The 144,179-nt window shown below is 44.4% G+C and overlaps 2 protein-coding genes and 1 pseudogene across 4 annotated transcripts; 2 read left to right on the forward strand and 1 right to left on the reverse strand.

The window, feature by feature from the left end:
* Positions 1-16,167: 16,167 nt before the first annotated feature.
* Positions 16,168-61,387, reverse strand: GPA33 (glycoprotein A33; the record flags this gene model as incomplete). Its single annotated transcript, XM_082654419.1, has 7 exons — positions 16,168-16,243; positions 16,767-16,899; positions 17,625-17,744; positions 32,288-32,440; positions 41,456-41,672; positions 45,104-45,258; positions 61,345-61,387. The coding sequence occupies 7 exons, from the start codon at positions 61,385-61,387 to the stop codon at positions 16,168-16,170; spliced, it is 897 nt and encodes a 298-aa protein (XP_082510545.1).
* Positions 61,388-64,305: 2,918 nt separating this feature from the next.
* Positions 64,306-98,921, forward strand: STYXL2 (serine/threonine/tyrosine interacting like 2). Of its 2 annotated transcripts, none has more exons than XM_082649653.1 (6): positions 64,306-64,433; positions 65,033-65,158; positions 84,236-84,330; positions 87,455-87,686; positions 89,787-90,004; positions 95,571-98,921. In XM_082649653.1, exons 2-6 carry the CDS (start codon positions 65,049-65,051, stop codon positions 98,387-98,389), a joined length of 3,474 nt encoding a protein of 1,157 aa, XP_082505779.1. In that variant the 5' UTR covers positions 64,306-64,433; positions 65,033-65,048; the 3' UTR covers positions 98,390-98,921. The 2 variants fall into 2 exon arrangements, with proteins under 2 accessions (XP_082505779.1, XP_082505778.1); XM_082649652.1 differs by lacking the exon at positions 64,306-64,433 and adding an exon at positions 78,625-78,823 and having other exon boundaries at positions 65,073-65,158.
* On the forward strand, positions 70,234-72,361 carry LOC309827864 (dnaJ homolog subfamily C member 14-like; annotated as a pseudogene). Its single transcript has one exon. The product of its transcript is annotated as a dnaJ homolog subfamily C member 14-like (transcript).
* Positions 98,922-144,179: the final 45,258 nt, after the last annotated feature.

Below are 144,179 nucleotides of genomic sequence, written 5' to 3' on the forward strand. Positions count from 1 at the left end.
TCAATAACAGGAAAACTGAAATCCTGTGCCACGTAATAAATAGGACGCAAAGAGAAGAACACAGTTTCATTTCTGTGATATGCTTGTCGAAGACGCAAGAATTTAATCACGAAGAAACATCAGACAAACCCAAACTGAGAGACATTCTACAAAATAACTGGCTTGTAGTCATCAGAAGTGTCAGAATCATGAAAATCAGGGAAAGACCGAGGAATTGTTCCAGAGTGAAGGAGACTAAATATACATATCTAAATGCAATGAGTAATTCTGAACTAGAGTCTTCTCCTCAAATGGATATTCCTGGGGAAACTGGGGAAACTTGAATGAGGTCTGAGGATATTGATGCTGATTTCCTGATTTTGATGGCTCTACTGTAGTTAGGCAGGAGAATATCCTTACGGGAAGAAAACATATATTAAACATACATATATAGGGTGATGGGACATTGTGCAGGCAACTTATTCTCAAATGATTCAGGAAAAGTCTTTTATATAATACTTATTTTTTTGCAAGTTTGAGATTATTTCAAGGAAAATATTGCAAGGGGGAAAAGTCTAGTGGAGAGGTGCTATAGGATCACACCACCTTCCTGTGTATGTTTGGCATATACATATGTGCTACCCTACAGCCTCCCCCAGCCAGCTACGACATGGTTGCAGGACCAGCCATATGAGGAATCAATCCCCCATTTTCTGGAACTGGAAAGACATCGAATGGTGCTTGTTCTTTAGGCCTTCAGAATACAGTATGAGTATTTCTGAAATTCCTTTTTTTGGAACATAGACTGGGTCACCTCTGAATGAGCTATAACTCTTTTAGAAGGCAGAATGAGTCTCTCTCCACCCCCTCAAGAAGGTGCAGGGGTGAGACTGAGGAGGATGAAGAGATCTAGTTCCTGGTAAAAATAGAATACTCCCAGTTGGTTATAGGCGAAGGCAGCTGTGTTGATTATTCTTCATTTGCACCTTCCTCCTTTCCCCCAAATCCATTCTCGTTCCCTTTCTTCTTTATTGTACTCCAGGAGGGCACAGCCTGATCTCTTGCCATCTAGTTTCTACTTGGGTTCTGCCAACGAGGGGTGGGCAGGATGGGAGAGTGGGAGGAGAAATGGGCCATAGTGTTTCCTCCTCTGCCCACTCTCTGCACTGGCGCTGCTGCTGTGGTGGTGGCGGCATCTCTCCATGATTCCACCAGCTGCTGGAAACCCTCCTCTGTGCTTCTAGCTCTTGCTGGGTTCTGGAAGGGTTCACCCCCTTCTCTCCCCTGGTCCTTTCAGGCCTTGGGGAGGTGATGGCTTTCCCAGCAATAAAGAACTAGTTTCCTGCAATGAAAGACAAAACCTAAGCGATATATGATGGACTTAATAAAGAAGCTAAATATTCTGCACAAGTGGCTACATTTCCTTCCAAAAGTAGCTTCAAGTTAAGTAATTTTAAGAACTGATTCACTTTCCTTTATATTAAGCTATATGGGGAAACTGCGTACAGGGAAGGGACCGTGGAGTAGATGGTATGATTGTTCAGTATCTTCACTGTGTCTCCCTGAGGAGGACGATCCCCTGCCCTATGACATGTGACTGTCTCTGGACAATGAAATGGGAGCAGAAGGGATAGTGCCTCTAACTCATCTTGTGAGTCTCTCATTTTTCTTTTTCCTTTGCCGTGAGACCAGAATTGTCCTGAGAGCTGAGTTTGTTACCGAGTTCAAGCTCATACTACTTATCGTATGATAGGCCGATAAATCAAGAGACAAGTTGTTGGGGCAAGGCATAGTGACTTTATTCAGAAAGCCAGTGAACCAAGATGGTGGACTTGTGTGCCCAAGAACCATCTTGCCCGAATTAGCGGAGGGAGTAAAGTCAAACTTTTCCCGGTTCCAGTCAACCTCCAGAGGGGACATATTAATTTCTTCCTCCCTTCAGTCTTTCGCAGGTGGGACTGTTCAGGATGTTTCCTGTGAGCTAAAAAAAAGAATTTTAGCTTAACGCTCATTACCTGGGAGGCAGGGTTCCCAGAGATGGGCCATTATGTATCGTTTAAGCTTACAGGCAACATCCCTTTAGTGATCAACTTGTAATAGAATACAAAGATTCTTCCCTATTACAATTCCCCACTGTCAATATCCATCCCACAATCTTGTGGGAAAAGGGACAAGTGTTCTGGCTACTTCTGGAGGTGATGAATATTCCTTAGAATCTTTGGTCAGTCCTTTTTTATCTACCACTATTTGAACCTGATGAAACCCCTTAACACTTTGTTGTCTAATTTGTACTTGAACTTGGGATTTGGGTTCCAGTTCCCAAGACATATACTCAATTCCTGTGCTAGTTATTTGAACAAAAGTAAACAAATTGGTTGACCCTTTTCCAGCTACAATGAAACTACCATCTACTTCAGTTGGATGGGCAGACCTGCTGGAGGCAAACACATGAACAGAGGTTGGTAGAGTGTCCAAAGTTTTAACATAATTGGCAACTGCTAGGTCTTTTAAAGTATTTACAGATTCTCTCACCTGGGCAGACACCTGGAGTGGCCTACCATACCATACTTCAAAGGGGGTTTAATTTAAGCCTGCTTCTGGGAGCCACTGATCTGTAGCGGGCCAACTGGCAAGGCCTTATCCCAAATTAAATTAGTATTCATTTTCTTGGTTTTTCCTGTTGATTGCAGCCTCCAGGATGAATGTAGTTCCAATGCCTTAATCCAAATCAGGGGATAATTTTCTTAAGGAGGGTTTTAACTAATTAGAAGCTACTGATTTTAAAAACTAAAAACGTAGAACTTCCACATACAAAACAAATGGTTCACAAAACTTTCTCCTCTCCTTCTGAAGGTTTTATGATGCAGTTATCATTAACCAGTCTTACTATAACTTAAATGGCCAATTGGGACAATTGAGACAAACGGTTCTGACACCATTCTTCCGCTGATTAAGACTGGGGTGGCAGGTATTGGGGATAACATTCATTTAGCCTTCTGAACTTTCTGGGCAGACTTGGTGACCTTGCCAGTTCCCACTGCCCTTCTTGTCCACTGCTTTGATGACACCCACAACAACCATCTGTCATGTCATGAACAGCAAAATGGCCCAGAGGAGGATAGTCAGAGAAGCTCAACACACATGGGCTTACCAGGAACCGTATCAATGGTCACAACCATCACCAGATTTCAGGAATATGGAGCCATCTTCCAGCTCTTTCCCAGAATGATGATCAATCTTCTCCTTCATCCCAGCAGACTTGCAAGCAATGTGAGCTGTGTGACAATCCAGCAGGTGCATATCCAGTACTGACTTGGCCTGGATGGTCCAAGGTGATCCCTTGAGCTGCGAAGCCAGCTGCTTCCATTGGCGGGTCATTTTTGCTGTCACCAGCTGCATTGCCACGACGAACATTTTTGACAGACACGTTCTTGACCTTGAAGCCCACATTGTTCCCAGGAAGGGCTTTACTCAAAGCTTCATAGTGCATTTCAACAGACTTTACTTCAGTTGTAATGTTGACTGGAGCAAAGGTGACCACCATGCCAGAACTGTTTCCACTGGACCCGCATGGACAGTACCAATACCACCAATTTTGTATATGTCCTGGAGGGACAGATGCAAGGAATACACTGGCTGGTATCTTGACAAGTCAGTCTATGGGAGAAGTGATCCTCTTGCCTCAAAGGATATTGCTTTAGATTAGGTGTCCTGACATCCCTTCTTAATGGGATTAGTATTGGCCATGTGTTACTGGCCTTCGCTGGGGTGCTGTGAGCACACACTTCTGATCTTAACTTTTCGTAGACTTCAAGGGGTAGGGTGTGGGGGGAGGCTCTGTCTCCTTTCCTGGGATTTTTATTTTTTGCCAAATTTCTTGAGTTCTGTTTAAACTTTTTCTTTGGTTCCCCTTTTCAAAGGCCTGCCAAGATGCACTAAGTATTGCTCTAATTCCAGCATTCCTCCCTCACTGGGATCTCAGTTTGGTTCGTCTGTGGGTACTGCCAAGTGGGCTTCAGGTGTAGAGGATTATCCCTATAAAGGAGGATGGTGATCTTTCCAATTAATATATAAACCCAGCTGGCTAGTTATTTGCATTTAGCCCCCTATGTGAGATAACAGCAATTGAAATTGTCCTGCCCTGGGAGTGCCTCCTGGCCCAAACGGAGTGCCCTTTTGGTTCTTAGATGGTGATACCAGACCAAGTCCCTGTGGCCCAGAAACTAACAGGATTTTCTAATTGACCCCTAGAAGAAGGGAAAGTCCTGAGCCCCAGGGTCAGGAATTGGGGCTAGAAAAGAATGGAAGGTGGAAAAGAATGGAAGGTGGAGGAAGGGGTGGATATATTGGCATAATAGCCAGTGCAGCTGGGATACCTAGCTCAGCTGGAAGGAGTTAAGGTTTGAAGCAACATATCCTCACTCTCATTCCCTTGCTTTTCTTGTTTTCCCTGATGTAAGAGCACAAGTGCTTGCACATAAAGGATTTCATCATTCTCTGCTTCTTCACAAAATAGCTATAGTCATTCAAAAGCCACTGTAAAGCTATAACTAGCAATTGATTATCCCTAACCATTTTGCTTCAGTATCAACCAACTGGGATTACAATGCAATTGAAAAGAAACTTGGTTACTGCTGTGACAAACAACTTAAGATAATTACTAATATTATGACTGATATCATCTACCAGGATACACCAGAATTTTAGGAGTTCCATATAATGTCCAGAATATGTACAATAATGTTTACCCACATGATACAGTCCAAAGAGTTTTATCACAACTTATTTGACAGTGCTTCCCAATTCAACATACTGAGTAAGCCCAATTAGTTGAGTATTCCTCTCTCTGAGATGGAGAGAAAACAAATAGTTTGAGGTGTTCCAGGGATCCTTTGGAAAACTTCAAAGTTAGCTAGAGGCCAAACGAACCTCACCCAGAATTTGATTTGGGGGAAGTTTATCAAAATATCAAAAAGTTTTAACCAGTGATAATAAGATCTCAATGGCAAATACAGATCGCTTAAACAAATAACTCACAATTACTAAAAGCAGTTCAATATTTTAAGAAAACTTTGTCCTCTTAGGAAACCGATTCAGGTTTTGTACCACTTTACATTTAACATTCATTTTCTTAATTAAGTTCAGTTCTTATCTTAGCCAATACTGATCATGTCACCTTTTTCCCTTTAACGAAAGGGATTTTCATTCCTCATACCTTCTGTGCTGAAAAACACACATCCTACATCTTTGCATACTGAAATGTTTCCCTTGTGATTCTTAACCTTAAAACCTTAATCTCTAGTGAAAACCAAGAAGTAATTGTAAACTGTTTGTCATATCAGCATTTCCTGATTGACAAACTTATGCTTTAGTCTTCCTCTCCTAAGAAGGCAAAAGTAGGTAAACTTAGACCTGGCCAGCAATTAATATTCTATCCTATTTGAAATGACCCAAATAGTCAACAAATTCTCTTCATTTAACTTAGTTTAGTTTCAAGTTACGAAAATCTGGAAACACTGTTTTATATATACATTCTCAAAGCATAATTATTCCTATGGAGTTTACCTAAAACTCTTACCTCATTTACCTCTGTTTTATTTACTTAAAAGCTTTGTCGAATTGTTATTTTTCTTGCTGACAAACTTTGTAACAGGAATAACGTCTTATTTGATTTCTAGTAAACCTAGGGACAATAGAAGTACTATAATTAATGTTGATGAGTCTAAAGACATGTCTGTATTAATCAAAGCAACAAGATTAAGTTAACTTTAATACCAGATATTAATTCAATACTGAATATTTCCTAGATCACATGAACCTGAAATTCATTCTGGCCAGTTTCTTTTATATTTGAGTATTTATATAAGCACTTAATTTCCTTTAAGCCAATTAAATAGTTCTTTTACAAGTTAGTTTCGGCAATGCCACACATCTATAACAAGTACAAACACAAACAGAGACCTCATAATTCTCATTCCAAAATTTCAGCCATGAATCAGGTACAGCAATATAAAACCCAACAGTTACAGAAGAGGTTGGATTCAAATTGCATTTCTGGCAGGTGGGACAAATCAAGGTCACCTGTCTAGATGACTAAACCCTTTTTACTAATATTTATGGAAAAGACACTTCTATTTGTAGCTTTTGGTGATTTTAGGAACCAAGTGGAAACTTTCTCTCCTTCCTGGGAATGTCCCACTCTTGGACAAGAAGAGACAGCTTTTTTTTTCCTGTTCCTTTCTTCCATTTGACATCAGTAAAAGTTTTAAATATCACAGAACTGATTTGGCTGTAAATGGAGAAACAGTACCAAACAAAATGAAAGAAAAAACCCAAAGGACAAACAGAAAATTCTAAACGAACCCTCAAGTTGGGTCTTGGGGGTTTTACATATACCAATGACACAGGAGACCATAAATAACGTAATTAACACAGCAAGGGTAGCAGTACATGGTGCATGGGGTTCCGAGATAACCCTGCTAAACCCCTTGTGGAGATCCTAACAGATACTGTGGCCACACGTTGTTACAATAAAATATCATCTTTCTCTCACCCATGGGTTCACAGCTGTAATCAGATCACTTATCCAAAATGCGCCTCACAGGACTTTAGGGATAGCTGAAATAGTCCCCATTTTTAGAGACCAATTCAAGACAAAACACAAACTTCACATCCAAAGAAACATGAACTAGTACACACATCGGGTAAAAGTCTAACAACTCTTTCCTCTCTCCAACAGGGTACCCCACTCAAATGCAAAACAAATTGGCTTATTCCAGAGAAAAAGCCCCAAATGGAGAGGAGTAAAGTTTCCAGTGGTACACACTGGAGCGACTTATCCTACCGTACAGAGCTCGTCAGCTTCCAAATGTTGATTCCTTGCTCCTACAGCCAAGCACGGGAGCAGCCAGTGCTGCTTTGGGGAATTTTGAAGGGAAGATCCTTAAGACAAGTGGTCCTGGCCCTCACCTGAACATTTCCCAACCTGGGTGGGCAGCCACGAGCAGCAAGGCTCCTGGCTGGCTGTGCCTAAACTTGTTATCAAGTCCAAGCTCAAACTGCTCGCTGCACGACAGACCAATAAATCAAGAGAGGAGTCGTTGGGCCAAGGAATAATGGCTTTATTCAGAAAGCCAGCAAGCTGAGAAGACGGTAGACTCGTCCCCCAAAACACCGTCTTGCCTGTGTTAGAACTCAGGCTTCATTTATACTAAAAGCGGAGGAAGTGACGTCAAACATTTCCTTGTTCCGGTCAGCCTCAGGAGGGGCGGTGTTAATTTCTTCCTCACTGCAGTCATTCACAGGTGGAACTGGTCAGGATGTTTTCTGAGAACTAAACAAGGGTATTTTAGCTTAATGCTCATTACCTGGGAGGCAGGGTTCCCAGAAATGAGCTCTTATGTATCATTTAACCTTATAGGGAATATCTCTTTACTGATTAACTTGTAATAGAATAAAAAGTTTCTTCCCTCTTACAGGTTGATCTTCAGCTTGGGTCCCAGAAGGAGGAAGATGTGGAACAAGGCTGAGCTGACCTGAGACGGCATGTTATATGAGCAAGAAATAACCCTTTGTTATTGTGAACCACTGAGATTTTATGTTGTTACCGTAGCATAGCTTGGCTTAAGCTGGTTGATAACAAAAGACACTTCCCTTGTGTAATTTTTAAAAAGAGGATCTTTTTAAAGGTCCTGCAATATATTGTGGCCCTTTCCCACAAGTGGCAAAGGCAGGTATATCTATATACAGTTGACCCTTGAATAACATGGGGATAGGGGTCCAATCCCTGTGCAGTCAAATATCTGCATATAACTTTTAACTCCCTAAAAACTTAACTACTATTAGCCTACTGTTGACTGGAAGCCTTACCGTTAACATAACAATACAGTAAACTAGAGAAAAGAAAATATTATTAAGAAAATCATAAGAGAAAATACATTTACAGTATTGTACTGTATTTATTAATACCATAACTTTACATTGTCTGTTTACAGGAAACTCATCTGACAGTACCTACATCAATATCATCTTATATGATACAAACGCTGTAGATGTTATATGTACATGTTACTAACACCAAACATCAAAAATGAGAAGACAATGTGAAAGAGAAATTCATATTTATTTACAAGTATAATGAATCATGTTTTGATAATGAAGAAGCAGCAATATGATTGCTTTACTGTAGTTGGTGTAATGTTTACAAGTGCTTCATGGTAGCCTAACCTATACACTAGTGAATGAATCATTAAAATGACATGTACACACTGCTATATTTAAAACGGATAACCAACAAGGACCTACTGTATAGCACAGGGAACTCTCCTCAGTGCTATGTGGCAGCCTGCATGGGAGGGGAGTTTGGGGGAGAATGGATACACGTATATGTATGACTGAGTCACTTTGCTGTGCACCTGAAATTATCACAACATTGTTAATCTCCTATACTCCAATATAAAATTAAAAGTTTAAAAAAAAGATTAAAAGGAAAATATAAGTTTAATGAGAAAACAAAAAAGAAATCGCAATAGAGAAATGGTAAGTAAAAAAAATGTTTATGGTATCCAATATTACAGTCAAATTCATAATACAGTGTTGGAAACATTGTTACATTTTTAAAAAACCCACACTTACCTGTGATGATAGGCTAGTAGGCAGTTTCTCCAATTATGAGAGAGGGAGAGGCATACTACATGGTAATGTAATTCTTTGAAAACAAAGTAAGAAAACTGAAACATTATTAATTTTATATTACTGTAAATATCACTCACCTTCTGCCTATGTAAGGATGGGCTACCCACTTCAGTACAAGTCTTACACATGATGTTCTACACGATGAATACTTAAGCAATGATGACGATGATGACACAAAAACTTCTCATACAATTCTTGCTGTGCAGTTTTTAGATTTTCACACGAAGACACACACACAAACACAACAGATAAATCTATTGACAGTAGGGCATGATGATTATTTACTATTCATCAAGGGGAAGTGGGTCATCATAAAGGTCTCCTCATCATCTTCACATTGAGTGGGCTGAGGGGACAGAGGCAGAAGAGGTGGAGGAGATAGAAGCGGAGGCTGGAGTGACAGGCACATTTGGTGTAACTTTATGGAAATACACTGTAATTTCTGTCTGACTTTTTTGCTTTTTCATTTCTCTAAAAATGTTTCTATATGGTATGCCAATCCTTTTAATTCCTCTGGTGTGAAGTCTGTTAGCTTTTGAATTTCTCCAAGATCTTAATCTTGAAAACCTTCACTCCCCAACTTTTTTTTTTTTCCATATCCACAGTTTTTTCATGACATCCTTGATAGGATCTGTTGTAAATCCTGTGAAGTCACGCACAACATCTGGACACAGTCTTCTCCAGCAGGGATTTATTGTTTCAGGCTCCATGGCTTTCATGGCTTTTTCTATAACAACAATGGCATCTTGAACGGTGTAAACCTCCCAGAATTTCATGATGTTCTCCCTACTGGGGTTCTCTTCCATAGCATTGGCAATCATTTCCATAGAGCACTTCGATGCCTTGTGTTGCAATCATGAGGTTCTGGGTGACCAGGGGCATTGTCCAATATCCAAAGAACTTTAAAAGGCAGTCCCTTACTGGCAAGGAACTTCATGATTTCAGGGACAAAGCATTGAAGGAACCAATCCACAAAAAGGGTCCTTATTGTCCAGGTCTTCTTCTTGTACAGCCAAGAGACTGGCAGCTGGTGTTTATATTTTCCTGTCAAGGCTGGAGGGTTAACAGCTTTATAGATAAGGGCAGTCCTGATCATAAATCCCACTACATTTGCACAGAATAGTAGAGTTAGCCTATCCCTTTCTGCTTTAAATCCTGGTGCTTGTTTTTCTTCCTTCTAATAAATGGCCTTTGTGGAATTTTTCTTCCAGAACAGGGCACTTCCATCTGCATTAAAAACCTGTTCAGGAAGATTTCTTCTCTCCTCAGTGATTTTCTTAATGGCATCTGGGAACTCGTCTGCTGCCTCTTGGTCAGCAGAAGCTGCTTCTCCTCTTATCTTGATATTTTTTAAGCCACGCCTCTTTCTAAAATTAGAAACCATCCTTTGCTGGTATTAAATTCTCCAGCTTTAGATCCTTCACTTTCCTTTTGCTTTAAGTTATCATATAATGACTTCACTTTTTGTCGAATCACATTAGAGTCTACAGGTATTGCCTTTCTGATAGCAATCCTGCACACACATAAAAGCTGCACTTTCAATACTAGATTAAAAGGTGTTTTGCAAAAAGTGCAAAGTTTTCGAGCCTGCTGGAGTAGCTGCAGCAATGACGTCACGAATTTCCTTTTCTTTTTCTACAGTGGTCCTTATGCTGGATTTATTATCTTGAAATGGCGGGCAACCGCAGCTGCAGACCTCATTCTATGGTACCTATCAAGCCATTTAACACTTTCTTGTAATGTCATGACTTTTCTCTGCTTCCTGGGAGAACTTCCAGCATCACTAGTGATACTTTGTATGGGTCCCGTGGTGTTATTCAAGGTCTATGGTACTGCACTAAACACGATGGAAAATACACAAGAACCTTGAGATCACTTTTTGCTGTGACATGCAATTTCCTGGAGAGATAAACTGCTCACATCATGATTAGCTGATTAGCATCCCACAGCATGGTGGACACTCGCTCATCACAATAGCAACAGGCGGTGGCTATGAGATTATATACGTTAGTACAGTATGTGCCATAGTTAATTTTATGCCATTATGATTTAATACTGTATCTTTACACTTGTTTAAATTTCCCTCTACTGGCACCATGTATGGTTTGTGTGCATAAGTTTTGATAAATTTTATCTTTTTTATAACATATTTGTGTATATTTTATGATAGTGAATGATAAAATAGATTAGTACCTACATATACTTTATGCGTTCATGATATACCTATCTTTTTTTTAATTTTTTTGATATTTCTAGGCTATGCGGTTTGTCTGCGAGTTTTTCAAATTGTTGCAGATCTCCAAAAATTTTGCCAATACACTTATTGAAAAAAAACTGCATACAAGTGGACCTGTGCAATTCAAAACCATGTTGTTCAAGGTTCAACTGTACTAACAAGAAAACTCAGGTACAAAGATATGCACATAGCCTAAAACCAGCACATGTGATAAAAATCAAAATTTTAATAGAGAGACCCCCCCCCCACCAGCAACACTACGGTGAGGCTGCCTGGATCATTTTTAAATTTTGATGAGTAGGTCTCTACAGAAATGGATACGCATGGGGCCTGAGGGTTTGAGGTTGATAACTATGAAACTTGGTACTAACAGCATGGACTTAACACCACTTGTATTTTCACTAGGATTATTAATGTTTAAAAGTGATCAGGGGACTTCCCGGGTGGTCCAGTTGCTACGATGCTGCGCTCCCAATGCAGGGGGCCCAGGTTTGATCCCTGGTCAGGGAACCAGATCCCACATGCCACAACAAAGAGTTTGCATGCTGCATCTAAAGATCCCGCAAGCCGCTACTAAAGATCCCGCGTGCAGCAACGAAGATCCCTCATGCCGCAACTAAGACCCAGCGCAGCCTAATAAGTAAAATTAATTAATTAATTAATTAAATTTAAAAAATAAACAAAATAAAAGTGATCAGGTTACAAAGCTTTATTGGTGTGCTTCTAATACTAATTTTCTTTTAAGCCCTATTATTTTTAGCTTGTGATTTTGCAGAATGCAAGGTTTTTTAGAAGTGCACATATAACGTTATATCTGAAATACCTGTATTATAGTAGGTAACTGCCAATTTTAAAACAAACTAACAAGACCCCCTAACTCCATCTCCACTCCCACTTTTACCCCATTCAGTCATCCTGTACATATACATGGGGTCAAGAGGAAATATGGTCAATGGGAAGAGTGTGGTCTTCAGAATCAGACAGAACTGAATCTAATCCTTACTCTGATACTGACTTGCTATGTTAACTCAGGTGACATTATCTCCCTGAGCCTCAGTTTCCTCACCCATAAAATAGAGATAGTAGACAAGCTTTTCTGGAAAGTGGCCACAGGAGAGGTAATCTCGGTGAGCAAACTCAATAGCCAATAGCCAAGTGTCCATGAAGAGGCCTTTCCTGGGAACTGCACTTTCCAGTAGGGACCAGGCATCACCTCTGCAGTTGCCCAGGGCCCTAAACCAGAACCTCCAGGAATAGGGTCAAGGCCAGAGAAGTTTCACCACAGATGACATGATTGGTTGTACACACTGCTACAGAGGGGGAGGGCTCCTTGAAGACAACCAACTTCCCTTGTTATGATTCCATGCCCAGTAAGCAACTGAGCACATGGTGCCCATAGGGTGAGAATGCCTGGGTCAGGTGGACAGAAGTCCATTCTACTTGACAACTGTAAATAGCAAATTGACACTCTGTGTTTATCCCAAATGTTAAAATTCACTGTACCTCAGCTTCCTCATTTGTAATATGGGCACAATAATAGGATTTATCTCATAGAGCTGTGGTGAGGATTATGAGATGTTCTATGGAAAGTGCTTGAAACAGTGGCTGGCTCAGAGCACCTGCTATCTAAGTGCTTGCTGTTAGTATTGTACACCAGGCTCTGTGAGTCTGGTTAATGTGACTCTGCCTTTGAAAGCCAATGCCCTGTCAGAGTGCACAAAAGCAACTTAAGAACAAGACCCTGAACTGCGGCTAATTTACCAAGGCACATATTGCCTGGCAGGGAGCTCTCTGGGCAGCTAGAGTCCTTCTTTGGGTAATGATATGCATGCCTGACCTTGCCATATGCCTTAATATTTGAAAGTACAAGCGAGGATTGCATGAAAAACTGGCTTAACAAGTGTCTAGCAAACAATCTTCCCTCAGACAATGGCAGCCTCGGACTCTCTTCTCAAACACCGTTAAGACTTTGAACTGTCAGCTGGAAACCCTGAATTGGGAAGGAGGCTGTACTGGTGAGCTAATGTTGACTGTAAGAAAACCTACAATAATCTGATTCTCACTGAGCTTCTAGATTGAAATAAATCCAGCAGGAGAGTGTAGTGTCACCAACTGATAATGTGATTTGGACCCAAGTAAGAGAGACCTGAAATGGAGGACAGAAGGGTCAGCGCCACCCCCATTCCACTTGTGAAACTCCTCGTTTTCCTTCAAGATGCAGCCCACACATCACCTCCTCTTTGAAGCTTTCCCGAACCCCTCCGGCTGAGTTACTCCAGCCTCCCGCCACTGCGTTCTTGTGACATCTTCTCCATTTCACATAATCATGTTTCCGTCTGTCACCTCCGTTGGAATGTAGCTCCTCCCGAGTAGTGACGTCATAGTGACCTTTATATCCCCAGCAGCCAGCACTGTGCTTGGCACATAGTAGGTGCTCACAAAATATTTGTAGCTGAATGAATGCAGTTGGTCCCGATTTCCCTCGTTTTCTTGCCTAAGCCTGGAGCTAAGGTGGGTGAACCTTCAGAGCCCTTCCAGAGGCAGAGAGGTGAGCCAGGCCAGGATGGGGGGAGGTGGGTGCCTCCCTTCCACAGCTACCTCAAGAATATGTGTGTAGAACCTTGCACCAGGAGGGCTGGAAGGCACCCAAAGTATCTAGAGGACGAGGTGATGGCCTTGGGCAGGATACAGTGACACGAAACTTTATTCACTCAACAAACAGGTATCAGGTTTTGTGTCAACATGTGCTAGGCTATGAGTAAGATTCAGTTCTTATTCTCATGAATCTCACAGGCTTAGGCAGACACAGACTGTGGTTATGACAGTACCGTGGGACAGGTGCTGGGATGGGGGGAGCACAGGGCACCACGGGAAGAACATGGAGGAGAGGACCTTGAACATATGGCAGGAGAGGGTGGCAGAACTGAGCGCTGACTGTGGGGCAAGCTGCTCGGGGAGGAGTCACCAGGTCTCTGACAGCTGGAGCGGGATGGAGGTGACGCTGCTTCCTCCCCTCTCTCAGGAGGGGCGCTATTTGGGGTGTAACTGGCAGGGGCCTCCCCAGCATCTTCCTTGAAGCATATGCCTGACTCCCAGGCACTCGGAATGTTCTTCCACAAACAGACAGGCTCTGTCCCGCCCCCGGCAATCACTAGCAACACTGCCTGACCCTATAGTGGCCACAGTCTATGGGACCCACAGGATCTGACCCTCTATTCCTCTCGCTCGACTCTGTCACCTCACCTCACCTCTCCTAGGAAGCCCAAGAGGCCCACGGTTGGTCAACATAAGCCCACGAGACATAAGCTCTACCTTGGTATGAATAAAACCCACCTTAATGGACTTGAGGACACAGGGAGGGGGGAGGGTAAGCTGGGACAAAGTGAGAGAGTGGCATGGACATATATACACTACCAAACGTAAAATAGATAGCTAGTGGGAAGCAGCCGCATAGCACAGGGAGATCAGCTCGGTGCTTTGTGACCACCTAGAGGGGTGGGATACGGAGGGTGGGAGGGAGGGAGACACAGGAGGGAAGAGATATGGGAACATATGTATATGTATAGCTGATTCACTTTGTTATAAAGCAGAAACTAACACACCATTGTAAAGCAATTATACTCCAATAAAGATGTTAAAAAAATAAAACCCACCTTAAAAAAGAAATAAGAATCTCCACTGACAATTGTATTACTACTGACGGCATTTTTTATTGAAGCAAAGAATTTAACAAAATATATAAAAAATATATTTAAAAAAATCACAGATGGACAACAGATTTACAGGATTGCTTTTATAATCATCCAGGAAAAAATGACAGTGTTTACTTACTAGTAAATTGCATTTGGGTAAGACCAGCCACTGGGTCACAAGACCCAAGCAGCCAGGACACTGCCTGAGCTCTTAGGAGCAGAAGAAATAATCGACCAACAGGGGAGAGGCTGTGGAAGGGGCAGCAGGACAGCCCAGCCAGCAAAGCAGAGGCGGCAGCCCAGCCAAGTCAGGAACAGGCAAGGTCAGGGCAGGGGTTTGGTATCAGGAAACAGAGGTGGACACATCAGTTACTCTGGTCTTGAGAGGAATCACTATGATCTGAGAAGCCAGGACCAGCTGCAAACTAGCTCCTCTGTGTGTGCGCACATGGGTGTGTGTTCATTTAAATTATCTCCCACTTAAATCATGAAACTAGCAAGTGGGTTTGGGTGGGAGTCATCTTTGTGTCCACAATCCCATCAGGGAGACCAGAGAGCGGAAGGCCCAACCTACCAAAGCAGTTTCCCCAATTAAGCTGGATTGAGCACCCGCTAGGAGTGCTAGGAGGGCTGCCGGCTGCGAGGACTCCAGGGAAAGCAGAGGGAGTGAGGCCCATGTCCTGCCCCCTGGAGCTCACACTGTAACACAGGGGAGAGACATGCTCAGACAACTGTGTCATGTGGCCCGTGATGGGCGTGGGACAAAGTAACAAGATTGTCCCCATCTGTGTAGGAGATTAGGATGGGGTTATAGAATTCGCTGGGATCTGAGATGGGCCTGGAGGGACAGGTAGGATTTGATAGGCAGAGATGGGAGTTGCGTAGGCATTCCCAGCCAAACAGAGAAAGCAAAGCCCCACGAGGGAGTGTGCAGTGGGAGCTGGGGTGGCCCTCGCAGGGAGCATCTGGAATGTTCAGGAAAGTTGCGGGAGATGCGGCTGGAAAGGGAGCTTGAGGCCAACGTGGATCCAAAGCGCCCAAGTTGCACAAATGAAGGGACTCCTTTACATACTCATTTATTCTTTCATTCATTCAACAAAAATGTATTGTGCACAAAACCTCTGCCAGGAGTCATTCCCCTGGGTGCTAGGCGCACAGGTGGAGAGGGCAACTCCGGCCCTCCGGAGGCTGGTGTCACCCCCACAGAGCGGGACAGGAGCGCCATGGGGAGGGGGAGGCCGCTGCCTAGTCCAGGGTGAGGGTGGGGCCCTGAGCCGGGCGCAGCAATGGGAGGGTAGCTTCAAAGGTGAGCGCCCTTGACAAGCTCAGTCACAAGTGAGATCTCCTTGGCCAGGCCAAGCCAAGTCCTCCAGCAGCCGACATGGGGGAAGAAGCATCCCATCCATGACTGGGACCAAGGGTCAGAAAAGTGGGGCTTGGAAAGGACAGGGGAGGCATGGAGGCAGGGGAATGACCCCCTAATGCTCCCCCTGACCCCCTCCTGCAGCAGGCCCTGGTCATCGGCCAGTCTGGTCAAGGGACTCTCGGCTGGGGCCCCTCTGGTCTTCATTCCTCACCCTCCTCTTCCTGTCTTCTGGAAAGCTCTGTCAGCTGCTCTGGTGGCTGGTAGCCCGCCCGATTCCTGCAGGCAGTGAGGACAGAGGGGAAGGGTTTGCCCTCACTCACTCAGACCTGAGGGAGCTGGGCTTAGTGCTCCCCACGGGACAGCCATCAGATCCCCCATCCCCACCCGTCCAGCGGCAAAGGGACACTGGGCTGAACGGCTGAGCTCAGAGCAGAAGCAGGGTGGCACGGACTTGAGCTGAGGGCATTATGGGAACAGGCTGGCTCTGCGAGGGGAGCAGGGAGCGGCCTGTTACGGAGCCTCCGCACCCCCCTACCCCTGCCCTGGGCACCCACCGGAAGCCCCACCCTGAGATCAGAGACTGGAGAACTACGGGCCTTGGAGTCGAGGTCCGGACTGCAGCGCCACTTTAGGATTTGCGCGAATCATTTACTCTTTTTTCAGCTATAAAACGGGGCTGATAAAAGTTATTTTTACTGTTACCAGCTGCCCCCTGGGGTGTTATGAGTGGAAGAGCTGGGGTGCATCTTCCCAATGTGCTGAGACCCTTGCCAACGGGCTGCCCACCCCCGACACTCACGGTCGCGTGACGTCCGCATCCTCAGCCTTGCCAGTCTCCCGGCAGCAGCAGCAGTAGACGATGACGCCGATGACGATGAGTGCCGCGGCCACGCCCCCCGCGATGCCCGCGTACAGGGCCACATTCATGGAGGCTGAGAGAAACAGAGCCGCACGTCCTGAACCCCAACCCCAGTCCCCAGCGCGAGCCCCCAACACGAGCCGAGGCTCCGGGTGGTGAGCACGCCGGGAATGAGGAACCACAGCAGCAGGCGTCTGGGAGGCGGGAGGTGGTCCCTCCCAGGCTCTGAGCGGCCCCAGTCATCCTCCCAGCCCAGGTGGCCGCGCTGCCTGCTTCTGGTAGCATTCCATGAAAGTCACAGCCTCGTGGGAATGTGACCAGACAAGGGGGACACTCTTCAGGATGGAAGCGTTGACAAGGACAGATGGCCAACAGATTTGGAGCCAACAGGCTCCAAAAAAGTCCTCGGGTGTCAGTCATGCCAGCTCCTACTCTAGTTCATCCCCAAGATCATCAGGGTATCCCACCCTGAAAGGATGGGGTTCTGACTCTGTGGCAGCCCAGTCTGGGCACTTCCCCCTTGCCCCCTGAGCGACCCCAAGGGCAGGCAGGACCGAGCAGGTCTCCAGAAGCCAGCCTAAGGCACTATTTCCAAAGAACCCAGGGAACTGGACTGGCCTCCAGATGAGGGGAGCCTGGGACAGGATCATCTGGCCGTCACCTCAGCCACCCTGCCAATGGGAGACCCCCAAAGAGGCTGCCCAGTTCACCTCCATGTTGGTCCCTGTCAGCTGACTCTGGACTACCAGCCTGTCACCTCTGGCATTCGTCCTCCCTTCCCCCCCAGACTGCTCTTACGAGGTCTGACAGCCACAGTGATGTTGCAGGACTCCATCCCTACATCATTGCTGGAGGTGCAGATGTAGTAGCCCGACATTTCTGTGGAGATGTTCTTCAGAGAGAAGATCTGTCCTGTGACTGAGAAGGGAGAAGAGTCAGGCTGAGGAGACGGGCCACCAGAGTAGAGCGAAACGGCTAGGGAAATCCTAGGCAGATACAAGCACCGCCACTGAACGTGTCCAAGCCTCATCTGTAATATGGAGAAAATATCTACCTCTAGGGCTGCAGGAAGATTAAACCAGGCAGGCTGCACAATTCTAAAGTGCTTAGAATTCAGGCAGGCACCCTGGGTTTGAAGCCTGGTTCTGCCACTTATTGACTTTGGGCAAGGAACTTAGCTTCATTGAACCTGTTTCTTTATGTATAAATAAAATAATAATAGTGCCTGCCTCACAGAGTAATTGTGAACATAAAATGAAGTACTAACAAATACAAACCCACAACCAAATGGCTGATGTATAGTGAGTCTTCAGGAAACGTAATATACATTATACATTGCGTGGAATTGCTTTCTAATTAGACCATATAATTATAACCACTTTCATAATCTTCAGAAACAGAATTCCTTAGCTTGGACTCATGTGAAGGAAGACTTTAGAACTTCAAGAACTCTGACCTCTGGATTTCTCTGCCATGAGTGGTGTGTGTGAGTGTATGTGGTATTTGTATGGGTGTGTGTGTGGGGGGGTGGGTGTGTGGGTGGTGAGGCAGGGAGGAGGCAGCCTGCCGGTCTAGACTCTTCCTCTTCCTCTTCCACCACTTAATTAAGCCATTTAACTTCTGTGAGTCATAGCTGCCTCATCTGGAAGTGGGAGGGAAAGCACCTGATTCTCCTGAATTCAGGGCAATGGTCCAGACGCCCTCATGCGAAACCTTCCTGCTAAATCTATGATCCCATGGATTTCTCCACCTTGAAATGGAGAGCTTTATGCTTAGACAAATTTTTATGTCCTGTCCTCAAAGATGCTCTGTCATAACTGCTGTTTGGAGAGAAGAGTTAGAGACCTTTGTCCTCTAATTTGCTGCAGAGCCTGCCTACCCCACTATCAACAGGTGGTTACACTTCATCCAGAGGAGATGTTCTAAACTGAAAATAGGATCCAGCCACTGCCCTGTTCAGACATTTCAGAGGCAGCCCATCGTCTTCAATAACAAGTCCAGGCTTCTTAATATGGATGTGACATTACAGATCTGGCCCTGGAAATCACTCCAGCTTAACCTCTTGCCAGTTCGCCTGGTGTCCAATCCTTTCCCTGCCCAATTCCACTCTGTTGCAAGATTGTATCTCGGTGTGGATTTTTCTTGTCTGGATGTGCTTCCTCAAATACAATGTCCTCTGATTCTTCCAACAATCTTATATGGTAGATGGAACAAATATTTCTATCTCCAATATCATAGTGGTAACTGGAGGCTTAGAAAAGTCAAGTGACTTGCCCAAGGTCACAAAATTAAGAAATGACAAAACAGTAACAAAAATTCCATTTTAGGTCTAGAACTCCCTGGAGAAGTTGACAATTTACTTTAAAAAAAATTATAGAAGAGAGAACAGAGAGGGTGATAAGGAGAAGAGCATTCCAGGACCTTCCAGATCATAGATGAGTAAGTGCCCTGTTGTGGTCGCCAAAAGCACACCACAGAAGAGGACGTGGATCCAGGTGTCCTGCAGCACCACCTGCAGGAACAGGCTGTGTGATTTTAAAGGCTAGCATCGTACAGAAACACATCATTTATTTTCAAGATGAGGGCTCCCTAACCAAGAAACTTTGTGAACAAAATTCCATATTTGATGGGGTGACAAACAAACCTATCTTACACTGCTGAGCCTGTGGAACTGCCAAATACAGACTCACATTTTATGGGAATTGGTCTGAGAAGGCACACCCAAAGGTGTGCTTATCCACATATCCACATCTATAGTATGAACGAAATTGGGCTTCTGGTTGGAGACAAGATGGCAGAGTAGACGGATTTGAGCTCAACTTCTCTCACAAAAACACCAAAATCACAACTAATTTCTGAATAACCATCAACAAAAAAGACTGGAACTTACCAAAAAAGATATTCTACAACCAGAGGCAAAGAAGAAGCCACAACAAGATGAGATTCTCCCACAGGAGTGAGTTCTGAGCCCCACATCATGCTTCCCAGCCTGGGGGTCTGGCATCAGGAGGAGGAGGCCCCAGAGCACTTGGCTTTGAAGGCCAGTGGGGTTTGATTGCAGGAACTCCATAGGACTGGGGGAGATAGAAATGCCACTCTTGGAGGGTGTGCACAGGTCTCGTGTGAACTGGGACCCAGGGAAAAAGTAGTGATTTCATAGAAGCCTGGACCAGACATACCTGCTGGTCTTGATGGGGGGGGGGGCGTCTCCTGGGAAGGTGGGGGTGGAACTGGCTCACTGTGGGGACAAGCACTGGTGGCAGAGGTACTGGGGAGTACTCATTGGTATGAGCTCTCCTGGAGGTCGCCATTTTGCCACCTAGACCAGCCCCACCCAACAGCATGTAGGCTCCAGTGCTGGGACACCTCAGACCAAACAACCAACAGGGCAGGCACAGAGCTCCACCCATCAGCACACAGGCTTCCTAAAAATCTTCCTGAGCCCACAGCAACCTCTAAACACACCCCTTGACACAGCCTTGCTCACCAGAGGGACAAGACACAGTTCCACTCACCAGTGGGCAGGAACCAGTCCCTCCCACCAGGAAGCCTGAACAAACCTCTAGAACATCCTCACCCACCAGTGGGCAGACACTGGAAGCAAAAAGAACTACAACAACGCAGCCTAGGGAATGGAAATGGCAAAGGAATATGTTTCAGATGAAGGAACAAGATAAAACCCCAGAAGAACAACTAAGTAAAGTAGAAATAGGAGGTCTACCTGAAAAAGAACTTTGAATAATGAGAGTGAAGACAATCCAAGATCTCAGAAAAAGAATGGAGGCACAGACCAAGAAGATACAAGAAATGATTAACAAAGAGCTAGAAGATATACAGAACAAACAAACAGACATGAATAATGCAATAACTGAAATGAAAAATACACTAGAAGGGATTAATAATAGAATAATTGAGGCAGAGAACAGATAAGTGAGCTGGAAGACAGAATGGTGGAAATCTCTGCCATGGAACAGAATAAAGAAAAAAGAATGAAAAGAAATGAGGACAGTTTAAGAGACCTCTGGGACAACATTAGAAACACCAACATTTGCATTAGAGGGGTCCCAGAAGGAGAAGAGAGAGAGAAAGGGCCATAAAAACTATTTGAAGAGATAATAGCTGAAAACTACCCTAAAATGGGAAAGGAAACAGTTAACCAAGTCCAGGAAGTGCAGAGAGTCCCATACAGGATAAACCCAAGAAGGAACATGTCAAGACACATATTAATCAAACTGACAAAAATTATAGACAAAGAGAAAATACTAAAAGCAACAAGGGAAGAGCAACAGGTAACATACAAGGGAATCTCCATAAGGTTTTCAGCTGATTTTTTAGCCAAAATTCCGCAGGCCAGAAGGGAGTGGCATAATATATTTAAAGTGATGAAAAGGGAACATCTACAAACTAGAATACTCTACCCAGCAAGGCTCTTGTTCAGATTTGACAGAGAAATCAAAAGCCTTGCAGACAAGCAAAAGCTAAGAGAATTCAGCACCACCAAACCAGGTTTACAACAAAGCTAAAGGAACTTCTCTGGGCAGAAAAGAAAAGACCATAACTAGAAACAAGAAAATTACAAATGGAAAAACTCACCAGTAAAGGTAAACATAGATTAAAGGCAGGAAATCATCCATACACAAATATGATATCAAAATCACTAATCATGAGAAGAGAAGAGTACAAATGCAGGATATTGGAAATACATTTGAAATCAAAAGACCAGCAACTTAAAACAATCTTGTATATGTATAGTCTGCTATATCAAAACCTCATGATAGGGACTTCCCTGGTGGTCCAGTGGTTGGGACTTTGCCTTCCAATGCAGGGGGTGTGGGTTTGGTCCCTAGTGGGAGAACTGGGATCGCACATGCCTCACGGCCAAAAGGCCAAGGCATAGAATAGACACAGTGTTGTGACATATTCAATGAAGGCTTTAGAAATGGTCCACATCAAAAAACAAAAAAAACTTTAAAAATAACCTCCTGATAACTGCAAACTGAAAATCTACAATAGATACACACACAAAAAAGAAAAAGGAATCCAAACAGAACACTAAAGTGAGTTATCAAATCACAAGAGAAGTGAACAAAAGACTAAGGAGGAAGAAAAGACCTACAAAAACAAATCCAAAACAATTAACAAAATGGCAATGAGAACATAATATCAATAAATACCTTAAACATATATGGATTAAATGCTCCAAGCAAAAGACATAGACTGGCTGAATGGATATAAAAACAAGACCTGTATATATGCTGTCTACAAAAGACACACTTCAGATCTAGAGACACATACAGACTGAAAGTGAGGGGATGGAAAAAGATATTCCATGCAAATGGAAATCAAAAGAGAGCTGGAGTAGCAATACTCATATCAGACGACATAGACTTTAAAATAAAGACTGTTACAAGGGACAAAGGACACTACATAATGATCAAGGGATCAATCCAAGAAGGAGCTATAACAATTGTAAATATATATCCACCCAACATAGGAGCACCTCAATACATAAGGCAAATGTTAACAGCCATAAAAGGAGAAATCAACAGTAACACAATAATAGTAGGGAACTTTAACATCATACTTACATCAATGGACAGATCATCCAGACAGAAAATCAATAACGAAACACAGGCCTCAAATGTCACATTAGACCAGATAGGCTTAATTGATATTTATAGATCATTCCATCCAAAAGCAACAGAATACACCTTCTTCTCAAGTGCACATGGAACATTCTCCAGGATAGATCACATGCTGGGCCACAAAGACAGCCTCGGTAAATTTAAGAAAATTAAAATCATATTAAGTATCTTTTCTGACCACAACACTACGAGATTAGAAATCAACTATAAGAAAAAAACTGTAAAGAACAAAAACACATGGAGGCTAAACAATATGCTACTAAACAGCCAATGGATCACTGAGGAAATCAAAAATACCTAGAGACAAGTGAAAATGAAAACATGATGTTTCAAAACCTATGGGACACAGCAAAAGCAGTTCTAAGAGAGAAGTTTATAGCAATACAATCTTACCTCAGGAAACAAGAAAAATCTCAGATAAACCACCTAACCTTACACCTAAAACAACTAGAGAAAGAAGAATGAAAAAAACCTAAACTTAGTAGAAGGAAATAAATCATAACAATTAGAGCAGAAATAAATGAAATAGAGATGAAGAAAACAATAGAAAAGAACAGTGAAACTAAAAGCTGGTTCTTTGAAAATATAAAAAAAAATGATAAACCTTTAGCCAGACTCATCAAGAAAAAAAAGGGAGAGGGCTCAAATCAATAAAATTAGAAATGAAAAAGAAGTAACAACTGACACTGCAGAAATACAAAGGATCATGAGAAATTACTACAAGCAGCTATATGCCAATAAAATGGACAACCTAGAAGAAATGGACAACCTGGAAGAAATGGACAAATTCTTAGAAAAGCACAACCTCCCAAGACTGAACCAGGAAGAAATAGAAAATATGAACAGACCAATCACAAGACTGAAATTGAAACTATGATTAAAACACTCTCAACAAACAAAATTCCAGTACCAGAGGGCTTCACAGGTGAATTCTATCAAACATTTAGAGAAGAGTTAACACCTATCCTTCTGAAACTCTTCCAAAAAATGGCAGAGGAAGGAATATTCCCAAACTCATTCTATGAGGCCACCATCACCCTGATACCAAAACCAGTCAAAGATACCACAGAAAAAGAAAATTACAGGCCAATATCACTGATAATCATAGGTGCAAAAATTCTCAAGAAAATACTAGCAAACCAAATCCAATAATACATTAAAAGGATCATACACCATGATCAAGTGAGATTTATCCCAGGGATGCAAGGATTTTTCAGTATCCACAAATCAGTCAGTGTGATACACCACATTGACAAATTGAAAAATAAAAACTATATGATCATCCCGATAGATGCAGAAAAAGCTTTTGACAAAATTCAACACCAATTTACAATAAAAACTCCAGAAAGTGGGCATAGAGGAAACATACCTCAACATAATAAAGACCGTATATAATAAACCCACAGCTGACATCATACTCAATGGTGAAAACCTGAAATCATTTCCTCTAAGATGAAGAACAAGACAAGGATGTCTGCTCTTGCCACTTTTATTCAACATAGTTTTGGAAGCCACGGTAATCAGAGAAGAAAAGGAATCCAAATCGGAAAAGAAGAAGTAAAGCTGTCACTGTTTGCAGATGACATGATACTATACATAGAGAATCCCAAAGATGCTATCAGAAAACTACTAGAGCTAATCAATGAATTTGGTAAAGTAGCAGGATACAAAATTAATGCACAGAAATCTCTGGCATTCCTATACACTAATGATGAAAAATCTGAAAATGAAATTAAGGAAACACTCCCATTTACCATGGCAACAAAAAGAATAAAATATCTAAGAATAAACCTACCTAAGGAGACAAAAGACCTGTATGCAGAAAATAATAAGACACTGATGAAAGAAATTAAAGATGATACAAATAGATGGAGAGATATACCATGTTCCTGGATTGGAAGAATCAACATTGTGAAAATGACTCTACTACCGAAAGCAATCTACAGATTCAATGCAATCTCTATCAAACTACCACTGGCATTTTTCACAGAACTAGAACAAAAAATTTCACAATTTGTATGGAAACACAAAAGACCCCAAATAGCCAAAGGAATCCTGAGAACGAAAAACGGAGCTGGAGGAATCAGGCTCCCTGAATTCAGACTATACTACAAAGCTACAGTAATCAAGAGAGTATGGTACTGGCACAAAAACAGAAATATAGATCAATAGAACAGGATAGAAAACCCAGAGATAAACCCACGCACATACGGACACCTTATCTTTGATGAAGGAGGCAAGAATATACAGTGGAGAAAAGACAGCCTCTTCAATAAGTGGTGCTGGGAAAACTGGACAGGTACATGTAAAAGTATGAGATTAGAACACTCCCTAACACCATACACAAAAATAAGCTCAAAATGGATTAAAGATCTAAATGTAAGGCCAGAAATTATCAAACTCTTAGAGGAAAACATAGGCAGAACACTCTATGACATAAATCACAGCAAGATCCTTTTTGACCCACCTCCCAGAGAAATGGAAATAAAAACAAAAATAGACAAATGGGACCTCATGAAACTTCAAAGCTTTTGCACAGTAAAGGAAGCCATCAACAAGACCAAAAGACAACCCTCAGAATGGGAGAAAATATTTGCAAATGAAGCAACTGACAAAGGATTAATCTCCAAAATATACAAGCAGCTCATGCAGCTCAATAACACCAAAAAAGCAAACAACCCAATCCAAAAATGGGCAGAAGACCTAAATAGACATTTCTACAAAGAAGATATACAGATTGCCCACAAACACATGAAAGAATACTCAACATCATTAATCATTAGAGAAATGCAAATCAAAACTACAATGAGGGCTTCCCTGGTGGCGCAGTGGTTGAGAGTCCGCCTGCCGATGCAGGGGACATGGGTTCATGCCCCGGTCCAGGAAGATCCCACATGCCGCGGAGCAGCTGGGCCCGTGAGCCATGGCCCCTGAGCCTGTGCGTCTGGAGCCTGTGCTCCTCAGTGGGAGAGCTCACAGCAGTGAGAGGCCCGCGTACCGCAAAAAAAAAAAAAAAAAAAAAAAGCATTGTTTACATAATTCAAAGAGTCATCAGTCATGTACCACAATGTTCATTGCAGCTCTATTTACAATAGCCAGTACACAGAAGCAACCTAAGTGTCCATTGACAGATGAATGGATAAAGATGTGGCATATATATACAATGGAATATTACTCAGCCATAAAAAGAAACGAAATTGAGTTATTTGTAGTGAGGTGGATGTACCTACAGAGTGAAGTAAGTCAGAAAGAGAAAGACAAATACCGTATGCTAACACATATATATGGAATCTAAGAAAAAAAAAAGGTCTTGAAGAACCTAGGGGTAAGACAGGAATAAAGACACAGACCTACTAGAGAATGGACTTGAGGATATGGGGGGGGGGAGGGTAAGCTGTGACAAAGTGCGAGAGTGGCATGGACATATATACACTACCAAACATAAAATAGATAGCTAGTGGGAAGCAGTCGCATATCACAGGGAGATCAGCTCCGTCGTTTGTGACCACCTAGAGGGGTGGGATAGGGAGGGTGGGAGGGAGGGAGATGCAAGAGGGAAGAGATATGGGAACATATGTATATGTATAACTGATTCACTTTGTTATAAAGCAGAAAACTAACACACCATTGTAAAGCAATTATACCCCAAAAAAGATGTTTAAAAAAAAAAAAAAAGCCCATTGAACAAGAGCAGAGGCCAGAGCGGGAGGCCATGAAGAGGCGGGCTCAACAAGAACGTGAGAATGATGCCAAATACACCTCTTTGGGGAAACTGCAATTTTTCATTGAGACGGAAAAAGAAATGGAAATTGCTGACTACTCCGGATATGTAAAGTAAGAGCTGCTAGGATTGTTGGTGCCACCTTGGGGACCAGCTGTTCTTCCATATATAGATAAGATATATAAATTTCTCTATTTATTTTGATATATTTTAAAACAATAAAACTGAATAAATAAGTGTAATGGAATTAATAGATGAGTAATAAACCTTTTGAATTTTGAGATGCTGCTAAAAAAGAAAGAAAGAAAATCCTAAAGATGCTACCAGAAAATTACTAGAGCTCATCAATGAATTCAGTAAAGTTACAGGATACAAAATTAACACAGAGGAATCTCTTGCATTCCTATACACTAACAATGAAAGACCCAAAAGAGAAATTAAGGAACAGTACCATTTACCATTGCATCAAAAAGAATAAAATACCTAGGAATAAACCTACCTCAGGAGGCAAAAGACCTGCATTCTGAAAACAATAAGACACTGTTGAAAAAATTGAAGATGACACAAACAGATGGAAAGATATACCATGTTCCTGGGCTGGAAGAATCAATATTGTCAAAATAACTATACTCCCCAAGGCAATCTACAGATTCAACGTAAAGCCTATCAAATTACCAATAACATTTTTTGCAGATCTAGAACAAAAATCTTAAAGTTTGTATGGAAACACAAAAGACCCCAAATAGCCAAAGCAATCCTCAGAATGAAAAACAGAGCTGGAGGAATCAGGCTCCCTGACTTTAGACTACAAAGCTACAGTAATCAAAATAGTATGGTACTGGCACAAAGACAGACTTTTAGATCGATGGAACAGGACACAACGCCCAGAAATAAACCCACTCATCTATGGTCAATTAATCTATGACAAAGGAGGCAAGAACATACAATGGAGAAAAGACAATCTCTTCAATAAGTGGTTCTGGAAAAACTGGACAGCCACATGTAAAAGAATGAAATCATAACATTCTCTAACACCATACACAAAAATAAACTCAGGATGGATTAAAGACCTCAATGTAAGACTGGACACTATAAAACTCTTAGAGGAAAATATAGGCAGAACTGTGTTCGACATAAATCACAGAAATATTTTTTTGGATCCACCTCCTAGAGTAATGAAAATAAAACCAAAAATAAACAAATGGGACCTAATTAAACTTAAAAGATTTTGCACAGCAAAAAGAACCATAAACAAAATGAAGAGACAACCCACAGAGTGGGAGAAAATATTTGCAAAAGAAGCAGCCGATGTATTAATCTCCAAAATATACAAACAGCTCATGCAGCTCTATGTAAAAAAACAAACAACCCAATCAAAAAAATTGGCAGAAGATCTAAATAGACATTTCTCCAAAGAAGACATACAGATGGCCAAAAAGCACATGAAAAGATGCTCCATGTCACTAATTATCAAAGAAATGCAAATCATAGCTACAATGAGGTATCACCTCACCCCAGTCAGAATGGTCATCATCAAAAAATCTACAAACCATAAATGCTGGAGAGGGTGTGGAGAAAATGGAACCCTCCTGCACTGTTTGTGGGAATGTAAATTGGTACAGCTACTAGGGAGAACAGTATGGAGGTTCCTTAAAAACCTGAAAATAGAGCTACCATATGATCCAGCAATACCACTCCTGGGCATATATCTGAAGAAAAACATACTTTGAGAAGTTACATGCACCCCAGTGTCCATTGCAGCACTATTTACAACAGCCAATACATGGAAGCAACCTAAATGTCCATCAACAGATGAATGGATAAAGAAGATGTAGTACATTACATATATACAATGGAATATTACTCAGCCATAAAAAAGAATGAAATAATGCCATTTGTAGTAACATGGACGAACCTAGAGATTATCATACTAGGTGAAGTAAGTCAGACAAAGACAAATAGTATGTGATATCACTTATAAGTGGAACCTAAAAAAATGATACAAATGAACGTATTTACAAAACAGAAACAGACTCACAGACAGAAAAACTTATGGTTACCAAAGGGGAAAAGTTGGGGTGGGGGAGGGATAAATTTGGAGTTTGGGATTAACATATACACACTACTATACATAAAAATTATAATCAACAAGGACCTACTGTATAGAACAGGGAACTCTACTCAATATTCTATAATAACCTAAATGGGAAAAGAATCTGAAAAAGAATAGATATATGTATATGTAAAACTGAATCACTTTGCTGTACACCTGAAACTAACACAATATTGTAAAACAACTATAATAGAAAATAAAAATTTTTTAAAAGGAAAGAAAAAAATTATAAAAGTACTGGATGCTCATTACAAGAATTTATACATGTATTACATTACACTCATTACAAAAATATATACATATTATACAAGAATTTATGACATAAAACTATTACTTCAATTCAGTCCAATGTTTATATGCTCATCACATCAGCTCAAAACAAGATGATGAGGGTCCCTGTCCTCGGCGTTTCCAGTATATAAGACAAGACAGACATGAAACAATGGTGATTACAGGGTGTTTTATAGAGTTCAAAATGGAAGTGCAATTTGATCTTAATCTCACTTGAAGGGTCAGGGAAAGCCTCTATGAAGAGCAGAGAATAAAATAGAAATCATCTGTAATATCACCAGCTGTAAATAACAGCACTTTGATTTGAAGTTATTTTCTTCCAATCTTCTTCACATACACTTTCTTCAGATTCTTCCCTTGAAACCCAGCATGCTATTCTCTGGATACTCATTTTCTATAAAATGCTACCCTTTCTATCCTAGAATTCCATACCTTGGTGCATTTTCTGGAATACTGCTTACATGTGATGTTAATATATGTTACTGAGAAAGTGGTCTACGACCAAAGCAAGTTTAGAAATCATTGAGTTAGAGCTTCCGATGTGCTAACGAGCACTGGGCATCTCCAACAGGGGGTTTCGATATTAATGGTCTCATTTTCTAAACCAATTGGATTTTTGTATTTTTAAGAGGCATCTTGAAGGAACACAAGAGCATTCTGGGAAATGCTCTATGACCCTGGGCAATGTTTCAGGGGTGTATAGCTCTTATCAGAGTCCCACTATTTTAGCACGTGAAACTCAGTCTATGTGTTAAATGTACACAGCACACTGCAGACAGATAGAAGGCAGAAGACCTCAGACTCCTCCAGGACCTTCCCAATTATCAGAGCCCAGCTTGGAGCTCCTGGCCTTGTTTAAGATGTGGGAACATGTGGCATCCTAGGCCAGAGTCAGCACTATCCTGCCCCAGTTTCTCAAAACGAACAATGGACATTATAAGCTACTTTTGGATTAACCAGTGCACACACATTGCCACAAGACCTGCTTTGATTCTGATCTGGGGCTCTCAAGCCCCTTTTCTTTTTGGAAAGGACCCAATAGTTCCTGAAATCTTGCTACAATGAATGTTTCCGCTGCAGTGGCGACACCTTGTGGTCAAGAAGGGAAATGCACAGGACAATAGGGCTCCCACATTCCTTCTGCTCCAGCTGGGGAGAGGTTTACCTCCAGAGAAGCCCTGGTCTGCCAGAGACACTGATGTCAAATTGACAAGATTTAACTTTCCTGCCCCCCACCCTCCTATCTTGACATCCAGATTACTACTCCTTCAGTACATGAATCTCAGCTGACTGGGACAGTTCAGAGCTATCACATATGTGATCTCCTCTTACTCTTTTCGTAGCCTTTCGGGAAGGCAGTATAATGATAGTCCCAGGATTTCACATGAAGATATTAAGCATCAGAGAGGTTGTGAGTGACTTAAGCTACAAAGTGGAGAATTCGGGACTCAAATCCTTGTGTGCTGATTCCAGATTCCCTGTTCTTTTTTCTGCTGGCTTGCCTCCACTGATCCAAGTCAAAGGAAGCAATCTCTAATGCTGAGAATTCTGTCTTTAGATGTAGGAGGGTTGAGGAACTCTGCTCCCCAAATTGCCCACTGTGGACTTTTAAAATGTCTTAAAGGTCAGAAAGGGGTTTGGACTGACCCACAGAAGAAGACACAACAGACGCTCTAGGGCCCCGTGAGGTAGGCGGAGCCAAAGGCTTTGAGAACCACTCCCACCTCACAGCACCAACCAGATGCAAGCTTGTGTTGTTATTACCATTAACCATGCTTTTCTGGGTCACTCCCAGGTCCCAGTTCTGACTCTGAGTAAATCTTATCTAGAGGCAAGATAAATCTTTTCCAAAGTAACTAAGTGCATCTCCCTTTAATCTACTTTCATGCCCTCAGGTTTCTCCTCTTTTGGATCACTGAAAAACTAAGCTTTGGTTTCTAACAAGCAGAGGAGTCTTTCCTGATGGAGGCAGGAGAGCTGTGAGTTGGGTGCCCGTTTCCTACAGGGCAGAGGCCAGCCTCCCTAGCCTGATGCACAGGCCCTGCGCGATCTCTCATCGCCGCTTTTCTTATGGCAGTACCTCCCATCCTTTCCACATGTGTGGTTCCTGTGCTGTTCTCCAAGCTTGGCCTACTCATCCTTGAGGACCCAGTCCAGATAACAGCTAATAATTCTACCAGGCCCTGGTCTCAGCACTTTATACATACTTTTATTTAATCTTCACAACATCCCTATGAAGTAAATACTAGTTTCATGCCCTTTTTATAGATGTACAAATGAAGGCACGGAGAGGCTAAGTAACTTGCCAAGGTCACACAGCTAACAAGTGGCAGGGCCAGGATTCAAGCCCACGCCGTGCTCCTAACCAACATGATCTCCTGCCAGCTCAAGGGCCCCCACCTTGAAGAAACCTTCTTTGACCCCTTTATGCATATTCTGGGTTCCAGCACCACTGGATACAAACTATTGCAGCATTTACCACCTTGTAACCCTCAGCTTTGGGCTCACCTGTACACACTTTGCTGGAAGGTCAGACCAACCACTGTCCATGGCTGACCTTCTGCGACCATTGCTGGAGTCCCTGGGCTGTTCACAGGCCAGAGGAGAGCTGCCACATGGTTTTGACACATTCAATAAAACTTGCCAACCAGAAATATGTAAACAAAACCAGAAGCTTGTCGAAATCCACAATATATCTTCTATTTTACATTGAATAGAGTGGGTTCTACTAATTCCTTTTTTACTTTTAAGAAGTTCTTGTTTTGCTCCCAAACAAATGAACAGTAGAGTGGGGAAGTTCACCCTGGTTTGACCGGAGCCCCTGTCTGTGCATTCACCCGGCAAGGCTCGCTCTCCTGTCCCATCTCCTCAGAACCGTTGTCTACATCCACTGCTCTGCCTCCCACTTCCTTTCCACCCACACTGGACAGAAAGTCCTCCCAGAAGTTAATCCAATGGGACCTTCCAGGCCTTGTCTTTCTTGATCTTCAGGAGCGGTGAGTGCAGCTGGCCAGGCAGCCAGTGCGCACAGGGGCCCAGGGATTCCACCGGGGCTTTCCCACATCACTTGGCTCTAAGATAATGACAGTGGGATGTTTATACAGCTCTTTTTTTTCCCCTTTCTTTTTTTTTTTTTTTTTCAGTTTGTTTCCTGACCAAAAGGTCAAATACCAAGCTGCCCTGTACAAAACCGGTCCCCTGACAACCATAGAAGAACCTACCATTTCCTTCCCTGAGAATTTGGGACCCTTAACGCACACCTGGTCCTGTAGTTGGGTGAGTTTGGGGGATGGGGATCCCCAGGGGAGTCTGAGATGGACCTGCCTGGGTAGGGGATGGGAATAGGAAATTCCCCACCCTTAGGTGGAGTCATAGAATTAGACTTGAGGCCTTATATGTATACTTTAGGACATAATCATAATCAACACTAAAATCCTACCTAGCGCTTTTGCACCGACTGGTTATTGATACTTGCTTACTCAAGAGAATTCAGTTATGGGGAATAAAGAAAACAAGTTAACATTTACTACGTTATTATTTCTCAAAACAACCTATGAGGCAGGTGCTATTAAGAGAAAATGCTGCTTAGAGAGATGGTCCAAGATATTGCAGTGCCAAATGCAGGGTGGAGGGAAAGGGGCAGGCTTCGGGGTTGGGGGGGTGGGCTGGCCTTCCTTGCTGACCCCGTTACCTGGTGCGACTGGACGCTCCTGGTGCAGGACGTCATAACTTTTCCAGCTGTACTGAGGGGCTGGGGAGCCCTCCTTGGATTGGCAGGTCAGCTGGATGTTGCTCCCAATCACAGTCTCTCCCTCGATGCTGCAGTCTGGCTTGGAGGGTGGCACTGTGTAGGGGAGGGGCCAAAGAGAAGCCATGAATTAGTTGGCGCTTGGTGATAGCCACCCCCCCCCCACCCCAAACACACACACAAACGAAATACTGCCTTGTTTGTTCACAGGCAGAGAAATGTGGAGACCATTCTTAGCTCACAGGCCATATCAAACAGTCTGAAGCCTGGATTTGGCTGTAGTTTGCCTATCCTTGGTTTCAATGAAAGCCTCTCTCTCTGAAGCCCTTCAATGCTAACTTCTTAGGAATGTTACCTTCACTTAAGCATTACCGTCTTGCCGTGCTTTGCTGGTAAAATGCAATTGCCACAAGTGACTGGGTGATAGGAGAGACCCCTGGTGGCAGCAGGGTTACGTGCGGGGTGGAGAATGAGGGTTGAGGGGATGGAGGGGCCGGAAGGAACAGACACAAGAAAAGGAAAGCCCACAGAAAGAAGGTTACGGTACTGCCCTGGTGGCGCAGTGGTTAAGAATCCACCTGCCAATGCAGGGAACTCAGGTTCAAGTCCTGGTCCGGGAAGATCCCACATGCCACGGAGCAACTAAGCCCATGCACCACAACTACTGAGCCTGCGCCCTAGAGACTGTGAGCCACAACTACTGAAGCCCACGCGCCTGGAGCCTGGGCTCCACAACAAGAGAAGACACCTCAATGAGAAGCCCACGCTCCCCAACGAAGAGTAGCCCCCGCTCACCGCAACTAGAGAAAGCCTACGTACAGCAACGAAGACCCAACGCAGCCAAAAATCATAAACAAATAAAATAAAATTTATTAACAAAAAAGAAAGAAAGAAAGAAAGGAGGTTACCAAAACCAACTGACGACCCTCAACTCACAAGCCTAACCTGATCTCCCAGAATTCCTGAAGACCTTAAGCCAGGGTCTTTCACTCAGCACTGTTAGTTAACATACTGCTGTGTAGAGTGGTTTGTTCTACAAAACCTATCAGGCACCTACAGTATGCCTGTCATTGCTGGGCGTGGGGATGACATAGTGAGTGAGTTTTCATGTTCAAGGAGTCCAGTGGGGGCAATAGACAAGTAATCAAACAAGGACCAGGCAGGAGGCAAGGATGCTGAGACAGGACAGGCACAACAAGGGACACTGACCCAATCACAAAGCCAATAGTAGACGTGACTGGCGGAGGGGGGCGGGCAGAGAAAGAGAGGGGAGGGCACTCCAGGCAAAGGGAGCAGCCTGTGCAAAGAAGCATCGAGTATGCCTGGGACTTCAGGTTGTGTCCTTGAGGGTGGGAAGAGGACGACACCCGGTAGAGAGGACTATTACTGGAATTCCCCAGTGGCAGGCTTGTCCCCTCTGCTTCTTTCTTTATGTGCCCCCTTGGATGGCTTGCTTGCCCCAGTAAATAGCGCTGCCCTTTCTACAATCTAGACTGCACAGGTGCATGGTCACTGGGCATGGCGGGTGAATTCCAATCTCTGTTTGGCCCAGAGTTGCCAGGAGAAGCCACCCAGGACACATCTCTCCCCTCTAGCGCCACAGCCCATGAGATTTCCTCTCTGACACTGGTGGTGGTGGCTGGGTGTGCCCCACGTCTCCTGCTATCTTAGTGAGGGCCAACCAGGCATGGGGTGAGCATGGGGCAAATCAGAGGCATTTCCTACTGCCACCCCCAATCGGACAGTCCCTAAACCTAAAAGGCCCCAGGTTCAAGGACAGGACTCAGGTATCCAGGCCCAGACCCACAGGACTGAAGCAGCCTGGGAAGGGAGAGGCTGCTACCCGCAGGCCACTCTCACAAGCTGCCCTCCCGTCCTCCCTGCTGACCCAGCAAGCAGGCACCTGGTGGACAGAGAAAGTGAGCATCACTTCCGAGGAGACCCGAACCAGGTCAGGGTTGCTAAGTCAAGCTTTATCTCTTGAGCTCTCCAGAGGGACAGGAATATCCCTCCCCACCGATCAAAACCGTCACCTTTGTTTCCAGGTACGCCTTTACCAGGAAGCTAAGCCTTGATTCCACAAAAAGAGAGCCGGCCACAAATGTAATACCACCTTCAAAGTCTCACATTGGCTCAGAGTCATGCTCAATGTGCATGCCTGGTAGCCAAGCCTTTCCACGACCAGGTTTCTTTGTAATACAAGCAAAAAGGAGAGAGAAGGGACTGGGGCAAATGAGCACCCAGAGAAACACAGAAAACCATGCTGAACATATCCGAAGACTAGCTTTCTTTTTTTAATGCCAACAGCTGCCATTTGCCAGTAGGCAGTGGTTTTTTTGTTTTGTTTTGTTTTGAATATTTATTTATTTATTTGGCTGCACGGGGTCTCAGTTGCGGCGTGCTAGTTGCCGGCATGCAAACTTGGTTGTGGCCTGTGGGATCTAGTTCCCTGACCAGGGATCAAACCCTGGCCCTCTGCATCGGGAGCACGGAGTCTTAGCCACTGGACCACCAGGGAAGTCCCAAGACTAGCTTTCTTATACCACCATTTGCTGAGGAAAAATTATTAAAAGCAAACCCTTAATCCACTCCCAGGCAGCAGTAGAGATAATGGCAAACAAGGACCAACCATCCCCTAAGAGACCCACCTTATGGAGGAACGTATCAGGGTCCTTTCCCAGGGCCCTTAACCTCGGCCCCCAAACTGCCTTCCCGACTCACCTCATCCTAGGCACCCCCAGCCCTCGCTCAGTTCAGACCCCTCCCTGAAGCTCCCCTTCTCAGTCCCCACCGTCAAGAACAGCTAGGACCTTGAATCAGACAGATCTAGTTCAGACTGCCCTTCTACCCGCTGCGGGGGGGTGTGAGACCCGCGGGGACTCTTGTGGGTCTCGGATTCTCAGTTGGTGCGTCCCATCTCCCAAAACCGAATGCAGATACCACCTGAATACTTATAGAGGGCGGAGTGAAGGGAGGGATCGGGGACCCTGTGGGTTCCCAGGCCTCTCCAAAGCCTGCGACTCCCGCCGCAGACGTCAGGGGGCGCCAGAGGCCGGGGAGACGACCTATCCTGCCCGGCGGCGCCAGGTCCCCGGTACCCGGGCCAGGTGGTTTCCCCGCGGTGACCAAGAGGGCGCGCGCCCCGCCTCGGTCCGGAAGCTCCGTGTTCGCGCCAGTTTACTGTGAGGTCACGCAGCACGAGTGGGTGGACCCACATAATTAAAGCCCTTCTCCCTAAAGTTAGCCCAGCAGCAAAGCCATTCGGAAAGAAAACTTAAAAAAAAAAAGGATTTTTACTGGGTTTCTTAACATATAATACCAAATTATCTTTTTTTTAAAGCAAAACATTCTTTTCACCGAGTTGCATGATTTCAGATTAAATTTGTAGCCTTTGCCCTTCGAGTTAACTAATTCCTCTCTTAAAATGCAGCTGGCCCTGAGAGGGGAGGGGAAATCGGGATATTCGCACCTGAGTGGGTTCCCGCTGCCTTCCCCGAAACCAGCTTGCTGCCAGAAGAAAGTAGGAGCTATTTAAGGGAAGCCAGAAAGAGACAGAATTAGCCCGAGAAGGACCAGGTGGGTCAAAGTGAGGGACTCAGCTGCGGGTGAATCAGGGCAAGGGGAGGGATGGGAGTGGGGTGGGTGACGGGACAGTGCAGAATACAGAAGAGAAACAGGAGAAAATTGCTCATTTTCTTGGCTGGGTAGTATCTCCCCCAGGAGCTAATGCAAATAAAATTAACCGCTATGCACGCAAAACGGTTTGATGCAACATTAATTACAATAGCTTAAATTGGAAACAGCCTGAGTGTCCGGTCCAGGGACAGAGGGACTCTGCGTCCGCTTGCTGGAGTGGCATGAAGCTTAAAGAACAGTAAGTGCTAAGATAGCAAGAAGTGTTAGGTGATGTGGAATGAAAAGAGAAAAGTGCCAGTCGTTAAGCTACAAATTCAGTTACGTACATAAATAAGCATGTGGATAGGATCTGGAAGAAAACATGGAGAAATATAAAACCCAGTGATATAGGTGAATGTCTTTCTTTTCTTGTTTCTTCTTCTTTTTTTAAATTAGTTTTTTAAAGAGGCAAGGGATCACCAAACACAGCTATTTGTTTATTTGTGTTTGGACTAAGGTGGTTGTAGCCGGGGAATAAGAACAGGACAGCAGAGCAGAAACAGGCTTCTTTCTAACAACCTTCTGTGCATTAGATATTTTGACATAAGGAGCCCTCCACAAATAGGTAGAATCCCCTGATTCAATGGAGCCGGTAGAAAAACACATCATGGCACTCCACCTAGTCTGGGGCAACTAAAACACAGCTGTAAAAATGCTATAAGATGATAAAATGTGGTGGTGTCAGCCTTTTCCATGAGATTAGGGGAGGATGTTCCCAAAGCTCTAAAAGCATCAGAGCTCCCCATGAAAACCCTGAAATAAACATCCATGCACTCACAGGGTGGCAGGACTTCAGTGTCCCAGACCCTAAGCTGAGACCTTCAGTGCGGAAGAGCAATTACAGAATCTCAGTTTTCAATGAGTGATGTTTCCAAGATGGGTATGTCCTGTGGACAAATGAAGGCAATGGGCACATCCAGGGCTGGCATTGCTCTGCCCCTTCAACCTTCTTTCACTGGCATGGGCTCAAGAAGGGAAAAATACAAGTTAATGCTGTGACATGATAAAACATATTGGCAAGTCTACATCTGCCATAGAGTGAAAGAGAGAGTATACCGATAAGTAAGCCTAGAAGAGTTTGGGACTCATCCAGAATTGGAAGGGCTGCTGGTTGGGAATGGCAAACTTACAGGGTGGAACGGTGAAGGGCTTTGGATTTAATTTCCATCAAAGCTTGGACACCTTCTAGTGGTCGTTTAACCTCTCAAGTCTCAGTGTTCCCTTCTATTAAATATGAGTGTTAATACCCACTTTCACAGATGTATTGCAAAGGTTCAATGAGATCGTATCCATAAAGCACTTAGTGAGATGCCTGGCACATAGCAGGCCCTCAATAAATGATAGCTGTTATGATTGTGAATTTGTGTTATCTATAACAACTTTATACAGGCAAAGGTCATTGGAAGTTGATGGTAGTTTTCCCTCCATTTAAGAGGGATCCCTCTGGTTTTCAGAGCAGGAAGACACAGAGAGATTGGGTATTTGGTTACATGGAATGGGTGCAGTTTCCTGCCCTCCTCCTCTACAACTAAGTAAACACCTTAATCCTCATTTGGCCACAGAAAGTCTGGAATTCTATCATTAGAGATTCACCAATTTTGAAGGTCAGAAAATCTCATATACCATCTTCCTTAATATCCTTAAAATGTCATTCCTTTGCAAATTAAAATGCAAATTGAATATAATTCCAACCAACTTTTTTTAACTAAGCAAAGTGATTTTAAAATTAATATGAAAGAATAAAAGTGTAAAAACTGACAAAAATTTTTGGAAAAGTTTAGTAAGAGAAGATATTACCCAGCGCCAGACCTTAAAAGCCAACTACACAAAGACTGATAACTCTAAATATGTATGTGTCTGTGTGTCCGTGCGTCTGTATGTCTGTGGATCTCAACACTGACTACAGACAACAGACATACTGTAATCAAAAGCAAATGATATTGGCATAGGAATAATCAAAAGGTAAATGAATAAAACAAGGAGTAAAAAACAGCCATGTACGTGTAAGAACTTAATATGTGACAAAGCTGGGATTCCAGTGGGAAAGTAGTTGTTTCTTTGCTATAATAAACGATGCTGATGTAATTGGCTATCCATTTGGAAGAAAACAAAGACCCTTAGAATCCTACGTTCAAAAATAAATTCCAGACAAAACAAAATCTAAGGATAAAAAATAAGACTTACAGACATAAGAAAAAACATTAAGTTCATTTTTGTGACCTCAAAGGTGGTAGTGGGAGACCTTGTGCAAGACAAGAGACACTAAATCCATAACAGAAAGCATCAGCAGGATACAGAGGGGACTTCTCCTGTGTCTCAGAATTTCCACTAAAACCTTCAGGTTGAGGCTCTGAGTGGTAAGTGTCCTCAGTACTGAGGAGAGGCATGAGAAACATCCCAATGACCTTCCCAAGAGCAAATCCTATGATTAACAGTTACCCTCACCCAGAAGGCTAGAGATTCATCTGGGAGGAGATTTCTTTTTTTTTTTTCTTTTTTTTTTTTTGCGGTACGCGAGCCTCTCACTGTTGTGGCCTCTCCCGTTGCGGAGCACAGGCTCCGGACGCGCAGGCTCAGCGGCCACGGCTCACGGGCCCAGCCGCTCAGCGGCATGTGGGATCCTCCCGAACCGGGGCACGAACCCGTGTCCCCTGCATCGGCAGGCGGACTCTCAACCACTGCGCCACCAGGGAAGCCCGGGAGGAGATTTCTTTAAAGAGGATTCTCAGGAATAGGGATCCATGAGCATGTCCCCCCTTCTCTTAGGTGAAGGGAAGGAGGTATTTCCCCTCACCTCAGGCCCAGCCAGGGAGGAACCAATAGAATCCCGCATGGAGAATGGGGTTGTCTACTGTCGAGAGCTGGCATCCCTCACTCCTGGCTGAGGTTTGCTGAGGGACAGAAATCGGTAAGTCCCTGCAGTGCTACTCCTGGAGCATGAAGATGGAAGGGCTTTATAGGTGTCCCTGGGTATCTGAGGACCCATCTGAGGTCAGACTATGGTGCGTGCCCCTTGCCCAGAGAAGCTGGCTGGAGCAGACTGCGATGGTGGGTTTAGGAGGGTAATGATGGAGGCTGATTCTTGTCATACTGAAGGGACTCAGTCCCAGAGAGCTGCTTGCTGGATCAATGGGAACCCAGAGTGGACAGCAGAGAGCAGGAGTGAGTTGCCATAAGCAGGGGAGGGTGGAAAAGGGTGGTGAATGTGAGAGTCTGGCCAGCAGGTGCACACACTACCTGTGTCAGGTGGATCCCTGGGGGGTGCTGAAGAACCCACTAATGCACCCCACAAAAGAAGCAGTAGTGGGATATCTGCTATGATTGGGGTCAGCCAAGAGAAAATGGTAAGTGGCCTGGCTAGGTGAACATGGCCTTGCCTTTTTCCCTTTAACACTCCCTCCCTTGGCCATGACCTCAGAGGAGCCAGAAGTCGGGGTGGGAGGAGGTGGACCAAGGAGAGTAAGAAAACAGACCCAGCCCTTATGCCACTGCTGGTCCCCAAGATTTAGGGGGTCAGCACAAAGTTAAGGAAAGGTGTGAAGCTTATTGGATGTTAAATTAAAATACTGACTTGGACTGAACCGGCTTTTTTTTCACCTAGCAAATTAACAAAATTTACAAAACTGAAAAAGATTGATAATATTCAGTCCTGGTAAGAATATAGGAAAACAGACATGATCACATAATGCTCATGGCAGTGGTAGTTGCTTTGGGGAAAAGTAATTTGCAGGTATGGAGTAACGTTTAATGAAGGCACAGTCCTTGACCTAGAAATTCTACTTTTTTAAATTTGTATTTCCTTGATGCCTAATGATGTTAAGCAATAGAAATCCTTCTTTTAAGAATCTATCCAGGGCTTCCCTGGTGGCGCAGTGGTTGAGAGTCCGCCTGCCGATGCAGGGGACGCGGGTTCGTGCCCCGGTCCGGGAAGATCCCACATGCCGCGGAGCGGCTGGGCCCGTGAGCCATGGCCGCTGAGCCTGTGCGTCCGGAGCCTGTGCTCCACAACGGGGGAGGCCACAACAGGGAGAGTCCCGCGTACAGCAAAAAAAAAAAAAAAAAAAAAAAAAAAAGAATCTATCCAATAGAAACAAATATAACACAGTGAAAGAATACACACACACACATATATATACATATATATGTGTATATATATATATATATATATATAGAGAGAGAGAGAGAGAGAGAGAGAGAGTCAGTGTTGTTGGTACAAAAAAAAAATGGCAACAGCCTGAGAATGCTCGTAAGCATGGGGCACTGGAATAATCATAGTAACTCCATGCACGGGAATGTATTCTATTAATAGGTAGATTTGTATACATTGATCTGGAGAAATGTTCATGAAACATTAAGAAAAAGTTACAGAATAATCTTTATAATGTGATCTCTTTTTTTTAAAGAAAAGTAAAGAAACAAAAAGAAAGTGTGTGTGTGTGTGTGTGTGTGTGTTGAAAGGACATGGAGAAGGGTGTGGAAGAATACACACAAGTACTAGCCTTGGCCACCTTGTTAGTAGGAGGATGCAAGGAGGAGATGGTTCTTTATTCAGGGCTTTATGGTTTGACTCACTACAATGATTCAGAAACCCAGGCAGCCACCTTATGTAATTAAAAATAAAATCCCACTATGTAGTGTAAAGGGGACAAAATGAAGGAAACATGATCCATTGCTTTGGTTGAAAGTATTGCTACCTCCCACGGTGGGGGCCATTTCTTAGAGTGGACACAGGCTGGGTGCTCCCTAAAGTTTTTCCAATAACTGTTTGACGTTGAGTCAGGCGTCTACTTTCTCTTGGCCCCATCTGCAAAATGGAGATCCTAAGAGTAGGTGATTGTTCAATTAGTCCAAAGCTATAAACTCCAATAAGAAGCTATTTGTGTAGAAAGAATGTTATCATGGGACATATTTCAGAAGCAGTAGAACCTGATCAATGGTGTGTTGGAGCCGAGGGGTGGGGAGATGGTGGTGTGAAGGGCTTCTACTGATGAGCTGAATTTAGGGCTGGGAAAGATGCCTGACCTGTAAGAGAGTCATTATTTGGCCCCCAGCATCAAAGCAGGGCAGTGAGAGTCTTTAGAGTAGGATCTAGGATTTCCCCTTTTCTTCTGTTTAGTAAGTTTGGCATGAAAAAGAGAGAAGCTGGTGTGAGGGAAAGAGCAGTGGACAGAGCAGGTACAGAATCTCCAAGGCTGACCCCCAGGGGCCACTCCAAATCAGCCCTGACCTTGGCCCTGGGGAGCTGTCTGCCCAGATAGAAGAGTATTTGGTTCCAGGGTAGGAGAAGCACCCCAACCCCTGAGACAGACGGGACGAGGGGAGGAGTCTTAGCTCCTGGTCAGGCATTGCTCCCTGGCTTTACCTTACCGGAAGGGTACCCCGCTCCTCTCACCGCCCCTCTTCCTACCACCCCAGGAGGGAGAAGGAGACGCTCACCCAGCACCAAGAGGCGGACGCGTGACTTGGAGACGCCACCCAGGTCCCTCAGCAGTGAGACAGAGCACTCGTATGTGCCGTTGTCATCCATGGTCAACCGGTCAATGGTGATGGAGGCATCTGACTGCTGGACGTTGCCTGATACATTGATGCGGTTCTGATAAAGTTCACCGTAGATGTAGTTTTGGGTCGAAAATGTCCAGATGAGCACCGTTTCCTGTGAGGAAGAAGAAATACCACTTGGTCTTCAGCCTAAGGCCCTGGCATGATGCTCCAGCCTGCCCTGACTACCCTCACCCACCATTCCCAGGCCCAGGTGTACTGACACACCAACCCTGCAGAACAAAGAGCTCTGTACGTGGTGTCCATTTGTGGATTCCTCTTATGATGTATTTATATGTTTTTAGTGAAAATATTGAAAGCCCAGGGCAGGTAGGCAGTTCATACCAGAGGAGCACGTGTGAGTAAGTGAGGCTTTCACCTCTCGTAACCTCTGGTACCTCTTACCCATTCCATTTTAGTTCATTGTCTGTTTTCAGACAGCCAACCAATATTTATTGAACACCTACTATGTGCAGGCATTGTGCTAGGTAGCCATCCTTGGCTTCCAAGCCCCCTTTATTTATTTGACTCTCGCCTTTGGAATTTGTTTATTCATTAGTATACTTATCATTTATCAAACAGAACATAGTACTAGCTAAGATCACTACTTTTGAACCAGACTGCCTCAGTTCAAATCCCAGTTCTGCCACTTACTAGTTCTATGACCTTGAGCAAAATGCTGACCTCTCTATGACTCCACTTCTTCATCTACAAAGTGGAGATAATGATAAGAACACTTGTATCATAGGATTTTTGTGAGAGTTAAAGTAGAAAATATATGCAAAGCAGATGGCATCAAGCCATGGGCTTGCTGAAGCCACCTCGGGTAAATGAGTAGAGAAATGGCAAGTCCCCAAGTTACTTCATTTGGAAAGGTCAGAGAGAGGTCAGAGAGATACGAGCAAAAGTCAAGACGAGGCTACCAGAAAGCCAAGGGAGGGAGATTCCAAGATAGGAAAGTGCTTGATAGTTGGAAAAGCTAGGGAGAAATGAAATAAGATGAGGACTGAATCAGCACGCTGAATTTAACAAAAGAGAAGCTGCTGGTGATTGCGGTGGAGCATTAGGGGAGGAAGGCTGACCATGCCGGGTAGGGAAGAGAGTGTGGAGACATAGCATCAGGTCTGACGCCTGGGCATGCTCTTTACGCAAATCAGGAAAAGGTGCTCTAGCTGTTGGACAGACACACCTTTGCCAAGCTAATGGCGGTCAGGCGCCCTGGGCTGGGTCCCCAAGTGCATACTCTGCCCAACCACATACAACAGCCCTGGTAGGGGCAGATAACTCAGGAAGCTCGGCTGAGAAGGGGAGGAGCAACACGGTGGGAGATGAGGACCTGTCTTGGGCTGTGGACCCGTCTGTGGATGCTGGCCTTTCCCAGGTCAGTTCTTTTCTGACCTACTGGCTCTGCCAAGGACTCTTCATGCCCCAACCCTCCTCCCAATCACAGCGATCCTAAGGCTTCCCCCTCCTGGGATCTCCCCCGAGTCACCCCCCCAACCCTTGCTAGGACCTGTCACAATAATCTCCTTGAGGGCACAGGTTAAATCCCTTGCTCTGCAGCCTTGCTTGCTCTCAAGGGGGTTGCCTCAAATCCTTTAGAAAGTAAGGGATCCATCAGTCAACAAAAGATCTTTAGTGTTTATCTCAGCACTCAGAAGCGTGCCTACCAGAGACCTAACGTCTTGTGTGCTGAATACATGTGACGGTGAAAGAATGTGTCTTCAGTTTCTACAAGCTAAAGGCAGCAGCTGCCCTCTCTAGGTTTTTTCCTGGGGTTCTGGAAACAGATAGGACATGTGCTCTGTCCCATCAGGGTGCCTTGGGCAACAGACAATAAGGTGCCTCAGGCCAAGATTTGCTCTCCTTTCTCATCCTGCTGCTCTAGGACTTGGGTGTCCTGGGTTCCCCTTTCTTTTCTGTCAGGGAAAAAGCTAAATGCTTTCACTCTGAGTAGTTGGGGATCTAATGCCAGGCATGTGTGCATTTTAAAAGTAGAACTCACTTTAAAAATTATGAATAGGGACCTCCCTGGCAGTCCAGTGGCTAAGACTCCATGCTTCCACTGCATGGGGCATGGGTTCCATCCCCCTGGGGGGAACTAAGATCCCACGTGCTGCACACGTGGTCCAAAAAAAAAAAAAAATATATATATATATATATATATTATGAATAGATGTTCCTCTTCTTACAGTTAAAGAAATGTGAATTTGATCAATAATGAGATACTTTTTCACTCATCAAATTGGCGAATATCAAATAGTTTGAGACTACTCTGTTAGAGAAATAGGGGCCTACACTGTTGTTGGTGAACATGAAGATTGGTCTGACATCCAATGAAAGCAATTTGACATTCTTTATCCAAATTTTAAATTCACATAGCCTTTGACCCAGAAGTTCATTTTTAATAATTTATCTTATATATAAATATATATTTATAAATAATAATAATATTTAAAATATACCTAGAGACATATACATAAGGATGTTTATCGCAGCATTATTTGTAGCAGCAAAATATAGAAAACAAACCAAATGTCCATCATTGGTATGTATAGAGCATTCATAAAATGTGATACTTAATGAAAATATTTTAAAAAGAATGAGATAGATATAAATGTACTGACATATGGAAAGAGTTCCAAGGTATACTAAGAGGAAGAAAAGCCAAGTGGAGGACAGTATGCATGTAGTTTATATAAACATACATATTCATATACGTATATGTAAATATATGTCTATGTTTGTGTGTGTATGGTATACATGTGGAGCATCTATAGAAGTCATCCCCAAATCTGGTAATAGTGGTTGCCTTTGGTGAGGGGAATAGGGGACTGGGATTCTAGGGTCAAAAGTAGATGTATTTTCATGCGTGTGAATATATACATTCACATTTTCTTGAATTGGCGTAAAGAATCATTGGAAGGATACACAAGAAACTAAATCTTAGCCAAAAGTGATATTCACGATACTGAATGATTGTAGCAGAGTTACCAATCAATCAGAATCAATGCTGGCCCCAAAGAACCAGTACCAGTGAAAATTAGCCTTGCTGGGGAGGACGGAGAGATAGAAGGATTAGGGTGTGGAAACTGGGTAGATAGGACAAGAGGGGCAGGGATAGAAATGAGACTTCTCCATGTACACTTTCAGGATGTTTTCATTTTTGAGCCATGGGATCTAGTCCAAAATAGAAAATAAAATCTTCCCATAGTCCCCAAAAGAACCCAAACAGGAAAAAACTATAATAAAATTTGGCTTCAAGGGAGAGTGCTATGCTAATCAAAAGGAATTATACAGTTTAGGTCATTTGAGACTGACCAACAGAAAGATGTTTTGGGGAAGGTGACTCTTTCACACTAGAGGTGGCATAATATGGCCCTCCCTGGGTCCAACATTCACTGCTCCCTCCCCACCCATCCCAGCCTGGGCGCTAACTAGGTTTATTCTGCCTAACATTTATTGAATGGCTTTGTAGTGCTTAGCCTCCAAGAGGTCATGGTCAGGCGGTACCCATGACGCTCCCAACTTTTTAAAGATCCTTACCGTATGAGTCCTTAGAAGCTTGTCCCATTGGATAAATCCATCTCGGTTGAGGGAGGAAGTTTGGTAGGTGCATGGAAGGGTAACGCTCTTTCCCCGAGCAGCCCGAAGAACATCCTTTGGGGTTTCCACAGAGATGGCGTGGACAGTCACCCAGACTGGAAAGAAAGTGGGAAGTAACTGACATGGGCATTCATACTCATTCTCCACCGGACCTCTGAGGGAACGGCCAGTGATGCTCTTCCAGCCACAGCTAGATACACTACAACTGAGATCTCGGCCATGGCACACCAGCTGTTCTCCACCAGGCCCGGGGTGAAGACAAACACGTGTACCTTGGTTCACCCTGTCCCCATCCCACGGCATCTCAACAAAGTTAATTGCGTTGTGTGATGGGTAAAAGCCTGGCTCTGCGCCCCAGCCCCACCTCTTACACACTGTGTAAACTTTTGTCAGCCTCAGTTCTCCATAAAAAGGGACACTAGTATTCTCAGAGCTCTTGGGAGAATTAAACAAGATAATGCGTATAAATGCTTTGCTTAATGCCTGGCACATAGAACGCTCTCAATAAATACTTCCCACCGTCTTTTTTGTTGTGATGATGATGATGATTTATTCACTTATTTAGCAAATATTTATGGAGTGCTTAAATGTGGTAAGAAAGGTGATGAATAAGATTAAGTCAGGTAAAGAGAGAGAGGGTTCTCCGAGGGGAATTTATTCTGTATAAGTTTATCAGAAAAAAGATGAGAAAAAGAGTGTGGCCACATCAGTATCTCCCATCACATACATTCTTCTTGCCATGTGACTTTGACTCTCCTCCATCAAGAGGCAGGGTCCACGTTCCCACCCCTTGAATCTGGGGGGACCTAGGACTACAGTGTGAGTGACGCCCATTAGGCAGAAGCTCTAGTAAATGGATTTCCTTCCTATATAGTCTGGATACCCTTTAAACTGCTGATTTTTATGCTGTTTCCCAGGGTGGGCAATTTCGTACTCAGGCCCGTCAGCAATATCCCTCCTTACTGCAGGTTGCTGTGTTGGGGATTGGGTTCCCATGGATACAACATCTCTGCCTTTCCTACCCATTTCTATGTTGTCCTTCTATGTGCAGTAGCTGTTTAATCAGCCCTCAGATTTTCCCCAGGAGGAATTGCTCTATATGTAGGTATAGATTCGGTGTGTCTGTGGGAGGAGGTGAGCTCAGCGTCTTTCTATGCAGCCATTTTGGGCCACTCCTGTACCAGTCCATATTTAATACACAACTTCTCTATGGCCATTTCAGAAAGTAGCATAGCATTGAGTTTAAATGCACAGGCTCCAGAGCTAGAAGGCGTCCACTGGAATTCCAGTTCCTTTATCTACTAAATGTATAACCTTGAGGAGTTTACATAAGCTCTCTGTGCCAGGGTCCTCACTTGAAAAATGGGTTGTTTGGAGACTAAATAACATGAAATGTGTACTTTGTTTAGAATGACTCCTGACCCATAATCAGTGCTCAACATATGACAGTTACATTATGTATATGTGTGTTCAATATATTCTCTCTCTATATATTCATATCGAATAACTTCCACTTCTCATCCCATAGTCTTTCGTTGAGGCACAACCTTAGTTAGAAGTTAATCACGAGAGATAACCACCTACCACCACCACGGGTGAACTATCATAAAGGAATAATAATTACTAATGATTATAACTAAAGAATAGATCAATTTTAGAGACCACTACAAAAGCGAGTAAAAGTCATTTTATGTTAATTTGTGAGGGAAGAGATTGAAATGAACGGATGAGAAAGAGCTCATAAAGAAAAGTAAAAAATCTTGAACAAGTATAGAGCACTATTTAAATGCTATTTGTAAACCTGAGAAGGATCTTTAAAGGCTGATCTGGTGCCCTGAGACACACTTACATTTTCCATAATCCTAGATGAGAATTTATCCTGTGTTTAAGACCTTCACGCCAACAGCCATCACTGGAAATCCTCCACAGCTAATCAAATCCTTCTCACTGATTCAGTTAGTATCCTCTTTTTCTGACATCACTGGCAGCAAAGACATCTGGCTTAACTTCTCAATAATTTCCCATCATGAACTCAGAGGATTCTGACGTTTGCAATCACCAACTTTCTCACCCACAGTTCTGTAATAAACTGTAATAAACCCAGTTCCTTTCACCTCTTTCTATAGGCTTATTGTTTATTAGCTCTGTGGCCCTCGTTTTTCGGTTCTGTGGAATCTGCATCCTACTCAGTGGATGAGACAAAAGTACCAGGTGGGACATCTAATCCACCATCAGAAAACTAGGAAGTGCAGAAGTTTGCTTCTAGAGCCTTCCAACACCTTCCCTTTCTACTTGTTTGTACAGATCTACATTGGGTATCTTCTTTCCAGTTGCCAGAACCCACCCTCTCCCCAGTAGTTGCAGCTCTCCCATCCTGTTGCTGCCGACAGCTGTGTCCCTCATGCTCCAGAGGTATTTTTCTTTCCTGCTCCCTCCCCACTCTCCTTTTTTTCTCAAGGCTGAGTTCTTCTGATATTCACGAAGACCATCCATCTGATAAGCTAATTCATTATAAGGTGTTAAAAACAAATCGTTCAGTGACGTGTTAACCTTCCCAAGGGTATACGAATGGGAGGAGGGGGTGCTCTCACCTGCAAGGAAGGAATCAAAATCTCACAGCACAATAGGGGTTTGCTGAGGAAGACATTTTAACCACATGCATTGTCCTAGTGAAAATGCCCAAAGGCTCTCAAGCAGAGTAGATGACTCTGTCCTTTGTGCCATGGGTACCACCCACGAGTACCTTCATCCTAGCACTCTCTCATGAGAGTTTTTTACATATGGCAGAGTGGCCAAGAGCACAAACGCTGGAGCCAAACTGCCCAGGCTGTCATCCTCATTCTTAGTTTTCCTAGCTGTGTAACCTTGCACAACTTAATTAACTTCTCTGTGCCTGTTTCCTCGACTATAAAATGAGGATAATAATATTATCTAACTCCAGGTTGTTGTGAGGGTTGGATGAAAACATATTTAGTGTGCACGACCTTCATCCTGGCACATAAGCAAGAACTATGCCAGCATTCCATATTGTCACATCCTTCTCCTCTGCCACACTGTTTTTCCTTCCTTTTCATATCCTCAGGGCTCAGAAAACTGCCTAACACTTAGGAGATGCTCAAATAAGTGCTCTTGGACAGCAAACTGAATGAGTTCTAGAGAACTTAAGTTTAAAAGATGGGTAGGATTTGCAACCAGAGAAACTTGGTTGAAGAACTTACCTTACACATTGCTAGAAAATGTCAAAAAAAAAATATTAAATTAAGAACAAAAGGAGCCCAGGGAGGGGATGCCAAGTCTGCAAGTGGCCCCAGATGGAAATGGGAAAGGTCATTTAACCTCCCTAAGTGGGCAGGGTGTGAAGAGACAGCTTGAAGCCTCCAGGATTGCTTGTGAATAATTAAGGCTTGTTAAGAAGATAATAAAGTGTCTCTTGAGAGCTAACCAGAAAGCAATACATCCAAGGAGAATAATAAAATGCTCCACAGACTGGCGGCTTTAGGCACATTATGGGAACCCTTGGGAAACTGGCAGGAATGCCTCCACTTAGCGAAATCCATTTGCTCAGAGAAACCACATTCTTAGTTAGGGAGGAGGTGCCCGAGGCCAGAAAGGGCCCATCGCACCCCAGGACTAGATACATGCTCTGACATTGAGAAAGCGCTGGTCTCTAGGGAAAGGGGTGCAGCTCTCACACGCACGTGCATGTTGGTTTGTTCTGCCCCCCCCCCCCAAGGTGGGAATGACTCCTGGAGGCTCTCAGACTGGCAGATGGGGGAGGAGGGATGGAGAGGTGGGGAGGGGGGTTAGAACTCCATGGATGTTTGAGGAACTCTTTGTTCAACATGGATCTTTAGGAATCTATGAATTCTGGTCCATTTAATGAATTTTTCCTAAGGCCCTAGTTTAGTGCAAGGCCCTGGGAAAATGATCAGAGGCATCTTCATGCCCCACCTCCTCCAGGAATCCACCTGGACCATCCCAGCCCTTACTGGCTTCGCTGAAGCGCTTCAGGGAGCATGCACCCCACGCACACGTCATTCTCATGTCAGTGTGGGTCTATGTGTGCGGGCCGTCTCTCCTCATCATAGGGCAGCTCCTTCCAGCAGGGTCTGTGTCTCAGACTTCTCTTGTACCCATTGCTTGCTAGTTCCCACCCCAAGGTATGTACACAGAGCTGGGGGCTAAGAAGACTTTACTGATTGAGGGGTTCATGAAACAGTCCCTGCCTAGGAAGCAGTTAGCCAGCATCACTGTCAGCCAGCATCCTAATAGAGCCTAATTAAGTGTTAAGTGCAAATGATAAGGAGTGAAGTGTAGGGGTTGGGGGGGGGTTGGAGAGGGGAGGGACCTGGAAGAAGGATTTTAATGGAAAGCCTTATTGAGGAGGTGGGACTTGAAATAGCCCCCAAGGGATTCAATTCACTATGTTGAACTTGTGCATAGAAGAGAGTAAAGCAGGATGCAAAACTGTACATGCAACAGTATCCTACTTCCACAAAGTCACAGAGGGGAAGCAAATTCTTAGAAGAAAATATACCAGATACAGAATTAATACCAGTTATCTCTGGATCCTGGGATGATGGGTTTCTTCTTTGTGTATTTTTATTTTCCAGATGTTCTGCAACAGACATGCGGTACTCTTGTAACCATAAAGCCGTGTTACGGTTTTATATGTCAAGCAGGAAGTGAAGAAGTAGAGAGGTGAGGGCAGCCTATTTTGTCAAGGAGCTCACGTAACACACGAGATGGGATAGCTGGAGCCAGAGGGCCATGAAAGGTCTTGAGAAGGTTTCTTTCGTCCCCTCTGGGATGGAAGATGGAGAGACTTAAGCAGGCTCCTAGGTTATAGGGATGGAACTCCCAGAAAGGAAGAGACTGAAAATAGAGGAGAAGCCAGATGGAGCAAGACCCCCGGCTGGGTGAGGGAGGGCATAGGTGGAGGACTAGCCTTGCCCACAGCAAGAGTCACCTGTTCCCATGTGTACAGAGATAGAGAAGTTGGTGGGCAGGTGTGGGGAAGTGAGCTCTGACGGGGGGCCCTGTCCTCCACATTTTATGCCTCTCTCCCAGGGAACTTTGTGACAGTCCTAAGTGGGAGCGTCTGTCTGTCACCATGTTCTGCCCATGCCAGGTGTTTATGGCATCCCTGACTCACCAGGGAACTTTGTGACAGTCCTAAGTGGGAGCGTCTGTCTGTCACCATGTTCTGCCCATGCCAGGTGTTTACGGCATCCCTGACTCACCAGGGCAGAGAACGAGGAAGCAGCCCAAAGGTCCCTTGGTGGCAGGGGAGAAAGGTACCTCAGGAAGGAGGTGGTGTTAAGTGTTAAGTGCAAATGATAAGGTGTTGGTGCCCTGAACAGAGAGGGCTGCTCCAGGGACAGAATGATCTAGGAGCAAAGACAAGCCCAGCAGGCAGGGAGGACAGGGACACAGAACCTGAGTGCTGGGCTTCCCTGGTGGTGCAGTGGATGGGAGTCAGTCTGTCGATGCAGGGGGCACGGGTTCGTGCCCCGGTCCGGGAAGATCCCACATGCCGCGGAGCGGCTGGGCCCGTGAGCCATGGCCGCTGAGCCTGCGCATCCGGAGCCTGTGCTCCGCAATGCGAGAGGTCACAACAGTGTAAGGCCCCCGTACCGCAAAAAAACAAACAAAAAACAAAACCGGAGTGCTGCCAAGGTGGGGTAGTTTGAGAAGCGACTAAACTTTACCTCCAAGTCAAATATGTCCTCCACTGGCTGCCTCAGTACTGAAATGCCCACTGCTGAGTGAAGGCGCTGAAGCCCCTGCTAAAACACAAGTGCCCTCTGGGAGGCAGGGAAGACACGGTGAAGTGACTCTCTTCCTTTAACACGCAGGGCAAATCCATTTCCTTCATTAGCCCCTCTCATCCATCCATCCCTAGAAACCATGGGTAACGTTGATAGAAACAAATGCAATTAGGAAATTGAGGCTTGGAGAGAAGCAGGACGGAGTAAGAAGGAAGGGAAGAGAGACAGGATAAGAGAGGCTGAGAGTAAACCAGCTTTGCTGCCTGGTGAGGATCAAAAGGGTAGGTACTCATTCATTAACACCCACCCAGCAAATGGCTGTTCCAGGGACTCTGACAGACTCTGGGGACAGAATGGCAAGCAGAGACAGACACAGTTCCTGCGTTCATGGTGTCTGATCCTCTGCATGAGTCAAATGATAATAAATACAGAATCACAGAGGCCAATGTAAAACCACCATGGTAACAAGTGGTACCCATTCAATGACAGGATATAACAGAGGATTGGGGCATGAGGAGAGGTTGTCCTTAGGAAGGGCCTTCTGAGTTGACATTGGAGAATGAACAGGAGGGAACCACAAGAAAATGGGGGTTGTGACCTCCTGGAGGGGTGGAATAGGGAGGGTGGGAGGGAGGGAGACGCAGGAGGGAAGAGATGTGGGAACATGTGTATATGTATAACTGATTCACTTTGTTATAAAGCAGAAACTAACACACCATTGTAAAGCAATTATACGCCAATAAAGATGTTAAAAAAGAAAAAAAAGAAAATGGGGGAAGAGGTGAGTGGGGGAGAGAACTGCACTGTGCAGAGATCAGGGCACAGGAGAAGGTGGGCCACGTTCCAGAAACTAAAACAAGCCAGTGAGTAGAGATGGAACCAAAGGGGTGGTTTGGGGGGTTGTGATTCCCCCTGTGTGATATCCTTTAGCCTCCCATGATGACTCCAAATAAACGCAGAGGCCAAGTACAAACATCATACTTGTGCCATCGGGGAAGTTTAGGACAAACTTCACCCCTCAAGATTCTCCTACAAAGCAATTCCGAAGTTATACCACTCCCAGTGCAGCCAGAAATATGGGATGGGCCCAAGTCTGAGACGCCATGACAGCAATTTGAATCTTTTTTTTTTTTTTGCTATCTACCATCTATGATTTATTTCAAGCAGTTCTTTTGAGTATGAGGGTTCTTTTTTTTGGACTTTCTATAAGGGATACACTTTATTTATTTTTTAACATCTTTATTGGAGTATAATTGCTTTACAATGGTGTTTTAGTTCCTGCTTTATAACAAAGTGAATCAGCTTTACATATATGGAGAGTTCTTGCATCAAATGAGCGAACACTCAAAGGAGGGAGAGACAAAAGGTACTTGTCAGTTAGAAAATCACTGATGTCTATCTTTCCATAATTAAATTAGGAGAAAAATGAAGAACCCACTGGTAGCAGGAAGAAGCAAGAGTCCTCTAGAGTCTGGCATTTAGTGAGCTAGATACTCAGTTGCTGTGGATTTCCACTGTTTTTCCCCAGGCAGAACATATGGCAGAGACTTGGGAACGCAGGTACCTGAAGCCAGATTAGGCTTACATTCCATAACTATGTTGCTTGCAGGGCTATTGTTACTATACTAGATGGCTGTGCCCCAGAGAAATGGGGTGCTGGTCTGTTTCCACAAATCTTTATCCCAGTCTTCATCGCAAGGAGGGCACTGCCAAGTGCTCTCAGCCAGCCTCTTGTCTAAGTTTCCTGGTTTGGTTGACAACATCCTGCTCAATACAACTTTTGTCGTCACAATTTGAGTATGATGATTGATTTCAGCCCAAGGAATATGGTGAAAGGGACAGGTAGCCAATTTGCAACATCAGCACAATTTGTCAGTTTCTTCCAATTTGGAAATGAAGGAGGCGAATCCAAGGGCACGCTCCAAACACGGATCCCTCCCCAGTAGCCTTCGCCCCACAGCCATGTCCCAGCAACGCTCACTTCCGGTCCCTGATGTTGGGGGCAGGGTCCCCACTTCCTGTGCCCGGCAGTCTCGGTTCTGGTCACAGCGTGGGACTAGGGGCTTGGCTGTGGGCATCGTGGTCGCCACACTCCATGGGCCCCCTTCTCCAGCCCTTCCCACACCTCAGTGCCCCCCTCCGCGGGCCCATCCTCTTTTAGCCCATCCTCCTCTGGCCCCCAGAATGCTAGTGACCTTGCGGGAGTGAGACTTGGGCTGCCTTCCCTGGGCTTTTTGGAGGCCGTTTTAGAAAAGAGAACCAGGGCTTAGAAATGGGCACTGGGGGAGGCAGTGGGGCTGATTAGAGGCCAGGTGTTGGTTGGAAAGAAGCCTTATTTGGGGAACTTGTCCAGATAGAAAGTTAACTTAGATTTGGAGGGGAGAGAAAGGAAATTTATAAAGGAGATAACTGGGCAGAACAGCCCCCAAAAACCAACCACCAAGGACAAGAATCTAGTTGTTTATGTTTAGCACACGTTGTAGAGTCTCATAATTTAAAGGTCAATAGTAGTATCTGAGAATGCTTGGTAAGATGGATGCCCTAGTTGGATTAAAGGGAGTTTTAGATTTGAGGAGAGAACTCAATGAAAAGAGTCGGAGAGGAAAAGAGGACCGGAAAGTTATAACTTGATAGTAGAAAATCAAACATATACTGTGAGCCCTTGTTCTGGAAACTATGATACCAAGGGAAAAAAAAAAAAAAAAAAAAAAAAGCATAAGCAGTAGTTCTTATCCCCAAGCTACTTAGGAAAACAAGTCCCAAAGTGGGTGAAAGCTTAAATGGCAGTATAACAGAGGGTCAAAAAAGTGGCTGAGACTTCAAATTCAAATCAGGAAGAAATCACTGGGACCCAAAGTTACCTAGGAAGGCTATATGGAGAGAAAGGACTTGTGATTTTTTAAGGTTAGAGAGAAAGGAAGGTGTTGACACGACAGGTAGGTCTGATGATAATATTTTTCCAGACCAAGAAGTTCAGGATGTGATATGACAAACATTTTTGTAATGTTCAAGGTGTAAAGGTATAGGAGGCAGTCTAGGTGCTGAAATATTGGGATTTGGGGGAACGTTTCAGTGGTTTATAGAGCCTAAACGTGACTTAGGAGAATCTATCCTCGCGATATAAGTCTTATCCTAATAGTAATGGAAAATCAATGAAGAGCTTTAAGTAGGGGTAGTGACATGGTCATAATTTCATTTGAAAAGCTCAGTTTGGCTTCAGGGTGGACAGCAGATAGGAGAAGGGATAAAACAGGCTCCCAAAGCCAGCTGGAGGCTATGGAAGTAGCTTAGGAGAGGCAGCTTACATCGGTGAGGTGGCAGAGGAAACAGAGAAAGATGAACAGACTCAAGAGATGTTGGAGGGCTAAAATCATCAGGACATACTGATGACTTGAATTTGTAGCTGAAGGAGAAGGAGCTGTTAAGGGTGATATGGTGGCATCAAAATATGGTCCCAAAATACTTTGAAATTCCTCTGGTTACCAGGGGGTAAGGGTGGGGGGAGGGATAAATTGGAAGATTGGGATTGACATATACACACTACTATGTATAAAATGGATAATAAGGACCTACTGTATAGCACAGGGAACTCTACTCAATACTCTGTAATGGCCTATATGGGAAAAGAATCTTAAAAAATGGATAAATGTATATGTATAACAGATTCACTTTGCTGTACAGCTGAAACTAACACAACATTGTAAATCAACTATACCCCAATAAAAATTTAAAAATAAATAAATACATTAATAAATAAATAGGACTCATATCCACTCCCTTGAGTCTGGGTTCTGTGATTGCTTGATCGATAGAATGTGGTGGAAGTATGGTAATAGATGCTGGATCAGTATCTGGGCCCAGACTTTAAGATACTGGCAGCTTCTACCTTCTGTCTCTCTAGATGTTTGCTCTTATAATCTAGCCACCATGCTGTGAGGAAGCCCAAACTTCCCCGTGGAGAAGTCCACAAAGAGAGGAACTGGAGTTACCACCAACTTGCCAGCCAGTGAGTCAGCATTTTGGAAGTGGGTCCCCCAACCCCAGTCAAGTCACTCCAGTTGATAGTGCAGGGAACAGGGACAAGCTGTCCCTGCCAAGCCCCATCCAAGTTGCAGATTTGTGAGCAAAATAAATGTTTTTTATTATTATCTTAAGTTACTAAGTTACCACTAAGTTAAGGGGTAGTTTATTACAGAGGAATAGAAAACTGTAATGGATGACTGTTGGGTTTGTGGCTTTCATTCCTGGATGGATGGCGTGGCATCTATTGTTGTAGAGGTCACTGACAAAGACCCAGATATGGGGTCAAAGACCATGAGTTTGGTTTTCAGCTTGTGAGTTTGAACTGATTCTGAGATGTCTAAGTCGAGAAGTCATGCGGACTGTTGGATTTATGGTTCTATGGCTCAAGACAGAGGTTGGGTTTGAAGACAGAAATCTGTGAGTCACTTGAAATGGGTGTCAGCTAGAGACGTGGATGTGGATGTAGAAGGGGGTCTGAGTGCAGGGAGCTCTGCCGTTTCATGGTGGGCTGAGGAGCGTGAAGCTGCAAAGAAGACATGAAAGGGTTGGGCCAGGGATGTCGGGGCAGAACCAGGAGAGGGGGACTCATGGGAACTGACAGAATAGAGTGTTTCGGGAAAGAAGGAGGGATTAGTAGGGTGAGGAACTGCCAGGGGTACAAGCATCTGCTGAGCCAGGCGCACTTTCCCCCAGGCTTCCTTCCTGCTGACCAGCATCACAGTAAACAGCGTCGCTGGGTCACCAAGAAGCCCTGGGATGGGACTCTGGAGGGCAAAAAGGCCAGGTGAGGATCACAGCCATGCCCATGAACCAGTTCTTTCCCGGAGCCTTGTTTCTCAAACTAGTCCCTGGAGCAGCATCACTCGGGAGCTTGCTAGAAATGCATAATCTCGGGACCTACTGAGTCAGTCTGTATTTTGACAAGATCCCCAGATGACTTCTATGCACACGAAAATGTGAGAAGTTAACACACCAATGTAGAGGCTGGGCATTAACTCAGGGAAGCAGTGAGAAGGTGCAAAACTGAGCTGCAAGTCGCATGCAGAGAATCAGCCCTAGTCACAGAGATGGCTGTTCATTAAGCCTATCTTTCCTCAAGGTCCTATAGGCAACTCTGAACCTAGACTTTCACATCAGAGTCACCTGGGCAACTTTTCAGAATCAGAGAGATGCCCAGATTCTGCCCCTCTGTATTCTGATTCAGAAGGTCTGGGGGAAGCTGGGCATTTGTACTTTTACTCCCCAGGTGACTGTGATGGGCAGTCTGGGTTGCCAGCCATGCCCTAAACCATCACTCCTCCCCCTTTGCACACATACCCCTCTTAAGCTGACCATGCATTACGTCCTTCCCACTTCAAGGCTGGAGCTGGAACTGGAGCATTTTAATCCTGATTTCAGCTCTGACAGGAAGACAGTGTGATTCCACAGGCATATGAGCCCTCCTGTGAGCACTGGCTTCTGAGTCGTGCTCAGGCACCAGCAGGTCATGCCCAGGCTCCAGGTGGGAGCCAGGTCCTGGGGACTGGTGTGGCAACGGGGCTCACAACCATGGAGTAGATGAAAGGCCAGGCTGCCCATCTTGTAGTGCACTTAACGGCTGATACCACTCTGGCTCTGGCCTGAATACCACCCTCTCGGGGTCAAGATGAACTGGGCACAAGGCCACTCTCTTCTCTGATTCTCATCAGATGTACATGTCTGAGGCTGAGCCCTGTAACCCTCACAGCCTGGGCCAGGTCACTGCGTGGACTTAGACGTGCAAGTGACACTGGGTCACACTCTGAGAGGGAAGATACCAGGGAGCTCCCCGAGCCTGTGTGACAAACAGGATCATGGCACTGCAGAGTGGACAAGTCTAAGGAATGTAGGGAAAATTATCCCGCTGGGGACTGTGGCTCTAACAAAGGCCCCAGGGGAGGGATTCTAAAATGGCACGATCAACCTCAAAAGGACAAGAGCTTGGAAACTTAGTTCCCATCAAAACCCCACCATGGATGAAGCAACCATGAGCTTACTGAAACTTCTAGATGGGGGAGAAAAAAATTTTTTTTTCTCATCTGGAATATTTTGGGATGATGGATTCCCTTTTTCTCAGTGAAAAGCAGTACTTTCCTAAGTTTTTCAAATTTAAGCTTCGAGGTTTCCTCTAGCTGTAGGAAGATGGGGCTTTTTTGTTGTTGTTGTTTGTTTGTACTTTTCATCAAGTCTTCAAAGATTTTAGTGACTCTGGGCAGAGCTTCTCAGAGACTTTTTCCCCCTGGTGGGATCCTCTTTATGTATCTCTTTTCCCGCAGCTGTACCTTCCATCACATCAAATCTTTCATGGACTCTGGCGGCTGAAAAAATTCCCAGAGTGGAAGAGCCTTGGTCCTGTACACTAGCTGGGGTGTTTTCTCTAGCAGCCTTTGGGAGGGGTGACAGAATCCCTCATCCTCAGTGACTCTCATTCTCTTGGGAGATGTCTACCAGATCAGAGTGATCAGACAATTGATCACCAAAGTCTAGTTACTTTCCTATAATTTACACTTGCCCACACTAATAACAACAACAATAATAATAAATAAGTGGCATTTACTGAATGCTTATTATGTGGCAGGCACTGTTCCAGGGTCTTTACGTTGACAAACTCATTTATGATCCCTAATAACCGAATGAGGTACAGTGTGCATTTTGGCACATTATAGGTTACCTTCTCCATTTCACAAATTAGGAAATAGAGATTTATCGAGGTCAGCTAATTTGCCCCACGCTAAAGTCAGTTAAGAAAGAGGGCCTGCCCTTCTCAAGTGCTGTCTGAGGGGGAGGGTGTGGGAGCATCTGCCAGGGAGGGAGAGGTATTGTGTCACTGACATTGCTTGGAATTGTCAGGCTGACTTTTATTCCATTTAAGTACTGTTTTTAAATGCTCAAATGCACTACCTTCTGTTTGTGTCCCCTTCATATGACCTTATGTGATTTGATTCTGACTCCCCAAAATCCGATGAGTCCTGGGGTCTATTTTCATCAACTTTGTTATGTTACTCTGCCCGGGACATCAACAAAATTTAAGTTGTTACTGGGCAAGTTCAGATGAAGAACGGAAGTAGGGGGAAAGCCAGTATGACTTCTGGAACCCAACTTAAACTTAAACTCCACCTCCTCCAGGAAGTCCTCCCTAATTTCCCTGCTCTTCCTCTGGCGTCCTCTCCCGAGCCATGGTGGGGAGGGCCACCCAGCTGCTTTTACATCTGACCTTTGAAGGCCTTCATTGCTCACTTGTACATAGCGATGACTATTTCACCCCAAACATTTCCACTTGGCAAACACATGCCGGGAGCTAGCCACCAAGCCCAGCTTCCCCGGCCCCACTGCTCCAGCCCCTTCCCCTTAGTGTAAAGTATGGAGGCAAAGGTGATGAGCCCGTGGTGCGAGGCAGGGCAGGCTGGGAGGGTGGAGGGAAGGGGGTGGAGGCAGAAGACACACTTTATCAGTGTGTCTGAACACAAACCCAAGAGCTGGTTGAGCCGGATGAGTTCACCCAGGGGTCACATGCCTTCTCACAGGAAGAGGTGAAATGTACTGCTCCAGGCAGTTCACAGTTAAGTCCACATTTCAATCTAAGCTGGGTGCACATTTTGTTTTGTTCTGCTTTGTTTTTTTCCCAAGTCCAAATCCCCTCTTTTGATTCATGCATGGGTTTTGGGTTGCAGCCAGACTACAGATGCAAGGGTGTGTACTGGGGTAGGGGAGGAGGCGGGGCAGGGGGGAGACTTCTAGGCCCTATAAAAGAGGATCAGAGGTCACTGGCCCAGCCCAGAAAGGGTGGTCATTTCCTTTCAGCCTCCTACCCTCTGGGCTTGAAGCACATCCTTGCAGTCTGAATCTGATGGCTGAGACAGGTCCCTCATGACTGCAGTCATTCCAGACCCCTCACTCCTGTGGTGCCTGCACAAACTATGTGCTCAGTAAAGAGCTGTGTGAATGAAGGAATGAACCAAGTATGCCCTCTAACCTGATGACGAGGGCCCCTCTGCCCCAGTTAGATGGGCCTCCTGGCAGGGCCTTTGAGTTTGACCCAACCCTTCCCCAGTACTGGGCTATTCTCCAGCCAAGAGCTCCAAGGTCGTGTTTTGAGAGATGGGGCAGGAGGGGGAGCCTGGGGGTTTAGGAGAACCACCCTGGGCTGGCAGGCCAGCTGGCCTGGGGCTTGCCTGTAGGAGCTGAAAAGTGAGCTCTAACTCAGACCCTCCTCCATTCTGCTTCCCAGCCCTGGGGGCTCCCAAGTTTCCTGGTAGAACTCTTCACCTCTTCCTGTAACCAAGCAGGATTCCATGGGGACTTCCCAGGACAGACTCCTCTCCCCATGTCCTCTGCCTGTCTCTTGTTTGTAGAAAAGCTTTCATCTCCCACACCTCCCCTGAGTCACAAAAATCTGGATCAGGAATTAATGCAAAAATAGCAGTTGGGCCAGGAGAACTGGTAAAAATTTAAATAGTAAATCATCCATCCTGCAGTCACAGAATGTTTAGTTCCTCCCTGAAGTACCTAGATAGCAGTATCTGATGCACATTTCCTGAGTTGTTTTACAGTTGCTAAAACCCCCAGAAAATGGAAGAAGTTAAGTACTGGATGACCATGAGTATGCAGCTCCCAGACCTATTGGAGCCTGAGGATTGGTGATGTTAACCCCTGTGACACCATCCTGTTACCTCACCATCAACCAATCAGAGAAATGTGCACCCGCTGTTCACATACCCTGTGACTCCCCTCCCTCACCTTGCCTTTAAAAATGCTTCCCTGAAACCTATTGGGGAGTTTGGTTCTTCTGAGCATAAGCCACCTGTTCTCTCTGCATTGCCCTTGCGATAAAACTTTCTCGGCTCCAAACCCCGACATTTCGGTTTGTTTGGCTTCACTGTGCATGGGGCACACGAACTTGGAGTCGACATGCCCCAGTTTTCCCAGATCCCTGAAGCCCACAACAATTTCTAATTGCAAGCTGACACAGAGAAAGACAAGTACTGTATAATATCACTTACATGGGGAATCTAAAAAATACAACAAACTAGTGAATAAAACAAAAACGAAGCTGACGCACAGACATAGAGGACAAACTAGTGGTTACCAGTGGGGTGAAGGAAGAGGAGAGGGGCAAGATTGGAGTAGGAGAAAAAAAAAGGGTTATTATGGGATTATATGAAATCGTGTGTGTGAAAGTTTGCCCGTTGTAAAGCACTACAGAATTTAAAGAATCTTTCATTCAATGAGAAATAATCTGTTTAGATGTAAAATGTGGCTGAATTTTAAAATAAATAAATAAATTGCAAGCTGATGAGATTCTCAGCATGTTCAAATACACTGAATTAAAGATAGTCCTAGGGCTTCCCTGGTGGCGCAGTGGTTGAGAGTCCGCCTGCCGATGCAGGGGACACGGGTCGTGCCCCGGTCCGGGAAGATCCCACATGCCGCGGAGCGGCTGGGCCTGTGAGCCATGGCCGCTGGGCCTGCGCGTCCGGAGCCTGTGCTCCGCAACGGGAGAGGCCACAACAGTGAGAGGCCTGCGTACCGCAAAGGAAAAAAAAAAAAAAAAAGATAGTCCTAAAATCCCCCCAACCCCCATCTCTCAACTTCCTTGCTCATTCTACTTCCTGTCGGTGCCCAGGACTCTAACGCCAAGACCTCCATCCTAACCCTTAGCACTCTGTGGGTCCTCACACAATGACTTTGCTATTTAGCACTTGATTTGGAGTCTACCATTATATCAGCGAATGTCTGTTTTTTTATTTTGTGGGGTTTCCATGGGGTTTCCCCATGTTTTGAGTTTTCAATGACCAGAGTATCAAGAGAGCTAAAGGGCTTTGGCCTTTGGAAAGGGTCGTTCTATTTCTAACTGGCTGTTTTTCGAAGGGTTTGAGTCTTCTCTTGCTCTGTAGATGATATTGGGTAAGTTGCAGCCTTTCTCTGCCTCAGTTTTCCTATATGTGATAACAGATGTTATCACTCTTACCATTGCCTCTCTCTCTGGTTTTAAGGCAATGATTAAAATCTCAGGTAGTGAACACAAATCCTGGATCCACACATTCTGGCTTTTCTGGGACAACCCTGGTTTTAAATATTTTTGTCCCAATTGTCAGATCTTATGTCTGATCTGATGATCTGATCTGGGATCAGAAAATATCGTTTTGAGAGTATTATGAATTCCAGAAATGGGCTGAAATTTTATTTACTAATATGAGAATAAAAAACATTCTGATTCTGGGCGCTGGCCCGGAACCCGCTTTTTGAACGACAGACGTGTCATTCTGCCCAGCAGGAATACAACTGTGTCATTGGAGGCCCTCCCTGGGGGAACTCTGGGAGACCCTCAGCATTCAGCCCCTGTCTCGCCCACCCCTGGGCACTACTCACCTGCACAGAGCACCCACAGCACGGGCTGCATCTTCCCCTCCATGGTCTTGCGTCCTCTCTGCCCCGAGTCCAGCCTGGCGCTGGTGGGCCCCTGACTTTAACCAGTCTGGGCTGACTGGTTAAAGCTACGACAGCCTCTGGCCCAGTCCAGACTTCGATCCCTGTGGTTTCTCCCTTCCTGTCTACCTTTGCCCAGCCTGGCCCCCATGGCCCACCCCTCGGCTGGACTGACAGGTGAGCTCACCTGTGGGACTGGACTGCTCCACCCACTTCACCAAAGGCCCCAAAAGGAACGTTCTCCACCTTCTCAGTTACCTCTCCTGCCTTCTCTCCACCTAGCAGGTGGGCAAAGTCCTGAGCTTCTCACTATCACGTGGGCTTCACCTATAAGAGACAGGAAGTTGCCGCCTCGTAATATGAAGGGAAATGATCTCAGAGGAAGGGTTTCAAAGCCAATAAAAAAAGGGTGTTAGTCACAATTGCTGAAATACTTCAAGGCATAATACGATCTGTTAATCTACTTCCCTTCCGGTCTACCTCACCACCACGCTAGAGACACAGTCATGAGGAAGACTGGAAATCTCTACCCCCCAGAGAACTATTAATCTGGTCAGGGAGGAAGATAGTATACAAGCAACCAAGATAGTCAGAAATACAGTGACCAGTTTGTCTCAGTTTGCTTGAAACTCTCCCAGTTTTAAAACAGAAGGTCCTATGTCCCAGGAATGTCTCCATCCCAGGCAAACTGGGATGGCTGGTCACCCTACTTAAAGACTGCCAGGGGCTTCCCTGGTGGCGCAGTGGTTGAGAGTCCGCCTGCCGATGCAGGGGACACGGGTTTGTGCCCCGGTCCGGGAAGATCCCACATGCTGCGGAGCGGCTGGGCCCGTGAGCCACGGCCGCTGAGCCTGCGCGTCCGGAGCTTGTGCTCCGCAACGGGAGAGGCCACAACAGTGAGAGGCCCGCGTACCGCAAAAAAAAAAAAAGAGTGCCAGTGCTATGGGGAGCATTACCTGGGAAATGACATAGATAATGAAATTGAGGCAGTGGAAGGGGTTCCACCTTAGACCTGGGTGATCAGAACAAAATGAGTATTATGATTCTCTATTTTACAAACAGGCTTCTAAGTCTCAAAGAAGTTAAATGGGTTCTCCAAGGTCACATAGCTAAGAAGTGGTTTTCTGATTTCTAGTCCACCAGGCTAGGGACCCAGATGTCACCCTCTGTGAGTTCCGGGGTGGTGAGTAAGGGTTTAAAGGGTATAAAGCAGACAGAAGCCCTCTGTCCTCTCTCCTCCTATGTGGTCCCCTCTTTATCTGCTGCCTCTCTTAGGTGTGCTGGCTCTCCATCTTTCCCCCCCCTCCCACCCACCTTCTTCTTCCCTATCCTGAGGGTCTGTCGTCTTAAGCCTCGCCCTGACTGATGCCACCCTTCAGTCCCCTGCCCCATTCCCATCCACTCTCCATCCCTCCCTCCTTCATCTCACCTCTTTCTCATACCACCTTTCATCTTCATGGAACCTTGAAGGCTGGAGGTGAATTGAACTCCCATGGTTACTCAGTTGTGGTCATTCTTCCACTCTTCAACAGACACTCACTGAGGCTCTATGTGACACCCAGGACAGGGGTTTGGCCATTGGTGATGCCACGTGCCTCCTCAGAGATGCCTTCCTGGACCACTCTACCCAAAGGAGCCCCCATCCCAGCTTTGCCAAGTTTCTGCGCACAACCCTGTTTTCTTTCTTCAAAGCTCTAACCACTATATGAAACTAAGTTTTGCTACCCCAAAACTTTTTCCATGCCAACCCCTCTGGAATTCCTTCCCCCCACCATATCTGCTGTTGTAATCCAACATGTGCTTTAAAACCCAGCTCATATATTATCTGTTCTTTCATGAAGCCTTTCCTGACTTCTTCAGCCAAAAGGGCTCTCTCCCTCCTTTGAACTCACACGGCACCCTGGATCTCTCTTGGGATACTAACTAACTACATTCTGCCTTCTGCCTGAGTTATTTTTGGTCTGTGTCTCATCCCTCCTAATAAACTGTGAGCTCATTCATTTATTCAGCCAATTGTCATTGTGCCAAGCATTATTCCACCTGGCTGGGAAGAAGCACCATTTTAAGCCTGTAATTGTGTGTCTTACTAACTTTGATCAAGTATAGAGCCTGATGCAAATAGATATCAGTGGATACTTGTGAATGGGTAGACAAATGGCTGAATGGATGGATGGAGGAATGGGGTCATTAGAGAATGTGCGGGGTGAGGGAGTGAACTATTGGGTTATTGGACTTTGCTTTGATCGGAATGATGGTGGGGATTGGTGTAGTGGAGTAGGGTGGGCTATGAGCACATTTGAAGTTTGAGAAGCTTATGGAAAGTTTATATCACCCGGGGTTGCCAATTGACCATCACCATGGGAGGTGAATGTGGGGCAGGGGTTGTGGAAGGGGAGCACAGCTGTCCGGTTCAGTATCCAGAGTCATCTCTGTCCAAAGAAATGGAGCCCTGGTCACAAGAAATGACTACCCTTTAGTCTCACCACGCTGCTCTCCCAACATCTATCAGAGGACCCTCCCCATTCCATATATCTGGTATTTTTTTTTTCCAACCCCTTCTGTGCTGACATGGGGTTAAAGTACAATTTAACGTATTCTCCTAGATCTTTGGCTTTAGATTATCTTCAGATTTTGAATAGCGGCCCCAGGCTGGAAGGCATGGAGAGAGAGCCCAAATCAAACTTTTTCTTTAGGCCTCTCTGTCTACGAAGAATGAACCTCTCCCAACTCTGCTGCTCATGTCAGTGTCCAGAAAATCAGGCAGGAGGGAAAGAGTTAAGTGGGGCCTGCTTTCGGGTCTGGGTCCTGAGCCTGCATTCCTTCCTCCCAGAGATCTGCCAGGCTGTGGGACCAGAAGCTAAATTTAGAAGCTGGCTAGGGTTTCCTGTGAACAGCTGTCCTGCCCCTCAGAGAAGGAACACGGGAGAGGGGAGGTCGGTCCCTCTCACTGGTCGGAGCTTCTGGCCATTTCGTCTGGGTCCCTTAGCCTTTGGGTGGCTGCCCCTTGGTGTGGAGATACAGGCAGATCAGCGGTGAGTGTGCTTCTCCCTTCATTTTGTCCTGTGAGCCCAGGACTTACAAACAAAGGGGCGGCAGCTCTGCCCTGAGTGTCAGGGCCCAGCCATGCCTGGGACCAGGTCCTGGGGGATCTCATATTCCTTAATAGGCTGTGGGACGGCGCCTGAGCCAAAGGTAGTGGCTCCTGTGGCCTTGGTTAGAGACGCTGAAGAAGGCATCTTCCCGGTAAAGACAAAAGATGTGTGTGTGTGTGTGTGTGTGTGTGTGTGTGTGTATGAGAGAGAGAGAGGGAGAGAGAGAGGCAAATTTCTGGTTCGCCTCACTGCTTTCTTGCTGGCGTCTGTGGAAGGAGCCAAGTTGTCACTTCTTAAATCTTGCGACTCCAAGGTGGGCTGTTTACACGGCCGGGGTGTGCATCTTGGTGTCCTGATAACAGTAGCTGGATCAAGTCTGACTGGGTTTTCCTCATGGGTGATCTCCCCACTAGGCTATTAACATGTGGTGACTTTCCCATTCCTAGTTCCACTGAGGTGACATCACTGACACACCCTTTCCCCCAACAAAACCTCCAGAATCAGGTTTTCTAACTGCCCTTTTCATGCCAAACCTACAGGGGCTGACAGGCTGTCATGGCAACAAGTGGGGACCCAGAAGAGGAGCAGGTAGTCCCAAGTGAAGAGGATGAAGCCAATATGAGAGCCGTGCAGGCTCGGTACCTCCGGAGCCCCTCCCCCAGCCAGTAAGTGTGCACTTGCTGAGTTCTGCACTCCTCCAACCATGGCGGGAGTGGGCTAGGGAGCATGATGACAAGTGGGCCCCAGGAAGCCTGCAGCCACCACCTTAAATTCACTCATTCAGCAAACATTGTTGAGTACTTTTTATGTGTCATACTTTCTGGAGGAAGCAAACATGCACACAAACACACTGCAACATGGCATGGTAAGTGCTAGGATTAGCATGCCTAGGGTCTAGTGATGGGGTGGGGGTGAGTGGGGGCAGGCAGGGAAAGGAGCACCTGGGCTTGGAATTGTCATAGGAGGCTTCCTGGAGGAGGTGATGCTGGACTTGAACCTCAAAGGATGAGTAGGAGTCTGGCAGTTCTCCCTGGACGATAGTGCTTGAGTTCCTAGAACTGAGGTTGGAAATGGGGATGGTAGACCACAGATCATAGTTGCTTTATTTTTTCTGTTTTTTGTTTGTTTGTTTGTTTGCGGCATGTGGGTCCTTAGGTCCCCAACCAGGGATCGAACCCATGCACGGAGTCTTAACCACTGGACCAGCAGGGAAGGGTAGACCATAGATCATAGATAAGAGAACGCATCAGGACAGGAAGAGGACCCTAAGACATCAGATCGTAGTACTAAGATAATTTTGTATCTGTGATCAAGCTGTGTCTTTCAAACTGGGATTTGTGCATGCCTGGGGGTAAGTGGCAGTGTGCCCAGGGGTAGATGACCACATGCATCTTCCTGGAGGGTCCTTTTTATTCTGTGACAAGTAATTTTAAAGTTTCTTTTACATAAAATCATTGAGGATATATGATGACGTAGAATGAAAAATTTGTGTAAAATTTTAAGAAAAATCGTAAGGCGTCAAAGAAATGCTTAATTGCCTGCGAAAGCAGTCGTGTATGTGCCTATGCTTTTTCTTCTGCCATAAATAATAGTAGGGGATCTGACTTCCAATCTTAGCTCTGTCACTAAATTTATGTGAAGGACCACTTTAATTCTGAGTCTATGCCTCCTTACCTAGAAAAAGGGAAGCAAAGACTCAGAATATCTCAACGTAAGGTTACATCAGAGTAGCTCTGTTTCTGCTTGACTTTCCTTTGCCTCATGTCTCCTGGGGTCTTGCTGGCTCCTGTTTCTCAGGACTCAAACAGGCTTCCCCTTTGGAGTGAAGTGGGAGCAAAGGCTGCTCATCACCCAGGGGCCAAGGCACTTTGTCCAAATGGAGCTTGGGGACTTTTACTTTAAAATTGAGCCTTATGTTCTACTTAGAAAAACTGTTAGGATTGAGAGATTTAAACCTTTTTTTTTTTTTTCTTTTCCTTTTGGTAGGCGGGCCTCTCACTGTTGTGGCCTCTCCCGTTGCGGAGCACAGGCTCCGGATGCACAGGCTCAGCGGCCATGGCTCACGGGCCCAGCCGCTCCGCGGCATGTGGGATCTTCCCGGACCGGGGCACGAACCCGTGTCCCCTGCATCGGCAGGTGGACTCTCAACCACTGTGCCACCAGGGAAGCCCCGGATAGAGAGATTTAAAATGTAGCCCTTCCCTCTCTACACTCCCAGACAAGGCAGAGGTAGTGTGCGGTCAGTCAGGGTAGGCGATGGCTTCGTGTAGTAGTTAGGGTAACGCCAGCTGTAATAGCAAATGGACATTTCTTTCTCACTCAAACACATTTCAGAACAGGTACCCGAGCAGTGATTCAGGAACTGAGGCTCCTTCTATCTTATAGATCCTCCATTCTAAGGCCCGACTTCTAAATTCACTGTGCTCGTCAGCACCAAGACAAAATGGGGAAGTGCACGAAAAATCTCTCGGGAGGATTTTATGGGCCAGGGCTGAAAACGGCCATTTTGCTTCCGCTCGTATTCCATTGGCTGGACCTCAGCAAGGCCATGCTTTCTTGTAAGGGAGGACGGGAAATGAGGTCCCTGAGCCCAGGGAAAAGAAGTGGGTTTGTTAACACACATCAGTCGCAGCCCCAGTAACCCTTTTAGGCAGTTAATATTCGTGTTTCCTTTAATCCCACTCATAGAGCACGCTTATTGCCTCCCCAGGGAGACAGCCCCAAATCCCATTTACCAACTTCTGCAAAGTTCAAAGGCTAGGTTCTCTGGAGGGTATGCCTCCTCCCTCACAGGGCTGAATGCAGCTCCTCTTGGTCTGACCAGGATGACTGCAAAGAAACAAACAAAAACAAAACTCCCATAGGATCAAAGGAGGAGTGGGAGATACAGCAGCCATCGGCCCATATAATTAATGAGGCTGTTGAGTGTCTTTGCCCCAGAAGTGGGGAGACCTCCTAGCTGTGACTTTGATGTGGCCCTTGGGGTGGAATTCCTTTGTCTGCTGTTCTCTGGGGCTTCCAGCTTCATCCCCTGAGGCTTTTTCCTTGTCTGTTATTCTCCACAGCCACATCTGAAGCGAGGTTGGAGAGGGTGTCTTCCTTGAAGGCTGTATAGCTTTTACAGACTTGTCCTGCTTATGGAAACTTGGGGGTCCAAGGGCTGTTTTAAGGTTTATACCACCCAAAGGCCTTTTTTTTTTTTTTAAAGGCTTTTTAAGTCTCATGGTTTCTTGGAAAATGTGATCTCTTCAAAAACTTAATTGGTTTCTGATCTACAGAGACCAGACAACTCCATGTGCCAGAAACCACACCCATAGTTCTTTCCCATAGATATCATCTTCAATCCTAATTTATTTCTTTGCTTTCTTGTCTACATGTTTCACTCTCAGTTTAATGACAGCTATCTTGAGAGATTATCTGAACCTTTACATTTGAGAGGGAAGTTCAGGATGCATTTGTAATTTCTAGTATAATTGTTAAAAGTTATTTAGAATGTACAGCCAACCAGCTAATGAGGGGAGGATGCAATAATACAATATATAATCAATCCAGAAGAAGTCAAGAGAGGAGAGAAAAAAATAATATAGAAAAAGAATAACAAATAATAAGAAAATAGAAGGTTGGAAGATTTAAACCCCAATATATAAGTAATTACATTAAGCATAAATAGACTTAATATTGCAATTAAAAGAAAAAAATTGTCAGACAATTTTTTTTTACAAGCCTACACACTTTTTACAAGAGATTCACCTTAAAAATAAAGATGTACAAAGGTTAACAAAGGATAGAAAACTTATACTACACTGTTCTGGTTACTATTACTCATAACTTCAAAACTTAGTGGCATAAAACAACCATTGTATTATGTTCACAGTCTGGAACCTGGACAAGGCACAGTACTGTGGCTTGTTTGCTTCAAGATGTCTGGGGCCTCAGCTGGAAAGACTTGGAGACTGGGGGTGACTCAGCAGCTGGGGACTGGTGTCATAGAGGTATCCTCATATATTTGGCACTTCGCGTCAGGACCTCAGCTAGGCAATTGGCCTGAACACCTAACATGGTCCTTCCATATGAGCTCTCCGCGTGGGCCAGTGTGGGCTTTCTCAGAGCCTGGGAGCTAAATTCCAAGAAAACAGGACAGAAGTGCATTGATTTTCATGATCCAGCCTCAGAAGTCACATGAAGGACCACAAAGGTTCAAAAGGAGGCAACATAGTCTCCACCATTCCACTGAAGGAGTATCAAGGTCACAGAGTAAAGAGAGCACATGGGATGGGATCCATTGTGGCCAACTTTGGAAAGTATCAGCCGCCATAATCTCAAATGCTAAAGGAAAGCAAGCCAGTGAAGTGATTTATTGGTATAAGACAAAGAAAACTTTAGGGTAAGCACTACTGGGGACAAAGAAGGATGTTTCCTAATAACTTAAGGTTCAATTCACCATATAATAGATATATTCATTTTAAATTTCTACGATCTGATAAAGTAGCCTCAAAATACGTAAAGCAAAAAATTGACAGAACTGAAGAAAAAATTAGAATTCACAATCTTAGTCAAATGTACATTTATTTATTTTTTTGCGGTACGCGGGCCTCTCACTGTTGTGGTCTCTCCCGTTGCGGAGCACAGGCTCCGGATGTGCAGGCTCAGCGGCCGTGGCTCACGGGCCCAGCCGCTCCGCAGCATGTGGGATCTTCCCGGACCGGGGCACGAACCCGTGTCCCCTGCATCAGCAGGCGGACTCTCAACCACTGCGCCACCAGGGAAGCCCAAATGTACATTTTTAAAAACATAACCTCAGCAACTGATAAAATGAGGCAAAAAAAAAATCATCAAGAATATGATATGTAAACAAAACAATAAACAAAATTAACCTAATTGGCATTTATAGAACATGTACCCAGCAACTGCAGGATATAGATTCTTATCACGTGTACTTGGAATTTTTACCAAAAAGATCATGCGCTGGGCCATACATATATCAACAAATTTTTAATGCTTGAAATCATACAAAAAGTGTTTTCTGACCTTTGCAGAATTAAGCTAGAAATCACTAAAAACAAAAATATACAGTAGAAATTCCAAGAGTTTGCATCCAAGAGAGAAGGACGGAAGTGCATTGATTTTCATGACCTAACTTTAGAAGTCACATGAAGGACCACAAAAGTCCAAAAGGAGGCAGCATAGGCCGCTCCACCACTCTATTGGAGAAGTATCAAGGTGACACTCTAAAGAGAGAAAGTTGGATGGGATATATTGAAATATATGGATAGCAGAAATTCAAATTAAATACTATTTAATTTGATACTATACTATTATTTGATACTAATGCTATTTACCACAGTTCAATACTACTCCATACTCGTCAGACTGCCTAAAATTTAAAGACCAACGAGAGCAAACATTAACGAGGATGTGAAACAATCAGGACTCTCCTGTTCATTGATGGTAAGAGTGTAAATTAGTATAACCATTTGGAAAACTATTTCATAGTATCTAAACACATCCTTGTCCTATGACCCAGCAGGCTCACTCCTGATACATACCTAACAGAAGTAAGTACATATGTGCACCAGAAGAGAAGTACTAATACTAGAATGTTTTAGCAGCTAACAGTCATTAAGAATATAGAATGTTTAGAGAGAGTGAACGGGAGGCGGAGCCGGGGGAGCTGCTCTTGTAGCCGCCCCTGCTCTTCGGCATCAGAGCTTACCATAATAGCTGTGACCTAAAATCCTCAGGAAGCCCTGGGGTCATGGCCCAGAAGCACCCCGGAGAAGGAGGGTCGTGTGGAGCCCACCACGGTGGTGGTGTCTCCCTCAGGACTTTAGGATCCTCTGTGGACCCAGAAATACTTGCATTCTCAGGACTCAGGGACTCAGCTGGGCCTGCCCCTAATGGTACCCGCTGCCTCACAGCGCACTCTAGTCCTAAGTACACACAGCTCCCAAATCCAGCCCACTGGTCAGATCCAAGCCATGCCCTCCAAGGGGTCCAGGACCCCCTAGGGATGGAGAGGACCCTGATCAGAGTGCGGCATCTTCAGAAGAGTCAGGAGTGGACCAGGAACTCTCAAGAGAGAATGAGGCTGGGTACCAGGAGGATGGGAACCCTTCTTTTCTTTCCATTCCACCTGCTTGTAACTGCCAGGGAACCCCCGAAGGGCCTTACTCTGAGGGAGGAGATAGCTCTTCTAGCAACTTTTGCCAGCGTTGTACCTCTCCAGCTTTGGGGGAAGACGAAGAGTTGGAAGAGGAACCTCTTAAGTTTCCCAGTGATTTTTCACGTGTGCCCAGTGGAAAGAAACCTGCACCCCGGAGACAACGGCACCGCGTTCCAGCCATGGAGGATACTCGGGAGGGTGGACACAGCGATCCCAGGTCCCCTGGTCGACATCAGCTGGGTTGGAAATGGAGTCGGACAGATAAGCGCAGAGGACTGGAATTGTGGGGGGCAGAGGAACTGCGTCAGCTTGGACAGGCAGGCTTCTGGTGGCCGATCGAACTGCTGGTATTAGTGGGGAGTACGTGGGAACTTGTGGCCATCTCATCTATGCATGCAGGCAGCTGAAAGGCAGTGATCTGGACCTATTTTGGGTCTGGGTGGGAGTCTGGGCAGGGCGGCTGGGGGGTGGGCCCCAGGTGATGTTCCAGTTTCTGAGCCAAGGGTTTTCCTATGGGGCAGCGCTATTCACCCATTTTCTTAGGCTACTGGGTGCTTTGGCCCTTTTGTTGGGCTGTCTACAGTTGGGCTGGTGGTTTCTGGTAGGACCGAGTGACCAGTTAGGCTGGAGGGGTAAAGCCTCTTCTCTTGGCTGGCTTCTCCCACCTGGCAGTGGAGCCTGATTCTACTGAGTGATAGCAGGTCGTGACAGCAGCTGGTAAGAATAGGTCAGTGGGGTTGGCTGGAGTTGCCTTGGGTCAAGCAGAGGACCAATAGGCAGGAGAATACACCTGTAGCTAGTGGTCGCTACTGCCAGCCTGAAGAGGAAGTGGCTCGACTGTTGACCATGGCTGGGCTTCCTGAAGATGAGCTAAACCCTTTTCATGTGTTGGGGGTTGAAGCCACAGCCTCGGATGTTGAACTGAAGAAGGCCTATAGGCAGCCGGCAGTGATGGTTCATCCTGACAAAAATAATCATCCCCGGGCTGAGGAGGCCGTCAAGGTTTTGCGGGCAGCTTGGGACATTGTCAGCAACCCTGAAAGACGGAAGGAATATGAGATGAGGCGAATGGCAGAGAATGAGCTGAGCCGGTCAGTGAATGAGTTTCTGTCCAAGCTTCAGGATGACCTCAAAGAAGCAATGAATACTATGATGTGCAGCCGTTGCCAGGGAGAGCATAGGAGTTTGAAATGGACCAGGAACCTGATAGCGCCAGATACTGTGCTGAGTATAACAGGCTGCATCCTGCTGAGGAAGGAGGCTTTGGGGCATGTTGGGCCTCAAGATCGCCTACTTTGCGCTGATGGATGGAAATGTGTATGACATCACAGAGTGGGCTGGATGCCAGCGTGTGGGACTCTCCCCAGATACCCGCAGAGTCCCCTATCACATCTCATTTGGTTCACGGATGCCAGGCACCAGTGGGAGGCAGGGAGCTACCCCAGATGCCCGTCCTGCTGACCTTCAGGATTTCTTGAGCTGGATCTTTCAAGTACCCTCAGGCCAGATGTCCAAAGGGAACTTCTTTGCAGCTCCTCAGCCGGGCTCTGGGGCCACTGCAGCCTCCAAGCCCAACAGCACAGTACCCAAGGGAGAAGCCAAACCGAAATGGCGGGAGAAAGTGACGAGGCCCTTCCAGCGCTGACACCCCTTCTGTTTCCTCAAATCAATGTCAGGGAGTCGAAAGGGCTGTGTACAGCACAGGATGGAGTTTGATTTATTTTTAAATATTTAAAAAAGGGAAAATTTTAAGCTCAGATTGTTCACTCAGTACTTACAGGAAGCTCTGGAACCTCTCTCTCTCTTCTACCAGCACCCGGGAACTGAATCTTGTCTTCTGACAATACCAGAGAAATAGGGGGTGGCTAGAACAAAGAACCTAGGGCCAGGACCTGTGCTGGAGGACCTCTCCCACAGTAGTGTGGAAACTGGGCATTTCCCTGGGGTCTGTATGCCTTTGTCTTGTCTTTTGCTTCTACAGCAGATGACACTTTGCCCCCTCTTAAAAAAAAAAAAAGAATATAGAATGTTTAAACAACATGATAAACTGTCCAATTAACAGTAGACTAGATAAAGTCTGGTATATGATTTGAATATTGCCCTAGGGAATAGGCATTTTATTAAGTGCCTATCACTTCAATGTGATCGAGCTGCTCAGATTATTGGTTGGGGAGGGCACTCAGTGAGTGAGAGCCGGCTGTGAAGGTGGAAGGCGGGTCACTGCAGGACGACCAATTCTGCTGGCGTCAGAGTTGCATGTAAAGTGAGCCTGCCAAAGAAGGAAAGCATTTATTAATAGAGACTTTCTAATAGCATTCAGTCCTTAGCCCTTCCAGCTGCCAGTCCCCTTCCTAGACAAAAACACGCTCAACCTGAAAGCCCCACTTACATGCTGAGCTCCCTAAAAGCATGGTCCCACATACAGATCAAATTTTCTCTGGGTTCCCAGTGACTCTTCCTGAATCCTATCGGTTTTGATGTCCTTCTCGGTTTGTGTACAGTATACTCCTTAGCAACTTGTTTTTAGAAGCTGATCCCAAATTGGCTAGTCCTTTTCAGAAATTTTTAAGGAAGGCAAACACCCAGTAACACTTCATGGACTATCCCTTCCTGCAATTATCATCATAAAATCTGAGGTATAAACAGTTGCATTGACTTTTGAGTCATCATCCAATCAATCCCACTGCATTACACAGAACCAGGCTTAAGCCAGCCCAGATGATTGAGTCTACAGTATCTTTAAAAATGAAAAGATAGGGCTTCCCCGGTGGTGCAGTGGTTGGGAGTCCGCCTGCCAATGCAGGGGACACCGGTTCGTGCCCCGGTCCGGGAAGATCCCACATGCCGCGGAGCGGCTGGGCCCGTGAGCCGTGGTCGCTGGGCCTACGCGTCCGGAGCCTGTGCTCCGCGACTGGAGAGCCCACAGCAGTGAGAGGCTCGCGTACCGCAAAAAAAAAAAAAAAAAAAAAATGAAAATATAACCCACAGGCTGGGAGAAAAAAAATCGCAAATCACATATCTGATAAAGAATTCGTATCCAAAATATACATTAAAAAAAAAAATCTCGGGGTTTCCCTGGTGACGCAGTGGTTGAGAGTCCGCCTGCCGATGCAGGGGACATGGGTTCGTGCCCCAGTCCGGGAGGATCCCACATGCCGTGGAGCGGCTGGGCCCGAGAGCCATGGCCGCTGAGCCTGCACGTCCGGAGCCTGTGCTCCGCAATGGGAGAGGCCACAACAGTGAGAGGCCTGCGTACTGCAAAAAAAAAAAAAAAAAAATGGACAAAAGATTTGAACAGATACTTCACCAAAGAAGATACATGGAAGGCAAATAAACACATGAAAAGATGCTCAAAAGTCTTTGTCATTAGGGAAATGCAAATGAAAACCACCTTGAGGTACTATTACATACATACTTATTAGAATATGTAAAATTAAAAAGACTGACCATATCAAACATTAGTGAGAATGTGGAGTACTTGGAACAATCCCACTGCTGGTGGGAATGTAAAACGTACAACCATTTTATAAACTGTTAGTTTCTTTAATAGTTAAACATACAGCTCCCTAAACACACACCTATATCTATATGATTCAGTCATTCTACTCCTAGGTATTTACCCAAGAGAAATGAAAGCCTATGTCCATATAAAGACTTGTACATGAATGTTCATAGCAGCTTTATTTGTAGTAGCCTGAAACAACCCAAATGTCCATCAACAAGTGAATGGATAAACATACTGTGGTGTATTTACTCACTGGAATATTATTCAGCAGTAAAAAGGAATGAATTATTGATTCATACAACAACATGGATGAATCTCAAAATAATTACACTCAATGAAAGCAGTCAGACAAAAGAGTACATATGATTCAATTTACAGAAAATTCTAGAAAATGCAAATGAATCTCTGTAGTGACAGAAAGCAGATCAGCGGTTGTACTAAGGAGTACAAGGCAGGGAATGGGTAGAGGGAGGTCTCACAAAGGGACATGAGGCAACTCTGGGGGGAGGATGGCTATCACAATCTTGATTGTGGTGATGGCTTCACAGGTGGATACTTATGTCATACCTTACCAATCTGCATATTTTAAATATGTGCTGCATGTATAACAATTATACCTCAAATAAAGCTGTGGGGTTTTTTAAAGGTATGAAAAGAGAAATAAAACTCTCTTCTAGGAGGCAGTATGGTGATGTGACGTGGGAAGAATGTAAATGGTGTAATTGAGGGCAAAATCAAGGTCAGCTCTGCTCTCCCACTTACTAGCCATGAGAGTTTACATAAGTTAGTCATAAAATTGGAATACCAGTTTTACCCAGTAGTAGAAATAAAACAATATAAGATAACATATATTATTTATAATATATATTACATAAAAATATAACATACATTATTATAATATAACATATATATAGGCATAGTAGGTATTTAATAAATGGTGACTCTCTCCCCTTTTCCTTCCAGAGAAAGATATTTGACAACGATTTTTTTTCGGTAATTCATGAAGAAATTTTTATTTCACCAGAGTCCCACACACTGTAGTTCAAACATCATGTTTCTCTAATTCTGCCACAAGCAAATACTGTATTCTGAGCAATTGATCATTACCCAAGCCTGAACAGTCCTCCCTGTACTTAGTAAGTGCCTGAAATTCCATCCTTCTTGTTTTATCTCTTTAGCTAAAGGCTTGAGCCTTTTTAAAATTGAATTATGCACTGAGTCAGCAAATATCCCACCAGCAGACTCTCAGTTCTAGCTTCTTAGGGCTACGGTAGCAAAGTAGCACAAATTGAGTGGCTTAAAAACAATAGAAATATATTCTCTCGCAGTTTTGGAGGCCAGAAGTCTGAGATCCAGGTGTTGGCAGGGACGCCCTCCCTCCAAAGGCTCCAGGGAAGACTCTGTCCTTGTGTCTCAGCTTCTGTTGGCTCTGGGAGTTTCTTGGCTTGTGACGGCGTAACACCAACCTCTGCCTCTGTCTTCATGTGGCCATCTCTTCTCTGTTTCCTCTTGTGTCTTTTTTTTTTTTTTAACATCTTTATTGGAGTATAATTGCTTTACAATGGTGTGTTAGCTTCTGCTTTGTAACAAAGTGAACCAGCCATACACATACATACGTTCCCACATCTCCTCCCTCTTGTGTCTCCCTCCCTCTTTTGTCTTCCTGAAGTCACATTTGGCACTGGATTTATGGTCTATCCACGATTATCTCTTCTCAATGTCCTTGACTTAATTACATCTGGAAATATCCTTATTCCAAATAAGCTTGCATTCACAGGTTCTGGGAGACATATCTTTGACAGGGCCACCATTCAATCACTATAACTTTAGACCCAGCCCTGTATTCTTTTCCGTGGAACCAGGATAGGGCCTTGCAAAAGTCCACCCAGTGCTACAAACAGCCACTGCCGATCAACCAGAGTTAGTCAGGGGATGAAGTGTGTTTGCTGTCCTGGCAGGGAGTCTTAACATTTCCAGCGTCATCTGTAAATCTCATCCTAGGGTGAATTAAGGACCTGAGAAAGGGTTGTAGACAGTGGATAGCGGTGTCAAGTCTTCATTTTTGCCTGACTTAGGCACTGACCTCAAACACCTTAAATTCAAACCTAGCTGCTGTGAGTCACTCTCTCTGGAGGAACACCCGCAGCTAGAGATTCATCCATCTCCCAAGGAGGCAAATTTCCCGAGGTAATTCATGAGTTAACATTAAAGTGTAAAACCCCCTATCCAGTGGGGCCACTTAACCTCCATCAGACCTCCCCAGTAACCCAGATGAGCACAGTTTAAAGTGTCAGTGTGCTTGTGATGCAAACCAGCCTCCAGACAGGCCTCCCTCCCTTATAGGAAGCCTCTGCCCCACAAGCCCTCCCATGCAGCTGGTCTGAAACGTACCTCTGCCTCTTCTCTTCCTCCTCAGCTACGACCAGTTTTCTCTTCCTCTGCAAATAAAGGATCAAACTTCTTTATCTTCTCTTTTTCTGGTGTGAAGAATGTTTTTCTGTTTTCCTTTAATTTTTTCCAAGTCAAAAATCCATTTCTTGCTCTGGCTTCAGATCTGAACTTTTCAAGCTGCCTTGGTGATCTGGGGAGGCCACCTCTCTTGAGAGCATTTTCCCTTCCACCTTCAGCAAAGATCCTTAGCTGTGCTCTGCTTGCCTTTCTTCTCACAAGGTCTGCGTGCCTGATGGTGGCAGTGGGGCAGGAGATGGGGGCATGTAGTGTCAGGTCTGTGTGTCCTCACTGTATGTCCTTGGAAAATGGCTCCTCCCACACACCCTTTCTCTTTTATATTTCTTTTTCCGTGAAAATTTTTCTGCCTTAGCTCTTTCATGGAGCCTGCTGGAAGCAGCTTGCTAAAAATCGATTTGCTTAACTGACTTCTCTCCTTCCTTGGAGCCTGAACTTTGCCTGTGTGGTCACTTGTACTGAAGCTCAGAAACCTGTCCCTTTTTTGCAAAAGCCAAATCAAGAAAGACACCCCCTCCTGGGCCTCTGCCTCCATTTCATTTCCAAGGGACTCATTGAAAGGAAGTGATTGGCTGTCAGGGCGGCTGGGTTGAAGGACCCCAATTCCACTCCATTCTGGGTCTTGACCACCTGGCAACTGGTTTAAAGAACTGGCTTTCAAACTTTGCCAACTGTAGTTCACAGTGGGACATACCATTTACTCAGAGCATACGCGTATAGGTATGTGTAAATTTTTAAAAGGTTTCACAAAATTATACCTATCTTTACAATGATGGTGCTATTCTCTATTCTATTTTTTTTCTTTTTTTTTTTTCTTTTTTTTTTGCCAGATGCTAGGCGCGACCCATTGATTTTATGATACGCTAATGGGTCACAGTCTGCAATTTTGAAAAACACAGGTTTAAAGAAAGCTGCCGCCGTCTCTGCTCTTGGTTAGGAAGTCCATCAAACTCTGCTTTATTGTTTCTCTTCAATTCACCCTCAAGGCTTTTTAGCTGCTGCTTCATGATCCTATGATGAAGTATATATCGATCCTAGAGCCTTTCTTTCCCTGCCGGTCTTTTTGAACAGCCAGTCCTTTCTGCTTTCCAATCACGGTGTGTCATCACACGCCATCTCAGGCATGCGGGTGGAAGCACAGACACGGTCATAAATCAAAACCTCTAGGGCCACTGTCTCACTGACCTTGCAAATATAAACAGGCCCACTTGTCCAGATCTTACCCTCCTGCCTCCTCTCTTTCTCTGCAATTCTGCTTCTCGGTGGAAAACAAGAGCAGCTTCTCAGTGCCGCTGGGACATTGCTGTCCACTCGGGTCCTTTCAGGTCCTATCCCCACACCTTCTATATTAGACTCAGTAAACCATGTCTCTGGCAAAACAGTCTTAGGACTATCAGGTTTACATCTCCTCCTCTCATAACAGGTTAACTCATAAAAGCCCTCAGAATTTACATCCTACCTTCAACACTGGAGGATGCTGAGCTGAGTTTACTGTTGCTCGCATTTTTGCATCAGCAGCCAAAACAGATGCAGTGTGGGATTGCGGAGGGCATATGATCTTAACCCACCCTCTTTTCTCAATCTTAAAACCTCCAACTTCTGGGGCTTCCCTGGTGGCACAGTGGGTGGGAGTCCGCCTGCCGATGCAGGGAACGCGGGTTCGTGCCCCGGTCCAGGAAGATCCCACATGCCGCGGAGCGGCTAGGCCCGTGAGCCATGGCCGCTGAGCCTGCGCGTCAGGAGCCTGTGCTCCGCAACGGGAGAGGCCACAACAGTGAGAGGCCCACATACCGCAAAAAAAAAAGAAAAAAAAAAAAAAAAGAATGAAAACCTCCAACTTCTCAAAAGTGTACTGGGTGTTCTTCAAATGTGATTTCTCAGATCCACTGACTCATGAGCTGGGGTTCAGTCTTTACCACCAACAAGGAGGAAGGATGTTTCCCCACCATTTTTATTTTCAGATTTTAATTTCATCTTCTCCCCTATCAAACTTACAGCCTCAGAGTTTAGGTATATTCAGGACAGGTTATCAGTTCCCGGTATTTGTCATGTGAAACCAAATCCACACAATCTGAAGTCGATGCTGTTTGGGGAAAATGGCAGGATCAAAGGCTCACAGAAGGACAGAACCAGATGGGGACCCCAGGGGACACCATCTGCTGACTTCTGGCTCGGGTCTTTCTGTGCACCTGACAGGTGAGGACTTCTGTATCTCTCTTCAGTCTGTGCCTGTAACTTCCTCCAGGGGAGAGCCCTGGAGGCCTGCAGAGGAACAAAGAAAACTGACCTCTGCGAGAAGTGAGGGGCCATGCCAGGAGGAAGCCCTTATCATCCCCATAGTTACATGAGAGTTCTTGGTTAATTACCCTTTCAGGGTTTTGTTTTGATTCCCCCTGCCAAACCTCATTTTTAAATGACCCTTAAGAAACAAAATAATTATTTTTATTAATGATAGTATAAATAATATTAATTATTAATAAATCAAAGAATAAAACTCCCTTAATAAATATTGTTGAAATGGAAGTGTGGCTCACATTTATATAAAATTTCAGGCTCTGACTCTAGTGTTATGAAATGTTGATATTTTAAAGCCGAGACTGCCCTGAATCCTGGGCCCAGAATATCCCCAGGGTCTGACACTATCCCGACACTATTGTCGGGACTTACATTCATATTGGTATTATTTTGTTGTTACCTCCCAATTGCAACAAATTGAGGTCTGTCACTGATTATTTACTAGGTTCTGTATTACTATCAGGGAGAAGAGTGCCTTAGCATTTGCTCAGAATTCACTTAGAATAGTGTTGCTGCTGTCATCTACTGCTGCGTAACAAGTTACCCCAAAACGTAATGACTTAAGACTATAATTTTATTTTGCTCCCCTTTTTATAGGTAGGAATTTGGACAGGACGGGGCAGCTTGTCTGTGTTTCACGTAGTGTCAGCTGGAGGGGCCCAAGGGGTGAAGGATGACACTCTAAGAGGCTCACCCGCATGGCTGACTGTTGGCTGGGAGCTTGGCAGGGAGTGTTGACCAACAGCCTTTCCAGCTTGGTGGCCTTGGGGTGGTTGGTGTCGTCTGACTTCTAATATGGCAGCTTAGGGCTTCCGAAGAGAGCACTGAGAGCCAGAAGCAGGGAGCTGCCCTTAAGGCTCAGGTTCAGACACTGGCTGTGTCACTCCCATCATATTCTGTTGTGTGAGAGCAGTCACAGAGACCACTCAGATTCAAGGGAAATGGACATAGACTACTATTCGAGGAGTGTCAAAGATGTGGGGCTACCATAAGAAAAAATTCCTAATTGCCAATATAGGCCTCCGAGATTGTATACATCTTTGCCTCAGAAGGGCAGAGAGTGAGCATGGACAGAACATAGCCAGGACCCTGGATTTGCTCCTGGGTTTGCTACTGGCAGCCCGGTAAGATGATGAGCCAGTAGCAAATACTTGATAAATACCGTTGTGTTGTAATTAGTGTACCTGCCACATTCCCTTAAATGTGGTACTGTACTGAGGACAAATTCAGTCAGTGAATCAGAAAATATCTATTAAGCAGACATTAAGCTAGGTTCTGGGAACCCAACAGCTCACAAAATACCCTAAAAGTCCTAAGACTATTTTGCCACAGATGTGGTTTAATGAGTCTAATAAAGAAGGTGTGGTCTCTGCCTCATAGAGGGTATAGTCTTGCATAGGAAACAGAATTTATCAAATTATTTCATAAACAAATGTAAAGTTACATCGAATAGAAGTGCCATAAAGGAAAGGTGTATGGGGCTTCCCTGGTGGCGCAGTGGTTGGGAGTCCGCCTGCCGATGCAGGGAACGCGGGTTCGTGCCCCGGTCCGGGAAGATCCCACATGCCACGGAGCGGCTGGGCCCGTGAGCCATGGACGCTGAGCCTGCGCGTCCGGAGCCTGTGCTGCGCAACGGGAGAGGCCACAGCAGTGAGAGGCCCGCGTACCACAAAAAAAAAAAAAAAAGGAAAGGTGTATGGTGCAATGAGAGGTGGAGATCAGGGAAGACTTCCCTAAAGAAATGATGATTGAACTAAGTAAGATCTGAATGATCGGTGAGGCAGAGGAGGACTGACCATCCAGGCAGCGGAAATGGACTTCTGCAAAGTGCCTGGGCAAAAGGAAACTTGGTGGGGATGGGAAGCCGAAGAAGACCAGTATACTGGAAAGGAGTGAGCCCGAGGGAAGCCAGTGCAAGCTGAGGCTGGAGAGTAGAAAGGGGCCAGAGACTACAGGGCCTTGGAGACCATCAAGTTTGATCCCCAAGGTGATATGTGGACACATTGCCTGGCACCTAGAATTCTGTCCATTCATCCAGCCATCTATCTGTTCATCCATATACCCATCTGTCCACTCACATTTCACTCAGTCATCAAAACCTGCCTGGTTACTCACCTTCCATATGCTGGAGGTACAGGGATAAATAAGACTACCTAAGCTGTACCTTTATAGAACTTGTGTACACCCCAACCAGGTGTTCTATTCTTTATTACCTTTCCCAAGCAACCAGACCTCTAAAAAGCTCTCTAGTTTTAGTATCCAAGGATATTATCTCACAAACCTCACCCTTAATTCACCCTCACTCCCCGGTCATGCTTTTGAAAATGCATCTTCTGGTCACAAGGAGTACTTGGGCTAGATCGGGAATGATCTGACACAACTGCTCTTGGAAATCCCTCAGGAACTACCAATGATGATACAACATTGTGCTGACCTGCCTGGGCAGGTCTAGCCACGTCCTGGTTAGAGTCATAGGCTACTCCTTTTTTCTGTCAAAGACATTTCTTTTTTCATAACCTTGCTGGCTCTGATCACATCATTTTCCCAAGGGGAAATCTGATGTGGATGCCTACTGCAAGGGAATTATTCTGCTAATCAATTCAACTAAACTTATCGAATTCCAAGTCAGCTCCATTCAGTTCAGCTGGACTCAACTCAACTCAACCCAATCCATCCATCCACCCATCTATGCTTCCAACAAGTATTCTTTAAGTACTTTTCTGTCAAAGTCTATGTTGGGCCTGGGGATCCAGCTGGGGTTTCTTCCACCAACCAACTCACCTCCCCTTTCCAATCGAAATGGTATCAGTGTATTGTGTGGAGAGAAGACTGGACTCAGACAGCACTGCTCTATTTTTGCAACTTAGCCCTGCCACTTAATTACTGCCTCGGGCAATTTTGTTAACCTCTCTGAGCCACAGTTTCCTCACCTTAAAGCAGGAATAATAATACCTACTTTATGGGAGTTTTGTCAGGATTAAATTTATAAAAGGCACTCAAAAATGGTATCCAGGGATTTCCCTGGCGGTCCAGTGGTGAAGACTTTGCCTTCCAATGCAGGGGATGTGGGTTCGATCTGTAGTCGGGGCGCTAAGACCCCACATGCCTTGTGGCCAAAAAACCAGAACATACAACAGAAGTAATATTGTAACAAATTCAATAAAGACTTTAAAAATGGTCCACATAAAAAAAAATCTTTTAAAAAAATGGTATCCTGGACTTCCCTGGTGGCACAGTGGTTAAGCATCCACCTGTCAATGCAGGGGAAATGGATTTGAGCCCTGGTCCGGGAAGATCCCACATGCCGCGGAGCAGCTAAGCCCGTGAGCCACAACTACTGAAGCCCATGCGCCTAGAGCCCGTGCTCTGCAACAAGAGAAGCCACCGCAATGAGAAGCCCGCGCACCACAACGAAGAGCAGCCTCTGCTCGCCACAACTGGAGAAAGCCCGCGCGCGGCAACGAAGATCCAACGCAGCCAAAAATAAATAAAATAAATAAATTTATAAGAAAAAAAAATGGTATCCATACCCAACACAGTGGAAGAACACAGACCAAGGAACATCACTGGGAAATTTCTAAACACTGCAAACCAAAGAAGATCCTACAGGTTTCCACAGAGATAAAATAGGTCAATTACAAGGGTCAGGAAACACATTGACTTACAACTTTTAAAAGCAAAACGATAATGGACAAGTTTCTAGTTCTGGGTAAGATGGCAAACACACCCTCCACCTTGACTCTCGCATGGATTGCCCTTATAAAATCTGGACAGAAGGCTACAGCAGCTGTTTGAGGACTCTGAAAAGTAAATAGTTTCAGGCAGATTGAGGAAGAAAACCAGCATCCAAACTACTACCAAATCAGCAGTGTGTGTGTCATGTTTTCCTCTGGAATACACAATCTTGACTCAAGGCAATGTGACAATGATGGCAGCAATAGCGTGAGGTGCCTAAGAAATGAAATATTATTCAGCAATAAGAAGGAACAAATTATTATTGTATAATTTTATATTTTATTATTATAAAATATAAAATTATTATTTAATTTATTAAATAATAATCTATTAATAAAATGATTATAAATTTATAAAATTATGATTATATTTATAATTTTATATTTTATTATTATAAAATATAAAATTATTATTTAATTTATTAAATAATAATCTATTAATAAAATTATAAATTTATAAGATTATGATTATATTTATAATTTTATTATTTTATAATTATGAAATATTATTCAGCAATAAGAACATGCAATAGAAGAGATGACTCTTAGATGCATTCTGCTAAGTGAAATAAGCCAGATCCAAAAGACTACTGTATTATTTCATTTATTTAACCTTCTGGAAAAGGCCATACTATAGGGAAAGAAAACAGATCAGTGATTCCTAGGGGATGAGGTGCAGGGAAGTTTTGACTATAAAACGAATGGGGCATGATGGAATTGTTTGGAAAAAAAAAAAGTATCCATTAAGTTCTCTCGCCTTTTTTTAATCCTCTCTGGACATAAAGGAAAGACTAAGCAAAAAAGACCCAAAGCTCACCACAACACCTGGAAAAGAGGAGAACCCACTGGGGAGGAGGGTACCCACCACTGTAGTATGGTCCTAACCCTTGGTTTTGCCCTTGATTCACCATGATCCTCAAAGATCCCTTTGGACACCTCTGCTGAATTCTTTCCGGGAAATTGACATTTACCTAAATTACTCTATTGCATCCCTGGGCTTAGGCTGATCCTGGATTTCTTGTGTTCAAAATCAGGACCGTGCAGTTGAGCGCATCTTTATGTTTCCCTCGGTGCTGTGTCAGCCCTTCATCATCATCAGCCCATGCCCTTTAAGCAGGGAGAAGATACGGGGCATGGAAGGAATGGTGGCAGCCTACCCAGTCCACCAATCCAGCAGGACCCTGCTGGAAGCCCAGTTAGGGACATCCTACAGTATTGATAACAGAGGAGCAGGGACAAGAAAAGAAAAGGGAGCATCAGTACATCCAAGGGTAGGAACACACAAAGAAAGTGAAGCCACATCAGCGTGAGTTCTCCCCAATCTCTTCCCTCCACAACCCAGGCTACCACGTCATTAAACATCAAGGTTACAACTCTGATCTAAAAATAACTAGGCGACTAAGCCATAGCATACCCAGTGCTCTGCATTCTTAGGTTCCCTAAACTTAGGAAGGCATTCCCTTTATCTCATTGTTTTCCACTCGTGGCTATAATCGGACCTAGGTTTCTTATCTGAAAAGATTGCCTCCCATTCAGATGCTGCCCAGAGTCATCTCACGTGAATATCCTCCTCTTTTAGGTACTCAATGGTCTCAGATGCAGAAACAGAAAGCATTTTCATGGAGCCCATTCACCTCTCCTCGGCTGTTGCAGCTAAACAGATCATCAATGAAGGTGATGCCATCGGATGGGTGGGAGGAGGGAGAGTCCAAGGGTCATCTGGAGACTCTCGGAGGGGGGCCATTGGAAGGTGTCAATGTGCTTCTCACACGCTTCCCATCACATTAAGAGGAGCGGATCCAAAGAAGGCAGTTCCTCCAAGCCCTCCTCATCAACATTCATGGGACAGAGGTGGAAATTATTATGCCTCAGTGTGCACAGTTCTCTAGGCAACAGACTGGGAGGCAGCTCCAATCTGCCCCTAGGGCCCCTCATTCAGTTTTTCAGTTAACCTCAGGGGCCCTGCGATGGCTTATGCCAGAGATGCAGACCTGAGAGCCTAAGAAATGGCATCCAGAGAGTTCTGTTCAAAGGGATGTCTAGATTTAAATCTGCATTTCCACTAGTGCTTAAAGATGGTTTTTAAACTGAAATATGAATGGGGAGGAGGTAAGGAAAGGTGGGGTGGCAAAAGATGTTAATATTTACACAAAAATATTTAGAGCAGAAAACGTACTACATTTCATTCAAGGATACTCATTCCAATTGGATGGATTTTTTTTTTCCTAATCAATTTTGGGCAAATAATCTTTCACAGTTTCGTTCCTCTCCTTTCTCCTCCTCCCTTTGCACTTGGTGTCTCTCTCACTCCGGATGGGTGGGGTGAGATAAGGCAGTCCTGTTAATTACACAGGGCCCACCTGGCCTTTGGGCTTAATCTGGCATCCACAGCTGGTGGCGGTGATCACTTCCCTAGTGATGAGAACCAAACATGCTACTCCTCCATGCAGCCCCAGGTCTTGCTTAGTCCCTAGGCCCTTTGTGTCCCCACCAGGGTCCCTGAGGACATCTGGATCTCCTGAGCAGTGAGATATTTTACAGATGTTGCTTGTTGATCTGGGAACCCTAGGAGGCCCCATCTCCTCAAGTAACTACTTTTTTCTGTTGTCTTTTATCACCCTACCTGGGGTCACTGTTACCTTGCTCCAAGTCAGGCCAAGGTGTCTTGATCCCAGTCTAGTTCTTTCTAAATTGCTCCCAGCGCCACCCTAACTCTGGAAGTTCTTTTTCCCTCCTGTGTGGTTGGGAATTTCCCTAACCTTCCATCTTGCAACACCCTTGCGTTGTGCTTCACTCTCTGGACAACTCTCCAGGCTTTGGCTCTTGATAAGTAAAAGTCCAGGTTTAGGGGTTGTGAGAAGATCACGTCCTCTCTCTGAAAGCTTCACTTTCAGGTCTATGGGATGCTAGGGACTTTCAGCATTTATACTGTGACCTGAAGCTGAGCAATGCCCTTTTTTTTACCCTAAGCCTTTCTAGGCATTAAGCCTAAGTTTCATTAGTCCGAGTGGCTGAAGGATGGTGGGGGAAGAAAAAAAGAATAAATTACAGAAAAAAGGAAAATGTACCAAGTGATACTTCAAAACATTGCCCTACTCAGTAGTGATTAGAGGGGTAAAAATGGATGTCGAAGAACCCTCCAATTTCAGGAAAGTCTGCATACGCCACACATCTGACAGAGTGCAAAGGAGAAATGTCTGGGCTTTACTCTTCTGAAGAAGCCTCAGCGAATAGAAATAAATGGGAGGGATTGATGCGGCTGAAGCGTGGAGCAGAGACCTAGGGAAAGTAGGAGCTCCCAGTGGGGATAAGGGGCTGGGACAATTGTTTTTAAATTGGAAGGGGAAGAAATCAAAACAATAACCTGCTATATAAATAGCCGAGGAAGACATTGCTGTGTATTTTAATGAGGCAGTGGGGAGATTTTTTTTTTTTTCCATGTAGTAGAGGAAAGATATCTAAGTAGGGGAGGGAAAGAGAGGGGCTTTTACATTTGCCATGTAAGACCCCAGGAGAGCCAAGAGTGGTGGAGAAAATAGGAACGCTTCATCTATTTTTAAGCAAAATAGAGCACTGGGATTGCAGAGGTTTTCTTCTTCCTGCTTTTGAAACGGATATCAAAGAACATTTAGAGCTGAGACCTGGGCAGGGATGTGGGTGCACATCAGGCGGTTTAGACGAGGGTGGAGAGGAGAGGGAAGCTTTAGGGAAATGAAGTTGCCAGCCCTGGGCAGAACCCAGGACTCCTGGATCCGCAGACTTGAGCAGCACGGCTTACAGACACCTGCTCATTCTGTGAAGGGCGGGGCCACGTCTATTGCCAAATGTGGCTGCACTCTTCACCCACGAGGGAAGGAGGTGATGCCAGCAAGAGGGTATGGCCAGCACAGAGGACACTCCTTTCCTACTTACCTTCTTTTCCCCTCTCTCTACTCAGTATTTTTGGGCTACAAAGTGAAAGGTTTTGCTCTCTTGTATACCTTCTTAGAGAAAGGAAAGATCTTACCTTCCTCCAAATTTGATAATTTGGGAGCAAATACATTAGGAGGAGAAGATAAAGTTTCACTCGAGAGGCAGGTGAATAGAATTTGAATTCATTAGAAATTTGAGCTTTTCTGGGCTGTTGTCAGAAAGGCCCCGAGTGATGTTTTGTGACTGGCATCAGAGCTCCTGGGAAACTTTTGCCACCTGTCAGAGAGCTGGGAGGCTGAGGACCACAGGCGCCCACACTTTAGTGGGGGAAACAGACAATAAATTAAATAAGTAAATTAAAGGTGTATTAGAAGGTGACCTAGCATAAGTGACTGCTGAAAGTTTCACTTTTCCCAGAGTTATTTGCCTTCCATGTGTAAAGGAGTCAAACCGATAGAATGAATTATGTTACTAAAGAATGCCATGTATTCATTTGGTAAATGCTTCAAAGCATCTAATTTGTGTGGGTCACTGTGGGATTTACAAGTATAAATTGGGCATACACCAGCTACTTAAGGACCTCGGTCTAAGAAATTATCAGCCAGCTTTAGAGAAATATGGGAGGAAATGAGGGAAACTGATGTCCCTTCTCCCACCCCAGTACACCTATGCTGCTGACCCTGACCACAAGTGTCCAGGCCAATGCAGGCTCCTCCTGGGTCCCCATTAAGTCCTTCCTGGCAGATCAGATCCTGCTGGATCTGAAATGAATTCAGCCCATACACAGAGTCCTGGCAGCAAATGGGCCAAGAGTGGGTTCTCCCAAGGAGCAGGGAAGGCCCTGGTGTTCCTCCTCTTTGATGAGAATGCTTCCTTGTCCTCCTAGAACTCAAGCCGCGGGGGGTCAAAGCTGAGACAAAGGGTCCAGGCATGCTGGAGTCTGCCGAGCAGCTGCTTGTGGAGGACCTGTACAACCGTGTCAGGGAAAAGATGGATGACACCAGCCTGTACAACACTCCCTGCATCCTGGACCTACAGCGGGCCTTGGCCCAAGACCGCCAAGAGGCTCCCTGGAATGAGGTGGATGAGGTCTGGCCCAACGTCTTTATAGCAGAGAAGTGAGTCTAATGTCTGGGGGGGACCATGATCCTTTGTCCTACCACTCTGGGTAGTGCCTGAGATGAAGGTCCCCCAACTTTGACCAAAGGCTCAATAGCTCCCTCCAGCAAATTGATGCTGCCTGACTACTTTCCCAGCCCTGAACTTGGAGAATGGCCCCACCCACCCACCTGCACACAGAGATCCCCGGGCAAAAATGCTGGCATGATTGCTTAACCTCCAACCTTCTGCCAGGGCTCTCTATCATAGCCTGGCCCCTCCAGGTGCCTTTTCTGGGCCTCCCTTCCTGCCCAGAGCCTTGCCAACACACGCCTCCCTATCACCATCATCCCATGACATCCATAACAACCACATAATGGGACATTTGGAGCCATTGACAATATTGATTTTATATATATTTACCAACTTATGAAAGTGTCCACAATATATTGAGAGGATAAAGAGGTTATAAAACAAATACATATAATATGATGCTAACTGAGTAATATATACAGTATGTGTGTATGTCTGTGTGTGTATGTGCTTTTTACATTGACAACAAATTGGAAACAAATGTGATAAAAAGTTTATAGTACTTCTCTCTAGGAGGTGGTTCTGTAAGTGATTTCCATTTTCTTCTTTGGGTTTCTTTTGAATTGTACAGATTTCCTACAGTAAACATGTGTTGTTTTTATAATAAGAAAAAAATGTTATTCTTCAAAAGTTTATCAGTGGTTTCCAGAACAAAACCCAAAACAGCTCACTCACATCCTGGTGCTTTTGTTGTGGTCTTGCCGGTGCATAATTGGTAGCCATAGGCTGGTTTGTGAAATTCGTTTTGCTGATCTATCGGCTACTTAATAAGATCTTTTCCCAGTGTAATTACCCATATACCTAGATGCAAGGGAGGGAATCTGGGGTCCCCAGGGAAGGCAGTAGGGAAAATAGCTTTGGACATTGGGTCTTGTACTCCACTGTGGTGTAATTGGTTGCCCGGGACCTGATTCCCAGAGCTGAGCACCAAGTCCTGAGTGATCCCTAATTAGCTCTGTAGATGCAGAAACATTCACATTGTGATCAACAGGGACCCTGGGCATCTCCAGATATCACCAGCTAAAGGCTTCTGCTCCTTATTGGGCAACTGTCATCAGGGCCTCTTTAAACTAAGCTCTATTTATTCCGCTGCAGTAAAAAGAGCTCTGGGGGCTTCCCTGGTGGCGCAGTGGTTGAGAGTCCGCCTGCCGATGCAGGGGACACGGGTTCGAGCCCCGGTCCGGGAAGATCCCACATGCTGCTGAGCGGCTGGGCCCGTGAGCCATGGCCGCTGAGCCTGCGCGTCCGGAGCCTGTGCTCCACAATGGGAAAGGCCACAACAGTGAGAGGCCCGCGTACCAAAAAAAAAAAAAAAAAAAAAAAAAGCTCTGAACTAGAAACCCTGAACCCCAGTTCTTATTCAGAGTCTTTTTCTTTGAACAAGTCATAAAAGCTATCTGATTCATTTTTACAATCTTCAAATGGGAAGGGGATATATGGATACATATAGCTGATTCACTTCACTGTACAGCAGAAACTAACACAACATTGTTAAGCGACTATACCCCAATTTATAAAAATGGGGGGGAATAATAATACCTATAAAACAAAAAGAATAGTTGTGCTGTCTACCTCTTAAGTTTATTATTAGGATAAAATAAACTAATGCATATGAAAGCACTTTGAAAAATATAGCATGCCATATCAGTGTGAAGCACACATTTTATTATTATTTTTGCCTGCCACTTCTGTGTCTTGATAACTGTGCATCCCAAAGGCATGGAATTTTAGCCTAGAGGTCTCTGGGCCAATCAAAGCTTTCCTTACACATCAGTCTTGTTCTCTTCTTTCTCCTGTCCTCCCTTGCCCAGCTCCCCGTCCCTTCTCTCTCTCGCCACAGCTAAGTCACCGGTCCCTTTTTAAAATAATATTTCCAGTGAGCCCCAGACACATGGGTGAGCAGAGAAGGAGGTATTCACCCAGCTGTGGCCCTCCTGACCTGGCTGAAGCAGGCTTCCAATCTCAGTGGTAAGGCACCTTTCTAGTTCTGACTCTGGCAAAAAATGCCTCTGCCTCTTTCCGTTCAGGAGCGTGGCTGTGAACAAGGGGAGGCTGAAGAGGCTGGGAATTACCCACATCCTGAATGCTGCTCATGGCACCGGCGTCTACACTGGGCCTGAATTCTACACTGGCCTGGAGATCCAGTACCTGGGTGTGGAGGTCGATGACTTCCCTGAGGTGAACATCTCCCAGCATTTCCGGAAGGCAGCCGAGTTCCTGGATGAAGCCCTGCTGACCTATAGAGGTGAGGCGGTCTGTCTGCTCCAGGCTGCTGGAATTCCACAGGGGGAGGAAGGACAAAAGGAATGTTATGAAAACCTCCAGGTTATCTGCTGTCCGGAGGTCATCTGTCTTAAGACAGTTGTTGTCTCATTCTAGTACAAGGGGAAAGGAATGGACCATCATTCATCCAATAAGTAATTATTAAGGGCCCAACATGTGCCAGGTGCTATTCTAGGCATTGTGGTGAAAGATACAGATAAAGCTTCTGGCCTTTGATACTTACATTGTAGTGAAGGCAGAAAAAATTAGAAAGAAAAGAGAAAGAAAAAGAAAAATGTCAGATACTGATCAGTGTGAGGCAGAGATGAGAACTGGAATGATATGTTGGAGTGTCTGGCTAGCTCCCTCAGGTAGATAGCTAGCGGGAAGCAGCCGCATAGCACAGGGAGATCAGCTCAGGGCTTTGTGACCGCCTGGAGGGGTGGGATAGGGAGGGTGGGAGGGAGGGAGATGCAAGAGGGAGGAGATATGGGAACATATGCATATGTATAACTGATTCACTTTGTTATACAGCAGAAACTAACACACCATTGTAAAGTAATTATACTCCAATAAAGATGTAAATAAATAAATAAATAAACAGAAGAAAAAAAAAGAGTGGTTGAGAAGGCCTCTCGGGAGAAGGGGGCATTTACGCTGAGTGATAAGAACGAACTAGCCATGGAAAAATTGGAAGAAGAACATTCCTGGCCAAGGGACGTGCCAGTGCAAAATTCCTAAGGTGGAATAAGCTTGGTGTATTCAGGAATCACAAGGCGAGTGTGGGTTAGCCTGGTAGATAAGGGTGGCAGGGGTCCATCGTGCAGGAAGTTGAGGACCAAGGTAAGGGAGTTGAAAGGCACCTTGATCTGATCTGCATTATGGAAAACTCACTCCCTGGGCTTTGAAGACAAGACCGGGTGGGAGGGGAGGGGAGAGTGGGAGTGAGGAGAGCAGTGCTGAGGCTGTCACTGTAGTCTAAGTGGGATGATAGGAGACTATCTAGAGAGTTGATGGGACATCCATCTCAATGAGGATCTCAATGAGGAGAGGCTGAAACCAATGCAGTGAGAGCGGGTGGGAGTTCAGGATCTGGTGCCCAAAAACCCACGCTTCAGCCCAGGATTTGCTATGTTTTCTCTATACAAGGAACCGCCGTTTCCTTATCTATAGAACAAATAGACCTAATTTTGCTAAAATTGCTGTGAGGATTAAAATTGTAAAAATGCATATAAGGGCTTACTTCGCATAGAACTGGGTAAATAATAAATGTTTAAAAAGTTACAGGGCTTCCCTGGTGGCACAGTGGTTGAGAGCCCGCCTGCCGATGCAGGGGACACGGGTTCGTGCCCCCGTCCAGGAAGATCCCACATGCCGCGGAGCGGCTGGGTCCGTGAGCCATGGCCGCTGAGCCTGCGCGTCCGGAGTCTGTGCTCCGCAACGGGAGAGACCACAACAGTGAGAGGCCCGCGTACCGCAAAAAGAAAGTTACAGCCATTACTATAATGAATGTTATTAACTATTCCTGCGAAGGCCATTTCCTATCATCACCAATGGCCAGGAAGGGTAATTTTTAATGGATACATATATATATAGAGAGAGAGAGAGAGAGAGAGGAAAAAAAAAAGAGGGAGAGAGACAGAGAGGGGAAATATTTTTATATATGTATACATTTTTATTAAATTATAATTTATAAATGTTATGTATATAATAATTATATATCTATATAAAATGATTTTCTCCCCTTTTCAATGTTTAAAAAACCTACTTTTAAGAACGTATTTCTTCTGACAAAAGTGGACTTGGGCGTGTCTGCCAAGGGTCTGTGGGAGACGGGATTTCTTCCGCTGCTTTGCCGGGTGCTGGCGGCCACTTCTCGGCCGAACGAGGGAAGCCATAGCCGCGGCAACCGGCCGGCGGGGCTCGAGCAGCATCCCGGGCGAGTGAGGCGGCTCGCAGAGCCGAAACGCATCCCCAGAAGCGGGCGAAGCTGCCCGGAGGGTGGCGGCGTGGCAGGGAGGCGGCGGGCTGGGCGTCCAAGAGCTGCGAGGCCGGAGCAGGCAAGTGTCCTGTCTCGGGGAGAGGGAGACGGCAGCACTCCCTCCAGGGCAGGTTCTCCCCGCGACCCAAAGCGGTGCCGCAGGGCCTGCGGGCGAGCGCAGCAGCTCTGCCGGGTCGATCGGGTGGTCCTCATCACCTGCCCGGCCGGTGCGTTCAGCAGACCATCTCCTCTTCCCTTGCTGCTATCAGCTGCCTTCAGGCTCACCCTCCCTAGTCTCCGCACCCCTGCGAGGCAGGGAAAGGACGGCATATACTTTACAGTGGTTGTAGCCTTTGTGGGCACTTCCTACCCCGGGGCAGACAGCTGTCACCATCTCTGGAATTAATCTCCTGAGCCTTAGTTTCTGTGGTTTTTCTCCACTCTAGGACGCTTCCGAGTCAGTTCTTAACAAGGAGGAAGGCAAAACATACCCCTGGCTCTGAGCATTTTACATAATAATCACAATGACCCCTTGAGAAGGTATTTACCTTTTGCAAATTGGGAAATCCCGCTCATCAGGTTAAGTGATGGCCACCATGAAATAATTAAGATTCCTTTGATCTCCAGTAAGTAGAAAGCATCTGAAACTACTTAACAAAATGCAACAAAAGCATTAATTACAGCAATACAAGGAGAAATCCAAAGACAGGAAGGTGGCCCCAGGATGGTCTGGAACAAGGACTGGACAGCCTCAGGACTCTTGGTTCCATCACTGCTTTCTACCTCAGAGAGCATGGCCCACCACAGGCCTGACAATAACCGCTAACTTCCTGCCTCAGTTCCATTTCCACGTTCCCTGGAGAGAAAATTTGTGTGTCAGACTCTGGTCCTTTGTCTACCCTAAATTCTATCCACAGTGGCAAGGGGGGTGGCTTCTGGGCAAGTACTTCTCATTTTCCCGGGGTGCAGAGAGGGGGAAAGTTCTCAGGAAAAGCAGAATTATGAATTGGGAGGATACAAAACAAATGCCTGCCATATAAAGGCATACTGAGAGTGTGAGAGAACTGGAACCCGGCCTTACTCAAGTCCAGGGCTCTCTCCACTAGCTGTACTCTTCAAATCTTTAAGCACAGACCACCACCCCCACGTCCCCCCCGCCATCAGCCCTGCTGCTAATCAAGATGGCAACTGCAAATTAGAAAAAAGACCACCTTCCTCAAGCCATTTTACTGCTGGGGAGTTTTCATCATAACCAAACAAATCAACTTTGACTTCAAAGTTAAAGGCGTCCCCTCGAGTTGTGTCAAGCATAAGCTATACATTAGGGTGGCCTTGTGCCTAACAGAGAAAATAAAAAAATCCTTTCGTTGCTCTGGGTGCATTGGGGGGGGGGGGCCCAAGTCTGACCCACCCAGCTCTCCCCTGTCCCTCAGGCTGCCCCTGACATTCTTCAGAGGAATCCCAGGTGTAAGGAACATAGCACGGAAAAGCATGGCACCCCAACCTGGCCTCCACCAGACTGAGTCTAATTGTATTTGATGCCCTTATGAGGAAGCCTAGCTGCCTGTGTCCTGAAGTGTCCTGAAGTGAGCTGGCCTAGTAACCACCTCCAGAAGAAGTGAATGAGACCTTGGTACTAATTGTAGTAAATTGTGACCTGGTCGGCCAGTTAAAAGGGGATCCTTGCTGAGGGACAGCTGAGCCCTGAGCTGGAGGAGGGAGGGGATAAGACATTGAATCTGTAGATGCTCTTTTAGTGGCTTTGATTCTGCTTGCTTACCTCCCCCTAGTGGCTGCTGGCCCTTGGCATTAAGGCCTTTCAGCATTATTGGACCTCAGGGCCCTCAAGTCTTGCCTTGGTCTCTGCCTTCTATGTGACAAAGACATGGTCTTAACTGGTACTAAGATATAATAATAGAAGTCACCCCCAGCCCATATTGTAAAATAGGACTCTTAACTGATTTAACAAATATCCCCGAAGACTGTTGACAAATAGATTGATGACAGCCTGGAGGGAGATCTCTAGCGGTCCCAGTGTGCATTTTAAACAGTCATAGAATGAAGGCATGTTTGTCATGTTTATGAAGGATGCAAAGCAGAGGGGGAGGCTGGGGAATAACTGATCTATTAAATGGTAGAATTGAGACTGGCAAAAGCTTCTGTTAGCCTATAAGAACAGGCTATAACTACCAAAAACATCAATAGGAATTTGTAGAGTTATCTTTATGTTTTAAGAATGCTGCAAGATAAGAGAGACATGGCTTGATAGCAGTTTTTTTAGAAGGCTTTATAGGTTTCAATTGATAAAAAAGATAATTTGAGTTCACTGTGTGATATATCCACCCACATTGCAAGCTCAGATGGCATCAGTGAAGACCCAGTGCCCAGAAAAAGAGTGGCGAGGGGCCCACTCTACTCTGTATGGGTCAGTCCAAACCTGAAATATCTTGCTCCGTACTGACACAACTTCCTTAGGAATAAAACTGTTAAATTCAAGTTTGACCTAAAGAGAGTGGCAAGTATAGTAATGGAACATGAAAAAATGTTTGACTAATGATTGAAAGACCTAGAATAGCGAGGAAAAGAAAAAAGAAAAAGAAAAAAAAAAAACTCTAGTGAAGAATATGATCGTGATTTTCTTAAAGATTTTTGTATTGAGATTCCCTGGTGGCGCAGCGGTTGAGAGTCCGCCTGCCGATGCAGGGGACACGGGTTCGTGCCCTGGTCTGGGAGGATCCCACATGCCGTGGAGCGGCTGGGCCCGTGAGCCATGGCCACTGAGCCTGCGCGTCCGGAGCCTGTGCTCCGCAACGGGAGAGGCCACAGCAGTGAGAGGCCCGCGTACCGCAAAAAAAAAAAAAAAAGATTTTTGTATTAAAGATCTGATTCATACAGATATATTTATTATTTACCTTTGTATGTCAAAGCAGGAACACTGGATGCCTGTTACAGAAAGTTATCCTTTGCCCTAACATGTGAAAGAATTTTCAAAAAATTAGAATGACATAAATATGGAATGAGAAGGGTGTGTGTGTGTCTGTCTGTCTGTCTATCTGTCTAAGATACTGAGCTCTCTGTCCCTGGAAGCATCTGGCAGAGTCTGGATGATGGGTTATCCAGCATCAAGGAAGTTGTCAAAGGAATTCTCAAGGGACTTGTGGTCCTTTCCAGCACTGAGATTCTACTTCTCTATGATTCATTCATCCTAGGCTCATTCCTTTTCTTCTCTATTCTTTTATTTTTCCTCCTTCTGATGCTCAGTCTGGTGGAGAGAAAGTGCACTCCAGTGTTTCAAGAATGGGGACAGTGGTTAGTTCCTTTTTTCCCCACCCACTCCCCACTCCCTGCTGTGTTCAGAAAATGCGGAAAATGTTTCCTCAAGCACAGGGCAGTGTCAGTGCTCTGTGTGACATCTGTAATATGGGGACAATGATTCCTGTGCCTCATGGGACTTAAGCATGGATGAATATGAGATGCCAAGGAAACATATTAAATCCAGCACATCAAAACAGCTCTTAAAAAAAATACAAGTGCCGTTACATCACTATCTCTTGTGTTTTCTTCTCAGGGAAAGTCCTGGTCAGCAGTGAAATGGGCATCAGCCGCTCAGCAGTGCTGGTGGTCGCCTACCTGATGATCTTCCACAATATGACCATCCTGGAGGCCTTGATGACCGTGCGCAAGAAGCGGGCCATCTACCCCAACGACGGCTTCCTGAAGCAGCTCCGGGAGCTCAACGAGAAGCTGATGGAGGAGAGAGAAGAGGACTTCGGCAGGGAGGGTGGAGAAGAGGAGGCGGAGGAGGGCGAGGACGCAGGGAGCACGGTTGGGGCCAGAGTGCACGCCCTCACCGTGGAAGAGGAGGATGACGCCACCAGTCACCTGAGTAGCTCCTCCTTGGGGGAGGCCAGCCGAGCCTCCAAGCCCCTCACCCTCATCGATGAAGAAGAGGAGGAGAAACTCTACGAGGCGTGGAAGAAGGGGCAGGGTCTCCCCACAGGCAAGGTCCCCCAGGGCGGGGACGACAGGCGCTCAGCCTCCTCCGGCCAGAGTGAGCAGGAGCCCGAGAATGAGGATTTGGAGAGAATCGTCAGGGAGTGGCAGAGCCGAAATGAGAGGTACCAGGCAGAGGGGCACCGGAAGTGGAGTAGGGAGGAGGAAGAGGAGGAGGAGGGTGACGACGGCTCCTTTGTGAGCAGAAGACGGAGGCACGCGACGAGTGAGAGCAGCACCTCCGACAGTGTGAGCAGCCACGACATCCGGGTCCTGAAGCAGCAGCTGGAGACGAGCCTGAACCGAGGCGGGAGACGCCGCTCTGACTCGGTGTCCACGGAGAGCACCTGGGACACGTGGAACCAGAGGCTACTGGAGATTGAGAAGGAGGCTTCGCAGAGGTACCACTCCAGGAGCAAGAGAGAGGAAGGAGACGCCAGCCCGGAGGTGGGGAGCGGGGCACGGGAGGATGACGAGGAGAGTGTGTCCTCTGAGGCCAGCTCCTTCTATAACTTCTGCCACAGGAACAAGGACAAGCTCACTGCCCTGGAAAGGTGGAAGATCAAGAGAATCCAATTTGGATTTCACAAGAAAGACTCGGAGGCAGGAGACGGCAGCAGTGAGCAACGTGCAGAGGAGGCCGAGGGGGAGAAGAAGAACCTCTCTGACGTCAACCTATCCGCCTACCAGGCCTGGAAGCTGAAGCACCAGAAGGTGGGCAGTGAGAACAAGGAGGAGGTGCTGGAGCTCAGCAAGGGAGAAGACTCGGCCTTGGCCAAGAAGAGGCAACGGAGGCTGGAGCTGCTGGAGAGGAGCAGGCAGACACTGGAGGAGAGCCAGTCCATGGGAAGCTGGGAGGCAGATAGCTCGGCTGCCAGCGGAAGCATCCCCCTGTCTGCATTCTGGTCCGCAGCCCCCTCAGTCAGTGCTGGTGGGGACACAGGGTCGGTGCTCAGTGCCCAAAGCCACAGCTCCCATCCCTGTCAGGCCCTAAGCAATGCAGGGGGATGCTCGGCCTCCGCCCCCACCACACCTCTACCTAACCTGCCAGTGGGGCCCGGAGACACCATTTCCATTGCCAGCATTCAGAACTGGATTGTCAACGTAGTCAGCGAAACTCTCACCCAGAAGCAAAATGAAGGGCTGCTGTTGTCCCGCTCACCATCTGTTGCAAGCATGAAGGTGGCACCAGCAGCCAGCTGCCTGGGGGATGACCAAGTCTCCATGCTTAGTGGCCAGAGCAACTCCTCCCTGGGCGGCTGCCTGCTCCCTCAAAGCCAGGCAAGACCCAGCTCCGACACGCAGTCCATGCTGTCCACCCACATCACACGGAGCTCAAGAGCTGAAGGTACTGGAAGCAAAGTGAGGGGGACCAGCAAGCCCATCTGTAGCCTCTTTGCTGACAGTGTTGACCTAAAGGAGCTTGGCCGGAAGGAGAAGGAGATGCAAACAGAGCTGAGGGAGAAGATGTCTGAGTACAAAATGGAGAAGCTGGCCTCTGACAACAAACGCAGCTCTCTTTTCAAGAAGAAGAAGGTCAAGGAAGATGAGGATGATGACGTGGGTGATAGGGATGAGGACACTGACAGTGCCATAGGGAGCTTCCGGTATTCTTCCCGCAGTGATTCCCAGAAACCCGAAACAGACACCTCCTCCTCCCTGGCTGTCTCTGATAGTTATGGAAGTGGCAGCAGAGCTGGAAAAGAGATGGAGAGCAGTATTAATAAGTGGCTCAGTGGCCTTAGGACAGAGGAAAAGTCTCCTCCCCAAAGTGATTGGTCTGGAACCTCCAGGGGGAAGTGCACCAGATCTTCCCTGCTCCGGGAGACGGAGTCTAAGTCCTCCAGTTACAAGTTCTCCAAATCCCGGTCAGAGGAGCAAGACACCTCCTCCTACCATGAGGCCAATGGCAACTCCGTAAGAAGCACTTCACGGTTCTCTGCTTCCTCCACCAGGGAGGGCAGAGAGATGCACACGTTCTCCAGGTCCATGTTCAGTGAGACCTCAAGCTCCCGAGAGGAAAGCCCAGAGCCCTACTTTTTCCGCCGGACCCCTGAGCCCTCTGAAGGGGATGAGTCCCCAGAACCACAGCGTCCGAATTGGGCCAGACCCAGGGACTGGGAAGATGTGGAAGAGTCATCCAAGTCAGATTTTTCTGAATTTGGAGCCAAGAGGAAATTCACCCAGAGCTTCATGAGGTCTGAAGAGGAGGGAGAGAAGGAGAGGACGGAAAAGAGAGAGGAAGGGAGGTTTGCTTCAGGGCGGCGGTCCCAGTATCGGAGAAGCACTGACAGGGAGGAGGAGGAAGAAATGGACGATGAAGCCATCATTGCTGCCTGGAGACGCCGGCAAGAAGAAACCAGGACTAAGCTGCAGAGAAGGAGGGAGGATTAAGCTGGGCAAAGTGGATCTGGGAGAGACTGAGAACACAGGGAGAGGCCATACGGCTTAGCACAGGGCTCAGGGCATACATTGCCACAGCCCATCAAGAGACAAGGTTGTGGAGAGGATCATATGGAGGGGCAGAAGTGAAATGAGAGGTACCAGGCAGAAGGGCACTGGATGTGGTGTAGGGAGGAAGCAGAGAAGGAGGAGAAGAGACATAAATGTAAGGTCCAAATGAGGGACAAGCTGACACCATTTCTGTTGCCCAGTGTCCTCTAAGCTTTGGTGCTTTACTTATATATTTGATTTTGTTCATCACAGACTAGAAAGATGAGCTTGCAAAGGCACTGTAGTTTGTTGGAGACTCCAGCTTACATCCAGGGAGGCTGTGAATACGTGACATGGTTCTATATGTAGAGGTTCTATTATGAGGCCCAGGAAAGCTATCCTGTGGCACGTCTCACCTCTCCCAGCAATGCTGAGTTCCGGTTGTTTCTTTTCAATGTTTTGGATCTCCATTAAATTGATATGTTGTCAAATATTTCTTCTTCATTCTGGTCACTTTTAGCTCTTTGGATATTAGCAGAAACCCAATTTAAAAGACAGATGTGTTACCATGAGCCAGCCTCACCTTGTGCTGCAAAAGCTGTGTCTCCAGAAAATACCGTTATCACCTAATTATGAAAAATAATAACCAAGTATTTAGTTTAGGATACAGTGCAGTGGGAAGACACTAGGGGGACCCTTGAGAGTAACAGAGGGAACTCAAGAAAGAGAGAACAGGTGAGAGTGGCAAGCTAAAGGTAGAGAGTCCCTCTGGAATGGCAGGAAAAAAAAGCAAACCATGAGGGAGACAAGAAAAGAAGCCCAGTACAGGGAGATGGAGATGTATCTTTATGAAATCTTGTGGTCATCCTTGCTCTTCATTCCCTGGAGGATCATTGGACAATGCAGTGGGCAGTCAACTTGATCCTTCCCTGCACTCTGGATGGGCTAAGTTGGTGAGATTTCCTTACCTTTTGTTCTCAAGGGTTTCCACCCCTCCAAACACAGGTTGAATTGCCGAAGCAAGAGGCATATTTTGGGCACCTACCTCAAACACTGATGGACTCATTTCTATAGTTCCTTTCAAGCTGCAGCATCTTGCAGGATTCGAAAACAGGCACATGCCATGCAGGGGTCCAAGACGTCTTGATCAGTCAAAAAAATCTAATTCATGAGACAAAGTTGGAAGGGCAGGAGATAAGGAGGAATCCACCAATGGGATGAATTGTATGTGATCACTAAAACCTTAGTTTCATGGGACATGGAGATGATGCATCCTTTCTATGTGGATTAGTTAACATTACACATTGCAATGAGCACAAAGATACTAAGACAAAAGGAGCAGACTTGAGCTCAAATCCAGACCTGAACATTAGCTGCTGTCCAACTAACTGAATTAATTTGCTCACCTTCCCTCTAACACTTCAGCCTGAAGTTCAGTTGCTGATGGAACTCATCTCCCCTGCATTGGCTGAGGCCTTTAAAAAAAACACTGCTTTAAGTGTTTAAGGCCTTTAAGGCTGAGGCCTTAAAAAAAACACTGCTCAGCCTTTGTCCCATTTGCCCCTTTGCTTCTTCCTTTGCTCATTTTACGTTAGTCAGCCTTAGTCCCTAGTTTCCATGCTCAACAAGTCATTCTCATCATTCAAGATGGCGCTATCCTCATAGGCCCACTGCAAAAAGGCTGGTTGTGGCCCGTTTTATCTTCTGGGTGAGCTCAAGTCTTCCTCTCTCATTTCATCCCTACAGGGAAGTTTCTGATACAGGCACAATCACTTGAGCGTCTATTCTAGAAGGTTGATCTTCTGGAGAGAGGATTGAGAATATCCCTGGGACAACAGCTCTCTTTTTCTTTTCCTGATTTTCTTACCTTGAATTATCTTGCAATTTGACCATCAATATTTAGAGAGCCAAGTTCAGGGACCAAATTAACTGACAGGCCAGCTGAGCAGCTGCCCCCAGTGCCCATACATAAGGATCCAATTAACACAGCTCTCTACACATGTCTTTTTTTCTAACCTAACTGGAAAATAAATAAATTGATCTCAATCATATCAAGAAATTTTAAAAAATTCCTAGTCAATCCTAACTAATAGCCCACTGAATGGAAGTTGAACAAACATGTGAAGCATCTTGGTTTGAAGAGTCACCCCATTGTTCTCCAGACCTGAATTTGAGCCTGGTGGAAACAGACCAAGGAGACCACCTAGTCTGCTTTTACTTGAGCTCATAGGCTAGAAGGGCAACACTTGGTCCACATGGTCCATATGTGGACTAGCTCAAAGAAGGAAACCCAAGAGGGGTCAGGGTCAAGACCTAGAGAAAGGCTTTTGCTTACTGTGTCTCCAAGGATAGCTCCTTCGGGATCCTGTGCTCAGGGAGGTGTCTGCCTGAGAGTTCAGGATTCTGAATTCAGCGTATTCCTGGAGTCCAGACTACATCTTGGTAAACCACATCAGTGGAAATTTTATGAGTTATAATGAGCTTGAAGGAATAGCTGGGATTTGAAGTATTAAGATCCCAACTATGACTTCTGAATTAGACCTAACCTAGCATGATAGGTTGCACTTCAGCCTTCTAGTCTCTGAATGACATTAAAAGGTAGGCCTTGTGTCAGTAAAGATCTCAGTAGATGATACCCAAAGTGGTAACTGACAAGAGTTCAATGGAGGAACTATTTACAGAGGCATGGGCAGGGTTAAGGGATCAAAAAGGAACAGCAAAGCACCCAGGTACTAGAATAGTGAGATATTGATACCACTCTAGGACTGAGGGGGCAAAGTGACGGAGCTGTTTGCAGAGCCCAGCAAGAGCCATAACCGTGGGAGGAGGGCCACCTGGCAACCTGGCAGGGGAGTGAGGAGAATGAATACCACGACCTCTCTCTCCTCCTAAATATTGATCTCACGCTAGTAACTTTCATTGGCCAAACCTAACTGGAATCCAGCGGGTGGGAGAGCCCAGTAGTCTGGAGAACAAAAAGTGGATTGGGAGGGGCAAAGAGAGAATTACCAGCACAGAGGTTAATACATTTAAATGGAAAGGCCATCTCAGTAGAGCCTTTCCAATGATGTTTTAAATGACTGGAACAATGTGCACTGAACACAAGATCCACTCTTAAGAATTAATTAACGACTGGAATGTGGTTTTAGCTATGCAAAACCAACTAATAGAGTCAGTGATTTTGTTTTACAGGAAAGAAAAGGAGGAGACAGATCTGAATCAATGGCCTTCATCTACCTCTGAGTTATATGAAAAGCTCACTAAGAGACTTCCATGATAGGGGCAGAATAGTGTACAGAAAGGGGCCCCACAAGAGTGGAAATCCTGCACAGGATGCGGAGGTTGGTAGTAAGAGAGAGAGAACACATTTTTTTTAACCTCCAAGGTGAGGCCCTAGAGGGGAAATGAAGTCATGGAGTCTGTGAAAAAAAATAAGGTGGATCCAAAGCACCCCCGCAGGAAGCAGGAGACACACCCAGATTAGGTAATTCAGAAAGGAATCTCGTAAAGGAGCCATTTACAGAGGTGTGGGCAGGATGGAGAGGTATAGTGTGTACCCCAGGGTTAGGGGTTAGATCCCTGGGCCTAAAGAGGCAAGAGCTGTTACTAGACCCCTAGAGACAGAGGGGCCTGTGCAGAGGGGTCAGTCTCACAAAAGCTGAGACCTTTGGTCTAGGGAGCCAGGCTGACAGGACCCCATAGGAAAGGAGCCAGAGAACTTCAGCCTCCAGCCTCCTGCCGCCACCCGGCCATCCCCAGAAACAACCCAGAGGGAAGGGAGCTGGTGCCTGCAGTCCATGTAGGTCACAGAGGAGGGTGGGGAAGGATGGACCATGGATCTGACAAGGCAGACAGAAGATACGCAATAACAGGGGCAAAATTTCAAGCCAGGGCACCAGTTATCGTGTGGTATATTGTTGACACTGGGTTACAAAGACTCTGCTTTTAGTGATTGGAATATTACCAGAAGAGGGCATATGAATTTCTCTGGACTCCCTGAAACCTTTATCCCTGGTGTTATTAACCAATGACAGTGAAATAACTTCTTGCCACAACCTGCCTAAAACATGCCAAACAGGGTTGCCTTTGTGAGAAGAATCTTGAATGCACATTTCTACCTACTCTTAGGATCATCTACTCCTATGAGCTTTGGTTCAGGGCGTATGTTTTAAAGCACTATTTTCTGCGTCAGCTCCTGCCGCTATGCAGGATGCCTGCCATCTCTTTCAGGTGCCAACCAGAAATCAACTCCCCATCCCCGCCACACACACACTCACGAGGAAATTTCATGTAAAATCTGTATTTTAAGTAACACCATCCCGCCCAAATACCTGCCAAATTAGTATAAATACATCCATGTGCATGTGAAGGTAATCAGTTTTATTTTTATAGCTTCCAAACGCCACCACTGTCATTTTTGGACATCGTGGCCCCAGCTAGCATCTGTGAGCATCTGTGCACGCAGATCAGCTGCTGCAGCAGCTGAGCCTCCCCACCGCCAGCCATTCAGTCACCTGGATCCTGGGTGGATGTGGTGTCTCAGAGCGGGTGGCAGATCCACTTGGTTCAGCTTCACGTGTCTCTAAGTTCCTGGAGGCAGAAGCTGGATTCAGCTTTGGTGGCAACTCTGACAAGTGGCCACAACCAATAATTCAATTCAATTTAGCTCAGTTTGATAAACATTTCTTGAATGCCAGTCTTGTACCAACACTGCCCCAGGGCACTATGCTATCGAGAGCATGCTACCTGAAGTAATGGAAGATAGAGACAATCTCAAGTAAGAGAGGGTCCTAAGTCCCTCATGAGAAAGGATTTTTGAAAAATTGCCCAGGTTAGAGAACTATCAAGGCACCTGGGTCCAAGCTTAGTAGCCTGCTAGGTATATCGGAAGAACACCAACCACTGAATCTTGAAAGCTCACAGCCAGCTTTGACACCTCCTTTCCCTCGTCCCTCAGCCAGGTGATTCTGCTTTTTGCATTTGCTTTCTTCATTCCATTATCACCACCACCTTTCCAAACCGGGACTCTTATTCAGCACCTGGCGATTGCAGCCTCATTTCCTCTCCATCTAGTCTAGAACCCAATTAATCTTCAGGTTCACAGTTCTGGTTCTTTATATTCTTCTGCTTAAAAATTTTAATGGCTCCCTATTGCCTATGAAATGAAGTTAAAATTTCTTCCCTTGGTATTCAAGGGCCGCCTTCCCCTCCACTTCCAGCCCTATCCATCATTCCCTTCATGTACCACACCTTCCACCTCTGTGGGAAGAGCACTCCATTTCGTACATTCCTCTGTGCCCTTTCTCAGGCTTTCCCCTCTGCCTCGGGCTCCCCCACTGCCCTCTCCATGCTTAGACAACCCACCCTCCGAGGTTCTCCTCTATCAAACCTCTTTTAGCCACCCTGGACGCATAAGTTTCTTCCTCCTCTGTAATCACACAGCATTTTGTTTGCAACTGTCTTTGGCACTTACCACAGTCTGCCTTTTATTATAGGAATTTGGTACATAAGGTTAAGAATGTCAGGGCTTCCCCTGGTGGCGCAGTGGTTGAGAGTCCGCCTGCTGATGCAGGGGACACGGGCACGTGCCCCGGTCCGGGAAGATCCTACATGCCGCGGAGTGGCTGGGCCCATGAGCCATGGCCGCTGAGCCTGCGCGTCCGGAGCCTGTGCTCCGCAACGGGAGAGGCTGCGTCAGTGAGAGGCCCGTGTACCGCACCAAAAAAAAAAAAAAAAAAAAAAGAATGTCTACCTTTTAGGATTATTGTGGAGTTATAATTACATATTATTTTAATATGCCTAGGCAGTTCACGGCATCCAGTAGAATTTAATAAGTAAATTGTAATTTGATATATGTAAGTCTACAATAACACGTTATTATTGTTATAGTTATTATTATAACAGACACAATGTGGTAAAATGCTTAAGAACACAGCTTTGGAATCTAATTGAAAAATAACCAACTTATTAAATTTTTACCATATTCCAGGCTCTATGCTAAGAGCTTCAGACATAGATTATCTACTTTATTTTCTTCAAATTTTTAACCTTATTTACTTCATTATTTTAAACATACGATGTGCTAAACACTATGCTAGCCACTGGGAATTCAGCAGAAGTCAAGACAGATGAGAATTTGCCCTCAAGGAGCTAATAATTTTATTGCGAGAGATAGATGGTAAAAAAAGGAATTTAGAATATTACTTACATATTTATTTTGCTTATATGTCAGTCTCTCCCTACTAGAGTGTAAGCTCCATGGGGTAGTTGTTCCCTGTTGTGTCCCCAGCACTAGAAGCCAAGCCTAGGAGAAAGGGGACTCTCAACAAACATTTATTGTGGCTAAAAACAATAGTGCTCTGAAAGATGGAGGTGGGGAGCGGGGTGTTACTTCAGATGGGGTGATTAGGGAAACATCTCTCTGATGTTTCAAAGAAACTGTTAGGGACACTGAGGCTTAGAGAGGTGAAATAATAAATTAGCCAAGGCCACATGGTTACTCTATGCCAAAGACAAAATTCAAATTAAGACAGTCTGATTTCAGAGCCCACACACCTTGAAGGGTGGGTGACATCTGCAAAGTACTCAGGACAGTGCCTAGTGCATAATAATTGCTCAATAAACATCTTTTACATCTTCTACTGGATTGTTAGTCTTGAAATCAATTTTGTTTTAAAAGCATGGAATTAGTGATTGGCTAGTGAATTAATGATTCAGCATGGATCATTTTTGGGACCCAGAGAGTCAGTTTGTTTCTGTTTACTGATACTTTTCCTTTCCTCTTTTTTTCCCCTCTAATGAGTGGGCAAGATGCTTAGCGGGTGATGGGAGAGAGAATGTCACGGGATACTGAGGGTTGGAGGGAATTCCAGGTGTCTGTGGGAAGCACAGCAGTTCAGCCAGCTGCTTGGGAGAGCAACCCCTCTTCACCAACATTGACTGCTGGACCGGAGTTGCTGGAAGCATTTCTCTCCAAGCCGCAGTAACTCTGCAGGTGCTTCAGCAGAGCCCAGTTTTGACAAATGTCCATGCTTTCCAAGGCAGAGCAGGGACTACTGGGGAGGAGGGGCTGGGAGGGGAAACGAAAGCCATCAGAGTAATAACTGCTCCTGGCCTCCGCTCTGTGCCAGCTGCCACCAGCCTGCTCTGTCCCCGTTCACATGGGGCTGCTAAGAGCTGTTTGGAGAGAAGCAGGCATTCCTCAAAGGAACACAGAACAAGGAAGGCCCCTGTAACAGGCAAAAGGGCAGACAGCAGGCATGACTCACTGCCATTTGCTGGACGTTGAGACCCTGTGGCTTAAATGGATCATTGCCTTATTAGCATATCTCAAACTAGAAGACCGTGCAAACAAGCGCTCCAACAGGAAGCAACGCGATGGCTTCCTGCTCCCACTCCAGTGGTCCCGGAGAGCACAGACCAAGAGAGGCCCCAGAGTTCTGTTGCTCCTCCTTACGGAATCCCATTTGGAAAGCCTGCTGACCACCTCTCAGCCACATTCCATTTAGCCTGCTGGCAGATGTAACAATTCTGCAAAGCCAGTGTTAATATCCCCATTTTACAGATAGGAAAAGTCAGACTGAGAGGGATTAAGTGATGTGCTCAGAATCACAATGTAAGTAGGGAAGCAGGGATTTGAACCTAGATATGTCTGATCTTAAAGCTACTTTTTTCTACCACACCATTTTGCTTTTAAAAAGATCTATGCCCAGGGAGGGATTAAACCCGCAATTGCAGAGAAATCTGACTGCAGGCTGCTGACAGATTGGCCATCCAGAAGATGCAGTCCCTGAACAAAGCCCATGCTCGGGCTGGCCTTCCTCCATCCTGCGTGTTAGCTGTCTCACTAATAATCAGTCCAGTGCGAAAGAGTGCCAGGAAGATGACAAGCCCAGAACCCCCAGGGACCACTCTTAAATAGGAGCTTTACTTAAAGGATGGGATGTTCAAAGAGGCTGAGATTTCCACACGCACTCTCTTCCGACTCCTGGGAGAGAAGCTTTCATTCCAGGGAGTCACAATATCTGTGCGTCTTTCAGACAGCTTTCTCTTTTTAAAGCTGCACAGCACAGGCAGTTGTGGAGCTCTTGATTTATTACAAAGGCTGCTGGGGGAGATGACAGAGAGCTGGAGTGTGTGTGTGTGAGAGGGAGGCAGAGACAGAGGGAAAGAGAGACAGAGGCAGAGAAACAGAGACAGAGATATTAGGCAAATCACTCATCCTCACGGTCCCTCAAACAGAAGAAACATGCTCCCTCTTTGATAGCAGTGGAGTCAAGATGAATAAGGATTTCAGTTATTGAAACTGAGTTCCCCTAAAACCACGTTCCTCAGCTGAGTTTATGATTCCAACACCTGTTCCCCTCCAGATTGAAGATTACCAGAAAAGGGAGGATTGAAACTGAGCAGGACCCTGAGGATACAAAGCCTTTCCGTGTCCCCGGTTTCTTGTTTGTAGGAAAAAGTCTTCCGCCTCCTAGACCTTCTCTGAATTCCAAAGGGCAGATTCAGACAGTTACTAATTAGGAAAGAGAGGGAATGCAGAAACAAAGGAGCATTCAGGAAACAACAGTGCAGCACAGAGCAGGGTCCTGGTTCCTCCTGAAGGGGTATATGTAACAATATATCTCTGAGTTCTTCTACTGGAACTAAGGCTACCCACCCAGGTGGAGGATGGTAACTTCAGGCTGAGCACAAGTACTTGGACCCCCAGATTGGTTGGGGTCAGATGGCTGAAGATTTGACCCTGTTACCTCACCACCAACCAATCAGAGGAAGGTCACACACCCTGCAGTCTTTCTCCCCCAAATGTTGCCTATAAAAACTCTTCCCTGAAAACCATCAGGAATTTTGGGCTTTTTGAGCAGGGGCTGCCCATTCTTCTTGCTTGACCCTTGCAATAAATCTTTCTCTGCTCCAAACTCCGATGTTTCAGTTTGTTTGGCCTCACTGTGCGTGAGGCACCCAAACTTGGGATCAACAATATGACCAAAATTCAGCCAAAGAGGTTTAATACTAGACCTATTCAGTAGACAAACATTATATTTATTAATCAACAATAATTGGGACCTGCTATAAAAGATCTCCCTTGTTGGTTTCATTCATTCATTCCTTCTTTCATTCAACAAGCATATATGGAGTTCTTACTAGGGGACAAGAATTGTTCTGGGTGCTGGAAATGCAAAGATGCATGAAACACGATGTCTTTCTCTGAAGAGTTTGAATACAGTCTAGCAGATTGTTTAACAAAAGGCACTTAGAGCCCAGAGGCTACTTTGGCTTGAAATCCCAGCATTAGACTCTTTCCTTTGAATTAAAGCACCAGCTACAGTTAAAATGTCTGTGAATTAGGGGTAACTCAGTGGCATGGACTAGCTAGTGTCCCTTTGAAGTGAGACAGACACTAAGAAAGTTTTGATGGAGGAATATCAAAAGGTCCAGGAGCCTATAAATTGTGTCAGTAGAAAAACAAAGGCAACATGAGGGCTTTTGCAAATCAAGAAGAGGACCTCCTTCCTGCCTTTCTTCTCCGTTGTTTTACGCCTCTTAAGATACACACATCTCTGCACACGCTGCAGTGAATTACAAGATGGAGCACAGCTCACTTTCGACCTACTGGCACTCCACTACAAAAACATTTTCCTTTTTTTAAAAGTCTGTGTGTTTCAGCAGTTCAGCCGAGCCGATCAAGGCTTTTTATTTGATGATGAAAATTGTGGAATTTTAGGTCATAATGTTTCCTGGACACAAAAATATTTTTTTCAGTATGATTGCAAACTGGATGATTTTTTAAATTGGGTTTACTATTATAAAATATTTTCACCGCCCCATATCAGTAAACTATATAAACTAGGCACTGTAAACCTGGCCTTGTAGGCCTGACCCTCAATGAAATCTCAGCTTTTTTTTTTTTTTAAGAGTCTACAGTCTTTTTTTTATTGGGGTATATTTGATTTACAATGCTGTGTTAGTTTCAGGTGTACAGCAAAGTGAATCAGTTATACATATACATATATCCACTCTTTTTTTTTTTTTTGGATTCTTTTCCCATTTAGGCCATCATAGAGTATTGAATAGAGTTCCCTGTGCTATACAGCAGGTTCTTATTAATTATCTTTTTTTTTTTTTTTTTCGGTACGTGGGCCTCTCACTGTTGTGGCCTCTCCCGTTGCGGAACACAGGCTCCGGACGCGCAGGCTCAGCGGCCATGGCTCACGGGCCCAGCCGCTCCGCGGCATGTGGGATCTTCCCAGACCGGGGCACGAACCTGTGTCCCCTGCATCGGCAGACGGACTCTCAACCACTGCACCACCAGGGAAGTCCTAATTATCTATTTTATATATAGTAGTGTGTATATGTCAATCCCAATCTCCCAATTTATCCCCCCCATCCCTTGGTAATCATAGTTTGTTTTCTACATCTGTGACTCCACTTCTGTTTTGTAAATAAGTTCATTTGTACCCTTTTTCCACATATAAGCGATATCATATGATATTTGTATTTCTGTGTCTGACTTACTTCATTCAGTATGACAATCTCTAGGCCCATTCATGTTGCTGCAAATGGCATTATTTTGTTCTTTTTTATGGCTGAGTAATATTCCATAGTATATATGTACCATGTCCTCTTTATCCATTCCTCTGTTGATGGACATTTAGAGTGCTTCCATGTCCTGGCTATTGTAACTAGTGCTGCAGTGAACACTGGAGTACACGTATGTTTTCGAATTATGGTTTTCTCAGGGTATATGCCCAGGAGTGGGATTGCTGGGTCGTATGGTAGTTCTATTTTTAGTTTTTTAAGGAACCTCCATACTGTTCTCCATAGTGGCTGTACCAATTTACATTCCCACCAATAGTGTAGGAGGGTTCGAAATCTCAGCTTTAAGACTGAGTTCTGTCCAACTTTCCTGTACACTTGAAACCAACACAACATTGTAAATTAACTATACAAAAAAAGCTGAGTTCTGTCCAGATGAATGCCATATGACTGTGACTGGGTTGGCCACCAGATTCCCACAATACCCCCAAGTGTGTCCAACATACCTGGCAAAGCCAGCAGTTCTTACCATGGAAACATGTGAACAGATCAATTTAATTCCATGGAAACATTCAAAATATCCTTCCCTTCAGCCCAGAAAATGCCATTTCATTAACTTGTGCATCTATCTACATAAGATGACTGTCGTGCTGTGTTTATTTCATTATGATGAAGTTAAGAAACGATCAAGAAAATTTTAGAATAAAAATGGCATCAGACATTACACTTTTATCTTTTTTGTTGTTAAATAAAATTATGTTTCCCCAAGTCTGAAGTTTTAAGTCAATTTTCAGAAATTTCCCCCTAGACTTCCCCAAGGACTTAGCTGTATTGGTTGTACCCCAAACTCTCCTCCCATATTACCACAAAATCTCCCAACTCATCTTTGAGATGACTCCATCTAGGTTTTCAGGACTCACTGAGAACTTTATGTAAACTACAGCCAGTATATCTCAGCATGTGTGACTCCACAGAAGCTCAGTGATGAAGCAACAGCCAAAGATAGGCATTTTAATCACCATTTTACAGATGGAAAAACAGCTGTAGGAGTTAAATAAATCCCTCAAGGTCAGTCAACTAGGAAAGACAGAGTAGGGGACCTATCTTATAACCCTAACCCTGGATCCCATGATTTCTCTCCTGTGCACCTTGATAGATTTTTGTTCTAGACCCAAAGCAAGATGTGAAGGCATTTCAAATTTTTGATAAAAAGTAATAATAAAATGTGTCTATTACAACATCGTAGACTTTTTTTAACATTAGGTGTCAGCAATATGACCTTCCACATTTTTTCACTTCCATACCAACTCTCTAGCCACTAGGAACTTTCTAGAAAATTATCAATTTCCTTGGGGTGATTTTTAAAATTTCCTCATTAAATGAAATTCTGGTTTTCCTCAAGAGTATCTTTAAAATTTCTAGACAATACATTTTTTTCCCCAAGCCTTTTTCTGGGGTGGTGATATCTTTTGGCCACATTCTGAGTGTGTACTTTAATATGGAAGAGTTTAACTCAAGATTCCCATAAACAAGTAAATGTCCATTTGATTAGATATTGCTACATCACATGGTCACTCAGTGGGCTAGCCCCATGATTAGTCTTAAACTAAAGTGTTCTGTTATTTTCTCCAGTGAAGAACTGGATGCCTCTTTAAAGCACTTGATCATTTCTGTTTATCAAAGTCTGTTTTGCTTCTCTATATGGTGTTGTGTGTTGGTTTCAGAATGTTACCAATAATGTTCAGTGCCACCATTGGTGGAGTGTCTACAGGACCTATACCAGACATTTTTTATAAATTCTTTTACTCATATTCACATCAATCCTATGAGGTAGATAATCTACACCCATTTTACAGATGAAGTAGATTTAGAGAAATTCAGTTACTTGCCTAAGCTCACACATCTAGATTGCCAAAACTGGCCTTAAAACACATTTCTGCTTGACTCTTAAGCCAACACTGTCTCCCATACTTTACTTGACTTCCCAATTACAAAATGCTCTAACAGGTATGGCATAGGATTTTGGAAGCCCAACGGCTGTTCGGATTCTCCTAATTTATTTTATCTATCATTTCCAGACCTCCAAATCAAAGACGGATATCATAACAAACCCTGGGCAGATAATTTTTAATTGAATGGTCTATATATTGATGTTTCCTCAGTTGGATGTCCTGATCATGTCTGGAGTTATTTTCTATGTTTGTTCCTTTTTCCTCTGGGGAGATATATTTGATCTGAGAGCAACTGTTATTTTCTGGAACAATTTTCTCATTTGGCTTTGAGTTTGCTGTAGGTATCCGATGTGCTTCCTCAGATTTGTTTGTTCACACCACAAACATTATTAAGACCTACTGCTTGAGAATATTCGGGTAAAGTGAGAATGGCCTTTGTTAGTAATGCCACTATCAGCTTTCTTAATTAAGTTGCTGATACGTTATGTTCTAGATACTCTGAAAAAGACAGAAGAGAAATGGAGCCCCTGTTAATGCCCTTCTGAAGCAGAAATACCCTCTTCACAGTGCCAGTAAAAGAGATCTGCATCTATTACAGACAATCAGTATTTCCACTATGGAATTATGGGGGGCTACAGGACATTGGTGAGTTTAGTGACTTTGGCAGACTTCTGCTGTCACTAGAGTAGAGGCACTGTTTAAAGGGGGGTTAATTGCTCTGGTCTGAAAGAAACATTGAGAATAATAGGAAACTCCTCCATGTCAAAAGTGTTTTCTGTAAGACATACAGTTTCCGGATTGGAAAAGACAAAACTATACTCATTGATCGATTAGAGAATAAATTAAAGAATTAAAAGAGTAGATAATGAAGCGTAAACTTGAGTGACACAGACCTTTATACTTTTTTCAACAACATTATTGAGGTTTTTTCCCTCCATAACCAAAAAAAGAAAAAATAGAAAAGAAAATTTCAGTGAAGCAAATCTGTAACATACAGAAAAACATACATAAAAAATCATACCACCTGGAGATAATCACTCTTGATATTTTTCTATACATGTATGAATATGTACTTTATATATTTGAGATCACATTATACAGACTACTTTTAAACTTAATTTTCACTTAATAGTTTTCCCATATAAGACATTTCTAATAACTTTATAGTATTTCTATCTTTGGTCTGGGACTCATTTTACCGATTTCTATCGTTGATTAGTTAGTTATGTTTTCTGGCTTTTCCTATTATAAACGACATTGAAATGAATCACCTTATACACACCTGGTTGTGTATCTATCTAGTTGTTTCTTTAGAATAAATTCCTATGAAGTTACTACCTCAATGCATACATACCTAAAAAGCAAAACCCAAAACCTCTTTGTAATATATTGCCAAGTTGCCTTCTAGAAAATTTGTATTAATTCAGTATCAGCAACAGTACCTAGCTCTCACACTCCCACCTATGCTTGGTATTATTAAATACACGCACTTTTGCTGATAAAATAATTTGAACGCTCATTATAGCTAACATTAACAAATGCTTCCTGCTGCCATGTGCTGGGCTAATGCCTTACTAAGAGCTCGTGTGAGTCTGCCGTGTTTAGGTCCTCCATCAGCCCAACCAAGTGAGACCAACCTTCTAGTCCCAGGCTATGCTTTATCCACTGCTCTCAAAGAGACTGGAGGGGCTTCCCGAGGGGCTTCCCTGGTGGCGCAGTGGTTGGGAGTCCGCCTGCTGATGCAGGGGACGCGGGTTCGTGCCCCGGTCCGGGAAGATCGCACATGCCGCGGAACGGCTGGGCCCGTGAGCCATGGCCGCTGAGCGTGCGCGTCCAGAGCCTGTGCTCCGCAACGGGAGAGACCACACAGTGAGAGGCCCGCGTACCACAAAAAAAAAAAAAAAAGACTGGAAACTAAAACCCCAACACCTTCGATTCCCTCTTTCATCTGATAATGCTCACGAGTCAGTCACTCTGGCCACCGGTTCTCTGCGCATTATCTCCAGGAAGCTCTGTACTTCCTGGCTACACCTGCACACCCTCCTTTTGCAGGAACAGCTTACAGCTTACACGTCCTTGCAGATCCACCCTCTTCTCTGGGTGCTGCCATCCTTGCCTAGCCTTAAAAGAAACCTTCATTCAGGACACGGCTTCAGTGGCAGCCCTCTCAAGCAGTGACTATTTATTCCTTTACTCATCACATACCTCAGGGCCGCATGTCCTATTTGCTAGAAGAAACAGCTGAGGGTGGCTGCCCAGAGAAGGCAGAAATCCACAGTGAGGAGAGCAGAGGCAGGTGGCTGCTGATTTTTGTTATTATCTTTATTGTTTTATTTAACTTGAAAAATGACATACATGTAAAACAACACACATGCATTAGTCTGATAAAAAATAAAAATTAAATTTCAAAGAATAAAGTATAGAAAGTATCAGTAACTTACCCAAAATCACATAATAAAATGTTATCTCATCGTTTTGCTTTATTTTTATTATTACTGCTGAATTTGACTTTTTTTCGGTATGTTTTTATCGACTGTTGGTATTGTCATAGTTTATAAATTGCATCACTCATCTTTTTATTTTGGGATGTTTATCTTTTGACTAATTTATATACACTCTTTAGTTATTATGCACTTTGACTCGTATGTCTTGTAAATCATTTCCTTTGTTATAGTTTTATTAATGCTATTTTCCAGATATATAGAAGTTTTATGTTTTCATACAAATTTTTCAGTCTTTTTCTTTATAGTTTCTGCTTTGAAAAGTCTTTCTTATTCAATAGTTCATACATACCCATTTATATTTATACATATAGTTTTTCATAGTATTCCCTCACAACCCTCTGTATTTTTGGAAGGTTGGTAATGATGTCTCCTTTTTCATTCTTGACTTTAGTAATTTCTGTCTTTTTTCTTTTTCTTTTTTTTTGTCTTGCTCAGTCTAGCTAAAGATTTGTCACTTGTGTTGGTTTTCTTCAAAGAACCAACTTTTTATTGATTTTCTCTATTGTTTTTCTATTTCATTTATTTTAAAAAATTTTTAAATTTTATATTGGAGTATAGTTGAGTCACAATATTGTGTTAGTTTCAGGTGTACAGCAAAGTGATTTAGTTATACATATTCATATATTTCTTCTTTTTTAGATTCTTTTCCCACATAGGCTATTACAGAGCATTGAGTATAGTTCCCTGTGCTGTACAGCAGGTCGTTGTTGATTATCTGTTTTACATATACGTCAATTCCAACCTCCCAATTCATCCCTCCCTACCACCTTTCCCCCTTGGCGTCTACAAGTCTGCCCTCTAAGCCTGCGAGTCAGTTTCTGTTCTGTAAATAAGTTCACTTGCAGCATTTTTTTAGATTCCACATATAAGTGATATCACATGATATTTGTCTTTCTCTGACTTACTTCACTTAGTATGATAACCTCTATGTCCATCCATGTTGCTGCAAATGGTATTATTTCATTCTTTTTTATTGCTGAGTAATATTCCATTGTATATATGTACCACGTCTTCTTTATCCGTTCTTCTGTCGATGGACATTTAGGTTGCTTCCATGTCTTGGCTATTGGAAATAGTGCTGCAATGAACATTGCGGTGCATGTATCTTTTAAAATTATGGTTTTCTTCAAATATATGCCCAGGAGTGGAATTGCTGGATCAAATGGTAGCTCTGTTTTTAGTTTTTTAAGGAACCTCCATACTCTTCTCCATAATGGCTGTACCAATTTACATTCCCACCAACAGTGTAGGAGGGTTCCCTTTTCTCCACACCCTCTCCTTTATTGTTTGTAGACTTTTTGATGATGGCCATCTGACCAGTGTAAGGTGATACCTCATTGTAGTTTTGATTTACATTTCTCTAATTGTTAGCGATGTTGAGAATCTTTTCATGTGCTTTTTGGCCATCTGTATGTCTTCTTTGGAGAAATGTCTATTTAGATCTTCTGCCCAGTTTTTTTTTAATTTATTCATTTTATTTATTTATTTTTTGGCTGTTTTGGGTCTTCGCTGCTGTACGCAGGCTTTCTCTAGTTGCAGCGAGTGGGGGCTACTCTTCATTGCAGTACGCAGACTTCTCATTGTGGTGGCTTCTCATTGCGGAGCAGGGGCTCTAGGCGCGCAGGCTTCAGTAGTGGTGGCACGTGGGCTCAGTATTTGTGGCTCATGGGCTCTAGAGCACAGGTTCAGTAGTTGTGGCCCACGGGCTTGGTTATTCCGTGGCATGTGGGATCTTCCAGGACCAGGGATCAAACCCGTGTCCCCTGCATTGGCAGACGGATTCTCAATCACTGCACCACCAGGGAAGCCCCTTCTGCCCAGTTTTTAATTGGGTTTTTTTTTTCTTTATATTGAGCTGCATGAGCTGTTTGTATATTTTGGAGATTAATCCCTTGTCGGTCACATCATTTACAAGTATTTTCTCCCATTCGGTGGGTTGTCTTTTGGTTTTGTTTATGGTTTCCTTTGTTGTGCAAAAGGTTTTAAGTTTAATTACATCTCATTTGTTTACGTATTTCATTTATTTCTACTCTGATATTTATTTTTTCCTTTCTTCAACTTTTTTAATTTTTAGTTTCTTAAAGTGGAAGGTTAGGTTATTGATTTGAAGTTATTCTTTTTTAATATAGGTGTTTACAGTTATAAATTTCCCTCTAAGTACTACTTTAGCTGCAGCCTATGTTTTGGCATGTTGTGTTTTCATTTTCATCCATCTTAAAGTGTTTTCTAATTTCCCTTGTGATTTCTTCTTTGACCTGTGGATTATTTTCTTAAGAATGTGTCATTTAATTTCTTCCTCTGTCCATCTGTTATTGATTTCCAATTCAATACCACTTTGGTCAGAGAGCATATTTTGTATGACTTTGATCTTTTTGAATTTACTGAGTCTTGTTTTATGACTTAGCATGTGGTCTATCCAGGAGATATCCTATGTGCCCTTGAAAAGAATGTGTATTCTGCTTTTGTTCAGTATAGTGCTCTACAGCTGTCCATTAGGTCTAATGGGCTTATAGTGTTGTTCAAGTTTTCTGTTTCCTTGGTGATCTCCTGCCTACAGATAGTCTGTGTAGTATTGAAACTTCCATGAGTTTTGGCTTGTTACTTTTTACCTTTTTCTGAGGTAATTTTAATTGTTTCTATTTTCTTAGAAAATTATGTAATGCAAATTTTCAAGTTTATTGTATGAAGCATATTTTTGTAAATCTTAACATTTCTTCTATATTTGTGGCTAGGCTTTCGTTCTCATTCCTAATGTTTTATATTTGTTTATTCATTTTTGTTTTCAATTGGATAGTAGATTTTCTACTCTCTTGCATTTTGTCAAAAGTAACAACTGCGTTTTTACCATTTGTTTTCTAATTAATAAATGTCTGCTTTTATCTTTATTAATTCCTACTTTCCTTGGGTTTGTTCTATTGTTCATTTGCTAACATCTTCAGGAGAACACTTAGTACATTTAGTTTATATTTCTATTTATTTCAGGATAAACTTCAAGTTCACAAACTTTACTCTGAGTATGGCTTTGGCTACCCCTCATAGGTTTTGCCATTTACTATTCTTACTACCATGATTTTCTAAATATTTTGCATTGTAATTTTGATTTCCTCTTTGACCCAGGAATTACTTAAGAGAGTATTTTAAAATTCCCATTGTTTGGGTGTTCATTTTTTTTGTTAATTTTTTGTGGCTGAATATGTGGGAAAGTTTTTGTAAACAGTCAATGTCTATAGGTTAGAAGTAGGGATCAGCAAACTAGAGCCAAATCCTACCCACTACCTGTTTTGTAAATAAAATGTTATTGAAACATATCCATACCAAGCCCATTTATTCATTGTTTAGAGCTGCTTTCATGCTACAACTGCAGAACTGACTAGTTTTGATACAGACTGAATGTCCTGTGAAGCCAAAAATGTTTTCTATTTGGCCCTTCACAGAAAAAGGTTGCCAGTCTCTACAGAGGAACTGAGTATGTATAGTATAAACACTAACAAGATAGCTTTTAACTAAAACATTTTTGTTTCTAAGTGAATATAAATTACAGCTATACAAAATAATTTAATAAATAAATAAAACACAATGAAAGCATCGACTAGCACAGAAGTGAGTATGTTGCTGCAAGAAATCTTGGGAAGCGTCTCAATCCAATTCAGGCAACAATTATTCCATACTAAAACGTAACCAAAGAAAGCTCAGATTGGATCATGCATACCCTGGAAGTACACAAATAATATGAAAAGTCACACTTGCCAACTTTCTGGAATATCAATATTACGCAATGATTATTAAGTTAAAAATATTAAATGTAAATACATGTTAAATGTAATATTAAATGTAAATGTAATAAAATGTAATTAAATGTAAATGTAATAAAATATTAAATGTAAATGTAAATACATTGATGCCGAGGAGTAAAATGTAGAATTTGTATGCATTTCTAAGATAAAACAACTTTATCCTTGATTGTAGTAGTTTAATTAAGCTGCACCCTAGACCCCTAGGAGGATTCCTTTACTCACACTGCCTTGGCAAGTCGCTGCAGAATTGTGGTACAAAAGCAGGATGTTCTTTGTAATAATTATCAGTGTGTGTTTATGTGGATGTGTGAAGTACTCAATTCCTCTCTGTTCAATACCTAAGAGGTTGGCCCAGAAAGCATGAAACTTAAAACATTCTGCAGTTGAAGCAGAAATTGGCAATCTGGATAGAAGCCAAAGAAAATTCGATCTAATACTAAGTAAAAACTTCATGTCAAGGCAGAGTTCAGAGTACTGAAAGGGCAGGTAGAGAACCTCCACAGGACAGGCAGGAATGACAGGACCCCATCCTGGGTGCAGGGTCAAACCGCTGGGACCTATAGCTGTCAATTATATCACACCCACCTCAAGTGAAGGGACAAAAGCTCTGAAGCTCTGAGCATCTTCCCAATTTCCATCTCGAAGGACCACAGAGAGTGTTCCTTCTGTTAGCTGATCCCAGGAAGCCAGAATTCTCCAGCACCTTCCCTTCTTCTTGGTATTTTTTTCTTCCATTTTCTTCTTGTCTCTGAGTTAAATGGTATAGAGAGAAGAGAGAATAAAACTTCCTCAGAGAGTCACAAGTCTCTGATTTTTTCCTCCCCTTTCCTAGAATGAAATGATTAGCTAGAGAGGAAAAAATTCAACATTGTACTCATAATCATCATGAGTACTTCAGTGGAAATGTTTGAGCAGCAATGCCAGTGTAAGCTGAACAGTCCTACAGGAAGGGGACAGAGCACAACCTTTAAAAGAATGACAGCCTTTGAGGACACGACATAAACTGATTAGAACCAACTAGGTCCAAGATGGTGGACCATTGACTTCCACTAGATCTTGAGCCTCAGTGTATGCTCATTGTAATATATTAGCAAGCTAAATGACACAGCCACAGGAGCCATGACAGTTCTGAGGCTGACCACAAGAGACCAAAAAATGGGCAGTGACCCAATTCCTGGAAATCCCACCCCTCCCTAAAATAGTTGGAATAATCCTTGTATTCATTAGCCTATGAAATTACACACCCTTATAAAAACTGACAACCCCATACCCTGGTGCCTCTTGCCTTCTGAGATGGCCCACACTCTTTCTATGGAGTGTGTATCTCCCTGAATAAACCTTCTTTCGCTTTACTACGGCTTGCTCTTGAATTCTTTCCTGCACAAAGCCAAGAACCCACACTTGGCGGCCATCCCAGGGACTCACCAAGGCTCAGGTGAGTCCCTGGGACGTGATCATCCTCTTGTGCCCCACTTTCTTTCCTGCCATGCTACTGCAGTGTGGTCTGCATGGACAGTATGAGGAGAAGAATGTTATTAAGATTCTATCTGTGTTTATTCAATTCCACAAAAGGGAAATGGGCAGTGCATTCCAGGAACAAATAACCCTGGGTGGGGCTGGGATGCATCTTTTCCATAGCCCAGATGAAATATCACTCGAAATTACCTAATTGGCTAATCTTTGATTCTGTAGCTGCTGTGATATAGTCCAATCTTGTTTCCTCAATAATGGCAGAGATTGCTAGCTGTCTGCCCAATATTCATTCTCTCCTCTTTTTCTTTATAACATAATTCTGATTTGGGGAGGAGGGGGAGTGATGAAATGCCCAGGCAAAAACCTGAATTTCCCAGCTTCTCTTACAGAGATTAAGTAACACTGTGACTAAGCTCTAGCTTCTAATACATTGGGCCTTTGGGAAAAGCCCCTTAAAAAGGACTGTTGAATCAGTCGGGAGTCCCCGTTGGCCTTCCCCTTCCTTTCCTTCCTGCCTGAACTGTGGATTCGATGGCTGGACATGCAATGTCCAACTTGTAGCCTTAAAGTGACCTGTGAATGGTAACCACACAACAAGTTTGGCTTCTAGGAGTCAGGAGCATTGATGACTAGACAGAGCCAGCAGATCATCCCTGAATTACCCACCTCCAAACTTCATTTACATGAGAGAAAAATAAACTTCTATCTTTTTTAAGTCACTGCTATTCCAGAGCTCTGTTGCTAACAGTGGAACAATTCCTAACACCCTATGTGATAGGCGGGATGTCCCTGGTTAAGTGTATTTCCCTTTGCAAAGGAAAATTGGTGATAACAGATTTATACACCAATCTCCTGTAAGTTTGGTTAGTAGGAAACAAACTCCCAGAGACCTCTGTGTTTCCAGTGAACTACAAAGTTGAATTTCTGGATCCCGTGGTGCATGGAATAAATATGAGACAATGTTACCTGAATACCAGGTTCTCCTCTCCGTGGGTGTTGAGCCAAAAGATACAACCAAGCCAAAGAGTGGGAGGAGGAAGGATTTATTACTTGCAGTAAGTAAGGAGAACATCGGGGATCTTTCCCAAAGCAGAGACTCTCCGAATAGCAAAATCGGGGAAGTTCTGAGCTAAGTGTACATGCATATTCATGAAGGGGCTTGGGAGGTCAACAGAGTTCAAGCTTTAGTTGATTGAGGTCATGAGGGTCAGATAAGGTCGACATCATCATCCCTTAGGTTCCATGAATTCATTCATGGTCCCTAGTTTCAGGCATTGGTAATGCAGCTGTAAGCAGATAAGGTAAGTGGTCCCTGGAGAAAGAGAAACAGGAATGGCTTGCTTGATAGGAGAGAAGCCATTTTGGCCTAAGCCATTTTGTGATCTAAGCCTGGCCACAACGCTTGCCCTTGGATGGGTCTCAGTAATTAATGATCTTAGGGGAAATGAGGGAATGCTGGAAAAAAGGAAAAACAGTCAAGAAATAGTAGTTCAGCAATATAACGGAGCCCTAGTTCCTCCTCAAGGAATGTACATAACAATCTGATACTTTGAGTTCTGCAGGAACTAAGGACCCCCCACCCAGGTGGAAGAGGGAATGATGATGTCGACCCTCCAGACTTCAGTCAACTAAAGCTTGGATTCTGCCGACCTTTGCCCCAATTCTATGCTGAATTCTCCTCTGTCCAAGCCCTTTCATGAATATGCATGTATCCTTAGCTTAAAACTTCCCCAATTTTGCTGTTTAGTGGGACACTGCTTTGGGAAAGATTTCCAGTGTTTTCCTTACTTGCTGCAAGTAGTCATAAATCCTTCTTTCTCCTTATCTTTGATTTGGTTGTGTCTTTTTTTTTTTTTTGCGGTACGCGGGCCTCTCACTGTTGTGGCCTCTCCTGTTGTGGAGCACAGGCTCCAGACGCGCAGGCTCAGCGGCCATGGCTCACGGGCCTAGCTGCTCCGCAGCATGAGGGATCTTCCCAGACCGGGGCACGAACCCGTGTCCCCTGCATCGGCAGGCGGACTCTCAACCACTGCGCCACCAGGGAAGCCCTTGGTTGTGTCTTTTGACTTGACACCAACCAAGAGGCAAACCCAGTTTTGGGGTAACACAGCCACCAATGACTTTCCCAATGGGAAGCAAGTTTCCTATCCTGCCACCCAAAACGAGCCTTTGTTGTGCCTAACGTAACCCTGAGAGCCCATACTGGTCAGTTCTAGGACTTGACTGTTGTCTAGCATGCATAACCCATGCTTGGTAAATATTGGTTGATTAACGGAGGACAAAAAAAAGAATCACCAAAGTGAAAGTGGCTGGAATTTCCAAGCGTGGTTGAAAAGGTTGAGGAAATGTATTTTAAAATAAATGTAGGCAATTTATAGTTGGAATTTGTGTTGGTAGTTGATGGAAGGTAAGGGAAAATCCCATGTAAAGATATTCTGTTGCTCTGGCCCATGATATCATCACTTTGAAAGAAACAAGGAGGGAGGTGGGGTTGAAAGGGAAGTGAGAGCACACTGATGACCAATATCCCTGAGTCACAAGTTTGTCCAAGCCATGGTTTGACCACAGTTGTCATTTCTCTCCTGGATGACCCCTCTCCAGGCCAGCTTTCATTCTGTCCTGCTTTGCTTCTGCCCCCACCTCCTGGACTCTCTTAGTGCGGGTCTGGTCCCTCTTAATATGTTTATTCAGGTCAGAAGTGGACTTGACAAGGATGTCCATGGCACCAAATGCCTGTGGCTCCCTCACGCGGGAGAGTCAGACCCAAGGTGACCCAGGCAGTGACAGTCTCAGAGGCTCTACTCATGGCTGGTCCAGACCAATCCCAGAGAAGCCCACTCTTCCAAAGCATTGGTCACTATAGTTATTTTAGCTACTGAGTACCACAGTTCTCTGTGTGTGTTAGCTAATTAATACCCTGACCTACTCTATGAAGTCAGTTCTACCATTGTGCCCATTTTGCATTTGAGGAAACAAACTTATACAGGTTAATTCATTTGCCCAGATCATAGTTCCTAAGTGGTAGCTCTGGAAGTCACACCCAGTGTGACTGAGGAGCCAGACTCCAGCCAGGGTACTATTATTCACTGTTTTCTATGAAATATAGAAACGGAAAAGGAAGAGACTCAAAATCGCCTGTGATTTTAGCCACACAGATAACTATTTGTTTTGCTTCCTACCTGCTACCCTTATTGTAAACCTCACCTTTATGTAGCAGTAATGTTGGCTTTCCAGGCATATTCCTGGGAAACGGTCTCTCTTCCTCCCTGTCAGTGGCATATCTTGAGACTAGCCTTTGAAAATCCCTTGGTAGAATCTGTGCCCTTGCCCTCTCCAGGGAACCCCTGTGAAATAGGAGGGAAGGGGGCAGGACACCACCTCTAAAAGAATGACATAGCTCTTGAGGTTACGACAAAGACTGGTTAGAACAAGTTAGGTGCAAGATGGCAGAAGATTCAACTTCCAGGGGACCTTGAGCCTCATTATACGTTCATTGTAATATATTAGCATATGCTAAGTGACACCCACAGGTGCTATGACAGTTCCAAGGCTGACCATAAAAGGCCAAAAAATGGGTGGTGGCCCGTATCCTGGAAATCTCTGCCTCTTCTCCAAAATAGTTGGAATAACCCTCCACTCGTCAGCCTATGAAATTAACTAGCCTGTAAAAACTAACCACCCATATTTCAGGGCCTCTCACCTTCTGGGAATGCCTATGCTCTGTCTATGGAATGTGTACTTCTCTCAATAAATCTACTTCTTACCTATCACTTTGTCTCTCACTGAATTCTTTCTGTGACAAGACATAAAGAACCTGAGCTTCATTAAGTCCTGAGACCAGGTGTGTGATTTCAAATAAAAGACAGTGGGTTCAAGTCCCAGTCTGAGTTTTGTCTGGGTTCAAGTCCCGACCCATGGGTTCAAGTCCCATCTGAGGTGTGCAGTTTCACCTGCAGGGCCCATGCCAGCTGCTAACCAGACCCGAGACCTGACCCTCTCTCCCTTCCCACACCAGGGTCCTGTTTCTGCAGAGACCTGCCCTCACTTGCGTAATATCTGGCTAACCTAATCTCGGGTAATATGCACTGAAGTTATAGTAGGCTACTCCCGGCAGGTGACATGTTTCTAAGTGGACAGGAATTTTTGAGAGATGCTGTAGATTTTAGCTAGAAGTCCAAAGTAGAGTTACATTAACCTCGTGCAGGCTTTTGGTGTTCTCTTAAAGCATACCATTCCTACTTTGCTGTCTTGTCAGTGAGTGAGAAGTGTTTTCACAGTGAAACCTCTGGCTGCCAGGTTGTGATGGGGAGGTTTGGTGGGGGTGGAGGAAGACGTTTCATGCTGCAACACAGGAAGTCTCAGGAAGTTGATGACCTCGGAGCCCCTGAGGACTCTGTGAGGTCAATTCATCTTGAAGGCTGTTCTTTACTGCCTAAAAGCCAAGGCTGACTACAGAGTGTCTTCCACTCCCAGAGCACAATTAGAGAGACAGAAGGAAGAGCGCCAGGATCTGAAAATGGAGCAGGGCGGGGAGAAAGTCTCAGACAGCCCTCTCAGACACAGTACTTCCCTTTTATAAGAAATATTTAGTAATATCCCTTTACTGCCTAGAAATGAAAATTTTAGATAATATAACCAATTTACACATATAATTTTTAAAATCAATATAATGTCCTACCTATAATATAAAGAAAAAATAAAAAGAAAAGAATACATAATAAGGTAAAATAATTTAAATATGTGAATACTAATACACAGTTACACTAGAAGACATAGCAAAGAGCCAGATGCTTGCACCTTTACTTAAAATCATTGTGAATGCCACAGCTACAAATACAGATTAATATAGTTGGGGTTAAATTGGTGATTCAATATCATGTGAAGTACTGTTGTCAGAAACATGCGTTTCTGAAATTGTGAACAACTTTTGGTAAAAACAAAATACTATCTTCCCTTGATTCACACAGTTACACTCTAGGCTCAGATAATTATCTGTAGGATTTTCAACTACATAAACGTTGAGTGTAACTTTCCAAAGTCATATGAGACCCCAAGACAGCTACTGTTATGGGGAATTACTTTGTGCATTTCAGCAAGTATAGCATCCCTAGTCAGCTGTACCTTCCAATCATTGTGACAAACAAAACTGACCCTATAAATTTCCAAAATACTTCCAATGGTATTACCCTCATTGAGAATCAATGTCTGGGGATACCCCCAGGAAATGACTTGCGGGACGATCACACACCCTAACTCTGTGTATGGCATGAATATTTCAGTAGCATAATAGAAAGTGAGAGCTAAATACTGATCAAAAACATGGACATAGGTTACTAACATGTTTTCCAAGAAGTCAAAAATATGCTTGCCTTCAGAGTAAACTATAAAATCAACACACTAGGGTTCAACTGGGGATTTACTAAATCATCTTAGTGAGCTGGGAATGCCTACAACCGGAGATTTAATGCTAAGCTAACTGATGGTGGTAATAGATCCAAAGAACTTTAGGTAAATTTGATGAAAATCAATTGGTCAAAGATGAATTTGCCAAAGGTCAGGTCCCTCACTGACCATTTCACCAAAAGCCAGTGTGTTGAAAATTAATTTGCTGAATGATTAATTCGCCCAAAACTGCCAAGTCTGGTACCTTAAAACAGGTCTAGAACAGTTTACTGTATGGATCCCACCACAAGCTGGTTTGTTATAGTCATGTTACTGAGGCTGGCTAGTTTCTAGGGTATTTGTGTCTCTGTGATTAAGTAATGAGCGGATCTTGTGTATTTCAAATTTCACACATTGTGCGCAAATCCAGTGTCGAGGGTTTTATAAATAATAAGGTAGGTTTTTCTCTGCAAATGCATTTAGCCCACTTCCTTTCCTACTACTCTTAATCACAGCCTCATGAATAAGTTCAATCAAATAAATATTTTGTGCATGTTTCAGACTTCAGACTCCTTTCACTTTAATGTCATATACATGAAAGAATCGTTTGCCCTTTAAACACAATTTTATACCAATTTGCCCTTCCCTATTTTTGCTGACTTTATCAGTCTTTTGAACAAAGATTTTTACCTGCTTGTTAGTTTTACATATCCACAACAAATGTGGAATCTGGCAAAATTATTCGCATGAAATGAGGTCTGTGTATAAATTTAGGCATGTGGCCTATAAAATCCAAGTTAGGCATAAGGACTCAAAACTAGAGAAGGCAATAATCTGTTTGAAAGGTGAGCTCACCCATTAACGTATAAAATGTTGTACGTTAGAGAAGTACAGGATCTAAAAGGTGAAAAACATAAAACAGGCATTCAACCGAGCTAGCCTGATAAATTCTCAGTGAAAGAGCTGTGGTGAAGCAGTTCCCATGAGTTGCACCAAACAAAACCAAAAATAAATCTTCAAAGAGTATTGAAGTTTCCACATATAAGCAATATCATATGAATATGTGGAATTTAAAAAAATGGTGCAGATGAACTTATTTACAAAGCAGAAATAGAGTCACAGATGTAGAAAACAAACTACGGTTACCAGGAGGGAAAGGAGGGAGGGATAAATTGGGAGATTGGGATTGACATATACACACTACAGTATATGAAATAGATAATTAACAAGGACCTACTGTATAGCACAGGGAACTCTACTCAATACTCTGTAATGACCTAAATGGGAAAAGAATCTAAAAAAGAGTGGATAAATGTATATGTATAACTGATTCACTTTGCTGTACACTGAAACTAACACAACATTGTAAATCAACTATACTCCAATAAAAAAAATTTTTTAAAGAATATTGAAGCAGTATCATACAATAAATCTGTTATAAGCTCCATAAGTAGTTAACAAAAGCAGCGCTTTGATGAAACAAGAATTTGGTCAGTTGGTCATTCGACATATTGATGACCTAGAACGTTTCTTTTGAGTAAACAGAAATATTGCCTTTTGGAAAGTTGGTTTGCTTCCCTCAAAACCTGATGTGATAGGCAGAAGGGGAGTTGGAAACAAAAGAGTGACAAAAGCAAGTGTGGGGAGGGCCCACTAATGATCACGTCCTATTCTCCATTCTGGCCTGCACATATATCCCCACTGTGGAGACAGACGCCTCAGGCTAGCTCAGCCTGCTGCCAGGATCCGCTGAATCACATAACCAATTCTTCCTGATTCCACACTCACCTGGAATGTTTCTGATTATAAATGAGCATCCACAGTAGTTTTTCTTCAGAGAGAGAATCTGTAGGCCAAGGGTCAGGAACACCTAGTCACCTTGGTGGATATAAATCTAAATGTGCATTAACAAATGGGCATCTTTGTTTTTACATTTGTATTTTACGAGCTTTGTAAGTGGGGGTCAACGCCACAGAGTCTGATCACTCCCAGGACCTTGGCAAGATTAATTTTTCACAATGTCTGTGAGTAATGGCCAGGTCTATTCTGAATTCATCCACTTGGCTCTGCAGGTTTATTTTATGTTTCTGTAATCTTTAAAACATAGTTCAGGAAGACTCTACATTTTAAGAGTAGACTTAAAATCATTGTAGACAGGAGAAAATATTTTTATTATATATTTTATACAAAAACGCTGAAGTGATAGCCTGTGTATCCAAAGTCCCATCAGCCTAGAGTCAAAGACAGGGTCAAGTTAACAGAAATAAACAGCATTTCTCTGGATCTAGCTTCAACCTACCACTGTGGGCCTTGCATCTCTCCATGCTTCACCCCCCGCACCTCCCACAGCCCCACCAGTTATTTAGGGGGGCTCCCAAGGGGTCCTTGTGTGCTGATGAAGAGGCCCTCTGAGCTATCTCTGCCATTGCCCCGCTCTGCTCTGCTCCCGTCAATTACATCTGCGGCCCCGGTACTTTCCCGTGATGCCCAGGGCCAGCGCCGGCCCTGAAAGGCAGCCTTCTGCTGCTGGGTCTCTTCCTTCTGCTTCCCCATCTGGAGCCAGGGCTGTGGGAATACTCCGGGTCCTCCCGGTGATGAAGCTGGCCTTAACTTGCTGCTATCCTCACCTTGACACCTTCTGCACTGAAGGGTGGGTGACGAGTATCTCTCTCTTCTCCTCTGTGTCACAGTGGACACAGGACCCTGCAGTCCTGCCTCTTGTTTCCAAAGAGTTGTCACAACAGTCCACAGAGATAAGGTCCAGATAAGTCCCATCCTAGGCCCACCTAGAAAAGGGAGTGACCATTGCTATGCAGAACTGGAATGTAAACAAACTCAGGTGCAGCAGAGAATCGGGAAGCGATGCAGAATCACCCAACCAAAGAAGGGGGGGGGGGCGTGGAGTGTTGGCAACAGGGTAGAGATGGGGTCTGTCCTGCCCAATCTGGAGGGAGATGAAAGTAAGAATTACCATCAAAACCACATGGAAGAACATAGGTCACTTTTGTAATCATTTTTTTTTTCTTGGTCGCACTGCACGGCTTGCGGGATCTTAGTTCCCAGACCAGGGATGGAGCCCGGGCCACAGCAGTCAAAGTGCAGAGTCCTGGGCTTCCCTGGTGGCGCAGTGGTTGGGAGTCTGCCAGCCCATGCAGGGGACACGGGTCGTGCCCCGGTCCGGGAAGATCCCACATGCCGCGGAGCGGCTGGGCCCGTGAGCCATGGCCGCTGAGCCTGAGCGTCCGGTGCCTGTGCTCTGCAACGGGAGAGACCACAGCAGTGAGAGGCCCGTGTACCTCAAAAAAAAATAAAAACAAAAAAAAGTGCAGAGTCCTAACCACTGAACCGCCAGGGAATTCCCTATAATCATTTTTTTAAAAGATAACATTTCAAACCATGATTGCAATAAAATAATCCATTCGCTTCCTTAGTGTGATGATGACAGTCATGGATACAAACTGCCGTCAGAGGTCCCGATAATGTGGGTACTGTCACTCTCAGTGAATCGTTTTGCTGTCTCTGTAAAGTCACAGGGGAACAAACCCTTCAGGTGGCGTAGAAAGACACCATATCTAACTGGACCCACCTAATTGTTGCATCCATTCCATCCAGGCCAGGTAAAGCTTCCCACATTCCTGTCCCTTTTCCCGCACCTTCAGAATGGGACCTCAGTGGGATTAGTCCTGCCCAGGACTGCCCAGGTTGTATTTCTGGGATCAATGATTTTTCAACCATTCCCTCCCTCATTATGTATCTACAAATGATCAGGTGCACATACACACAAGCATACACACGTACACACATTTTGCTCTCCATCCAGGTGATTTCCAAGGCTGCTGGTCAACCCTGGTGCTGATTTCCTGATTAAAAGTTGCTCACTCCAGTCTTCACCTTGTAAATTAAAGAATTTTCCCTGGTTCTGCTCTGCTGCAGCCTGGAATCTCAGCTTTCCACCATCATTTCCAGACAGGATTCACGGAGGACATCTGTGTCCTATGGGAAGTCTGAATTCTCATTCTGCAGGTACCTCTAATCTATTTCAGCATTCTGTTTTCCCTTTCGTGTGAAATCTTTCCTTTATTCCATGTGTCTTTCTCTCAGTCTCACCCTTCCTTCAAACCAAGTTAAGAGAGGGACTCTGCTATTTATGGTTGACCTTATCCTGTGTTTTGTAAGGTAATGCTAAGGGATTTTCTCCGCATCCTTGCCACTGGGTTTTAATATTAATTTAAAAAGGGAGCACAATTTCTGAGGCTGTCCTTCCTTGAAGGACATTTTTTTATTCCCTCTGCAAAATGTGCACTGGGGATTGTTTGGTCTACAGAAAAAAATTCTTTCAGGGCCTTTGTTTTGTTTTATTCCCTGGGTTGTTTGGGGGATAGGTGACCTGGCAACACAACTAAGCGAAGGGAGTTCTCACTCTCTGAGCTTAATTTACCACATAATCAGGGTGCACAGTGGATATTCTGAAATGCTAAGAACCATGGCTATAAAAAAATCCTTCTCCCTCAGGCCAGGCCTATTTACCTGGCTGGTTCCTCTAGCATCTTTCTCTCAACTGCAGTACTTGGTCCCCCAGTGATTAAAAAGAACACACACACACACACACACACACACACACACACACACACACACTCTGGGAGAAGTGTGCCTTCTGAAAGTGTTCCTTTCATTGCTGCCCAAACCTGAACCTCTCCCTTGAGAAGAGAAAGACAAAAGTAGGGAGGGTATATAGTGATATGTGAACACACCTCTGAGTGGTACCTGTGTTTCCTCCACCTCTCTGGAGGGGGTCTGGAGTTGGATGGGAGAAGGAAGCAGTCAGAGGAGAGGAGACAGCTATGGAAACACCTGCTGTGGGGGAAGCACTTCACACTCTCTCTACTCTGTAGAGAGCAGATGCTAAAATTCCTTAGAGAGGTAGGAAGAGGAAAAGAGAGTTCTGCTATTTCCAGGTTTCTGTTGGGGACATTTCCATGCTGAAACCAAAACATAGAATATAAGACCCTATGCTCTGGGTTCATTCTAAAGAAATGGTAGGACCATTTACTCATGTTAATCTGACAGGGTTAAATGTGAATCATGTTGATGCTGGCTTGAGGTGCACACACTGGAGATGGGTGTGTGCCTGCTCTCTTGCTCTGTTTCCCTCACATCTGTCTCCCATTGTTATCTTCTTAATTTCACATTTGTCAGTCATGGTGGAGGTGGGGGAGAGGTGGGAAAGCAGTCGTTTCCAATCACTACCAACCATAAGCACACAAAACTGAACGCAGACCACGTCAGTCATGGAACACTGCTTCTACCCAACAATCTCGGGCCATTTCAGAATGGGGGTCAAGATACCCATCATTCAAAGTAACCCCCGGAAAGTCGCCACTGTAAATATATGTGAGTATATATGTGAGTGTCAACTATATTCTTTTATCTTTTTTTTTTAATTGAAGTATAGTTGATTTACAATGTTGTGTTAGTTTCTGGTGTACAGCAAAGTGATTCAGTTATATATATATATATATATATATATATATATATATATATATATATATATATATATATATTCCATTACAGGATACTGAATATAGTTCCCTGTGCTATACAGTAGGACCTTGTTGTTTAACTATTTTATATATAGTAGTTTATATCTGCTAATCCTAAACTTCCCTTGACTATATTTTTTAAAAACAAATGAACTTAAAATAAAACACTTCAGTTAGTTGGAATCCAACTAACTAGAACTCTTACTTAGTTAGGATTGTCAACTATAAAGAAAAGAAAGAAGCAAAATGATTTTTTTAAAAGAGTAAAATTATAGCTATTTATTGTGTCGCTTCCATGTGCCAGGAAGTTATTTTCTATAATATGTACACCAACCCTAGGGAAACCTAGGTGTTAAAGAGGTTAAGTAGCCTAGCCAAGATCACACCACTGTTTTCAAGTGGCAGAATCAAAATTCAACCCCAGGTTCTATGATCTAATCGCTATGCTGTATTTATCTTGTTTTTTGTTGTTTTTTTCACCTTTGGGTTTTTTTTAAGTCCCAAATCATGTTGTAGGTAAGAATTTTACACCTGCTAAGGGAGTCATTAGTGCTGTTCACCAAATATTTTCAGATCCCCACTTTTGGGACACAGAAAAGGAAAATACTTCCTGGGTGCTCCTGGTTGGGTGGGGCGCTGTGACTGACTCAGGCCAGTGAGTTGTGAGAGCGACTAATAGAAGCGATGTGTGTCCCCTGTGGACGAGGGCATTTTAATCACTGACGGGAGACCCCACGACTCTCTTCCCTTCCGTGAATGGCCACGCTCCAGCTCCATTAGCACAGGTCCTGATGTGAGGACCCAGCTGACCCAAGGTAGACGTGTTGTGTGCCTGAAATTTGGAGGCTATTTGATGCTGCAGCATAATCTAGCCTACCCTGACTGATACGCTCACAACCTAGAGAGTACAAAATATAGCTTTATTTCCCTTTAACTGAACTTATCAAGCCCGCACTTCTACCAATGTAAAAAAAAGTCTCTTAAAAAAAAAAAAAGTCTAGTCTTGCCCATTCAATCCACTTTTCAATTGAATGCTCAGCCATTTTTTTTTAAAGATTAATTTGTCGATGTGGACCATTTTAAAAGTCTTTATTGAATTTGTTACAATATTGCTTTTGTTTTATGTTTTGGTTTGGGGTTTTTTTGGCCGCAAGGCATGTGGGACCTTAGCTCTCCAACCAGTGATTGAACCCGCACCCCCTGCATTGGAAGGCAAAGTCTTAACTACTGGACCACCAGGGAAGTCCCTCAGCCACGTTTTAAGGAAGGAATACTTGGTCAGCTCTAGGTCTGCCCCTTGTCTTCCTTGTCCAGTGGGGGCTGGAAGGAGTACATCTAAGTTTTGCGGAATGCAGAGAGTAAGAGGTGTAGTTAAGGGCCCTACAGCAAGAGGTACAGGATGGGACATTTGTCCTAAGGTCGTCTTCTCCTCTGCAGGCGATCACAGCCATGTGACTTTCCTCTTGGCCTTTGCAGTAGATGTCCAGTACTGCCATGACCTCTGAACACCAGATAGACCACTTTGCCCACTCATCCCCACCAAGGCCTCTGTGGTCTACTAGCCATCTCGCGACATTTCTTCTCCCTCCACACAGATATTTGGACCTCAAGACCTTTAAGATGCTGTGAAGTAGTCCCTAAGTAATTCATTCATCTACAGTGACCATTGCTGGTACCATGCCACATTTTGGGGGTGGGAGCGTTCTCTCTTTAAGAGTCATGCCATTCCCCTAGGCTACACCTTGGGGAGCAAGGCATAAGGGCCTGCTTATCTCCGGACCCATTCCCCCCTCAACTATTTGAGGTTTCTGTCAATCTTGTCTTACACTCAGCTGCGGGAATTAAACCCAAGGAGAGGGGAGTAGGGGTAGTGGCCAGGGCTCTACATCTTCTCACAAGGGAGCTCAACAGTGTTGCCCTCTCTTGCTCTCCTTTCCCAATTCTCTCTTCCCTCCTCCTTCGGGATAGAAAACCATCTGTTTTGTCAGGGCTCTTCAGAGTGCTGGTTTGCAACAAGAGAAGGACATTGTGCCAGCACATAAATCAACATGTTGCTTCCTTCATCAAGAAAGGCTGGCTACCCAAAACAAAAGTGCCAACTGAACTAAACAGTGTTCACAGTAATAAAGGTGGTTTACATTCTGTTATGAGCTCCTTATCTCAGTAATAAACGGTTCTCAGGAGGTAGTTTATTTGGGTGCATTCCTCCCTATTCTGTGGTTTGTGGATAAATGTTATGCCCAGCTTCCTTCTGGAGTTGACTTTTGATGTTCAAAGTCAGCTTCTGTAATTTAAAAAACGTTTCCACTTTCTGGTACCTAGTCTTTCAAGACGATTGTTTCAGCTATGAGTTTAAAACAACCCCATTCAACCATCCAATTGACCTCTTAATTCCATCCTGTATCTGCCCTCATCCTGAGAATAGTTTTTAAAAAATCATTGCTAAGAGACTACTGGGGAAAAGCTAGTCTTTCTAACTTGGGCTGTTGAGCTTTTCAACTGTATTTCCTGTTTTCCCCATTAAAACACTGCATGGTTTTTAAGGTAAAGACTTATTCTATGAATGAGAATTCATTCTCTAAGTATTCAGATTAATCAAAATTTGCCTAGCTTTTTGTGTAGGTGATTTTTTGTTAGTCATTTTTTAAAATTTTTATTGAAATATAGTGATTTATTCAGTACAACGTTGTGTTAGTTTCAGGTGTACAGCAAAGTGATTCCATTATACACACACACACACACACACACACACACACATTCTTTTTTAGGTTCTTTTCCATTAGGTTATTACAAGATATTGAGTATAGGTCCCTGTGCTATAGGTCGTTGTTGGTTACCTATTTTATATACAGTGGTATGTATATTTTGATCCCAAAAACTCCTAAGGTATCCTTCCCCCCGCCCGCTTACCCTTTGGACTGTTAGTCATTTTGAATCTGTTCTCTTCTAACAACATACATAGGCAGAAAGTTGTCTGACCTACATGATGTTTATTAAGAACTTATAATGATATGAATAAATACTTCTGATGACATGAACTGAAAAAAGTGGGTTACAATATTGGGTTACGGTGTGAGAATAACTTCAAATATAACCCCGAAAAGGCTAGCTAAAAACAATAGAAATAAATACATCTATTCATATTTTTGATTTATATAACATTCTTTAATGGAGAAGATAATTTTGCTTTATTTTTAAAAGGGAATGAATTTCCCAATTGACTTATAACTTGAGCAACACATTACTCTTTGTTATGTTTTTGCCTTACATTGTTCTTTAGGTGATGTATCTCCCCAGCTTCTTTTATAAGTATCTTTTCTGCAATATTTGAATAACTGCAGAAAGTCATCAAACCCTTCGATTTTGGTACATTATTATCATCATCAACCCATTTAAGACCCATCTCCTTATACCTGATCATCATTCCAGTCCAGCTTCCAGGTACCCATATTTGCCACATGTCTGGGAATATGTATGTATGCCCACACACTGCATACACAGTGCTAATGCGTGTGTAACGTGCTTCCAATTTGCAAAGTGCTGTTCTATGCCATGCAGTCTCTTACTTTTCTCATCCAATGCAGTGTTTTATTTATTTTTTATAAAGTATTTAAAAATTTTTATTTATTATTATTTTTGGCTGCATTGGGTCTTAGTTGTGGCTCACGGGCTTCTCTCTAGCTGTGGTGTACAGGTTTTTCCTCTCTCTAGTTGTGGCACACGGGCTTAGTTGCCCCATGGTATGTGGGATCTTCGTTCCCCAACCAGGGATCGAACCCGCGTCCCTTGCATTGGACTCTTTACCACTGGACCACCAGGGAAGTCCTCCCAATGCAGTGTTTTAAAGATTTACCCATTATTTATCCCATTATTAAACACTTTTTAAAAAAATTTTATTTTATTGAAGTATAGTTGATTTGCAATGTTGTTAGTTTCTGCTGTACAGCAAAGTGATTCAGTTATACATGTATACATTCTTTTTTCATATTCTTTTCCATTGTGGTTTATCACAGAATATTGAATATAATTCCCTGTGCTATACTGTAGGACCTTGTTGTTTATCCATTCTATACATAGTAGTTTGTATCTGCTAATCCCAAACTCCCAATCCTTCCCTCCCCTACCGCCTCTATTAAACACTTCTTGTTTCCTATCTCAGAGGACAGTTAGGCATCTCAAATCACTTACATAGACCGTGAAAGGTCAGGAATTTAATTGTGAGGTGACCCAGACCCTGAGATCACACTCAGTTACCAGGGCTATAAAAATTTTTTTATAGCTTTATTGAGGTATATTTCCCATAGTACAAAATTCACCTATTTAAAATGCACAGTTGGGCTTCCCTGGTGGCGCAGTGGTTGAGAGTCCGCCTGCCGATGCAGGGGACACCGGTTCGTGCTCCGGTCCGGGAAGATCCCACATACCGCGGAGCGGCTGGGCCCGTGAGCCATGGCCGCTGAGCCTGCGCGTCCGGAGCCTGCGTGTCCGGAACCTGTGCTCCGCAATGGGAGAGGCCACAACAGTGAGAGGCCCGTGTACCGCAAAAAAAAAAAAAAAAGCACAATTGAGTGGTTTTAGAATATTCACAAAGTTGTGCAACTATCACCTCTATCTAATTCCAGAACACCTTCATCACTCCAAAAAGAAACCTCAGACCTACTGTATAGCACAGGGAGTTCAATACTCTGTAATGGCCTATATGGGAAAAGAATGTAAAAAAGAGTAGATATATGTATATGTATAACTGATTCACTTTTCTGTACACCTGAAACTAACACAACATTGTAAATCAACTATACGCCAATAAAAATTTCAATAAAAAGAAACCCCATATCCATTAGCAGTTATTCTCTATTCCCCTCTCCCCCCAGACCTTGGCAACCACTAATCTACTCTCTGTCTCTATGAATTTGCTTATTCTGGACATTTCATGTAAGTGAAATCATATAACGTGTTGTCATTTGTGACTGGCTTTTTTCACTTAGCATAATGTTTTCAAGGTTCACTCGTAATAAAGCATGTATCAGTATTTTATTCCTTTCACTGGCTGAATAATATTCCATTACATGGATATTCAGTATTTTATTTCTCCATTTGACCTCTAGAATTTAAAGTGCATCACTTCTAGTGCCTAAAATACAGTCAATTTGGACCTTGTTTTATTGTATACTTTCTGTCGAGTAATTAGAATAAATTGTCTGTTTTTTTAAACAATTTAAGCATCTCAGCAAGAGGAAGGGGAAAAAGGAGGGAAAAGATTTGGGGAAAAATAGGAAATTTCTGTATTTTTCTACTTTTTCAGAAAAATGGAATTCTCTGTCAACCAGAAATGCTTTCCCCTTTTTTTCCTGTTGCTTACACTTCTCTATATACTTTCCTAAGCCCTGAAAGCTCAGAGCACATGGTGCTAAGCCAGCTGGGTGCTGAGCTCCCAGCCAGTGCCGAACAAAAGACGATGAATGAATGAATGCTATCCCCCTGCTCTTTCCCTCTGCTCGCTCGCCCCACTCCTACCTTAGCCATGCTGGTCTTCCTCTCTGCAGTGCAGGTGGCCGAGTAGGCAGCAGTGGGGAGAGCTGCAGAAGAGGCCAGCAGTGAAGCTTAATTACCAGTCAACACCATTTCTCTGGCACTGCTGCCGGAAGGGAGAGCAGATAAGATCAGTGAAAGTGCTTAGAAGGCAGCCCCTCGACAAATATAGAATTGGCTTTTCATTGTCGCTGCTGTTAGTAAAACAGATGTTCTCAAAGTATTCCTCCAACCAGTGACAGAACTTGGAAAATTGCTGTCGTATTATTGGTTGCTGAAACCAAATAAAAATCAAATTAAAGTTTAATTCACCTCATAATTTTCTTCATTGGCAGCTGTGCTTGGCCAGCCTTGAGACAGACCCAAGTTCTTCCTCCTCCATGGTGTATATCACCTGTAGCCTGAAGCTACCAGAGGTCAGCTTCTCCTTTTCCCTCTCCCCCAGGCCCAGTGTAGGTGGTGTTTGCAGCTGGAGAAAAGGCCACGGCTCAGACCAAGAAGAAAGAACATTGGAAGCTGCTGGATGATACTAGAGGGCACCTCCTTCCTCTTCGCTCTGGGGTCTCCATGGCAACTGGGGGAAGCTGCTAGGTATTCCAGCTATGACCTGGGCCATGCATTTCCCCAGGCTCCCCAGGAGTGCTAAACCATAAACACAACGAGGCCTGCAACCACATATACCATGTTCACTCTCGTATTTTTTATAGCCAGGACTGCCTGGAATAATGGGGGCTCAATTAATAGTTCACACATTTATTCAATAAATTTTCTTATTCAATACATGAATGAGTGAATGAATAAATGAAGTCATTTTCCAGCTCTTTCCTTTCTAAACAGTCTCCATTCTTTTTTCATTTCTTCCTTCGTCCCTGTCTACCTTCCTCTCCGCACTCTTCCCCCCTTTTTTTCTATGATATACAAATAATCTACGACTCTCAGGGCATCATTCCAAATTGGGCAGATGATTCTGGCACATGCTGGGAGTTAACAGCTTGCCACTGACTACATACACTCAGAGTTGGGTTTTGCCATTTGAAATGCATCAAACCAGTGACCTCTTAATCTAAATCAGACAAAACACAAAGATGAGGACAGGATCATGATGTAGCCAGGAGGTGAATGAACATGAGCACCAAGTGTAGTCTTCAAGGTTCAGAAGAGTCTCAAGAAAAGCCGTTGCAATGGCTCCAATATCAATGTCAGAGTAAAACCCAGGCAGGGCTACAAATCCTCTTCAGAAATTAGCCCCCGCTCACTCACTTGCTCAGCCGTTCATACGATATTCCTGTGCCTGCAAAGTGGCCTGGACCATGCAGAGATGAATGAGACCAGAAGGCTGCCAGAGGGGGGTCTGCAGGCTCATAGAGGAGGCCATGTGGAAATGAACTGTCACCCTACAACGTGGCGAGAACTACAGCTGAGACATAAAGTGCAGATGGTACAGAGGAGGTAGTAGAGAGATTGTAAGCAAGAATGGCATGTGGGGTTTTTTACAATTTATTTTATTGGAGTATAGTTGATTTACAATGTTGTGTTAATTTCTGCTGTACAGCAAAGTGATTCAGTTATACACACACACACACACACACACATATATATATATACATCCTCTTTCATATTCTTTTCCATTATGGTTTATCACAGGATATTGAATACAGTTCCCTGTGCTATACAGTAGGACCTTGTTGTTTATCCATTCTATATATAATAGTTTGCATCTGTTAATCCCAAACTCCCAATCCATCCTTCCCCTGCCACCATCCTTGGCAACCACAAGTCTGTTCTCTGTGTCAGTGAGTCTGTTTCTGTTTTGTAGATAAGTTCACTTGTGTCATATTTCAGATTCCACATATAAGTGATATCATATGGTATCTGTTTTTCTCTGTCTCACTTACTTTGCTTAGTATGATAATCTCTAGGTCCATCTGTGTTGCTGCAAATGGCATTATTTCATTCTTTTTTATGGCTGAGTAGTATTCCATTGTATATATGTACCACATCTTTAATCCATTCGTTTGTTGATGGACATTTAGGTTGCTTCCATGTCTTGGCTATTGTAAATAGTGCAGTGAACATTGGGGTGCATGTGTCTTTTTGAATGACCATTTTCTCTGGATATAAGCCCAGGAGTGGGATTGCAGGATCATAGGGCAACTCTATTTTTAGTTTTTTGAGGCACTTCCGTACTGTTTTCCATAGTGGCTGCACCAATTTACATTCCTCAGTGTAGGTTTTGTACAGTGGAGACGAGAGAGAGGAGAGGAACTTAAGAATATGAGAACAGAAAAGAGGACACAAATTAGAGAGAGACTGTTTCTCAATCCATCGTGAGTCTCTGTCTGAGGCAGACACTACCTGCACCAGGCAGTTCTCTCCTTAAGAGTCTTGAAAGACATCCTAAACTTCATATATGTGGCAATGTTGATCTTGGCACATATGAATGGGAATTTTCTTCAGAGGTCAAGAGATTTAGTCATTGCATATCTTTTGGTATAAGGTTAAAGAGAAGAGTTTGTGGAAATCATGTCATTGTTAAGAGAGATTTTTCACTTTGTTTTAAAAAACATAATGCATGTTCTGAAAATTTATACGAGCTGAACAGCTTCTATTTCCTCTATTGCAGAAGTGGCAGCCATGGCTCACGGACCCAGCCGCTCTGCGGCATGTGGGATCTTCCCGGACTGGGGCACGAACCTGTATCCCCTGCATCGGCAGGCGGACTCTCAACCGCTGCGCCACCAGGGAAGCCCAGCATTCTGATTTTAATTCGTGAAACAGGACATCTTTCCTGGCAAATCCTGGTGAGTTTTCAGTTTGGCTGCTGACAGATAGAGAAATGTGTTTTCTGCAGTCCCTTCCTCTCCATCCCCTGTCCTGCTGTCCATATTCCTCAGAGCTGGCAGTAGAAACTGACAGAACGTCTTCACCCCAGGGTTTGAAGAGCTGAGGTTTGCTCCACAGGTGGCCCCAAACCAGTGAAGACCTTTCTCAGCAGTGTGCCCTGGTCACATGGCAGCTACATGTAGACTGAGTGTCACTCACTGAGACAGACTTTCTCTTTCTACCCTTCTCCCCCACTTTAAAAAAATAATTTAGCATTTTCTGGACAAGATTGGGCTTACCCCAAGGTAGTGCTAGATAAGGCTGTCAAGAGGGAGAAACTCAGGGACGGAAAGGAAGGAGGAAAAGTTGGAGGAGAGATTGGAGAAAGGGGAGGAGTAAGAGGAAATTGGAAAAGCAGAGTTAAAAAAAGGGATAACAATAGTACTGACTTTTAGGGTTGTTGTGAGAATTAAAGACTGCTCCTAAAGGTCTTTGTACTTGTTGCCTCTACCGAAAACTCTCTCCTCAGTGTTCTCACTTTCTCGTTTCACTTCAAATGTCACCTTGCAGTGCTTCGTCCTTGATGTCCTTATGTAAAATCCCCTCCCTTACATCACTCTCTAATTGCTTAACCGGTTCTATTTTTCTTCACAGCAATTATTACCATCTGCCATATTATATATTTATCGGTTTGTTTTCCTTCCCTCAAAAGAACTGTAAACTTCACCAGCACAAGGACTTTTTCTTTTCTTCTTCTTTTTTTAAACATTGCTATCAATTTTTAGTTCAACTTCAAAAAAAGGAAGCTTAAGCATTTCCAAAACTAATTACTGCAAAGTAAGAGCAACATCTTGTGAGAAACAACATTTTTCATAAGATTATTTCACTTAACTAATAGAAACATCTGAAACTCTTTGTCTTGTTTTTTGTTAACTTGTCAGTGATTATCTCAGCTCTGTCTAGGGCATTCGTATAACATCTTGGAAATTATTAAAGTATACTGCCTGCTTTTTTTTTTTCTTGTGGTATAATTGACATACAACATTATATTAGTTTCACGTGTACAACATAATGATTCAATATTATATACATTGTGAAATGATCACCACAAAGTCTAGTTCACATCCCTTACCACACATAGTTACAAAAAATGTTTTTCTTGTGGTGAAACTTTTACTCTCTTAGCGACTTTCAAATATACTTGCTATAGTATTATTAACTATAGTCACCATGCTGTACATTACATTCTCATGACTTATTTATTTTATAACTGGAAGTTTGTACCTTTGACCCCCTTCATCCATTTTGCCCACCCCATTACACCCTGCCTCTGGCCACCACCAATCTATTCTCTGCAGCTCTGATGAGTTCAGTTTTTGTTTGTTTGTTTGTTTTTTAAGATTCCACATGTAAGTGAGATCATACAGTATGTCTTTCTCTGTCTGACTGATTTCACTTAGCACAATGCCCTCAAGGTCCATCCATGTTGTTGCAAATGGCAAGGTTCTCTTCTTTTCACGGGCTGCATAACATTCTATTGTATATATATTCCACATCTTCTTTATCCATTCATCCACCTATGGACACAGGTTTTTTCCATATCTTGGCTATTGTAAATAATGCTACAATAAACATGGGGATGCAGATATTTTTTTTGAGTTAGTGTTTTTATTTTCTTTGGATAAATATCCAGAAGTAGAATTACTGGATTGAATGGTAGTTCTATTTTTTTTTTTTTTTTTTTTTGTGGTACATGGGCCTCTCACTGTTGTGGCCTCTCCCGTTGTGGAGCACAGGCTCCGGACGCGCAGGCTCAGCGGCCATGGCTCACGGGCCCCAGCCGCACCACGGCATGTGGGATCTTCCCGGACCGGGGCACAAACCCGTGTCCCCTGCATCGGCAGGAGGACTCTCAACCACTGCGCCACCAGGGAAGCCCATGGTAGTTCTATTTTTAATTTTTTGAAGAACCTCCATACTGTTTTCCATAGTGGCTACACCAACTTACATTCCCACCAAGAGTGCACAAAGGTTCCCTTTTCTCCACGTCCCTGCCAACACTTGTTATTTTTTGTCTTTTTGATAATAGCCATTCTAACAGATGTGAGGTGATATCTCACTGTGGTTTTGATTTGCATTTCCCTGATAATTAGTGATGTTGAGCGCTTTTCATGTACCTGTTGACTGTCTGTATGTCTTCTTTGGAAAAATGTCCATTCAGATCTTCTGCCCATTTTTTAATTGGAGTGTTTGGTTTTTTTTGCTATTGACTTGTCTAAGTTCTTCCTATATTTTGGATATTAATCCCTTATCTGATTTGCAAATGTTTTCTCCCATTCAGTTGGTTGTCTTTTCACTTTGTTGAGATTTTCTTTGCTGTGCAGAAGCCTTTTAGTTTGTTGTAGTCCCACTTATTTATTTTTGCTTGTGGTGTCAGATTCAAAACATCATTGCCAAGATTGACGACATAGAGCTTAATGCCTATGTTTTCTTCTAGGTGTTTTATGGTTTCAGGTCTTACATTCAAGTTTTAATCCATTTTGAGTTAATTTTCATGTATAGTGTAAGATAGTGGTTCAGTTGCATTCTTTTGCATGTGGCTGTCCAGTTTTCTTAACACCATTTATTGAAAAGACTATTTGTATAGGGACTTTTTTCAGTTTCACTCCTTGCTATTGATATATTCCAAGCATCTAGAACAGTACCTGACACATAGTTGATGTTCAATAAATATTTGTTGAATGAATGAATGAGGTGGGGGCTATCTAGGGACTCCTTAAGAAAATTAAAAAATCTTCTTCACCCAATCTCAGTGTCCCTGAGAAGAATGAGAATTCTGATTTAAAATCTTTATCTCCTGGAGCGAAGTTGTTTTATTTGCTTAGAGTTTGATCCTTACCGTCCTTTTCATAATTTTTTCCTACCAGCACCCCAACCCCTACAAAGAGAGAGAGAGAGTGTGCCGTCAAGGAATCCTTCTTTCTTTCATGGCCACCCTTTTGGGACAAACCTTAAGTCTGCAAAGCAAGGACAATGATTATTTCCTTCCTACCTCCCCAAAGAGGATGAGGAAGAATCCAGGGACAAAGGGAAGAGCATGATGTGAGGCAGAGCTCACATCACAGAGATCCTAAGGGATGCTATTTCCTCTCTTCTTCCTCTGTAAAAACTCCAGATTTTTGTTTCGGAGTTGTGAGCGCTTTAAAGAATGTAAAATCTGAGATAATATGACTTCCACAGGATTTCACCTCTGGCTACCGGTATGAGACACAGCAGTGGGGCTTCCTGGGTTTACATTTGACTCGCAGCCTTGGGGAGTGGGGCAGTTAGAAAGGAGGGCTATCGGAGGTAATGGTGGTTCCAGTGGGTTTGGGGGCTTTGTACCACAACTTTAAGCAATTCAGACAGGAAAGGTTGAAGAAACTGATGAAAAGAAACTGCAGGAAAAAGAAGTGGAGAGAGATGCAAAACTGAGGAAGGGGGAGAAGAGAAATGAAGATAGCTCATACTATCCTCAGTACATGCTAAGCTCACCTGCTACCCCATCTACAGGTGCTAAGGGATATCTTCAGCTTAGTTTTTGGTCAGTTTAGGCCAATGATCTTCAAGTCTACACTTGCAGCAACCTTTAATCACTTGATGGAATTTCTCCCCAGCATACCATATGTTGGTGTAAAGAATTCATTTTATAAAGGATTTTGTCTGACTTTTTTCCCCAGGTTCCTGGCATGCAGCTTCTAACACACTTGGGATTTCCAGAGTGATAGAAGTGTCTTTGTTATTCATGAGCCCCTTGGATCACTGTGCTATCATTATGTTAATGAGGTGACTCATCGTGGCCCTTAGATAGCTTCTGAATGGGAGCTGGTCGCTGGGAAGACCAACTGTGTGACCATAGGGTTATGTCTTTGAGCCAACTTAACCTCCAGGGAGGCAAGGGGGACAGGAGATTGAGTTTAATCATGGAACCAGTGATTTAACCAACTATGCCTATATAATAGAACTCTGGACACCAAAGCTGAGGGGAGCTTCCTGGTCGGTGAACACTTTGATGTGCAGAAAGGGTGTTGTGCCCTCTTTCCATGAGGAGAGGACACGGGATCTTCCCAGACCTCGGCCTGTGTGTCTCTTCATTTGGCTCTTCCTGATCTGAATCCTTTACAGTAAAACTGTACTTGTAATACAGCACTTTCCTGAGTTCTGTCAGTTGTTCTAGCAAATTATGGAACCTGAAGGAGTCATGAGAACCGCTGCGTTTACAGCCAATCAGGTAGAAGTGCACATGGCCCTTAAATTTGTGACTGGTGTCTGAAGTACGGGCAGTCTTGTAAGTGACTGTGCCCCTAATTTGTGGGGTCTGTGCTAACTGCAGTGTAACTGAATTGCAGGACACCACTGGGTGTCAGAATACGCTACATATTCAACTTAGCAGAAATGTCAACTTTTTGGTGAAACCTTCCTTGACTTCCCTCCCCCAGGTTAGGTGCTCTGTCTCTGTCCTTTCAGGGCGATCTGCTGAGGCCTCTATCATGGCACACACCCTCTTTTTGCACACACGTAATTTTTCTGTTAAGAAGTCTGCTTCCCCCTCCCATCCAGGTGCCCGAGAGCAGGCCTGTGTGCTGCCCCTCTCTGCATCCCCACCACCTAGCATCATGCCTGGCACACAGAAGGCACTCGGTGAATGTTAGCACAGCAAATGGGTAATGAAAATTAATTTTTGAGAGCCCTCAGCCCAGAATGGATAACTAATGAGAGAGAGTGAATTTCCTGTAACTTCACTTTAAAACAAAAGTTACCCATACCAAGTAAATTTCTCATTTCTGACCACTAGCCTCACAGCAAAAACGTCTCTTCTCAAAAAAAGGGATTGTGCATGGCGGAGTACCCATCGGTGCATGGCATGAATGTAAAGTGGAGGTGTCAGTGCATTTGTTGAGAGAGACAGAAATGCCTCAGGGGCAGGTAGTGGCTATTTCAAATACCTCAGTGTGTATTTGGGTGCCGAGCCAGGTAAGGAGATACAGTGGACAATCCAAGGAAAATTATCCATGCCCTGTCCACAGGACAGTCAGAGCTACTCTTAGAAAATGGCAAATTTGTAGGGAAAATGGACAGACCTTTTTGTTAGTGTTTAATCACCAGCGCCGCAGCTCAGTGTGGTTGTACACAGTTTCACATCCAGCCCAAGCTTTCATAAATCCCTTTGCACATTCCATCCCATCTTAGCCCAGGGCCCTGCCCCATTCTCAGCAGGGCCTCCCACCAGCCGTCTTCTAATTCATCTACTTCCAAGCAGCAGCAGCCGCTAGCTTTCTGTGTCATTAACTGGCTGCAAGGTGGAAGGTGTGACAAGGAGAAAGGTTATATTCTGGAAGCTTTTGCATCTTCAGGTTCAACTAGGATGACCGGTCTCTGGGAAGGGACAAGGTTCCAGAGAGGGTACAGATTGGAAAGTTAGGGGCAGAGGCTTTTTACAAATTGTGTTCCAGCCCCATGAAAGAGTAAGGGAGAGAGTGCTCAGGGGGTCGACCCCCCAGGGAGGGCTGGATTTGGGGATGACTAATGCAATTACCCACTTGGAAGTTAGCTTAGGAACTGAAAAGAAATAGACCAGAGGTGACAAGCTTAGACATTCTTTTGTCTGTTTCCAATCCCCCACCGTCCCCCAGCCTGGCCCATCAAGAGTTGGGAAAGCAGCTGGGTGAGGGGAGTGCAGCGAGAGAAGAAGGAACGAGGTATAGAAAGAGATTCTTTTAAAAAGGGAGTATGGGAGGCGTTGAGTGTGGCTAATGTGGTTAACGCTGACCCAGGGGCAAGATGGGGTATTAATTTTGATGTCTCTAGATTTTTGACCGCCATGAAAATACATGATTGTGAGGCAGGGGCTGGATGGCAGGGGAGCACAGGAAGTCAGCTGCTTCTCTCCACTGAGAGTCGGCCAGGTAAGAGCAGGGTAGACCTCACCTGAGAGAATAAGGTCCCTGGCGCAGGGAGGCCTCATATAATGACTGGGAGAAGAAACCACCAGAAAACTGGCCTAATTAGACCACCAGCTAATAAGCAACTGCTGTGTGGGAACTCTAAGCTGTGCTGTGTCCCCCTCCTCCCTCACCCTGGCTTCCCTTAACTCTCTCCAAGTGGTTGGACATCAGGCTCTTCCACCAACAAATTCTGTGGCTCTCCCTTAGTCCCCCAAGACTTCATCTGAAAAT

Source organism: Grampus griseus (genome assembly GCF_964374135.1).
Source record: "Grampus griseus genome assembly, chromosome: 1".
NCBI lineage: Eukaryota > Metazoa > Chordata > Mammalia > Artiodactyla > Delphinidae > Grampus > Grampus griseus.

Excerpts from the sequence above, each read along its gene's own strand:
- STYXL2 (XM_082649652.1), top strand. The coding sequence starts at position 78,708 with ATGCTGTTTGGGGAAAATGGCAGGATCAAAGGCTCACAGAAGGACAGA. Across the intron at positions 84,331-87,454 it reads TAAACAGATCATCAATGAAG|AACTCAAGCCGCGGGGGGTC; the intron begins GTGATGCCATCG and ends TTGTCCTCCTAG. Across the intron at positions 90,005-95,570 it reads AGCCCTGCTGACCTATAGAG|GGAAAGTCCTGGTCAGCAGT; the intron begins GTGAGGCGGTCT and ends TTTTCTTCTCAG.